The sequence below is a fragment of the Chlamydotis macqueenii genome, chromosome 3, assembly GCF_036417535.1.
Source record: "Chlamydotis macqueenii isolate bChlMac1 chromosome 3, bChlMac1.mat, whole genome shotgun sequence".
In the NCBI taxonomy this organism is placed as follows: domain Eukaryota; kingdom Metazoa; phylum Chordata; class Aves; order Otidiformes; family Otididae; genus Chlamydotis; species Chlamydotis macqueenii.
In genome coordinates, this window is record NC_141558.1 from 90,810,919 (window position 1) to 90,955,097 (window position 144,179).

General features: G+C 39.9%; 4 protein-coding genes across 19 annotated transcripts; 2 read left to right on the plus strand and 2 right to left on the minus strand.

Moving 5' to 3' along the window:
* Positions 1–2,588: 2,588 nt before the first annotated feature.
* On the minus strand, positions 2,589–19,591 carry SLC30A6 (solute carrier family 30 member 6). 12 transcript variants are annotated; one of them, XM_086743898.1, is made up of 15 exons: positions 19,516–19,591; positions 16,552–16,638; positions 15,819–15,903; positions 15,219–15,302; positions 14,817–14,859; positions 12,413–12,478; positions 11,895–11,975; positions 10,829–10,864; positions 9,625–9,719; positions 8,750–8,798; positions 6,673–6,792; positions 6,283–6,385; positions 5,938–5,985; positions 5,286–5,354; positions 2,589–3,799 (listed from the first exon to the last, which is right to left on the minus strand). In XM_086743898.1, the coding sequence occupies exons 1-15, from the start codon at positions 19,516–19,518 to the stop codon at positions 3,302–3,304; spliced, it is 1,467 nt and encodes a 488-aa protein (XP_086600024.1). In that variant the 5' UTR covers positions 19,519–19,591; the 3' UTR covers positions 2,589–3,301. The 12 variants fall into 12 exon arrangements, with proteins under 12 accessions (XP_086600024.1, XP_086600025.1, XP_086600027.1 ...); XM_086743899.1 differs by having other exon boundaries at positions 3,281–3,799; positions 15,219–15,290; XM_086743901.1 differs by lacking the exon at positions 15,219–15,302 and having other exon boundaries at positions 3,281–3,799.
* A 6,794-nt stretch (positions 19,592–26,385) lies between these two features.
* Positions 26,386–63,581, minus strand: SPAST (spastin). Of its 5 annotated transcripts, none has more exons than XM_086745853.1 (17): positions 62,907–63,580; positions 58,743–58,826; positions 57,367–57,450; positions 51,635–51,730; positions 44,064–44,248; positions 42,854–42,987; positions 42,387–42,480; positions 40,478–40,552; positions 38,593–38,664; positions 37,956–38,031; positions 37,316–37,407; positions 35,552–35,631; positions 34,694–34,736; positions 33,990–34,069; positions 31,261–31,331; positions 29,278–29,318; positions 26,386–28,003 (listed from the first exon to the last, which is right to left on the minus strand). In XM_086745853.1, the coding sequence occupies exons 1-17, from the start codon at positions 63,313–63,315 to the stop codon at positions 27,881–27,883; spliced, it is 1,839 nt and encodes a 612-aa protein (XP_086601979.1). In that variant the 5' UTR covers positions 63,316–63,580; the 3' UTR covers positions 26,386–27,880. The 5 variants fall into 5 exon arrangements, with proteins under 5 accessions (XP_086601979.1, XP_086601977.1, XP_086601982.1 ...); XM_086745851.1 differs by having other exon boundaries at positions 58,743–58,829; XM_086745856.1 differs by lacking the exon at positions 51,635–51,730 and having other exon boundaries at positions 62,907–63,581.
* A 2,804-nt stretch (positions 63,582–66,385) lies between these two features.
* On the plus strand, positions 66,386–71,827 carry DPY30 (dpy-30 histone methyltransferase complex regulatory subunit). The gene is made up of 5 exons (XM_086745857.1): positions 66,386–66,484; positions 66,985–67,056; positions 67,141–67,188; positions 68,223–68,365; positions 71,594–71,827. The coding sequence occupies exons 2-5, from the start codon at positions 67,021–67,023 to the stop codon at positions 71,664–71,666; spliced, it is 300 nt and encodes a 99-aa protein (XP_086601983.1). The 5' UTR covers positions 66,386–66,484; positions 66,985–67,020; the 3' UTR covers positions 71,667–71,827.
* An 8,017-nt stretch (positions 71,828–79,844) lies between these two features.
* Positions 79,845–109,746, plus strand: MEMO1 (mediator of cell motility 1). The gene is made up of 10 exons (XM_086745293.1): positions 79,845–80,261; positions 92,308–92,389; positions 94,155–94,223; positions 96,121–96,233; positions 97,712–97,823; positions 98,677–98,819; positions 99,982–100,058; positions 105,512–105,616; positions 106,873–109,346; positions 109,381–109,746. The coding sequence occupies exons 1-9, from the start codon at positions 80,201–80,203 to the stop codon at positions 107,002–107,004; spliced, it is 894 nt and encodes a 297-aa protein (XP_086601419.1). The 5' UTR covers positions 79,845–80,200; the 3' UTR covers positions 107,005–109,346; positions 109,381–109,746.
* Positions 109,747–144,179: the final 34,433 nt, after the last annotated feature.

Sequence of the window (144,179 nt, forward strand, 5' to 3'; positions counted from 1 at the left end):
ACTTAACCTGTGCAGCAATTCTGCTGATTTGTGTAATTATTAGATTAGTTTCTTTGCTTGAATAGGATTTGTCACATCTCAGTCAAAGGTGGGGGGAGGAAGGAGGGGAGGGGGGATAAAAATAATCAATCTACCACCCACAAGAGGCTGTTTTTGGCTTCTCAGAGTCCCCTCCTGAAGGTGTATGTGGTTAGTACCTGGGTGAAGGGAATGCAGAACAGAAAGAACTCAAGAGCCATTACTCAATAGGTAAAGCTGCAAAAAAACCCCCATATTAAATTAGTTATTTGTATTGTAGGAGGCACTCTAGCTCCTTTTATAGCAGGACAATGCAGTTTTTCACAAGAATCTTAAGCCTAAGTAATAGTACACACCCCTCAAATTCTCTAAAGCTTGATGCATTTACCTACAAGTGAAGTGATCCTATGCACATTTGGAACAATCAAAGGGAGTAACAATGCCACATCCTCTGGAGACAGAAATGATAGCGAGTACCAGTCCTCTTCTTTCTGTAGCTGGGGCAGCATTCCTATCACTAGGAACGAAGATGATGTAAATTAGCAATTCTTATTCACATTTCAAATAAACATTTAGACTGTGACCACCTAACAGCAAAATACAATTAGAAAAGACAAAATGCCGTAAAAATGCTTTCTGTAGAATTATTATAAAAACCCAGTCTACATTAGTAGCAGACCCAGCAAAACAGTTCTGAAATTTCACACATCTGCTCATTGAGATTGAAGTATCACCTGAAAGCATCACTTAAACAACCAATATATATAAAAAGATAACTATAAAATCTTGTACACAAATTACCACTTTTTCCTTGTCATTTAAGGATTACACTGATTTTATTTTCCTCATATAAAAGGAGACACTTTACTCTGTACTGATTTAACAAATATCCTTAATATCTTTATAACAATAAAGCAGCTAAAAAGCTGTTCTAATTTCTAAAAGAATCTTTATCATCTGCACATATGATATATATTGTAAACAATCACTCCAAAAAAATAATTTTGTTAAAGTGATTATATTGCACTCAGAATTCTGGGATTCTCATTCTCCCTTCTGATTTTAAATGAACAATCAGCTTCATTTTTTAATAAAATGGAGCTTTAATTTTCTACTAAAAACAAGCAGGCATGCAATCAATATAATACAATGTATTTAAAATGTCAGAAAAAGGGCAAATGTTTGGTTGTGAAACCGGAGTAAGGAACAATTCTCAAATAGGCCACACGAAAGTAGTATATTGTAAACATTCTGCTGGCTCTAAGGTGTTGCAGATGCTGTAGAGTGTGCAGTCTAGATCAGCACCCAAGAGGTACAGAGAATCTGTTCAAGTGTTCTGTACTTCAGTGAATTTCCATGCAGCAATGGCACATGTAATAGACTACACATAAAGACAGAGTAATGAAACAGAGGTGATTACTGAGCTAATACTGACCTCAGAAACATAGCCAATTGTTACAAGTTCGTTGTAATCTTTAAATGCAAGTTTTCCAAGTCATTAGATTTTCTAACATAGCAACAAAACTATTATTCTTGCTGCAAATGAAGTACAGAACTAGATTCCTTACTTGTAGCTTACATGGATGGTATACCAGTGGCAGTCTGAACACTACCCTCAGCCTAAAACATTCCGGCAAGATACCATCAGGCAGAATGTCACCTTGCTTTGTTTGCAAGAGTGATGCCCTCCACCATGCATTGGAGCAAGAAACACAGGTAGTGGAGGGGAAAAAGAAAAAGAAAAAAAAAAAGAAAAAAGATGAAAGCAATGTCCTTATGCAGAAAAACAAATCCTCAGCCAGCGTGAAGAGGCCACAGATCTCCAAAATTCAAATGAAGGCTGTTTTTCTCAATTCAGTTCTACAACAGAAAGATTGCTCTACCAAACCCATTATCTTCAGGTAACATTAGTATCTTTGGAGTCCCTGAGATACTACAGCTCCATATAACCACCCTGGACAAATGGAGAGACTGACTTAGTATACAGATTAACAAGGTGGACCAATATATAGCACCCTGAGTTGCGAGTGAAACAATAGGCACGGGCAACCCACTCCTCAACAGCTGAGAGATGCAGAAGAAAGGGCAGAGGAGGTATTGGCTAGGGAATTAAGAGATACATACTGCACAGGAAAAGAGAAAAAAACTGGAAGTATTTCTAAAAGGCCTTTCCCTGTTATCAGAGCAGTGAAGAAAAGGACGGCAGTCAGAGGGAAGAGAAAGGCCCTGAAGAAATTTGGCCTTCTAGATGTACAGTAGAAGGATAATGCAAAAGCAGAGACAAGTTAGGCAGTCTTGTTCCAAGTGTGCCCCAAAGGTTAAACACTCTAGCAATAAGAACTGTCAGTGATCACTGACCTGTACTCTGGATATAAACCAGGAATATAAATAGATACTTTTCCCCTGAAATCACAAAAAAAAAAATATAAAGAGGAAAAATACAAAGTCACAATCGAATCAGAGAATACTTTCCATAGTCAACAGTTAAATACTGGCTTCAGAAATAATACAGCCATCTGCTCTGTATCTTAAACAGGGTTAATGATAAAAAAAGAGGTGCTTGTAAAATCTTAAGTTCGAAATATTTTATTTCCCAGTATATTGCTAAATAATTTTGCTGTTAAATCAAAAAGGAAGAAATACCAGAGATGAATATGGAATACTTACAACTAGAATATGGCTGTTGAACCATCTGAATTTCTATAAAAGCATCAATAAAAATGTAAAGACATGGTTTCACAAAATTAATTAGAAACTGAAATGCCAGATTGTCTTCAGAATGGCCACAATATGAATACTGATGGATTTTTGCAACCAAAAACTAATTGTGACTTTGCCAAAAGATCGTTTAATACACCAAAGAATCTCTAAGAACTGTGACTTGTATTCTCTCAGCTATTCAGCATTCAGTAAGCAATTCTCATTAGAAACAAAACAAACAAACAAACAAATGCTACCTGGTCATAACTTTACTCTCTTATGGAGTTGTGCTATTATCTCAATACATTCTTGGGAAAATAAAGAAATGTGAATAAAAAGCGGAATAGAAATAGACAGTCTATAAAAACTACCTGTGAAGTATCATAAGTCTGGAAAATATTTGTGGCATTACACAGGCTACTGCTGATGCAAAGAAAAAAATTGCAATTTAACCATTTCATGAATATGAACAATGCACTTGTTCCCAGCCATTCAGAATGATCTGACATTCCAAATGTTTATAAAAATTGGGTAATAAAAGAATTAAGTCAATACCCTTAAGTATAATAAATAACGGTGTTTATTATGGTCGAGGTTGACCACGAGCGTTTGTTCCGTATCTGCTTGGGACATTTGTAAAACCAGTTCTGAATCCTTGAGTTGCTCCCATTCCCGGTATTTGAAATCCTTGACTGAGCATACTGCTGTAGGGCGCTGATCCGTGATTAAAGCCCAATCCGTAGGGCCTTGTCTGAGTGTTTAAAAGGATGACTGGACTCACGTTTTTGCCTGGTGTATTAAAAGAAAATTCTGGCGGTGGGCTGCTGGGCTTAGCTGGGGTGGATGTAGCAGGGTTCAAATTATCAGCAGCTTTCAAAGATGGCATTGGAATAATATGATGATCCGAAAGGTTCAGGATATTGTTTGCAATAGGCACAGATGATAAAGTAGGTCTGATCCAGTCATCTTTGAAAATCTGAACAGTCAAGGTAGACACCAATGTGTATAATCTGTTAGTGACATGGGCAAGTACCATTTGTTCATTTGCATCTCGCCGAATTCGCACATGTACCGATCCAGCCTAGAAAGTGACAAAAATAAGTTAGCTGTTACTTCAATAAAGAGTCTCCATATGCATTGAAGAAGAGGTAAGTTATCCTGCAGAGAATTATGCAGAGACCTTTAGCAGTGGAGACTACTGACTAAATTGAGAAACTTATTAAATAATTCCATAGTTAGGATACGTTTTGATTTTTCCTAATGCGTTGACCTCTCATGAACATATCAAGATCATCATTCAGGAAAAGTGAGCCTTAAAACCAAACTGTAAATACAACATGTGATGGCAGGAAAGGAAAGGCAACACAACAGCTGGGGAAAAAAAAGTGGCCCAAAAGAAGAACAAAGTGCAGACACACTCCATATTCCAAATTTTAGGAAAAATTGTCATTACTGTGCTGTTGGAGCAGACAAGAGGACAACAAGCATGGCAGACATGCTCAAGTCGGTACCATTAGCAAGAACAGAAGCAATGCCCCTTACGGAACTCGGACTACTTTCTCTTGGATGTACATATTTAACTGCAGGCTGCCCCTGCGTCCCTCTCAGTAACACTGCCTCATTTACCTTGAACTACTGCTGCAGAAGAGAACAGGACACAAACCAGAATCCCTCACACGCTTTTTCAGTTTGTATTTAATAAAGAACGTGGTTCACCACTTGTGCTACAGAAGCCATTTTTACATCAGATGGTGCAGCTGCAACATACCCAGGTCCCAGGAAGTTTCTACTACAATCTAGAATATGCCAATAGGTAAACAGGGATACAAAGATTTTGTAAATATCTTATTAGTCCAACAGTGCTGTGATCTAGTATTTTGGGTGGCAGGACAGTAAACTGAAAGCTATTTTCACATCAGCAAGGCAGAGCTGCTGCCTTTTTCTCTTTTTAAGAAGGGTAGCATACTGGATGAATTCAGAAATAGAGAAAAATTCTAAGTCTTAATTTTCCAGCTGTCACAACATACCTGCATTAACTCATGAATAACCGAGTTCTGTGTGATCATATCACAAAAAACCCCTTTGTTTCTTTCAGCTTACAAAACATCAGTACACAACTGTAGTTGTCTTTTTTCACTCCCTCCCCCAGAAATACTGAAAACGTGATTCTACTATAGACCTTTGGTACCTGAAGGTTTACAATATTCTTTTTCTCCCCTCTGAGACAATTTACAATAATACACCATTTGAAAAATATCTTTACTACTGTTTAGTGTTTTCTTCACTGCCAAAATACAAAAGAAGTTCTACAGTTGTGAAATGCATGCTTTAATCCAGAGCAGCAATATACATAAATAATATTAACCAACAACAAAGCTTTAAAAAAATATACAGGACAAGGGAAGAGAAGTTTTGCAATAAATCACAAGGACTGAGTACTGAGTCCATCAGGTTTTTTTTATATTTAAGATTTCAGAAGAAATATCTTACTTTATTTAAATAAAAAATTTAAAGTAGTAACTGACAACTCTATGTTAAAGACTAAAAAGACAACAGACATAACTTACCAAAGTGCCAAAACCTAATGTCCAGAAATGCTCATTTCGAACTTCTAAGACACCATCCAAAGTTGAAACCTAATTTTACACAAATATCCAGAAATATGAAAATAAATTGGAAATAATGTTTCAAATTCTTTTAGAAATGTACTTTTACACATAGCTGAATAACACAGCATTTCCTGTAGTGAAATAAAAACTTCCATACTACAGAATGGATGATGTCTGTTAATGATGCCACTAATGCTTATCTACTATGCTTTTGCTACCCTTAAACATCCAAATCCATTAAAAAATGGATTTAAGTAACTCATTTCAAGTAACTCTTGCTGTCAAATTGCAATATTTTCTCAACTTGATATACTATTTGTACTCCTTTTCCTCCCCCCACTTACATTTGTAAACCTCTTCAACCGTAGCTCGAATTTAGTTAAGAGAAACACCAGCCTGCACTACTTTAATAGATTTGTTCCAGATACCTGAATGACACTATTCTTCTTAGATAGTAAGGTCCGTATTTTCTACATGCAGCTAAAAAAGAATATTAAAAAAATAATTCTTTAGCAATCTTCTTGGACTGCTCACAGAAGTTCTTCATATTCCTGAATGCTTATTTAATGTTAGCTGTGCACACTTTGTCATGAATTATACAATGACTTACCTCTCTAAGAAGTTTATCTAACTGGCCAATCACATGAGGTGGAGTTGTCTTTAAGAAGAAAAAAATGAAGAATAAAAATGTTACCATAAAAAAATAACTGCCCCTGTTTAAGTAAGAGAGCCTTTAAGTCCGGTCTAAATGCCCAAGAGACAAATGGCATTACACAATAAATTCTTATGACTTCATGATGCACATTTCTACTGCCCTTAAAATTCTTCTAGCACATAGCAAATTCCCCTTGGAACACTTCCTATTCAAACGTTTAAAATTTATGTTTTTTTAAAAATAAAAGAAATTTAACAAAACCAAAACCACCAAGAAACTTGTTTTGTGACATCACCTTACCTGTAGTAGTACTTTCCCACTGTAGACACTCATGGGATACATGGTACCAAATGTCATCAAAGCAATTGCTATAGCAGAGGCTGTATCTACAGCAAAATAATTGCTAAAGAGAAAGAACAATTTTCAAGAAAAACAGGTATTTACATTTTTGAAAGGCATAAGAATTTTCTTTTGATTCTTTTTCATTCTTTTAAATTACATACAGAATATTCACATACTAATCTTATCTGCGCTATACATCTTTGAAAAAAAGACAAACATATTCATGGAGTTGCAATCCCATTCATACAAAATACAGCTTTTGATGAGATCATTCCTTTCACGTAAAAAATGCAATTTCCCACAGACTGGATACAAAAGAGTTACTTTTTTTTAAAGAACTGTACATACTTGATTTCAATGAGCATATATGTAATGCAAAGAGCTAGAGCTCCAGCAATATCAATCAAGACAAAAGGGTTCATTCGTGGCAAAAAGATGCTACTCAATCCTGGGATGATTCCACAAATACTGTAACAAAATAGAAAAAGTAGTTGTCAGCTAGCTGTTCATCATTACTTCAAAACACAAAAGAGTTACACCCACTATTTCGGCATTTGACTTCAAATGCACCTTTGCAGTCACAGCAAATGATGTCTCTGAGGACTGAAAAGGCCCTTTAAATCTACTCAAAGTTCTGTAATAGTCTGATGTCAGGAAAAATTAATCAACTTTAGATCCATGTCACATTCTCTCTCATCCCTAAAACTAATACTTACCTCTTGCATCTTAAATTTGCTTTAAGCCTATCTTCCCATCTGCAAAACATTATACTACACTGATCTTCATACAGTTTCTCTGCACGTATCTTGTGCTACTTCCTGTTTTCTGATAACACAGCTACCTGTGGCAGCTGCACACAACACAAGTACTTTACAGGTTCAGATATGGCTTTTACATATATGTAAGACTTGGGGGGTTTGCATATCTCGTCTTCAATCCATCTGCCACCTTGGTGTGTAAAAGTGTTCTAAAGCCAAAGCTAACTCATTAGTGGAGTCTGAAAAGATGGAGGAGACCAGCTAGCTGAATAAGAGGAGACCAAAAAACCCATGACGGAACTTTGGGAAAGTTATTTATTTATGTATTGTTAACTCCTGTCAATGGGTCCAGGAAGACAGAAAACGATTCCTGAACTGGCCAATGAACATAAGTGCATGTCGCATATTGCAAAAATTAAAAGGAAAAGACAACATGAAATGTTTTGTTGCTCTATTTAAAACCAACCTATGCTTAGACATCATGTGCTGTTCTGCTCCTGTATTTTAATCAACATAATTATATACAGGTGCCGATATTTTGTAATCAGCACTGCTTCACAGAACACATCTAAAATAACTGTATATGTGCTATCCAAATTTAATAATTTTTAAACAATTGTTGGCATAATTATCTACAGGTTATCTCAAAACCTAGTAGTAATTCTAGACTCTTGATCTGGTAGCCCTTCAAGTAGTCCAAGTCCTTCCCCCTAACAGTATATTACCACATCATTAAAGAAAAACTCTCCTAGTGTCTGTGATTGCTATCCATGTGGGTTTTTTAAAACTTAAACTCCAGGTATTTGGGCAGCCCTATTATTAGTCTTCCAAAGCTGTTTTGCAGAATTTGGATCTGCATCTAACCATCTAAAATCAATTATTCTGTTTAACAAGCCAGTGTCCTCTGCTTTTCTCAACTGTATACAAAAATCACAACACACAGAAACAGATGGGCTCCGCAGCAGACTTCACACGTTACACAATATGGTTTAGCATTCTTATTTTTATATTGACACCATAAGTACTTGGAAGAACATGTATGGCTCAAAATAAACATTTCTGACATCTGACAAAATTATTTGCAAACAATGTTATCTCGCATTCAGACATCCCATACAAGCAAGAGAGTTAACAGACAAGATGAATAAGCAACACTGCTTCAGCCCCTGGAAGACACAGACTTTCTAGTTTCCTGCTGGACAGAAGGATTTTCCATAGCTATGTTTCAGTGAGTAACTTGTTTCATATATCACATTTAAACAGCAACCATCCTAGTCATTTGCCTACTCCACAGAGTACATAAACACAAATTACTACAAAATAAGTCACTCAGGTAATGATTGTTGAGAAACATGTTCAAGTCTGTACAGGACAAAGCTGGCTTACCTCACCTTATACAAGGAGAATTACATACACTGTACTGAACACATTCAAAGGGAAAGTTACACAGAAAGATGTATTTCTATTAGACTGATGTATCTGGGAAATACGAGAGACAATGTTCGCTCTAGAGTTCACACACTAGGTCTAGAGTAGGTAAAGTTATTTTAAAAGCTCGAATACACAACAGTTTATGCCTCAATACCCATCCAAATCATTATTATACACAAAACCACAACACTGCCTTCCAGAAACTAACAATTTTGAAAAACATTATAAAGCTTTACCTTCTACTAAGATCTGCAACATGCTCTTGAAGCCAACTTGTACTGGCAGCTGAAAAAGAAGGTAATAAAATTACTTTGAGTAAAGGAATCCATTTCAAAGTACACTTAAAAGCTTTATTTTAAGGGAAGAACTCAAAACATTGTGAATGAATAAATGTATCTCAACAGATTCACTGTCACTTGTGAAAAAAACACCATCTGACTTTTCCAGGCAGTAAAATATCTGTCTCTCATAATAATCTGAAGTGATGAAATACAAATATAATTGCAAATTATAACAATCACGATTATATTTTATATAATGTAAATATTATATATGACTATAAACCATTTAAGTAAAACTATATTCACTGAAATGAAGCATTATTTATGGTAAGATACACAGAAAGCCATGAAAAAAAAGATGGCTTCTCTCAATCAATTAGTTTTCACGATGCTCAATGGTCTCACAAAAGTTAGCGGGAATGACTGCAAGCCTACTTCACAGTGAAAAAGTCCCAGGTAAAAGAGCTATTAAGAAGAATTTTTACATTAATTTATTTCTAAGCCATGTATCTATAAAATGTCTTCAATGTTCTGATATCTGTCAGATGACCTTCACTGGTTGAACTCAAGACTGAAAATAAAGGGTACTTCAGCATTAAAATGATACTCAGTTTATCATATTAATGACTACATACTACTCAGAGAGCCCTATAAGCAAACTAGAGTTGAAATTCAGATGGCAATTCTAAACCACATGAAGTCATATTAATGGAGGTAAGAGTAGTATATACCTGCTAGCTAAGAAAGTTACCAGACAAGTTATACCTTCATAAAAATAGGAACATTAAAATATTTTCCCAATTCTTGTTATAGATTCATTTATCACATACCTTCAGAGACATAAGCAAAAGGCTTATTCCTAATGGAAAGCATTGTAAATAAGTTGAAAAAGAGAGCCACGAAAGTACCAACCAGGAGTCGCCCCCTAGGGAGAGAAAAAAAACCCCAAACAAATGTATCTTTAATTCACAAAACATGAAATCAAGCTGTAATTACTAGTAACAGTATCAAAATACTTTGCTTGGTATCTGTCATTGAGACTGAAAACAAGAGTAAGATAAACTAGTGTAATGCTTAATAACTGGCAGAGTATTATCATTTGAAGTGTTATACGGGACGACTGCACTTCCTACATTAGTATTATCACACTAGGCTGTACATAATATTTATAATATTGAGTAACAGTTCTTAACTAATTGCATATATGCACACACATACATGTTTGTCCTTTGAAGGTATAAATACATTGTGCCACTGCCAGTAGAGCTAAAAAAGCTTAGTTTCCTATGGAATTATGCCCTATGCCTTTCCTAGAAGAATTTCACCATACATAACATGTCACAGTCTTTTGTACCATAATGCCTTCTTTTCCTTTTCCCATGTTCTTTATAGTCTTCATCATCGTTGCAACACCTCCAGATCCCTAATGATCCTAGCGTCTTTCCTCCTCACATACGAGGCCTCTTAAGAGGCCTCCATAAGAAATTAAGAGTAACTAAACTACCAAAACCAGCAATGTAGAGTTAAATCATTATTTAAGAGAGCATCTGGATTCCATTTCAATACCTTGAGAAAACTGTTTGCAGTATAGCTTGCACATAGTTTGAAAAAAATGACAGCTTAACGCTTGGATTCAATGATCATAGAATCATAGAATAGTTAGGGTTGGAAGGGACCTTCAAAGGCCATCCAGTCCAATCCCCGCTGCAAGGAGCAGGGACACCTCCAACCAGATCAGGTTGCTCAGAGCCTCCTCCAACCTGGCCTCGAATGTTTCCAGGGATGGGACATCCACCACCTCTCTGGGCAACCTGTTACAGGGTTTCACTACCCTCATTGTAAAAAAATTTTCTTAAAAATGTCCTTATAAGAAAAGATCTTAAAAGTCTTTTCCAAACTGAACAATTCTATGATTCTATGAAAATGAATCTGATGTTGAATGTACTTGCATAATCAATACATGCTAGATTAAGAATAGAAACACAAAGAGACACGGAAGAAAACATCATTTTACATGTCAAAGTAGTTTCTTACGTGTGTATCTCAGGTTGTTCCAGAAACCGCTCTGCACTACAAAAATAATTGAAAATTTGAGTTATATTCATACAATAAAACCTTGACACCTGAAGCATATTTTTTCAGTTCTGAAGAATTAGCTGTCATTTACAAACAAAAACTGACAGATACAGTGCTGCAAAAAATGAATTGCTTAAATAAGCACAGCAGTTTTTTATAAGTGATGAAAGCATTTAACACTGAAATGAAGCAGGGTGTAATTTAGATTTTCCAGCTATTTCCAAACTGTGCCACATAGGTGCTAGCTGTCATGAATGCCACCTACACAGTAAAAAATACTTGTAAATGAACATGCCAAAAAATACCACTACTGGCACCACCAGTGTCGGTAACCATAACAAATTAAGTCTGAAATCTGAAATCCCTGACTTACAGCCTCTGACAAAGCAAGGCCAAATAAAGTACATGTTTGATACTGTGGTGAAGACAAATCTTTTTTTACCCATCAGTAAAGTAAGAAATGAGTTTCAGCTCTAGCAGAGAAAATCTCTAGTAAGTTTTGGGAATTTCTGATGTGTGAAAACTTGGAGGCATTGACAGTGCCTCATTACTAGAATTCATTCCAGCACATAGATGGTATGTCAAATTAATACCTGAGCAAATTTTTGAGGGACTAATGAAGCTGATAGTTTAAAGATTCAGATCCTTAATATATTCTGAAGCTGCTTTACTTCATGAAGTAACTGAACAAAAAAAAAAAAAATCAAGTAAGTTTTCTTTACTAATGAACTTTAAAAGCCAAGATGGATAGGGAAATGCATTAAATGAAATATCTAACATTTTGGAAAATACGATTCTTAAGAACATTGAGTTTTTTCCTTGAAAGCTGTTTAATTACATTTAGCAATTCTTATAAGTTCATCTGAAGTCTACATGTAGTGTAATCAATATAAATGAGCAGTCAGGTTTAGCAATATTAAAAAAAAAAAAAGTTTTTTCTACAATATCTCTCTACAGATGGCATTTGTAAAACGCATATGCTTTTCCTCAATCTGGAATATCTTTGTACGTAACAAAAAATTACCTTTCTTTCAGTATAAAAAGAGCACCGAGCTGTGCCAGAACCGTAGATGCAAATACAGCTAGAACTTCAAACCTTTCAAACCTGAAATTTAAGAATTAAGTTTAGAAACACTGAACATTGAACAATGCATCAAATGCATTCTGGTCTGCGTAGGAACCAGCAGGATAGACCTACTATTTCCAATTCTTTCAAGAGCAGACAGATGGCAAGAAACTGGAAGTTTTATGGAACAGACATTATTTTCAATTTCTTTTAAGCCAAATAAATTCTTTCTTTTACTCCACTTATCACAAACAGCTTAAAATTAAGCATTTCTTAATTCTTTTTCCTGTCCCTCCCCTTTCCTCTCCTTCCCTATTCTGTAACTGTTCTTTAGAGCATCAGTCTTCGGTCTCCTTATTTTTAGGCTCTTTTACACACAGATTGTTGTCATGGACGTTAGGGGATACAGGCAATGACAGTCAACAACATGTCAAATATTTTATTATCAAACACTGGATCTTGTTATTAGTACTTACCCAAATGAATAGACGGGGCTCGGTTTCTTCATCATTACCCAGTAGCTTATTAGACATGTTACCAAACTGAAAAAAGGGGGAGAATCAGACTATGATAAATAACTGCAGCCATTACAAACTGGATCATCTACAAATATATACTCCAGCCATCAGAACTGCACAAATGAATATAACCACATCTTACCATGAACTCAACCCCTCCATCACTGTCACAATGAGGGTTCCAGTGAACGCAGAAAAGGTTGTGCTTGGGAATAAAATTGAGACTGCACGAGGATGTCTCAGCTGTTCCCATAAAAAGGGCAGCAAACAATTTTAGCAGAATGGTAGTCGCTCTAATTCCTTCCACCAGGAGACAGCTTAATGCTGTACTTACGGCATGCTCTGCTTACAAAGGCTACCACCAACCATTTTCAATACAGAACATCACTCAGCCTAAATCAAGTTTACCACAACTCCAGATGCAATGCATTTGTACACTGCGGCCCTGACAGAAAACAGCACAACCAGTGTTTAATCTGCAGGTACTCTATTAATTTTTCTGAAAGGGACCTGGAGCACATGAGACCAGGTACCTCAGAATCTGACTAACAGGCAAAGGTGGTTTGAGAAAATCCTTTTAATACTGTCTGGTATCACACATAGTAATGTCACACATAGTAATGAAAAGCACAAGGCAGAAGCCTGTGAAAATATCAGACTAGACACTAGACCAGTAAATGGTCTTCTTACATGTGCTTTATAAATTTGCCTAGAATAACCAGAGAAAGTCCATTTAAATGAAAAGGAACATTATAAGCAAGATGACAAGACTGTCATGTTTATGTCACTTCCTTTTCTTTTCCATAGTGTAATTTGCCTACATACATGGCCAAAACAGATTTATTTTTTCTGGCCATTCATCTACACAAGCTCCCATGTAATTGGCCATTCACTTACAGCCACGGGTCTCTCTTGCTATTTTCTTTCCAAGTTTTTGTCTCATTCTGAACATCTGAAATTCCAATTATTTTATCCCCATGGTACTAGCCTGAATTTTTCTAGGATAAGCCCCATTTCCTTTGCCTATTTTTCTTCTATTGTTCCCTTTGGATGATTTTATTTTTAATGGGAACCCCCCCTCCCCGGATTCTGTCCCATCTGTGCCTGTATGCAGCCCTTTCTTTATTACTGGCAATGTTAAGTCAGACTGGATCAAGAACTCATCCTCATAGCTGCTGAACAATCACATCCTTACAACCTGATCCACAGCTGTGTGGAGTAAAAGCAAAAGCAAGAGAAAATAATACTGCTCATAATACAAAACAGTAAGTTCACATACTCAGTAAGACTATTATAAATGATCAGGAAGATGACAGAAATTAAAGAACCAGAAACTGATTTTTGCAGCAGAATTACTAAGCATTGTTCTCCCTTAGAACAAATCAAAACTCTTGAAAGAGATTGCTGTGAGTTAGAATACTCTTCTAGTCCATCCCCTAATTAACCTAATATATGAGTGCCAGAAGTATTCCATATTCTCCTAAAATAATAATAAAAAAATACAAATACAAAATACAACATCAAAACTTTCCTCAAGGTGAAAAAGGTATTTTGAGTCAAGATGACAAAACTCAGCAGATATAACTTCAATGAATCTCACATTACTCTTAGAATTTTGTATCACAATTTTAACACAGTGACACATCAAGTCAAATATTTTTGTGCCTGTATCAACCATTGATTTTCCTTTCTGCATGTTTGCTGCTGTTATTTATAAATGTTTTACCACCAGCCAGATAAGCTGGACAAAACAGCCTGCAGACAGCTCATCCACACTTTTTATAAGCTAGTGAGCTAGCAAAGAAGATAATGTAGGTTAATAATTAAAAAAAAAAAAAAAACAAACCCATGCATTTTATGCAGTTTATTTCCTAATCACTGCCACCAATTTGCATCTCAGGTAAAAACTGTATATATTTAATGTCTGTATGGGAGTGCATGGGATCTAGCTCTTGAAATTCTGAAACAGAAATAGGGTTACATTCTCCTTGTTTCCTGATGCTAAAACTGAGGGAGACTTCAGAATTAATGACTGTGGCACTAGGGAAATGTTCTGAGTGAACCACCAGATAACAGTTTGATGCTAGATTCTGTTTTATGTTGTTAGACATCTCCACAGAGAAATCCATGACTGAGCTGATGTATTACTAGTCATTCTCAATACAGCTATAGTGTTTCTCATAATCTATTTATTGTGATACACAGTTTTATATTCATTTAAGCTATATTTAAAACAGTTAGTGTTTCTATACTGATGACTCTAAATACCATGTGTTTGCATCTGTAAATAAATTTTATATGTATAGAAATATACAAATACAGGCACAAATGAACAGTAGGTCTAAATGGGAAAAAACCTCACCTGAAAAGGTCAAAGATTGTCAAATATGTGTAAGCAGTTAAAGCTGTAAAAAAAAACCAAATATTAAAACTTAATATAATTTTTCAATGCAGAAATCAATTGTATTCTTCTAAAACCCTCTTGTGTAGCTCTTTTCCATCCTCTATCCACATACACCATCCCTGCTGATAGAGCAAGCCTCTCTGTCTTTTGTATACGTATATAACGTGAATGTCCTAAACACACTAATATATTCCACTTCATAAACATATTGATTATGGCAATCCTTATTCTAATAACACATGTAACAATGCCCAGATACAAAAGCTATCAAGTTTGTGACTAAGTTGTGACTAAGAATTTAAATACAGAAACTGAGATGTTCTAGTAACACATCATCCGCCAAAGCAAGAGATCTCTTACGTGCATTATTGCAGTGAAAAGTAGGTTCAACTGAATTTTTTACTCTTTTTGCTTCTCTGACCCATCTTGAAACTGCAAGAAAGCCTGTGTCACAAATCAAAAAATGTAAGGCATTCTACTTTCAGTACAGATGATGAGAAGCATCTTGGAGCCCCTATTCAAAAGTAGAAGACATATAAAATACTGAAAAAGGCCATTCCTGGAATTGGAGATGCCTTTTGTCACACTACAAACATCTTCATTAAACTGCAAGTGAGGGTCTCTATATGTCACTGGCACTATTTATATAAGGATCAGGTTTGTGGACTAGCCTAAAAGTCTACTTTTTTTGCAATCTCAAAGAGGGTACTGCAGGAAGAAAATGACCAGCAGGTCTGTAAAACCTTGCAGACTTTGAAGGACTTTCACCCATCCATGCCTGCCTGCAAGAAATGCCTCTAAACTGACTGTGGCAAATCAAAAGGAAGCACTTTCCAAACCTGGCTGTGCAGCCACCTAACTCCATTATGAGCTGAACTTGTTTTTTTAGTATGTTGGAACTTTACAAGCTAAGAAAAACATGGTAGTTGGTTGTACTTTCAGTACAAGAGAGCCACCTACCTATGCTGTTTGTAGAGCTGCACCACATTAGCAGGAAGCCAATACATATTAAATTTATAGCACCAAACAGCAAGATCTTCCAGGACTGTTGATGAGAATAAATATGTATTTTACATCTTCTAAAATTTACAACAGAAAAAAAATATCTATTTGGTTTTAAAAAACAATACTGCAGTACTCCATCATGCAAGCTTAACTGGCTTCTACTCCCTCCCAAAAATTTACAACTCATTTCAGACCAACAAGCCCATATTCTATTTTTAACTTTACAGACTGTCTCAAAACTCATTTATAAACAGTGCTTGTGCAGCATGCTTAAAATACCTTTTTGGTCTAAAAAAATCACCTCTGTATGATATTTGCATTTCACTACAGCACATACCATCTGACTTTTGAAGACAGAGTTACACAACTTTATATTAGTGGGTTCCTTTCTTTGTGCTGCATTAGGTCCCTAAAACATCTGAACATATTCACTTTACAGTTCTACCGAACACATTAAATATAATTTAAATTCTGGAGAACACTAATTGACAGGGACAATGCACAGGAAGGAATCCAGCTTCACAGCTGTTTTTTGGTTGGTTTTTGGTTTTGTTGTTTTTTTTTTTTTTTGAACAGCTAGAAAATAAAAAAAAAATTTCTAAAAATATATTCAAGTTACTAATGTATTTTAACTTATCACAGCTAATGTATTTTTAAATTATTATTCATTTTTAAAAGAAATACTTACCCTCCTATCTGCTGCAACCAGCCTAAATTCATGTGTTAACTTTCCAACCAGTGATCTCTGTGATTTGCGGAATAGGTGTATTGTCCCCTTAAAAATTAAAAAAAAAAGAACAGTTTAACTAAAAATGTTACTTAAACAGTAGTTTAAATTAGCAAAAAAGAAATCTTCATTTATGAACTATTTTCATAATTATATCAAAGAATCAGAATGAGTTTTTTGTTAACTAGAGATAGCCCATAAACATTAAATACAAGAATGTTTTCTGTAACCATTTCACATGGTTGTTATACTGGAAAATGAATAATGACTTTAGATCTAATTCAGAATTCAAGCTTACTGTAAAACATATCAAAATACCATTTAAAGAGTGTTTTTTTACTTTTATTTCAATAAAACTACCACAGATGTTCTGAAAACACCAGTCTTTTTCTTTATCAAAGCACATTTCCCACATACACACACACACACACACACACACACACACACATATATATATATATGAGAGCCAAACCAGAGAAATAAAAACAATACTGGTATCATCTGCAAAGTGGTGGACACAAGGCCAGTAACATGGCGAGACACACACAACCTCGGTCATGGCTTAACCTAAATGGGCGCAGTAGATGCAGTCACTTTCCTGAGGTGGAGAGGACGCAAGTGCCTGTAGGGGATGGGAGCGAGGGGGTGCTATGTGGGTCTCCTGAAAGTGTGACAGAGAGCAGACTACCAGAAAAATTAATCCACCACGCCACTTGCTCTCCTTCCTCAGAAGGTCCAAGCTTCTAGTTAGTTGTCCTCCATTCTACTCTGCCCACAAAGAAGTAAGCTTCCCACATGAAAAGCCCTTCTGATTTGCAAAAGAAATATGTGGATTTGTAATCTGTCATATGCAGTGATTTTGGGCTGGATGAAATCAGGCTTAATTGTAAGCTATTGCATCTGTAACTGTAACAAAAAGACATACTAACAGGCTGGTCACCAAAACAGACTCAATTAACGTACAGACACACTTGTCAACACAGCTGTATTTCGTATTATCTGTAGAAATAAAAGCATGCCATGAATTTAAAAAGCAGTATTATAGATCTCAAGTTTAGCTCACCTGGGGCAAAAGGCTGGCACTTACTATTTACTTTACTGGCAAATCATTACATTATGATTTCTTTCTTCAGAGACATATAGGATGATAGAAAACTTTGGAAAACTTTTCTAACAGTTAGTGGACTGCCTGCTTACGAAGGCTGCCCTATCACCTTAGCACCCATTGCTTTCCCATGCTGTCAGCACTATGTCCGCTGTCTAACCGCACTGTGCCACACTTCCCTGCTTACACTAAGGATGCTGTGCATTAGAGCTGTGTATTCTGCACTACAAAGGAGAACCCATGCAAACCTATGCTAGCCATAGCTCACCCTCACCCCTGGAAGCAAGCTCTACCTGAGCAGATCATAGAATCACAGAATGGTTTGGGTTGGAAGGGACCTTTAAAGGCCATCTAGTCCAAACCCCCTGCAAGGAGCAGGGACATCTCCAACCAGATCAGGTTGCTCAGAGCCTCATCCAGCCTGGCCTTGAATGTTTCCAGGGATGGGGCATCCACCACCTCTCTGGGCAACCTGTGCCAGTGTTCCAGCACCCTCATTGTAAAAAAAAAATAAATTCCTTATGTCCAGTCTGAACCTTCCTCCCTCTATTTTAAAACCACTACCCCTTGTCCTATCACAACAGACCCTGCTAAAAAGTTTCTCCCCGTCTTTCCTACAGGCCCCCTTGAGGTACTGGAAGACCCCTATCAGGTCTCCCCAGAGCCTCCTCTTCTCCAGGCTGAACAGCCCCAACCCTCTCAGCCTGTCCTTATAGGAGAGGTGCTCCAGCCCTCTGATCATCTTTGTGGCCCTGCTCTGGACTCTCTCCAACTGGTCCACATCCTTCTTACATTGGGGGATGCCGCACTTTGGCATTAAAGCTTCCCTATCTCCTAAAATTCTAGGAATGCGATGGAAAGAAATGCCTCTGTGCTGAGCAGGAGGGCAGGTACCCTATACCTCAGCCACTGAAGGTCCCCATGTGGTGCTAGAACAGCTGTACAAGAAGTATTTCTGTGAGCGTGAGCATCTGCTCTGACGACGCCAACAGGTGACTGTATCTGCTACTGATACTGATGTCAATTCATTTGCCCTCAGCATAACAATGGAGAGTTTAGACACCAGCAGGACAAGCACACGCAGCGGTCATTCCCAGGAGAATGACTCTTCTTCCTTGGGAAGCGAGCCACAGGTACCAGGAGTGACAGCCCTCTACCTTCAGTGACACAGGGGAGCAGGGGCGAGGCAGCCGGTTTGTCCTGATGCAGATTTCTGTTCCCTGCCTGATTTGGTGTTAAAGGAAAACTCCTTTGGCAAGGCTGCCACTCGAACCACGGCCCCGCCACATGGGCGAGTGCCCGTCACCCCTTCGAGTCGCGCTCTCCGCCACCCCCGGCCCCCGGCCGCAGTGCCACCTGTCCCGGGGTGGGAGGAGCAGAGGGGAAGTGCCACACGGAAAGCCACAGCGCGCGCGCGCGCTCCCCCCGGGCCCCGGAGCCGTTAACGGCCTCCCCGGCGCAGGGGCGCTGCCCACGGGCACTTCCCCGGCCCCTGGCTAACGGTAACGGTGACGGGGTCACGCCGCCCGCGGCTGAACGCAGCGGAGGCCCGGCCGGGCGGGGCGGACCTTCGCGCGCAGCCACGTCACCGCCGGCCCGGCGGGGCTCGCGCCAGGGAGCGGGGCGGGGGACGGGGGGCACGGCGCGCTCCAGACCGGGCCGGCATCGGGCCTGGGCCGCTCTGCTCTGCCCCACTGCGGTGGCGGTGCTGGTGGCGGGATCCACCCCCCCGCCCTGAAGCAGCAGCTCCACCAGCCTCCTCGCCCCGCTCCCACGCGTGACTTCCCTCCCGCCCCCTCCCCGCGGCAGGGGCCACTCACCATATTACTCCTCGCACCGGAAGAGACGACGCCATGCGAAGCCGGAAGAGGGGGAGGAGGCTTCCGTCACTACGGCAACCAACGGACCCGTGAGGCCACGCGCGGCAGCGGATGTGACGCGTCACGGTAAGGCCGTTAGTGCCCCCCTCCCCGCACGCTGAGCAGTAGGCGGCAACCCGCCGGCTTCCCCGGGGACAGGCCGCTGCCCCTCTGCTCCCGTTGGTCGGAATACGTTAAGACATGAGAAGCGTTGCTGCTCAGAGCAGTGATCCACAGTCAGTCTAACGGCAGCCCGAAGGCTGTTGTGGTGCAAAACAAAGCCGACTCGGTGGGAGGAAAAACCCGGAGGCACGCTTCGGATACTGCGGGGGCTGCTGCTGCTGCTGAGGCTCTGGAGCACGGGGACGTGAGGGCTGCGAGGTGACAACAGTCCCCTTGTGTGGCCTGGCTAGCAGGCCGCTAAACAATGCCCAGTAATTTCTGTCAGAAGGAACACGGACGGTAAGATCACTTCACATGGAACCAGCGTCACTAGGAACAAAATAGAGAACTGAAGTTATCTTGGAAGTTAGGATAGCTCTGTTAAGGAGTTATCCAAACACTTGCATGGAGCTATCCGAACACAGAGAGAGTTATTACAGGGTTCAGGAAATAAGTGGAAAAGAGGTAGGAATAAAAATTGAAGCTAGATATTTTATTAAGGCCAATTATTGTGCCTAGAAAGATACTCAAAACAGCTTTCTATAACACTTCCCTGTCTTTGGTCTTTTAATGGTCTACTCAGTTGTCCAGTACCCATAGTTAAAGTGGTTAAAAATGTTGTTTGCATCTAATCTGTTCTGTGAAACATACCAAACGACTTAACCTGACTGTGGTTGGAAGAGAGACCTATACATCAACCGAAACGAGAAACAAGCCATGGTGTTGAAAATTAATCTGGTTCCCAGCTACGCTAGATAAATTTTAGGTGTGTATTGTCTCTGGTTCCTGTGCATTTGCAGAGTATACAATTTCATTATTGAGAAAAAAATACCCTTTTTCTTCTCCAGATTTTGAGCGTATCTGGTCCTTATATGACACAGCATCATTAATTAAGAACAACTATCAGACTGGACAAATAATTGTATTTCAAATGACACGTTTAATGTCTCAGACCTCATTGTAAGCTGTTGGCTGTAATGAATACATTCTTTCCAGAGTACAGGAGTAGTTTTGGGAACAATTTAAAACAAAATCCATTTGCACCCTTTAAAATTTGCATAACAGATAAAGAGAATTCAAACTGCAGCTTCTGCCTTCACTCAAATTATCCAGGAAATCAGAAGTCAGGCGAACCACAGGGGTAACATTTTATCTGTATGATACGCTCCACAAATACAAAGTTGTTTGGTTATTTCATTATTGACACATTATTAGGCTTTTTGATTATTTCATGTCTTACGGTATTTATTCCCAGAAGAGGCAGCTAGTTATAAGAAACTGCACTTCTACAATTTGCAGAAGATAAATACTACAATTAATAGCACAGCTGATCCTTGCTGCCTGCATGTAACAAAACTAACAGTCTTCAAGGATGTCGTACAACTGAGGCAAGTTTGAGACCTTTCAGAAATTACTAAAATGAGACTTGAAAATAATAGAAGTTACAATATTAGAAAGAACATATTTGCTCACAATATATATTTTCCAAATAAGTGGCATCTTCAAAGGCATTTGGTAAAAACAGCACACTTTGTTCATTAGGTTGTTTGTAGGCTTGTGAAATTCCCAGCTTTTTTTTTTCTAGCTACACCACAGCACCTGGGATAAATCACATGTGTTGAGAGATGGATTTTAGTTAAATTATATCTTTCTGCCTTCACCACTACGTAATATTTTCTATATTATCACTACATACAGAATAAAAAAAATACTTAAGAGAAGTTTGCATAACTCTGTTCCAGAGCCATATGCACCCTTGTAGGAAACAGGCTGGATTTCACAAGTTCACAATATATTTGTAAATTTGCAGAAAAGTGGCTCAAGTGATAAAAACAAAACGAAAAAAAACAAACAACCCAACTTTAAACTAGTATGTGTCCCTTTTTTCTGGCAAACTTAAAACATTAAAATCCAGAAATAAACAGATTTTCATCTGAAATATGCCTGCATCTTACACTAGGCATGGAGCCTTGTTTCACACCGTCTTGGCTGGAATGGGGAAAGATCTCTCTTTTAAGGAGTCCAGCATACTTCAGTCCAGGGTACGCTGCCAAGTCCATAACCTCTGTAGACTTCAATATAGCAAGTGCCGGGATTTTGTTTCCAGGCTCTTCCTTCTTCACTGGATTTATCTGAGCATCTCCTCTACAAGAATAAAAGTCTATTTTGTGTATAGGTTACAGGTATTCAAATTGCTAATTGAAATAAACTTCAGTGGTTCAGAATCTTGCCTCCAAGCAGTAGCTTGGAGTAGCAGTAGCTAAGGAGAGATACTGGATAATTACCTCACATAGACAACACTGGTGTCTTTCTATCCCAAGGAATCAATGCTTGACAGAAGCAGTAATAGCTCTTATGCTTCAGTCCAAAACATTGGGGTTTTTTTCCTGGTTGCTGTATTCCTTTTCATTTGCTTTGCTTGCTTTAATAGCGATTGATACAATGATGTATTGAAGGCAGTGGTCATGGCTGCTTTTTGAGAGACCCCTAATGCTGCCAGATATGTAATATTAAAGTTACTGTAATCCAACTTTTTTTTTTTTTTTTTTTAAAATCTTATCTTCAGGATATAACTGTAAGCACAGAAAGCCCCAGTAGCTGTTAGCAGCCCAGATGCAGCCTCAGGACAATGGCTAGAAAAAAATTACAAACAATAAGGAGATGGGGATAACTGAATAATTTAGATTGTTACCTCAAAAATAACAGCAGCACTCTCACCCCAGCAGAAGAAAAGTTGCCATTTTCAAACCAAGCAAATTGGCTCCACATAGCTATTTCAGGATATCACCATGACTACCTGACTTAGTTATGTGACACCTCCTGGTTTTTACTGTGATTTAGCAAGACTAGGATAAGCACACACTTTCAGTTTCAGCACATTTATTTAGGAAGTAGCACTTCTGTTTACATTAGTTTTAAGAACTTGAGTTACGTCCTTCAGAGGAGGTGTTTACATATTTATTGTTCCATCATCTGGTATACAACACCTGATTTTTAATTTTTTTTTTTTTTAAACCAGCAGCAATTTAATAGGCTTCAGGTTTAATGAAAAGGCTCTTAGTTTTGGACATTTTATCTGATAAACAGACAAGAAAACAGGAAGAACAGTACAAATGCAACATTTTATTGTGAAGCTAAAGCTATGTGACTGCTCATCATGCTTTTTACATTGCTTATTAGTAAAAGGGTGTTTAACATTTCAGAAAACATTCTTAAAAGAACAATGAAACAAAAGTGCTTCAAAACAACAAAATACAAGAATTAACCCCATCCCAGACTGGAGTCATCCAATATATTTAATGGGGGTGGGGTATAGTGTTTTGTCTCCACCTTTGGTTTTTGTCACTTTAATCCAGATTTCTGAAAAATACTGACTAGCCCTTCACATGAATAAACATTTGAATCATGTGGCAAAACCATTTCTGTTTCTAGTCCCTTTGACAGGTGTGCGAGTGTCAGATAATTAGATATCTTTCTTTCCCACTTCTAATGGTAAAAAAAACCTGCAGAACTGAGAGGCTACACCCCTAGCATCTTAGAAGAATACGCCTATATTAACTGACTACAAAGAACGCTGACCTTCTTTCTCAAAGCCACTTCTCTGAAACAGGATTTTAAGACGCGTTATCTTATGATGGCAAGGCAAGTCTTACAGCAAAACAAGGCTGATCACCACGGTTTCCAAACAGTGTGTCAAGAATTAGCAAATCAGAAGAGCAAACTCTGAAGAACCCACAGTGTTTAGCCAATATATTTAATCCACTGGAGGAGTGGATACCTTGCCAATTATTGCCAAACTTGGGAGGTAGTTATTGACAAAGTAAACAGTTTCCACTCTAAGACAGTTCATGATTTACATAAGAAGCAGGAAAAACACAATACACATTTCCCCATACTTCAGAAGATTATTTTATATTTGCAGGAACTAACAGTTTTAACTTCCTCATCCTGTGGAATTATAGTTACAATATTTAAAAGAAAAAAAATGTTTAACATAATGAAAACAAATTCTAAAAGAAAATAACTGATCTACTGGTCATCTCTTAGGACGACCAGCAGATGACCCTAAGCATGAAAACTCACGTAGGTAAGCAAAACATCCTTCAACACCAAGTAGCAACTCAAGAGAACCTAACACTGAAATCAGCAATTGCATCTAATTAGCACAATGACTGACTAGTTGCATTCACTACCTGCTTGCTATTTGTCATTCAATTTTTGATACCTGGTAGAAGTCCCTAACAACTAAAAACATCACAGAAGCTTGAGACCACCACAGACAATGAATGAAAATCTGTAACTTAGAACAGCGCCTGCCACCTCCTAAAGCCGTCACTTGCCGAAGCATCACTAAAGCCCTGGAGCAGCTAGGTAAGCGTGTCTTAGGCACAACTATGCATTATCCACATTTTGGGTAGGAAAGCACTGTAAGAGCGCAGGGCACAAACTTTCACTGTAGGTAGTTAAGGAAGCCTAAGCAGAACAGACATCTCAGTTAAATTTGCTAGCATATCTGACTTCTGTATTCCCAGTGCAAAATACTTAACATTTCACAAGATGGACTTGGCAGCAGTGCTAAAAACCGCTTGTTTAGAACAGAAAAAATATTTATTCTACACCAGAAGGTAGAAATAATTAATTAATTCTCTGAGTAAGTTGTATGTATAAAAACGGACATTTTTAAAGACACTTGAGAGAATCTAACAGTGAAATCAGCAACAGCCTCCAGTTAGTGTGGTGACAACAAATTCCTTCTCAGTTTAGAAATACCACTCTTCTCCATTTTAAAGTGTCACTGTCACATTTATTATCTACATAAAGTAAGCTGCAGGGCCATATTCAACAAAACTGTATTAGCGACCGACTTTCTGAATTAGAGTCGGTTAAGACGTCTGAGGGGCAGAATGCCTATTTCCAGTACACTGAACTCTGTAGAGTTTAAGAAACTAACAGGACAGAGACTTATATGTGCATAAATATCGTAGCTTAAGGCTTATCTTTAATATTCAGTGTTGGTTTTGTTTTAGCTGCAAGGACAGAACCTGTACAGATTTAGTGTACTCTACAGAATAGTCAACATTAGTAAAAGGGACATTATAACACATGACAAATTCTCATTTTAAGGAGAAAGAGCAAAACACAGTGCTTCAGTTTCTCCCTCCTGTTATGCCACCAAAAGCAGCAACCTGCAGCCTGAGAAGACATTGTCCTTCCAACACACAGAAAGACAAAAGGTGCGTTTTCTGCTTATAATGGTAAATACTATGGTGAATAAAATGGTTAACACCTGCTTTTACAGCAAATATAGTTGCAAAGTTTATATAAAATACCACAGATTTGGGAAATAAAGGTATTTGGGTTTTTTGGGGGGGAGGGAGTGTTCGGTTTGGGGTTTTGGGTTTTTTTCCCCAGATCTGCTTTTACACATAGTTAATCCAACACATAGATGAAAATCGCTGAGCGAAGACTTACTCAGTACATGTAAAACAAGAAACCAGAAGATGTGAGATAATGCCTTAAAGGAAACAGAATCATTCTGAAAAGATACTATTCAGAAAATAGCTACAAAAGACATTTAAAGATTTATGAACCAAAAGGCCCTTGGTCACAGCCTAAAAATCCAGCAGCTGTGGGGCAAACTGATGTTGCAGAACAAGATTAAGTTCTTACTACTGCGTTATAGAATAAATTTACAGAGCTGTAGTTCCTCCATTATGCAGAAAACAGGGCAGAACAGATAACAAAAAAAAGTGGTACCAGTCACAGGTTCTCTTGACCTGAACTGGTTGTACAGAGAAGCAAAAGGGCCAGTCCTTTTTCTGTCTGAAGTAGCAGCTCAGAGTTGTGAACCTTTGTGCTGCTTACTGGTGGCGTTTTAGGAGATGTGAACTTTTACCTCTACATTTCAGGTACTTATCACATGCTAATAGGTATTTATTTGAAATAAATACCAGTATATTCCTCAAAATTAAGTGGAGGAAAACAGAGAGTTTGATAACAAATACTTAGGAAGATTCAAAACCAGAAGTATTACCCTCAAAGTTCTCATTTGCAAAGGATCTCAGGGAAAGTTTACAAGCCTCATGCACAGGAAGACCAAGGGCCTTTCTTAGCTGTTCAGCTATTTGGCAGATGCTAATCAAAAGAGTAATATTTGGGCTTAGTGTTATGAAGTCTGTGACAAATATGGATCAAGTCAGCCAGGAATCTCCAACAAAACAGACGGTCTACTGAAGGCAGAACTAAGGCAAAGCGAGCAAGACATAAGATTGAACAAACAGAAATCTTTCAGCATTTCTCACTTCTCCAGGAAGGTGTATTAGGGGAACAGAAGTCACGTTTCATTTACATTAAACCCTCAGAAGGCCAGAAATAGTTTGGTTAGACTATTTCAGAAGGCATACTAGTGTAACACAATCTTCTCTTATTTAATTGGTTTTAATCTTAAGACCAGTTAAAAGCATCTCTGGTTAAAAAAAAAACAGAATCCCAAACATATTGCATCTGTGCGTCTCAAGTTTGACACAGTTTCTGCTACTTAGTACCCAATACTACACAGTGAGCACAGAGTCCTCTCTGAGTATTACTATACTTACAGTGCATTTGTCAGCTAGGGGTTTTTTTTTCACATATATATGTATATATATAAAATAAATGTCAACTTTCAGGTGGGTATTCCCAGAAATATTTTACTTACTCTTACCAATAAAAAATAAGTTAAGTGAAAAATTAAGAACAAAGTTTTCTGTTAAGACCAAAAGCAAACAAAGCTTATAACTCAATTTAGTTAACACAACTGTAAGCAATATGCATTTTTGCAGTATCACTAGAGTTGGGAGAGTTGTCTTTAAAAAAAAAAACCCAAAACCAAAACCCCACAAAACAAAACCAAAAAACCCACGAACCTGCTTTAACAAGGAACTAGTGTTCTACATTGCAAACATCTGTTGTGTTTAATCCACGTAGAATTTGTGAACATCATTTCAGGCCTTTAGAAGTAAAGGCAAAGGTGTTTTCCTTTATTACAGTATTTAAAGGTTATTACTTAAGTGGGGTTTTTTAAAGCTTGTCACTTATATAATAAAAACAAGTATTTGTACAAAGATGGATTTTCTTTTTAAAAAAGCAGATCAGTTGAGTGTTTCATACTTTAATATATAAACCAAAACATATGAAAGCTATAAAAACATTAATGTGTGCCATGTATTAAACATGTAGCCTCATATTTTAATACTTACATGTGTAGATTAAAAAAAATTATCACAATGGAAATTTTACTTTCAATTATCATAAACAGACCAAAATACAGAGTAGAAACATGTCATTTCTGAAACTTGACAATTAGCATCACTTACTCTTTCAAACATCAGCTGGGCTTCAAGTTGTACACCATAAGCGTAAGCTAACATTCTACCAATGGAAGCATTACAAAATGCATTAAGAGAAAATACTGACAGTACATGAATGTCTTAGTCTATTTTTTATTTAGTAATTTATTTTTTTTAAAAGATAGTTTGAACTGGTTTTATAGGGTTGGGTTTTTTTGCTGTTCTGCTATCAAAGGTCTTCTTTGAAATGGTTCTGTGAACAATACAGTCACATTACAACTAAACAAAAAGACAAATAATAACAGACCAGCTGCTTTTTACATTTTAATAATAATAATTCCCCAGTGCTGCTTTTCCTTTCTGCATAGGGAAATTGTTTTATTTGGCACATTAAGGATAAAAAAGTCAAAAACTGAACCAAGGTTTACAAACGTCCAGTTGTAAGTTAGTAGTTTTAAGGAAGAAAGCCAGACATCAACATCATGGCAAAATTAAAAACAAAAAACAACACACACAACATAGGGAAAAGGTTTTCCAATGATCAATATCATCAGAGCCTTCTAGCTGAAACAAAATACATATATTATTGTTCAAACCATAATCAGATTGCTAGGAATCTTATCTCAAGTCCTATTGTGCTCTTACTTACAGTGTGTGAATCCTCACTAAACGGCAAGGAGGCTTTGATGAACACATTTCACATTGTATAAGTTTTTCTTAATCTCAAGTTTTAATGCAGATACTTAAAGATCTGTAAAGTCCTGTAAACTCTGGCTGCTTTCCAGTCTGTACCAATTGCTCCTTAGGCAGCACTTTGTTTCACTTCAAGTAGTGTTTCACACCGTGGTATCTCCAAAGTCCTTGTTCCAGCGAATATACGCTTCCAAGGTCTGCGGGCTCAAACTGCGCTTTATCTTCTTCAAAGACTCGGTGAAATCTGACAGTTTGATATTTCTCATCTAAACAAAAAGTGAAAGACATCAGGATCACAAGTGGTTTATGTACTTCAGTTTATTCAGGAAGCACTTCAGTACTCACTTTTAACAAAGCATATTCTATGAGTGCTTCATCTTGATACAAGAAAGAAATTTCAACAACCTCCCCGCGGACATGGTAGAGTTCCCACTGCTGGAGCTTTGCAAGATGCGATTGGGCAGGGTGCTAGATAATCTCATCTAGGTTCTCTTTCCCATGAAAGGTTGGACCAGATGACCTTTCCAGGTCCCTTCCAACTTGGGCTGTTCTGCAATTCTATGACCTGATGTCTTGTAATGTAAGACTATCAGTATTTCCCATTTTTAATAAACTAACATTTGGTAGTCATAACGTCTGCCTTGTTATTTAATAGCCCATGAGATTGTGTCATTACTTCCTATTTCACTAGGTGGTGCCAGCTGGTGCATGCGAGGGCACAGAACTGAGTGAAAAGTAAGACATAGGATTTTTTTTTTTCCACACATTTATGGCATATCTCTGCATACCATGAGTATGTTCCTGCCCTTACCACAACTGTATTCACACCACAGTATGCTGTCAGCCAGTTTTGCTTCATTTTCCCCTATGTAACTGTGGTTTGCACACACATTTGAACAGAAACTTTTATATGCAGGACCAACCTCTTTCTTTTATGTTTACAGATGCAATTTGTGGTGAGGAACTTACTTAAATCTTTTTTTTTTTTTTGCCTTATGATGGTCCACGCGAATGAGTGTAAGTATTATACATACACACAAACAAATCTGTTTTAAAATACCTCAGAGGTTCTCCCTAAGATTACTTGGTTTATCTAAAGATGGGAGGGGGGAATAAAATAAATGATTTTACATAATTCTTCTGGGAATGTTCTGGGGGAGTACACTGTGAGAAAATAAAAGCCAGGTTTCTGACATCATCTGATAGGTAACAGATCAAGTTGCAGTTCAGTGCGAGGGAAAAGATAGGACAGTCAGCTGAAGCTAAGACCAGCAGAGACTCACTATCAGAAAGAGAGGTGCTCTTAAGTCTGTGTAGTTTGTTGGTTATCAAAGAACCTCAGACATCAGAGGACAGATTTTCTTCTCAATCATTGTTTGTAAATAATTTTCTTCATTGAAGAAGTAATCAAAAAGGACAATACCCCCCCCACATTATGCTAGGTATTTTGTATGATACTATGTGTAAATAAAGGACGTTGAGTTTCTGGTGAGCATGCATTCTATCCAAAGGGGAAAATACAATTGCTAGAACAGCATACCTCACTGGCAGACATGTTCTTCACCTGTTCTGGTTTTAATTCTGTAAAATAAAGGAAGATCAGCAAGTTTCAAAAGAAAACTTTCATCCCTTCTGACAACTAAAGAATGTTGAAAGCACTTCTAATCTGAAAAAACAATCCCACAGCTAAAAATTACACCTTTCTGCTTCAACATAATCTCCTGTACAGAAAAATACATGGTGTTTTTACCTCCTTCTCCCCATTTATCAGCTTCTCAACCAGGCTGCTCCCACACTCATCATTGCAGACACAGTACAAAGTGGCAACAGAACTACTTCCTTCTTTATAAACTATGGGGAACAGTACACAAGCATAACAGAGCTGCCTTTCCCCCTGTTATTCCTGGTACTTTCAACCCTCCTACCCCTCAAACATACACAATTTTTGGGAAACAGAAAGGTACCATCAGCTAAGAACATAGAAATAAAATCATGCAGGACACACAGGAGTGCTTCTTGCCCTATAGGGTACTGGTGGGATCTAATAATTCCCATATCCGTCACCATTTTAGGTTTTTTGGGGTGTTGGTTTCTTTGGTTGTTGGTTTGTTTTTTGTTTACTTGCAATACTGCTATGACATCAACATACTACAGCAAACTTTTTGCACTGAAGGTGCAAGAAAAAGAACCTAGGCAGGATTGGCAAGGCTGACATTAAAAAAAATAAAATAAATTGGTTTATATAAAAACCAGGAGTAGGTGGAAGAAATAGGTTTGCACAACATTTCATGGTCTCTTCTCAAAATGGACTTGCATGTGAAGTGATCTGTCAGCAACGTAAAGGCATACATTATTAATTCAGCCACTCTAAATAAATGTATTCAAAGTCTTAGGAGACCATCTCCTGTGAGGGCTATTTAATGCAACCCTGGTTCACAGTTATTATGCAGGAAGATGTGCCTTACAATCTCAACAGATGAAAGTAAGTGGGTAAAAAAATCCACTACTTTCCAGCAGCCACTCTAAAAGAGAGAGTTCACTGGCAAAACCGCATGCTATAGGATTTTTAACTCAATTTAAAAAATAATAAATCAAACACACCCACAAAACATGCTCAGGCCTCTCCTCCTCCTAAATTATTTGAAAAAGTTGCAACAATTTTTATTTACACATAATAGGCTGATATTACAGAACACTTCTGCTCTGGCTGCCGTTGGTACCTTTCTGTCAGCTAAGACAATAGATCTGCAAATGGAAAACTAACATCAAATCTTCATGATCTTTTCTTCACAAAAATCCCACTACTGATCTCCACTAAATGAAATAATCTCCTTCAGATGTGGCTAGTGGACACATAATGACTAGCTAGTGAAACAGAACAAAGTGGAGGGGTTGTTAGGATTGGGATTTTTTTTTTTTTTTTAAAAGTATTCACTTCCCATTAAAATTGTATTTTTTCAAAGTCGGAAATATCAGAGGAAGAACAAATATAGGTAAAACTCTACTTGAGTCACCATTATAATCTGCATCACAATTCAACATTAAGACGACTTAAAAATAAAGAAGCTATGCCATTCAAACTATATCTAAAAAACACCCTAAAACACAAAATTGCTTCTGTTTCGGTATTTCCTTCCTTTAGACTTGAAAGAGATCTGCTCACTTTATAAGATAAGTAACGCAGTCAGAGACTACTATTCAAATAGTAATTTAGATACAACAGAACTGACACCAGCGTAGGAAAGATGCACTAGTTTAAAATCCCACAAATTTGTGAAAAAAAACTTCACTCTGCTTTTCTCTTAAGACACAAAAATAGTCCATTTCACATGGTAAGATACTGAAGGCTTTTGTGTAAGGTACATCTTATAAAGATGCTATTATGAGAAGCAGACCAAAATCCAATCTAAAAAGCTTATTTTCAGAGGTTTAAGAGCTATAAAAGATGTAGAAAAAGATAATCTTTCTAATATTAAGGGCACTGAGTTCTTCCAAAACCTAAATAAAAAGCTATGCAGCTTACCTCGAATAGGGCCCAGCGCTGCATCCTTTGCTAATGCGGTTAAATCACTTCCGGAGTATCCATCTGTCATTCTTTGTCAAAGGAAAAAGTGGGGGAAAGGAAGAAGGAAAAACAAAAGCAAAAATCTGCTTCAAACCATATCAATTTAATTGTAGATGATTAAAATGCTACTTAATCAGAAGTATTATTCTGATCTTGTTTTGCAAGTTAATAAATCAGAGGTGCATTCAATGCAGGTGATCTATATTTAAGTTGTTCCCAGACTGAATTTAAAGTACAGATATTCAAGTCTCAAATAACATGCTAGGAAAAGCAGTAAGAGCAACCAGCTTGGATTTGTAGATGAAAACTAACCTCAAGCACATTTACCATTCCTGTTAGAAGAATGCTCTACCACTAGTTTGTCATAATTTGTTGTAGATGAATATAAAACCAAAAACTCAACTGTCCTACGCTCTTTCAACCTGATCAATACAATGAGAACCCAACACCCCACACATTTATAGTGATTTGATCAGATGACCAGTTTCCTGAATAAAACTATGAGCACTTTTACTTGACATCAGGGCCATACAAATGGCAAAAGCAGGCATTATAAAAAACCTAACAGTAGTGTTTGGTTTTGAAGTAAGTCATAGTTTTACAGTATGCCTTTAATGGAAAGCCATGGTAGCAGTTGACCAGTGGACTCTCGAGAGTACAAAATTCTACTAATTCTAAGAGTAAATACAAATCAGAAAAGCAGCACTGCTTTGCTTAGCAAGTTACAGTACAGACAGTATTCTTTCTGGTAGAAGACTTTTTCAGTGTTGAAGGTTTGGTAACAGATAGACTATACTCTCAAGGTACCTAGCAAGCTTCTCAACTCTCAGAATTTACAGCCTGCATTTTAGCAGAGTACTAAAAAAGCCTCCTATAGTTTACATGTGGAAAATGATACCTGGCACAGCTAAGTCTGACTCACCAACTGATTCCAATGTTAAGGCCTACACCTGGAATTGCTAACCACCAAGAACCAACTGAGGGACTTGAGATGACTGCAACAACCTGAGCCACAGCCTCAGTGGTTATCTGCAGAAGCCTGAACATTTTACGCATGTAGCTTTAAATAAGGATTATAATCCAGCCTGGAAGTGAAATACAGTGGACAGGTCACTTACAGGTTCTGTAAGTGTGTCTTGCACACACAGTTCCCATTGATTTGGGAAATAATATGGTGTAAATGTGCAGGTATTCTCTAAGTGAACTGAAAGGAAGATAAACTGTGTTATCTACTGGGGTTTGGTTGGTTTTCTGTGTTTTTTTTTTTTTTTTAATTTTTATTATAAAACTGGCAGACATACAGGTCATTCAAATCCTCAGAACCACATGAAGGGGAAAAAAAAAGAAACAAACAAACAAACCAAACAAATTAAAAAACCCTAAAAACAAAACAACAAAAAAACCACACAAAGAAAACAACCAAGGACACAATCTCTACAGGAGCTTTTCCAGAATTAGACTTAATTTCCAATTTAACCCATTAAGTATTTTACAGATTAAAGGTCTCCACTGAACTAGGAACCCACCAACACATAGTGCCAACATAAGTGAAAAGAAGCAGTAAGGGTTACCTAAAGAAAAATTTAAAAACAAAAAAAACCCTCCACTCAGCTTGTAGAGCAGTGCCTGGCTGCAGCAGTAAGAGCTTCATAGCTCAGTCTTCTGGAGATCATTAATTCTGTTATAGTTTACAGAAAAAGTTGCAGAGGAGTGAAGGACCACAAAATCACGAAGAAGGTTAAATACCCATCTCTTTCGAAACAAAGAAACATGACAGATGAAGCAGACAGGACCCTCAACTTTTATATTTTTGCTAAACCCTTTTTTTTAAGAGGTGTACTTCATCCTTCACGTACATAGAGAATTTATTCAGTTGGATAATATATCAAATTTCTGTAATGTTACTAAGAGTCTGACAAATGCTACATCCGAGACTGTACTCATCTCCTGTGTATTATCACAAACACAAACGGATTAAAGTACATCCACTTGTGTATTTTTGATAGCTCATGCTCTGTTTTCATTCCTTCATGCCCTAGGTGCTCTACCTGTTTTTTAGTCTAACTTCCTCCACATCTATTACATTTCATTTCCCAGGGTGACAAATAGCAGTACTATGTGAATCTTAATGATGAAAAACAGAAAACAACTTAATTTCATAATAAGAAGGACATTTAGCCGACATTTTCCCAAACAAATATGAGATTTAGAAAAATCTAAAATTATCCAGTGCTTCCTCTGCTATGTTAGTAGTACCTTCAACACACCCAGCAATGGACAAGCAAAGAAAAATTACTTTTAATTTGAAATGCATCCCAGGTGCAAAACTGGTACTACCTTTTTACATTAGGGAGGAGAGCTGGACTGCCTGGGGGATGGGTGGAGAGAAGCATCCCCCTCCCACCTCCTCAGAAAGAAAAGCACTCATGAGCATGTTTCAACAACAGAAACCCAGCCAGGTGGTGCAGAGAAAAACAAGCACATATATATATAAGCATATACAAATCCACTTTCACACAGCGTGACAGGAGACCATCTTCCCAAAACACAGGCAATACGTTCTCAGCAAGTGTTTTCACTGTCTGATGATTGACATTAGCTGCATTTTGAATGAATAAAGCAGTCTAAATGAATGGAGTAGATAAGTATTTATTTATATTTAATTAGTATAGTTACAAAATACTTACCTAGCTAGTTGTGCCAGCTCTTTTTGGGTCAATGGACTTCCTTGCTTGCTTAGAAGATTTTTTAGCAAAATAAATCTTGTCTGAGAAGAAGATACAGTTAGCAGGTGTAAATCTCATTTTCACAGTACACTTAAAATTCTGTTGCAACATCTTTGTCAGGTCAGCTTTTGTGCTTCACTAGTTTAAACTTGCCTATAGTGCTTTTGTGATTAGACTGTGCACTACCACCTCTTCAGGGGAACGGAGGGAGATTTGGTAATAATGAAATCAGGAGTCAAACTACTTCTAGAGAGGCACTAAACAAGAATAATATGTTAAAATCCTCATCGAAAGCCCTAATCTGCCATCGAGCTGAAAAACATTAAATAAAGCTGCTTTCATCTTTTGCAATAAACACTTTTCCAGCCAACTAAAATATGCTCCTGCAAGCCCTACTTCAGACTTGTCCATGCCTGCCAGTAGCAACACCTTGCTAGCCAAGAAATACTGAATAGTGGCTACTAGACTTGCTACTAGACGCATAAAAAAATGCAACGACTTAAGATAGTCGCCAGAATTAAAGCGCAGCTGGGCCAGAAGTTAATTTGTAACAATTGTTATCATCCACTAAAGCAAGATAAGAATAGTCTATGAAATACATTCTATTATCTTTTTTAATAAAATTAATCTTAAAATGAAGAAAATGCATGGAAATCAATACTTACTTCCTCATTTGGTAAAGACACATATACCCGTTTGGTGAATCGTCTAGGAAACAAAAACCCAACATATACACATATACATACACAGACTTTTAGAACTTTTTAGCGCATACAGATCTGAAATTTTGGCATTTATAAAACCAAATGTTATGTACTTCATCAAATTCTAGGGAGTAGAACTACAGACTTAAAAAAAAACCCAAGTAAACAGCATGAGGCACTTGTGTCACCTTACTCTTACTGAAGTTACGAAACTCCTCCCAGAGAGGAAATACTCTAAAGATAAAAAGGATCACTGACTACCAGCAACAAAATGAAGCATCTCTTCACTGCACACAGAAAGTCTTCAAAATAATTAAAAATGTGTTTTATTTGTTCAGACAGTGCTGACATGCCTATTTTCCTCAATCTAGAATGAAAAGAGAAGCAAGGATGAGAACCTGTAGAAAAAAAAAGGCCTAAGGCAAATCTACAGGAAGATGTGTAATTGCATGGGACATCAGAAGTCCAATATTCACAAGGAAGAAATACTGGATTTCACTGGTCAAATTTCTTCCTTCATCCTGTCATTAAGATTCAAATAATAAAAAAAGCAATATATAAGATAAAAGAGGCTTATAAAATGCTGTCTTGTTCTCAACAGGCACTGCTGTTTAAGACCGTTCCAAGGCCATCATGCTTGTGCAGATGTATCCCGAAAGAGAAGAGACAGGCACCTCTGAAGTTAAACAATTTAAACCTGCCAAACAACTTCTGCTTCTTGGTGTCTTGGTTGTTTTAAGTTTTGGACTAAGTAGCAAAACCTGCTGTTCATAATTAACATATTATTGTAGTCAAACAAAGGAAAAGACATTTGTGTACCTAAGAACAGCATCATCAAGCTCCTGTGGCCTGTTTGTTGCTCCCATCACAAGTATTCTGTCCTCTCCGGAAGACTGCACCTATATAACATAGGAAGGCAAGTCAGCTTTCAGTTTATATCAAGTAGTCATACAACAAAACCAGTTAAGAGACTTGCCATGCAGTCAGTGCACTGATGAGATCCTACTGGGTATACTTCTTTTTTTTTTTTAATGCAGTTAGCTTTGCATTTATCTAAAGAATGTTTTAAAGTCAAACTGGGAAAAAGAAAAAGAAACAGAAAGCTATGCTTGAGTTCCTCAAAGACACTCCTGCAAGAGCACAAATGTTGCTGTGCAATTGCAAGTTACAATGCTGGAGGAAACTGAAACTACAAACAGCACTCAGAAGTTCAGTCATCCAGAAAAAATTACATTTAAAAAGCCAGAGACTTTCTGCTGTTGTGAGTTTTAACACCAAACATTGTTCTGAAGCCTACAGAGAAAGAGGGAACCAAAACTTTAGACTAAGGTATCGCTAGAACCACAAAATCAGATCAGAGATTCATGTAATGTGGGTCTCACAAGAAGCTAGCAATCAAAATGAGAAGCTATTCAATAGTACACAGACACCCTAATTTCCTCCCTCAATTCACTCAGCTGCAAGACTTGATTTTATACCCAAGAATATGGAGACTTACAGCTTCCAACCTTCAGATAAAACATTTGAGTATCAGAGATGTGTTATTATTCACCTAGTGTCCAACCCTTCATAGACTTAAGTTCATTGCTGCCTTACTGAGTCCAGAAAGTTTGCTAACTTACTAATTATGTTTCATTTTCTCCTTTTCATTTTCAGATAAAAGTGTGTGTTGTGTGCAATAATTTCTGCATACTGTCACACGGTGTTATTTATCCTGATTCATCTCACTTTGGAGAAGTTTTTCCAGATCTTGCTGTCTCTCTATACACTTATCTTCTCCTTCAGTACCTCATTACTACTGCTTCACCACTGTAGCAATATTCCACTGTGCTAGTGGAATATGAACTACAAAAAACAGTTCTGTGTGACAGAAAAATATTCTGATATTAATTTGTTCCTGCTCTCATACACAACTATGAAAGCCATCCTTGTCCTGGGTATTACATATCTTGTCATCTCTAGGTCACGATGTCAAGAAAAAAAAAAATTATAGCTTAATAAAAAGCATACTAACACAGAAATGAATCCTTCTGATGTGTCAGAAGATGTATACACCCTTGACCTGAACTAATACGAAATCCTCATTCCTCAAGTCTCACCTTACCCCTTGACAGTGCATACTTTTGTGACACATATCCCTGAAAACCAAAAAGATACTATTTAAAAGTCGTTTAATCTTCTTCTATTTTGCCAGCATGAAGAGATGCACTTCACCACAACGTGCTGAATCTATCTTACAGACAAGGATTCAAGTCTGCCTAACTCTCAAGTGACTCTCTTGCCCTGCAAGAATATTTTGTCTCACAACTCCTTTACTATTGCCATTTGTTATCCTTTCTTCTCTGTCCAGATTACTGCAGTAAGAAGGCAAAAAAAACAAAAAAAAAGCAATAAAAAAAAAAAAAAAAGCTGTTTGCCAACCAAGGTTGGTGGGGAGTGGAAGATGACACACAGATAGACAGAGCTAAGCCCCAGCAGCCAAATCCTATTTGTGCTTCATCTGTAGCTTGCACTGGCATCCACTACACCACTACATTAGTCAATTCAGCTAAAATCAAACAATATATAAGACTAAATACTTACACCATCAAATTCTATTAAAAATTCTGTTTTTAGACGCCTACTAGCATCATGTTCACCTTCTCGCCTTTCACACAAAAGGCTATCAACTTCATCTAAAAAACAAAGAAACACATCTTAATTAAGCATACGACATTAAAATCTTCGTATTTGCCTAAGTCCTTTTACTAATAAATGGCTCCAGTGAGAGATCAGATCTTTATTACTAAGATCTGTCTGTCTCCTAAGGAAAGTTTAAAAGCTTGTATAATTTTCTGATTTATCACGCTACCATGTGTTGTCCTTTGAATATGCAACACCAACCACAGATGGGAAAAAATTTATCCTACTAGATAACAAATTGCAACTCAGGACAAGCAAAGCCCATTTACATGTTTGAAGTTTAATATATTAAACAGACTTACTCTGTAAAGTTGGTACAGCATGCAAGTTTTTGAGGGCGTTTTTTCCCCACTATTAATACCAATGAAATAGCAGTAATCTAGCATACTCTGTACAGAACTACTGATTAGCCAGCAGGTCATACCCAAGACACTTGGTCTACACTGCAGAATTATCTGAAGAAGTTTACTTGATTATTCCAATTCAAAAAGCCAAAATATTTAAGAAAATACATCAAGGTCAACAACATTTAAGGTCTCACCAATAAAAATTATAGAAGGTTGAAGTTCTCTGGCTACTGCAAATAGAGCACGCACCAGTTTCTCCCCTTCACCCACCTAAAACAACAGTAAACAGTTTTTAGAGAGGGTTTAGAAAGTGTTTATTACAAGCAAACTAACATAAGGACCTACAGAAAATCTTGCTGACGACCAATCACACTCAGTCCATTCATACACACGCAAATTATCACTAGTTCAGCATTACATATGGCAGCACTGTTTCCATCTTAAAAGAAGCATTACAACTTCACTTACGTTCACGACCGAGAGGTCAAGAGACTTTAGTGCCTAAATTATCAGACTGAAAGGGAGCCAAGACCCACTTCATTTTCTTTATAAAGGAGAAGAAAAAACCCACAACCATACTCATCTGTATGATATATATCTGTCATATGTATCTGTATGACAGCCAGGATCATCCTGAACTGCAAAAGCCATTGACATTGAGTTATCACAAGCATAAAACAAAATTTTCACTTCACAAGTCACTTTTCTAAAGCTTCACATTCACTATAGGCTAACAGTTCACCACAAACTCATCAGAAGTCTCTGGCCTTTTTAAGCCCCAGTTACAGCATGTGTGTTTTCAGATCAATATAATTTACAGCTGCTACTTACATATTTTGAAGTTAGGCTTGCTGCACTTATATTAAAGAAAGTAGCATTTGATTCTGCAGCAACTGCTTTGGCCTAGGAGAGGGAGGGGGAAAAAAAAAAAAAAAAAGTACTTTTAAAAACATCATACTAAAGATACTTCTAAGCTTCTGTAGCTAGCACTCGTATCCTGATTGCTGATTTTGAAAACTCTTCTATTCCTTCAATGGGAACACCCTGTAGATGCTACAGAAAACTTCTCTACAGGCCACGGCCACTTACAAATAGGATTGGATAAGTAGCTGGACTTCACTAGAAAAGTTTCCAGACTCCCTTATACTTCACTAATTACATCACCTCCATAGCCAATGACAACTTGCTTACTGAAGAATACAAGTCTCCAGCCCCTTTCAATGTATCCTGAGTAGACATCTGAAACAGTTAACTAAATCAACAGTTAACTAATTTTGCTCTGGAGCCCCCAGCATAAGAAGGATGTGGACCTGTTGGAATGAGTCCAGAGGAGGGACACAAAAATGATCAGAGGGCTGGACCACCCCTCCTATGGCTGAGAGAGTTGGGGCTGTTCAGCCTGGAGAAGAGAAGGCTCTGGGGAGACCTTACAGAGGCCTTCCAGAACCTAAAGGGGGCCTATAGGAAAGACAGGGAGAAACTCTTCAGCAGGGCCTGTTGCGATAGGATGAGGGGTAATGGTTTTAAAACGGAAGGAGGCAGATTCAGATTGGATATAAGGAAGAAATTTTTTACAATGAGGATGGTGGAACACCGGAACAGGTTGCCCAGAGAGGTGGTGGATGCCCCATCCCTGGAAACATTCAAGGCCGGGTTGGACGCGGCTCTGAGCAACCTGATCTGGTGGGAGATGTCCCTGCTTCTTGCAGGGGGGTTGGACTAGATGGCCTTTAAGGGTCCCTTCCAATCCAAACAATTCTATGATTCTAATTTAGGATGGTAATTTAGAGTAGCAGTTGGATCAAATCATATTAAAAGTCATGTGGTTTTTTTTCTTCCTTACCCTATCTATTAAAAAAAAAAAAAAAAAAAATCTGTTTTTAGAGGAAAGCTAGGGAAAAAGAATCAGTTCTGCCAGAATGCTCATAGAGAATACCCTCTTTCTTAACAGTTTCACCTTATTAAAGAAATCATGATTCTTTGATTATGCATTTTATTTTTTTTTTTAATGTGATTAGCAGTTATGTTCCAGTATGTGAAACATAACAGATGAGCCCAAGTGAGCTGCTCGGCATTCACACTCCTGCACTTCAGAGCTGATCCAGCTTCACTATTTGCAGAGGGAGTGTGCAGCTGCAGCCATGCCATGTGATGCACAACGATGTGCCCAGCTCAGCTGCTTCAGGACACGCGACACTCCCTGGCTGATGCACAGGCATTTCCCTCCAGTTCCCTGAACCAGTACATCAGGTTGAGAAAACAAGCAGCAGGCAGACAGTTCCACAGCGCTTCGGCTCCTTGCCTATCAGTATGGAAGCAGACAACCCCCTTTCTTGCTATGTGCTCCTTCTCCATTTCCAAAGTGTACTTCTAGTATATTTTAGTGGAGAGCAGATCATTTTTTAATAACTACTGCTGCACACAAACAATTAACCATGTTACTTTTACTCTCTCTGAAAATGAAACTTGGACTTGCTACTTTAAGTTGTAAAATATTACTTGTGATATTGAAGAGAAATAAATAGAGAACAGTTTAGCAATTCCCTCCCTCATAAAATCCACAGGTAAGAACAATTTCGCATTTTTCTATTAATCTGACACCATAACACACATCCAGGAAGAATATACAGTTTATTACTACAATACTCAAACTAAAAGCCACCCCTCACAGTTACGTTTTAAGCCCATCAACTCAGGCGTGAAGAAATTTTCTCACCAACATTGTCTTCCCATTTCCTGGTGGGCCAAACAGCAATAAACCACGTGCAGGAGCTCTGAGTCCTGTAAACAACTGAAAAGTACATCATCATAAGGGACCTTCAAAGACGTAAAGAAAGCGTTGATTTACCTTTGTAAGAAAATGGTTTAAGATTGAGGAATGACTCACTGGCTAGCACTTGCAGCAATAGCAGCACTGCTACAACAGTCCAGGTCTTTTAGAGAACTACATTCTATTACTGACTTGACCTAATGCACATCACTATTGTTTCCCACACAACAGTTAAATTACATCATGATCATTCTGTACATAGAGGCACTGTGAAAGGAGTATAAAAAGCAGTAACACATTCCACAAGATAGAGCAGCCTAACAAGTTTAAAGCACCAACTGCATTTAGAAAGGGGGATTTGCAGGTGTGTAGTAGGAGAGTTAAAGAACTGTTCCTACTAACTCCATATGGAAAAACTCCTTCATCTTTTTTTTTTTTATTACATGAAACTTGAGAAGACGAGCTTTGACTGAAACTATTTAAAGTATTACTTAACAACCACCTACTTTCTCTAAGTGCTACTGATAATAATCTCTTCCCTCTCACTTCGCATTGTTTTCATCTTTCCTACGCTATAAAATTGCGCCCATCATATGTAGCATCAGAACAAGCAAATCTACAAGTACTCATATGAGTACATATTTTTAGTGATTCCTGTAGCCTTTTTTCACTAGCATTTTGTTGTTAGTACTTTCCTCAAGAGTTTTGGAGTTCCTTTTTTGGCCTCAAACTCACCTCTCCATTCCAGCTTGCAGTAACTCCAACAAACAACCAAAAGGAATAGTAAGGAGTCTCTCATATATACAGACACCATGTCTAAACACCATTGTTGGCAGGCACTCCTTTCCACAATACCCATGATAACAAATGGCACCATTACCAATATAGTGTTTCTAAGACGATCAACCAATACGCATTTTCTCTATTATTCCATCATTCACAGCATTTTGTTTGTGCTTGACTCTGCTTGATCATAAAAAGTTATCCAGCATGATCCTATTCACTAATACATACCACCTACGTTACAAACGTATCGCAGGGTTTTAACCTGGATAACTACACTCCTCAACTGTTTCTGCCTTCTGTGTTAAACATCACATTGTGCATTGCCTGCCTGACTCCTTTTGTTTGGACTCATTCTGTGGGAGTTCCCTCATTCTAAAGACAGCCCAGGCCAAATCTACAACTCTCCCTCACTTTGGTCATCACCTACACAGTTCAGCTGCAACTGCCATTTATCACTGTGACACACTAGACTTTTAAAGGTTTTATTAACGGACTAATCATACGAAACATGGCACTTCTTCGCATTCTCTCCTGCTGCAAACAGACTATTCAAAATGTCTAACCAACATCCACACAGAGAACATGACCACAATACCAATTTAATATTTTTCAAATCAGTACGTAATTTACCTCCACAAATCTCATCTGTTTCACCGTTCCAATTATGGGCTTTGTACTTTACATCTCCATATAAGGTTGGACACACAGCTATAGCTATCTGGAACAGCAAGCTTCACAAATTTTCGGGATTTTCTTGTTTGTTTGGGTTTTTTTTAGGAGTTTGTGGTTTGTTAAGGTTGTTTTGGTTTTGGTTTTTTTTTGTTTTTTTTTTTAAGCTATTGCCATAGTCACTTTCTCGAACATCAACTAACCAGAAAACAAGGAGTTTCATGGCAATATTTTAACATAAATTCTCCATCCTCCTTTTTCCAAGACGGCTATCACCACGCAGCTATCAATAGCAATCATAACCAGCACAGACAGGATTCAAGAATCACCATTGCATGTGTGAAGCACAATACGTTTCTTTGATTCTGTGACAGAGTGATAACAACATCCAGTTGCTTACCTCAGGTCTAAGAGAAGGAAGGATAACAATTTCTTGTAAAGCTTGTTTAGCCAGTTCCTGCCCTGCGATATCATCAAATTTGACAGCTGGCCCACTAACAAAGAGATGGAATACTAATTAGTCTAACAATGAGATACTCTTTTTCAGCTGCAGCTGACTAATTTAATGCATTTGACTATTTATACAGAATCCTTTTGAGGAAATCTATAACTTGTATCACTAAGCATTTAAAAAGACAAGCATTTCTGATTTGAATTTTCGTCCTTTTGCCAAAGTAACAACAAAGAAAAACCTCACAAAAATCCACCACAAACAAAACCTACTAATTTTCATTTCAAATGGACCAAGACTGTACTGAACAAAAAAAAAAACAAAACCAAAAAAAACCAAAAAAAAAAAAACCCACCAAACAAAAAAACACCAAACTGGTTTTCTGCATTGAAAAGCTTACTTTTTTTCAGACTTACCTATCAACAATTTCATTCAGGATGAGATTAGCAAGGTTACTGTCCACATTTCTAAATATCTTCAAGTCTTTCTTTTTTCGAGGAGCAGGGGTAGGAGTAGAAGGCTTATTTGTTCTGCTATTTTTAGAAGCAGCCTGGAGAAGGGGGGAACCAAACAAACAAAAAAAACCAAAAAAACAACTTGATACTTTCAAGGCATACTGTTAAAAAAGTTACTTGTACATTTCATATGCTCCAGTAAAACCTAATACATTTACACATACCACATATTCTGATGCTGTATTTTGCTACAAACCGTACTATTGTATTCAGTCACAGGCAGAACATCTTAGGCTCTAGCAGAGAGGGTTTTTTTGGTTCGATTTTGGTTTCAGAATTTTGGGTTTGTTTGGTTTTTTTTTTTTTTTTTTTTTTAAGATAACTCATTATATTTAACTAACATATTTTCCACCAGCATACTCTAGAGTATCACAAACTGTTTCAGATTCTCCATACCTATAAGCATGAATTCCTACTGCTGTCATACTTTGCTAACATGCCACTTAAAAGCCTTCATATTACAGCAGCAATAATGCTTAACCACATTTATGTTCTGTCCATTCTGCTCTTTATTCTCCTTTACTGTGGAAGAAGCAGTGCAGAGATAAGGATGTAAGGAAAAGAGATGGGTCAAAAGGAACGCAGCATTTTTGTTTCTTATTAGTACAGGACTTACTTTTCTATTTCAATCACAATCTAACCGTAATTTGCTTTTCAATGTGGTTGCAATAAAACCTGTGCACACATGCTTTGGAAGAGAAGGAATGTGTGGGGGAAAATCTGTAGTTCTGGAGTAAAAGGGGTGTTTTCCTCCATCTTTTACATATTGGGAGTAACATTTATTTTTCTCCTAGATAAACTTCCTTCAGTTTCCCATGCAATTTTCAAAACAAGTATCAGTGTTTTTTAATGTGATCACAATTAAAATCCATTTGCCCATGCAGCCACCTGATGCCTCCCATTTTCTAAAATCCACTCTGCAGCCTAGCTCAAGTGACTTGGCCTAAAATTTAGAAGTTTACATTTTGTTTTGTTTTGGTTTTTTTTTAAAAAAAAAACAAAACAACTTTCTGTTACTTCAGTATTGCAATAAAGGCAGTAAATTCAAAGTTTGTTCTGGAATTTACGTTGACTTTCCAAGTGCACACTGCTATATTTATCCTTACCACACCTTATGAGTTGAAGCTGCAGGATTAGGTGCTGGTCTAGACACAGAAGTTGATATCCCACTGTAGCTAGGTGTTCTATGGTGACCCGAAAGGCCTGTGGATGCAGTTTTTGCAGCAGTTTTTGAACGAGGAAGGGAATTACTCGTGTGTGTCAAGGGATCCTTCTTTTTTGGAACCGCTCCACTTTCTATAAAGAAAACCAATGTCATGAGAACAATTTCAGCAGTCACACTTTTACCATCAATTCTAACCTGAAGATAGTATTGTTGACGCATACAATACAGTATTATAGCTGAATAGTACAAGTTTTTAAAGAGGTTTAGTATTTTTAAGTGTAAATTAACTGTAGCTTTCTCTAAAGTTAAGTTTTGAATTTTTAGGAGCTCTCAAAACCAACACTAGTTAGCCGTCTTAGAAAAGCTGGAGATGGCTAAGTCCTATAAAAAGGGAAGAACACCATCTATTCCTTCAAACAGAACACCAGCCAGAAAAGCGTCTTTCCCAGTAACTCCTAAAAATAATCACGATCATAACCTCTACATTTCAAGCCATTAGATTCAGAGCATTCATTCCTTAAGTGATGCTGGCAGGCTAGTTACTTTGGATGCTAGCTTACACTATTTAGCACCTTCCACACAGAAGCGTCAATAAGGCACTTCAATTTGGGAAAATTAAAATAGTTATACCTGCAAGCAACTACCAGGAGCTTTTTCTTACAACTTTCTTTCACTCCAGCAATCTCAAAGTGTAAGTAAATTCTGAATAGACAGCTCTGAAGCAGCCTACCCTCCCACATTTAAAATTAAATCATATAATATTACATTATACCACTGAATTCAAACCCCACCACACATTCCGTTGACACTTACTCTAGTTCACCTCCATGATGGAGCAGGAAAGTCTCAAATGAGGTGACAGATAAAACTTAACATATTGGCCACACAGGATTAAACTACAAAAGGCCATTTTGGCCCTGAGTAAGTCAAATAGCATTTGACTTCTACATTCTGTATATGGGGTACATAACAAAATAAGATTCCCTGGCACAGAAACAGCAAGTGTAAAACATCAAAACAGAGACAGAGATGTAAGAATGTGCTACAGTGAGCACACAGGTTGGTCAGGCTGGTTAATGATTGGAGCACGGGATCAGACTGTTTTTTTTTTTTTGTAGTGGGAATATAGTACTGGAAGCTGTATAGTACAGCACTGTTGTCTGTGATAGAAACTGCAAATACTGCCTTCTTTTATATCCTTTGAAAAGGATTAAGGAGCCGTTTAATTAGATAGGAGAAAAATGGGGTCAGAGGTAAGGAAGCTCAAGATGGATTTCAGCTCTAAGTTTCTTCACTAAGGTTTTAGAGATCTACAACTCAATTTGACTTGTTAGTCTTAAGCAATGGGCCAAAGAACTCTGATTTTTAAGGAAGTTAATGACTCTACAAAGAATTTTTAATTTATAATATTCCGTTCAGTGAAAAATACTTTAAGTAGAAAGCCTCATCATTTTGAATGTTGTGTTTAAAAAATCCAATTAAGAATACTTCACTGAAACAGTATTGTGGAGGGATCAACGAATTACTACCATGTTCTCAGCCTCTTTAAACATTAAGCCTTGCATGCTACCAGGAGTGAATCTTTACATGGTCTGCAGTTATCCATGTATTGAACTACTTGGCTAACAAGCTTCTAAAGCCTTTCTTCAGTCAAAAGTCTAGCCCTTTTAAGGGTTACAGAAACTCTGCAGGTATCATCATAAACAATGCAGATGTATCAATATGCAAAACCCAAAGGAACTTGAAGAAGATAATTAACTACATTTACCTGTAAGATATTTCTAGTAAATAAAAAAAAAAAACCAACCAAACAAACAAAATCACTACAACCACACACAACAAATCTGGCTACTTATTAAATCACACACAGATCTAGAGCTGGTTAAGTTTAGTTACTCATTCCTGCACAGGAACTTCCCAGCCTCTTCAAAATTAGGCATACTTAGTAACTTTCAAGTTCAGAAAGTAGTGTATGAATTGACTAAAAAGCCTAACTACTGAACACTTTGACTGGTCCAATTTAATAAAAAACACTGTGGTTGGTTAGTGTGTTGTTTTGCTTTTTTTTTTTTCTACTTCAGTCTAATTTGCACAGCTGCCTTAAAGTCAACATGGGAAGGGCTTCAAAAAGTTAAAATAGTTTTTCTCCATCTCCTTCACCCTAATATGTTGCTCAATTATCACACTTTCCCAGAACTACCTCCATCTATTGAGAACAATCAGGCACATTGCAATTTTGAGTATCATTAAGTGGCACAAGTAAGGAGTATTTCAGGAAGCTAGAAATACAGGGTGGGGGGAAGGGAAAAGAGAAAGTTTAAATATAAATTACATTTTACTCTAGCTGTACCTCCAGTAATTAAGACCACTAAGTTTACATATGTTCTGTGGTCAGTCCTGATGGATAGCACAGAAAGAAGCACTGATGAACTCCTCTGGAACATAGTTGTTCAGTGTCAACTCCAAAAGGAAACATCATTTTATATACAAATTTTCATTGAAGAAGCAAATAAAAATGTGATCCAGCTTTTCAGAATTACAGTTTATCTGAGGTTTACCTATTTCTAAAGGGTGAAGTGTTTAAAAGCATATGTACGTCTCTTGTCAAACTGACAGCTCCTATTATTTTGTTATGTAAAATACATAGTTTGCTGTAACAAATACAAAACCCCCAAAACACATTTCTTATCTATTTTTATTTATAATCTGCTGAAAGATGGAAAATATGTTGCAAGTGGCCTTAAAACTTTTATCTTACCTCCAGCAGCCTTTTGCCAAATGTTTCACCATTCTGTATAAAACAGTAAGGAAGTGCCTAAAACACGTTCTAATCATGAAGACAGACCATGGTATTTTTTCAACTGCATTGGAAACATTGATCAATTCAACTGTCTACTTCATATATACTTACAGGACAGTAATAGGGGCTTGATCATTTTGATTTCACTAATTCTTGACTGGAGAGAATAATCTACTTCAAAGCTCTAAACTAATGCTACTAGATCATACAGAAATAATGACTACCTGGTCCTGAAAGCATCCCTGCAATTTTAGTCTGTCACCCAAATACATACATAAAAACCAAATTACAAAAAAGGAGCAAAATTTTGTCTGAGGTTTTCTATTGGTTAAATTGTGATAAACTGCAGACACAGCTGCCCAATTTCAGAGTCCCTTACAGGAAGAAATGTTAAAATGCATTTAACTGTTTTAAAGGAAAACGAAGTAAGGATATCTTTGAACATCTTTAAGAGAAGCTTGATTATACTACACACCTGGAAACACAGGAACAATCTGGGAAACATGCAGCTCTAGCTTATTTAATTAATAAAGATAAGAGCATGCTTTTTATGTCTAAGAAGCAAACCAATCATATTTTATTTTGTGCATCTAAAACAGATTAAGGCACATCTTAACAAACAAGTTTCTGCTCTTTTATAACTTCTTAAGCATCCAAAAAAAGAGTTTAAATTTAAATTAGCAGCAGCAGCTCCAATATTGCAGAACAGTTTCCAGCCTTTATTTGTGAAACCTTAAAAATCATCAGGGAATATTCCTCAGAAATTCCTTACTTATGCCTATTAATAACTGATGTAAAGTGACTAAGAGAAGTTATTATATGTGGGCACCCCAAGTTGGAAAATTCTCCAGTCTAGAATTGTCTGTAACTTTATGAATGTAGTTTTATTCAAAACACTCTTTACTCTGCTTAGCTATACTTCTCCTGCAAATATTGCATAGCGAAATACACGCAGCAATTACAAGATGGATAGTTATTCAGGGTCAGCAATCACAATACCCTCAAAACCAGCAATTCCATCAAAGATTATATTCAGATTTTTGAAACAGGTACATTCAAGTAATAAAAACTACCTAACAGAAAACTTCAGGAACTAACATGATCTGTTCCATGGCAGCACAGCTATACAGAGCAGGGACACAGTTGTTCTCCTTTTTGAATTGACGGAATTATGTCAGTCAAAGATCCGCTGTTGCCAAATTAGGATGTTAAAAATCAAATCTTATTGTTACTTGTTCTTCTACTTGGGAAACTCCTTTTAAAACTTCAGTATTAAGAGTAGAACTTTTGCAACTTGAAAAACATTGCCAATATATGCCTACTGTTAAAGACATGCCAGGAAATCCTTCTAAGCGAAAACTAAGATAAAATCCTAGCTACTTGCACAGTGCTAATGTTGTGGTAAGAAAGAGAAATGTAATGCTTTCTCTGATTTTATATTATGCTGAGATTTACAGGTTAAATGTAAAATGGTACACTGGAATTACTGTAATACTGTCAGTATTACATGGCCAGTAAATGAGTTCATAAAGCTCAAACACTGCCTTTGACAAGATTAACATAATCTCCTTCCCAGGCTAGTTTAAAACAAACAAACAAAAAAAACCAGCAACCCACAATGCGAAGAAAAAGATTGATGTCTGAGGCAAAAAAAAAACCCCACCCAAACAAAAACCCAGCTAAATTGTTTTACATCTAATTTAAGACTGCTATGAGAACAAGAGTAATGGATATTAATAAATATGTATTTCAAATTAAAATTCTCAGGCAAGGCGACTTATTATGATACTTAAGTTACTGTGTAGCCTTCTGCAACTGAAGGGCAGGTGATACTACTGTAATGAGGTCTTGTAAAACCTCATTACAAAGCTACCAAATTTTAAAGAAAAATCTCTAGCTATTCAGGTAAGTTAGGAAACTATGAATGAAGAAGACAGGGATAGGTAGCCATTTGTGCTAAAATCAAGTTAATTGGTCTGAAAGGCTGACACATAATAACTGGAAAGAATGAAGAATATAAGTGTGCCTTACAGCTGTGAGAACAGAACACAAGTCAGAATTAAGAAGCAAAAATATCTTTGAAGTCTCTGGCCTTTAAAGGCAAATAAAAGAAAGCACCGCAAAGAACAGGCAAAAAGGCACTTTCTTGATGTTAAAACTATGAATGACCATGTTTCATACTTCATAAAATCCCAGACTTTTAAAAAGCCCAGCCTGACCAGGCAAGAGCATAGGTAACACATTATGTAGATAGAAAAATGAACCTTATGCTAGAGCCATGAGGCTCAGTACATCTACTTTCTCAGTAACAGCAGTCTTCTTATCTCAAGTAGTCTGCAAGCTGATTTTGTACAATTTTCTAAGAATTTGTCATCTGCTTTGTGTTTTCAAATTACTGCAGCTGTCTATGTGAAAATACCATCTCTACTACAACATGTATGAAAAGTACTTTTAAGAAAAAAGCGTAGCACCAACATGTTCTTACAAACAAGTCTCCCTGTCCCTACACTCAAAAAAAAAGAGCATGAGAGAAAGCATGCGAGCACAGGCATCAGCCAATTAAGAAATTCAGATGTCAATTAAGAGGGTGACTTCCCAGGTACTATCAGGGACTCCACAGCTACAGGAGAAGTTCAGTACTTTGGGTAAACCTCTAACTCCCACAAGTTGTGAATCTAAAGTTTACCTTTGACAATGCAAATGGAAATGGAACAAGCCTCTTGAAGTCTTGTTCAGAGTAATCACTAGATGACTGGTATCTAACTCTTTTTTATAACCTACTCTTTATTCCTGCTGTCTCTTCTCAGATCCCACTGAGCCTGGTAAATCACAGAATCATAGAACGGTTAGGGTTGGAAGGGACCCTTAAAGGTCATCCAGTCCAACCCCCCTGCATGGAGCAGGGACATCCCCAACTAGATCAGGTTGCTCAGAGCCTCATCCAGCCTGGCCTTGAACGTTTCCAGGGACGGGGCATCCACCCTGGAACAGGGCAACCTGTTCCAGTGTTCTACGACTCGCATTGTAAAAATTTTTTTCCTAATATCCAATCTAAATATACCTCCCTCTATTTTAAAACCATTATAAATAAAATTTATCCGTTAGCCTTTATTCCTTTTCAGAAAGTCGGAAGACACTTTTTCAGAAAAAAGCATCCCCAGAAGACCACAGCCCTTTGCAGTTGTTTCGCTACCTTTTCCTCCGCAGTTCTGCAGAAGTAGTTGTCATCCATCTTCTATAAGTCACCAGGAATATGACTCCAAATAGGTAAACTGACTAATACCAATTTCCACAAGTTTACCAACGGTGACCATCTCCAGCTACAGTAGTTTCTGTAAATAAAAACACCTGCCACAGAACTGGCAAAATGTTTCTTCATTCCCTGTAGATGCCAATGGATATTCTACGCTTTGCTACTAACAGATTTAACTAAATAACAAACTAAATTAAGTTTTAAGAGTGAAAGTTCAGTCTAACCCTCCCTTGCAGCATCCAATTCTGAGGTACGTTGGGAAAAAGGCACAAAAACACATAAAGGAAAGAGTTTAAAGAAAAAGCTGTTCATATTGAAACAGAGAGCATGTTACCAACTTTTCTGTGCATATGTATGTATTTGTTCATTCAGTCACTAGCCAGCCAGGTAAGATAAGAGTTGTACTGGATCATTTAAGGTAAAGACTTCTCAAGCTCAATCTACACAGGAACTTATACTGAAGAGCCATTTTAACTGTATCTTTTTGACACATACAGTTAACAAAAATACCACACATACAGTAATCTAATGGTGCCTAACATGACATAGTTTCACTACTTTAACTTCTCATACATTAGAAAGAATAAAACCAAACAGTAAGATGACTTCAGAACTAGAAATGGAGCTAAAAAAACCCACGTGGTTTACACTGTTTCAAGTTTAGTTACTTTAAAAACTGAATACTGTTCTTGACTCAGTAGACAAGCTTTATGAATTCCATTGCTTGTTAGCGCTCTAATTTATTTAGCTTCATTACAGTCTACTGTATGAATTATCAGTTGAAATCACAGTTGTGAAAATAGTTTACTGCTGGCTTGAAACATTCCCTGAAGACAATTCATAAACCTCACAGTAACTTTACTGCTTGTATACATACAAACAAGTTTACTTCTGGTATTCTAGTATCCCTCATACAGTCTTCTAGGAAAGGAGAAAAAAAAAAAAAAAAACCACAACTTTTTTGACAAAAAGCAAGAGCTGTTTTTGTTCCCCCCTTCTTTTAATCGTGTATCACTTTCTTACAGTGAAACACCCTGAAATTTAAAGCAACTTAATGCAAATGCACATTCACTCTCACAATATCATAAAGGAAGAACTACTTACGTAGGCACAAGATATAACCTACATATCCTATGCTGACTTTGACATTTTCTAAAATAGGTTTAATTTAATTCCTTTACATAATATAACACAATAAATATTTTTTAAAATGTTGTCTTAGTAAATAGTTCTAGATTCTAGGATAGTTATTGTAAGAGAGAACTGAATACTACAAAATAAAACAGTGTTGTCAAAGTCACAGAAAGGATGGCATGTATTTTATATAAAGCCTTTAAAACCACACATATAAACCAACATTTAAAAGTTGGTGGGGCCAGAACATAGCATTACACAATTTTTCCCTGTAATACACCAGAAACTGAGAGACATCCCCTCAATAGGCGCTGGTAAAACCAAACCCACCTGACTGGAGATGTCCATTGCGGCATGCCAGGTTAGTACTGTCATTATAGACCTCCATTTGCGGCTTGGAAATTTGCAAAACTGCCTGCAGCTTCTCTACATAGTAGACAGAGGGGGAGGGAGGAAAAAGAACAAAATAAACAAACAAAAAATAAAAATGATCCAAGAAAATTTATGTATGTTGAACACACAAATGTCAAGTTTGGCTTTGTTATACCTGATACAGGGTTAAAGATAAAGATAGAGTATTTCTAGCTATTCTACACGTTTAGCAAATTTGTAAAATTCTGTCAATCTAAGCACGACTGAAATCCACTTTAAAACTAGCCACTTGCAGCAGAGTTAATTACAACAGTCTTTTCAGTCTAGTGATTGTAGTTGCTTCCCAAAAGCAATGGTCAGGATTAATCCATTTTCATTTACTAAATATTTGTGTTGATAATCCATTTCTGAAAGTCCTCCCCAAGATGTTACTTTTAACCAACTGCAAAAAGTCATCACTTTCCTTCGTATGAAATGTTTCACTTAAATAGCAATAGCCAGTCAGCATTTTACAGAAACCTCAACTGTTTAAGCAAAACACCATATATACATTATGATGATGTCTTTCAAGATCTCTATTTAGAAATACAATTGCCTTGAAATTAGGTCAATAACAGTGTCATGCAAGCTGTGTTCTTTAAGAGGACTGACTTCAGAAACATCTGAACACAGGATTTGTAAGGTTAAAGATTAAGGAGAAAGAAATTAACTCTAAGAAGTCATGATGCCGATGCACAAGTCAAAGAGGTATAAAGCTACAAATGACACAGGGCTATTTGTTCTCTGCACCTCACCTACCGCTCCTGCTTTTCCCACTGTAGTTAAAAATCTCTAGGACTTACTTCTCGGGCACTTTACAGCCTCTCTCACCTTTATTTCACACATAAACACCTTTTTATGTAAAAACAAACAAAACACAGTTTGTAAGGATGAAGGCATACATTGTCACACTCCCCCTCCTCCTCCTTTTTTTCTTTTTTGCTCCTCTCCCGCAAGAGATAACAGTACCAAGAAGCTGCAGGAAAACAGATGGCCACGTAGAGGGGTGATGTCCTCTGGCAACATTAAAGGACATACTGCAAAAGAAGCCGAATTCTACTGAAAATGTGCACAGAAAGATCACAAACGCCCTGACTGGAGGAAAAACTACCATTCAGAGCTTGCAGACTGTACAACCAACAGGCATAAAGACTTCCTTGCTTCTGCTTCTTTGTCTATTACAGATCTTTTCCCAGACTTTCTGCTTCATTCCTTTCTTCTTTTCCCTGCTCCTGATTACTTGCCCCTTAGCTTCCCTGAAAAGTACCCTTAGACTCAATAGTTTAAGTCATGGTTTAATAATAATATCCAGACTGAACAAGATGCAGTTTAGAGTGAAAACTCAGCAGCCACAGGCAAATACGAAAAGCTAAAACTCAAGATTAGTATGTGCACCCAGGGTTTACTTTGGTGTAAACTGAAAGCATTGAAGAGTTGGGTACAGTAAAACAAAAAAGTGTTAGTCACACAAGAACAGCCTACAAACAACCACAAGCTCTGTAACTTGCAAGAAGCTACCCTAAGAAATCTCCCTCTAAAGAAGTCTAAGAAAAGTACTTTCAGTATGACCGACTGCAAGCACAGTGTACTGTTTTAGTGGGTGCAGCACTATAGTCTACTCCCTGCCCAGTGCATGCAATCTGAATGGAAAGTACATAGAGCAGCTTAGGAAACAAAATTAGTATTAATAGACTTGGTAAGATATTAGATAATCAGTTACTTTTTGGAGAACATTTCTGAATTTTACGAAAAAAAAAAAAAAAAAACAAACCACCACCAAAACTTTCTAGTGAGTGACCATAATAAAATCAATTGGCTCTGGCAAGAATTCAGGAAATGCTTCAACACTACAGTTTGAAACTGTGCTTTTACAATTATCAACAGCTTAGCAAGTTCCACATATTCAGGAACTCCAAAACTGCAACAAAAAAAAATGTAATCCAACTGTTGTTCAGTTTCAGTTCACACACTATCTTCGCATCATGTTGTTACATTAACATGTAATTTTAATATTGCACATAAAATTACATAAAGCAAACATCACTTTTCTAGAGAGCCAGGGTAGCTGTACAGCCTTCTGGAATAAAGCAAATAAACTGAGCTATTAAATATTATTCCAGGGAATTAACACCCTATCATGTTACATTTAAATGCTTTCTCCCTATGCCTCCAGACATTTTGGGGGGGGGGGGGGCGGGAGGGGGAGTTTATAGAACTTAAGTTATTATTTCTCCTTGATGATACAAAGTTGACATAAACCTAGCAAAAAAACACCACGGCAGCCATGGTCTTATTTAGGCCACACTAGATCTTGAGTTCAAGGTAACTCATTTCTAAATAAAAAACCCCAACATTACTCTAACACAAGCATGAAGCGAAAACACCATCACCTTCAAGACAGTCAAGAATCCCAAAAGGCACCCATTGAAGCCTGTATCTATACACAGGCAGATTTTTTACTAAAGAGGATACTGAAGAAAGATATTTGAATTATGTGTCATGTACATCCTTCAACCAAAATACTGAAGCTACACGTAGCACACAGAAAGGTGTGATGGAAATCTGTCCCTCTACAGAAAGTCTCTCTGCAACGTGAGAAAACGGATTGGTACAACATACATAGTGCTAGAGTTGAACCATTGCACTGGACATTGTGGTTATTTATCTTTAGGAAAGGCAAATTGCTGAGTTTTATGTATCAACTGCAGAAAACAAACCTCACACTCCTGTGATTCTAAATATATCAAATATACTTTTTCTAACATGTGTGATCAGTCATCCAGGAGAGGTCAGGTCTATGAAGACCATCAGAGCAAGATTTATCCACTCATCTAAATAACTGCATAGCTAACACACTCTAAACCATGGCAAAAACAAGGGCTGCCACCGATTCAAATGGTAGAATTTGGAAGTCCCCTGACAGCTAGCACAACTCAATATTGTCACTGGGCTGCCAGAGTGAGCAAGTCATCTTGAGATGCTCTGAAACAGACCTGGAACAATTTCAGCTTTCAGGCTGTGTCATAGTACAGCTTTAAACAGAATACAATACAGTAATTTAGACTCAAGATGAAAACAGGGCTCAAAATAGTAAAGCCATGATCCAAAGTAAGTAGCTACATCCCCTTGGTCTAACATTAAAATGCATTAGCGGTGTGACATCACATCCCCATCAGTGGTGTCATGCAACTTAAACTTACACTGATGACCCAACATGCTTCAAAAAAAAATCAAAGCACTGAGCACTTTTAAGGGACAGTTATAATCCATATGATTTAATTGTCACTTTCTATGTATTATCTATGTAAATTGCTGAAGTGGATGGCATTTCAGTTAGGCAGTCTGCAATTACATCTCTTTCTAGCACGCAGGATGAAGTATTTGATAATTTTGTCTACTTTAAGTCTGTTCTATCCTGACAGCTAATGCAATAAAGGACTTGTCCATTCTCCCTTAAGAAATGGAGAAATTCCACAGGGCTGGAGGATAATATGCTTTCATCTTAAAAGCTGGATTCATAGGAGAAATCACTTTATTGAACCTTAAGAGCTTCAAGAGCTTCAGGTGTAGTTCAACTACAAAAGCACCTCTACATCACTTAAACACCTCAAAATATCTGTTACCATAAGTAACAAGCTAAAAGCTATGTTTGTAATTGCACATGCAATTGAACTCCAGATTACGTTAAATTTCCACCAAAAAAAAAGATGTAAATGACATATAAAGTAATAGAACCAGATGCTGTCAATACTTGAAAGTTGGTTAGATGGTATAACAAATATTACTCAAATAGATCCATAATGACCAAGCTCACAGGGATTTAAATCCATTGGAATATCTCTCCAAAGAATGTCTTTTTCCTTCCTAAAAGGCAGATGACTTGACTTGCTCCTTCCTATCCAAATTTTGCTCTCAGGTATATTGTTTGAGGCAGATCCCTAGTGCAAACAGAATAAGAGCCTAAGTAGAACAAAGTACTAGACTTCTGATAATTTCGAAGTAAAAATCTGTCACATTTGCTATCACCTTAAGCAATAAACACTAGTCTATCTATTTACCTTTCAATTTGCAATCTGAATGAAGAATACAAATAGCATGTCATCACAGATTCTGGTAGCAGAGAAGAATGTACCAGCTTGACTTCAACTTTAGTTTTTCTGCAACGTTTACCCTTTTTATCTTTTAAATCAGAGCACAGCAAGCAAGCAACTTACCAACATCACAAGTGCTACTACAGTAACACAGGCAAGGATGAAGCACTACCCACAAAATACAACCATTACTACTTCAAGGTTCAAAAGAAGAGCAGATTTTTTAAAGAAATCCTAGCTACTTGCAATTAGGGTATCAGCAACAAGCCATACCTTATCAAAAACTGTTAGCATGTAATCACTTTCCCTCTTTTGCTCCCTAGCTTATATTACCTCTGGAAGTCAGCCTTTAACCCTAATCAGTAGAAAATGTCTTTTCTGTGTATACTACAGTTCTACTGACCAACACCTAAAGCACAGAAGCCAGAAGCCTCTTTCACTCCACGTTCCCTTCACTTTTCTTTCTGAAAGAACTAAGGACACCAGGAACTCAAGGGAAACAAAAGAGATTCACTTTCTTGTGGTCATCTCAACTTCCTGGCCAATCACCAATCAGGACCACAGAATCAAAGTGTAACAGAAGAAAAGAACATGAGTTTTCCTGTCTGTTCTATACGCTTCTAGGAGAGGGAATTAGTAGAACTCAGAACAACACAATGCAAGATTAAAGCTGCAAATATGTAAGTTAAACTCAAGTACATTTATTAGTTCTCCCTTAAAGAGCAATTAAAAAAAAAAAAAAAAAACACAAACCAAAACCCACCACTTTATTTTCATTTCACTCCCTGAACTGAAAGCATTTCCAAAGTTTTCAATTTAGAGGATGAACTACACAAAACTGTGGGTTTGTTCCTTGATGGGAGGACCTTTGTTTATCATGCACAGTAAGATACCATTTTTGATCCTGCCTGTTTTGCTGCCAATTAAGAGCTTATGTATACCACTTAACTTAGATAATGCTAAAACTATACAACACTATGCATCTGAAAAGAAGTGATCTTACCTGCTAGCCCTAAAATAGAACACTGCTAGATAAAAATTACGAGAATTAGGATTTCACAACCTTATGGCCTACATAGTGCTAAAGAATTATTATTACAGTACATACCAATAATCAGGAAAATTGTTATATAAGTGACAGCAGAATTAACAAGAACACAAAGTAGTCACACTTACAGAAGGCACTCTTCGCACTCACGACCAGCAATATATCGTTTTACTACAGTTCTAACACAGAAATTCTAAAGTAGCTCCAGCAAGAGTTAGTCAAGACTTCCTCAGTTTATAAGTAAAGGGTGTTAGGGTATAAAGACTTCTCAGTTACTTTCACACTTATTTCTTAAAGCACAGGGAAGCGGGTCATGAGATTCTAATTTCAAAACTTATCAACGGCATTGAAAAAATTATTACTTACTCTCAACTAAAAAACAAATTTAAGAGACCCTACACAGATAATGACTCCTTCACTTTAAAAATCAAAGTAATATTTTAGAAGAAGGCATTACATGAAGTTGGGCAAATAATGTCAAACTTTCCAAAGTCATGAATTGTAACTGGTACCTAAAAGCTGCAAGCGATCCTTGGCCATTGCCAAATTTGTCATCATTTTAGATTGCAGACGTCGAGCCCGTTCACACTGATCACCTTACAAAGAAAAATCAATGTTAAAACACAATTTGGAAAATTAACTTTAAGTGCTAAAATACTAACGCCCAGCCTTCCCTCCTCTTCCTCCCGCCCCTTATCTATCCCCTCCACTAAGGAACATTGTTGCAAAACTGATGAAAAAACCCTAAAGCTGTCTATTTAATCAATAATTTAAAGTTAGTTGACACTATCTCATTTAGAATATTGCTCAGAGTGGTGGGAACTCAAGCATTGCTTTGCATATTCTCTAACATCTCATGCTGACCTAATACATGTTCCTTGACACTGCAGTTGTCTAAACAGAAGGGAAATAAAAAGATTTTTTAAAAGCTTGAAAAGTGACTAAGAGGCAAGTACAATTTGAAATAATTTTCTTTGGCAAAATTAACATGTATAAATTCAGTTGACTGTGTCCCTTTACATTTCAAAACACACAGAATTACAGACATTAACATCATCACTTGCTAAAAAATAATGTCTGTTCAAGTCAAGCTTTTTTTTTTTTTTTTTAAACTGTGCTATTTAGACAGGTTGTATCAAATGCCACTGGTATTGCAGTGTAAGTAATATGTCACCATATACAGTTCACAAACATTTCTAAACAGAGCTGAGTAACAAACCAGCAGACTGCAAAAGCAGTTACAGGTCTGGGTTTGGGGGGGGTGGTGGGGCGGGGTTGGGTTATTATTACTATTGTACTATTTTGAGGACAGAAATTCTTCACAAGTCCTTCACTACATGTATTTCTCTATGGTGCATACCTGCTTCTACACTACAGCTTAAAATGCTGTATACATATACACAGATGGCTCTCTTCCTTTGTTGGAAACATTCAGCTATTTTGGCATAAGACATCCAGAAACACAATGCTAGACAGTTCCAATCTGGGGTGTTTCTTTTTTAGTTATACTGAAGGGAATATAAAATTCTGCGTAAGTGAGAACAAGAACTGTCATCTTTGGCAAATCAATTCAGAACTCAATATTTTGGCATTCCCATTATACAGGAAATCAAGTGTTTTACTTCACAATTTTCATGAACTGATTATGATTTTGGAAAGTATGAAAATATTCGAAGCAAGATTTGCATGTGTTATGAACTAGAACATTAAGGTGTGACAGAGAAATGGACCAGTGTTCACCTATGGCTAAAAGAGGAATAAGAAACACTTATGAATTAATACATACAGCACACTATTCCTAGCACTTACCATTATTAGCAATATCAACTCCTCACTTTGAAGAAGCCATAAATCAAAATAATTTCCGCAAAACTCAAAACTGGCTTACCTTGACCAATTACTAAGACAGCTATTCCTTTTTCCAGTTCTTCAATTCCTTTCTTATACCATTCAACAGCTTGTTCCTTTTGTCCTGCTTAAAAAGGAAGTGAACCCATTATTTTCTGTAACGAATTAAAGCTTAGGAATGGTTCCATATAATGCTGTGTAAAACAAGTAAGAGGACAGAAGAGGTATTTGAACATAAGTCTATGATTTAAAGAAACACTTTAAAGGGACACTGTCAACTTTATATCGACTTAGTTTCAAATAAGCTTTTCTATTAAAAACGGGTACTATACCAGCCTCAAATCACTTTTCCCTGTTTTAGGAATACTTCTCCATCCATCCCCTAAAAAGAAACAAACAAAAATCCAACCACAAAAAAAATAAAGGTTAAAAAGCTAGCCTATACATATTCATTCACAACAGAAATGGTCAGATTAACAGTTTTTCTTTCCAGAACAGCAGATCGAGACATCTCTCAGCCTTGCAGTGACAGCCAATACCAAAGTAACACTAGAAGCACTGGAACTCAAGAAGAAAACCAAGGAGTCCAAGATGAGTGAGACAAAAGACACTTTTCCTCTGGTTAACTTCTGTACAGAGCAGCTCGCTTATCATGGGAGCATTTCTTTGTTCATCTTACCATGAAACTGCTGTATTGCAGGCTTATGTCAATTTTCACATGAAGTACAATACATGTACAATTAGAGTAAATGTCTGTACTAACAATGTCCTAAATGGATACTACAGCAAACACAACCATGAACATTGCCTATGCCTAACCTATACTATCTGACACCACGACAGCAAATAACCCATTGAAGAGATATTCCTATCTACTTCACAGTGCTCCCCCTGTTTAAATACTCTACATTACAAAGATACTTGCCTGCATATGGAAACATACGTGTGCAAGTTAGCTATGTCACACCAAGCATGCCTTTCCACACAGGAATACAGCACATTAGGTATTACAATCTAAATCTGGTTAGCATTAACAAGCTGCTAGTGCTAGAAAAACAAAAAATGCCTAGAATTAAACCTTCAGGTATCATTACCTTAGTTTCATAAGAGAGAATGTTTCACAAAGCTATTCCTAAGTGTCATTTACCAGTGATTGTGTTCCTTTTGCACTAAAATATTTTTATAATTTCACTCCCAAATCTATATTTTAGAAAATTTTAGTGCCAGTGAAAATATTTCAATATAGTTCTAATATCGTCTTAAGAGTTTTCCCTTGCTCCTCTCCAGATGCAAAATCTTTCAATAACATTTGGCAAGTTACCCTGTGCAGGTAATTCCACACTTTGTTCTTCTTCCCAACACAAACCACAGGAGCAGCACCTTCCTACAGTTGGGTACATCACACACCTTGGGAATAATTTTATTACTGCCCTTTCTCCACCAGCCTCATACATCCTGACTGTTAAGGACAAAGCCAGATAAATTAAATCAGCGAAGCTGAGTGACGTTGATCTTCTCTGTAACCTTTTTTTCTTTAAGCTTCTGCCCATCACCTATAGAAGCAGTTTTGACTGCAGTGTAAATCTAATGCTGACTATGGCTATTAGAAATCAAATTTGAGATTATTCCAGCCACCCCTGCTATTGCCTGAATTTCTTTGCCATTTTGAAGAGTGGCTGCAAATATGCTAAGATCATCATTAAAATCTCACTTCCACCTTTTAACTGGAGAAGTTTTAAAAGCAATATACCAGCCAAGCTGTTCACAAAGGTAGTGCTCTGAATCCACACAGAACTGTTTACTAGTTATCATAGTTATCAGTGATGAAGACATTGAAAGTACAATAAAAAAACCACATTCCTTAGAAGTCATTGGTTTGCTGTACTGGGTCTGGTTGGGATAGAGTTAATAGCAGTCCCTACGGTGCTGTGTTTTGGATTTGCGACTAAAACAGTGTTGGTAACACACCAATGTTTTGGCTATTGCTGAACAGCTTGCACAGCCTCAAGGTTTTCTTTTTCCTACTCTACATCCCCAGCAAATAGGCTGGTGGTGCACAAGAATGGGCATTCACGGGCAAGACGACTGACCCAAACAGGCCAAAGGGACATTCCATATCATACAACATCACGCTCAGCAATAACAACTCGGGTAGAGGATGAACAGCATGGGGGCTGTCTTCCAAGGCAGCCATTGCTGACGAACCGGCTGGGCATGGGTAAGCAACTGCCTTTGCATCACTTGTCTTCCTCTTCACCTCTTCCCTTCACTTACTAACGTGTCTTTATGCTGAACCACAAGTTTTCTCACTTTTGCTTTTCCTATTCTCTCTCCTCTGCTGTCAAAGGGAGCAAACAAGCAGCTGTGCAGGTGCTTGCTGCTGGCTGGGGTCAACCCACCATATGTGCCTTCTCAGTCACAGGAAGAGATGTTAAACTTGATTTTGAAAATACCAAAACAAGAATATTAATTTTCCCAATAATTCAGAAGCATAAAAATTACCAGAAATGCTATCATAATTACTGAAGCGCGCATAACTTCCAGAACAGCAAAAACGCCACATCATTAATAGGATATTGGACAATCCAGAAATCCCAACCATTTCACATATTACACTTAATAAATTGCTTTCTGTTGGAAGTTATAAAAAAAAAAAAAACTTGTTTACATATCAAGTAAATTCAAAGGTATGTATGTATTCCAGTAAAAACAGGTAAGCGAATAACAAATCTATATATTAAAGCAAAGTGAGTTTTTTTTTCTCAGTGAAATTAATATTGCATTTGCAGGGTTATAACAGCTTTGCAACTGCTTGTGTTAGTAGCAAAGATTTTTTTTCTTACTAAATGTATGACCTGTGCAGCTAATTAATATATGACAACTCTAAGATCTATAAAGCAAGGCCATGATTAAAATCAGTATTTGAAGGCTTACCCTTGAAACCACCAACAGTTACAAGCCACAGCCGTGGAAACTGGCACCTGATAATTTAAGACTCAGCTACTCTTCACACAGCAATCATCAACAACACTGAAGCTTCAAGCTACCTCACGTTCTTTCATGCTTTGCTCCTATGACCCTCAATGCTCTTATACTGTACATCTGTTCTGAACTAACCATGCTGCACATGGTGGGTTTTTTTCTCCCAGAGCTTCCCACTGCCACTCCCAAATTGTCAACGCGAAGGAAGACATATCCCTCGCTTTCATGGTGCTCTCAACATGCAGTTTCTATTGAAGGCCTACTCCTGTATTTTTAACCTCCTCCTCTAGGACAGCAGTTTCACTAGAGCTCAACTGAAAGAGGGTAATAAAGTATTCTGATGTTTCCAGAGGATTTAAAAACCCAGCACAGCGTGCCCATAAGGACTACCTTTTGGATGCTGACAGAGTTGCGCTGCTGCATTTGGACCAAATGGCTAAATTGAATGCACGAGCAATTACTTTTTTTTTAATTATTATTCTCTAGACAGAAAAAAAAAATCCTCCCTTCTGTACCTTATTTAATTGAACCCTAAACACCCTCCTTAATGTCTTCTAGTGAGTTTTTTTCAACAGTAAACATGTCAATCAGTTTAATAAAAAGACTTTTAAAAAGCAACTGCCAAAATATGAGTATTTCTTTCCTAAGAAGTCAGAGGATGCCAAATGTGCAGTTTGAGAGACAAATTTCCTGAAGACTCACTTCAGCACTTCCATCGTCTGTCAGACAGTACGCTAACAGTAATAACAACAATAAGGATGCACCCTTATTATTGTCCCCGGCGCTTTTGTTGTCCGGGTGCCCTGGTTAGACCGAAAGCTAGTTAAGGTCACACCCCCCGATTTTTAATGGCCTCACCCAGATCTCCGCATGGAAAACTTGAAAGCTATTCGAGCGAAGCGCAGAGACCCGCTTTGCCTGGGAAACCGGTCTGAGCCGCGCGGTTTTGACCCAACCCGCGCCCGCCGGCTGCGGCGAGGCAGGGCCGGGCCGGGCCCGGCTGGGGGCAACCGCATGCAGATGCCGCCCGCCCTCCCGCACCGATCCCTGGCAATCCGTACGTCTGACAGGAGCCGGTTTTGTTTGTTTTTACCTCAAGGCGGCGGCCCCCGCTCCCCCGCCGCACGGCCGGGAGGCCCTTCCCGCCCCCCCCCCCCTTTCCCCGACACCGGCCTGCCGGGCCCGGCCCGCCCCCCCCCAGCGGCCGCCGGCTCTCCCCTACCTCTCTCGTCCTCGTCGATGCGGAGGGCCATGGAGATGCACTCGAAGGCCCGCTTGTGACAGGCCCGCACCGTCTCGGGCGCCCCGCCGGGCTCGGGCGCCCCGCCGGCCCCGGCCCTGCTGCCCTTGGCGGCCATGAGGGCGCCGCGGGAGAGGCGCTCGCAGAGCCAGGCGAAGAGCAGCCCGAGCTGGAAGGCGACGAAGCGGAGCAGGGCGAAGGCGGCGAAGAGCGGGTACGAGAAGTAGTACAGGTTCCGCTTGTGGGGGGACGCCGCCGCGGCCGCCCCCGCCGGCGGTGGCACGGGGGGGGCCGGCCCGGGCGGCGAGGAAGGTGAGGCCCCGGCGGCCGGGGTCGCGGAGCTGGAGCCGGCTGAGCCCTTCTTCTTCCCTCGGCCGCCCGGAGAATTCATTCACCGCCGTCGCCATAACCCGCTGCCAGGGACTGACAACAACCGGCCATGGCGGCGGCGGCGGCGACGCCCCTTTCGCTCGGCCCCAGGGGGAGGAGCGCGCGGCGAGCGCGGAGCGGCGCCCCCCGCGCCGCTATTGTGAAGGCGCCGCAGCGACAGCGACAATAGGAGGCGGGGGCGGCGCCGCGGGGAGGGGGAGCGCCTACAACTCCCAGCGTACGCCGGGGCGGGCGGTGGCGGCGCTCCGTTCCGCGCCGGCCGAGGGGCGCGCGCTGGGAGGCGTGGTCCTGGGGCGGTGCAAGGAGGGCGGCAGCTGGCTGGGCTGCGGCGGGGCGGCCGGCCGGCCGGCAGGGGGCGCCCTGTCGGCGCGGTGCGGCCCGCAGCCCGAGGGGCGGCCAGCGGCCAGGCGGTCGGGAGCGCGCTGCCGTGAATTGCTCCGAGCGGAGCTGCCAGCCGTCCCCGCCGGCACCTCGCACCGCTCCCCGCCCGCCACCGTTTGTGGAGGCAGATCAGCAGGGCTGAGGGGAATCCCCTCTTTTTTCAGCCCCGCAGGCCTCTCATTTACAGAGAGGTGCAGCACCTAGAAAATTTACCACGTCCATCCTCCCTCCGCTGGAGAACTGCGCCCGGGAGAATCCTCCGGCGCCTTGTCTGCTCCCTGTTTCTGTAATTGAGGTGACAGGCTGTCGCCTCTCACGGAGGAAACTAATGTGATTGAACATGCATTACAGAAGCATCATTTGGGGAAAAAAAAAAATGAACTCTTCTTCCACCCTCATTACAAATATGAATACCCAGTTGTCCCAAATTACAAATTATTTCCCCAACTATAACGTTTATTTATTTATTTGAGTCTTCCCTGATGAGACAGATCCTCCAGCTCCCTCCTCTTTTGGCTATTTCCAATCTTAAAATGCTTTGGTACCTTTGGTTCTACAGATAAAATACTGAGAGCTGCGGATGTTACGTGAGGACACGTCATCCCTCTCCCGTACCCCACAAGTGCATTCCCAGCCTAGGCTGTCCCAAAAGTACGGAGAGATATACTATGAACTAATTCAGCGAATTAAGTTGTGGGGTGTGTTAACTAAAAGGATATGCCTAACTGAAATTAGGACTGTCCCTAATGTTTTATTGTCTTCTCCTAAATTACTGTAAAACTGGGTTTTTTTCCTTGTTTGCTTACGCCACATGTAGTTACTTTTAGTACAAAAAGTTCTCCCTGGTAAAGTGTATTGTTTTTCTTAAATGGTTGAGGAGAGTGTTTTAACAAGAGAGCCAAGTATTAGTTTTGTTACTGTATAAAATAAAGAATTTTATTAACATATTACATTTTATAAATTAATAATATATTATTAATATAATTAATTCTTAGACAGAGACAGCAAACCTATCAGTGCCGAAAAAATCCAGCAAGGTTCATTAAGTATTTTTCTTCTGTATTTTGTAAGAAGGATGATGTACTTCTGTTCTGAAAATACCATAAAGTATTTTTCAGTCCACTTATGACCAGAAAAAGTTCAGTACCTAATTTTGTTTTTCAATATACCTAACTGTCCTTTAAAAAAAAAAAAAAAACCACAAAACTCACCTTGTTTACTGATATCAAAGTTTAACAGATTTTGGAATACCAAAGGAATTCCAGAAACTTCACACAGTGTTAATACTATGTAGCATTCAAAAATGTCAAGTGAAATAAGCCACGTGACAACAGATTACCCATCTACAATCTCTATTATCCATCTGCTGTCTAAAGTACCATCGCATTCCTGAGCAAAATAGTAGAAAAGCTGGTGAAGAAATAAGTTATTAATAAATTAAAGGACAGATTGAATGACAATAGGAAGACAATGAGTCTCAAACAATCCTGACTACTCAATCTGTTCAGTTATTTTCACTTTAAAAAAAAAAAAATTAGAATGACACCTTTGTAAGTCTGTATAGTGGCAATAAAATGTAGACTCATGCACTGGAAGCAGTGCATCTGTTAGGGGAGTAACAACTTGTTAAGCCAAAACACAGCTTCAGAAGTAGACATCAGTCAGGAATTGTGAGCAAATTATAATGCTTTTAGTGAGAGCCTACAGAATCAATTTCCTACTGCAACTATTAAACATTCGGGTGACCTGTGAGTCAAATCACCCTCCCCTCCTATATTAAGCTGGCTCTAGCATTCATTGGGACTTGAATGTGAACTGTTCTAATTGAAAATCTGGCATAAAATTTAAAAAAAAAAAAAGCTTTAAAAAAAAAAACAAATCAGAGCAATGGATGGTTTTCTGCTGGCTTAGTGAGGCCTTTTTAATATACCAGCACAATGTTACCAGACACAGAATTTAATTCCCAATGAAAAAAAACCCAACAAAATAAAACAAAGAAATCAGACATACATGTTCAAACACTGGTGCAATTTGTAACAGTACAAGAACAAAGAAGCAGTAGGTTTTTCGTTCCTTGACAGCTTCAGGTCAAGACGGGATGATTAAAGCCGATACCTAGAGAAAGCTGAGCATCTGCACTTCTCCTGACACAGAGACAACGAGAGAAAATTGATGGCCACCAGTCACTGTTCTGCAAACTGTACTCCACGCAGCTCTGAAGGGTTATTTCACTAACAAAACCCCCTTTTCAGTTCAAAGTTAGTTCCAGCAAAGTTATTCCGCTTAAAGATCGCAGTGAACCCCTCAGGTGCCAGAGTGCACTGATTACGGGCAGGTTTCTGTACCACCAAACTTTCAGGTGCCAGTGTTTTCCGAAGGTTTGTTCGGAAATGAGAAGGATCTCGCCAGTTTTAGCCCCGACGGGGGAACCGACCAGCGGAACCGCCGGCCTGCTCCCCACAACCGGCCTTAACCAAGGCCCCGCGGGCTACGCCTCAAAGCGGTTAACAGAGGTCAGGGCAGAGCCTCTGCTTCGGTGAGGAAAATTACCTCAAAAAAAAAGAAAAAACAAAACCACCACACCTCACTCAGAGCCGCTTGGCCCGGAACGGGCCCCTCGGGGCAGCGATGGCGGGGCCCCGCCCTGCGCAGGCGCAGTGCGCCGATGATCGGCGGCGGCAGCGCGACCCTTTCACTTACGTCAAAACAATTTACGACAGCTCCCCCAGCCGCCGTGGTTGCTGTGGAGAAGCTCTCGGTGCTCCGCCGAGCCCCGGACCCACCGGCGGGTGAGAGCGGCGCTGGGGGGGTCGCCTCTTCCCCGCGGGGCGGTTGGGGCGTGGCTGGGGCCACGGTGCGGAGTGGTGCAGGGCGGCGGGGACCGGGCCCGGCCCGGCCCCGCCGCGGGGGGCGGGAAGGGGTCCCGAGGCACTGGCGCGGTAACGCGGCGCGGCGGGCAAGGGGAGGGGGGTGTCTCCGCCTTCCCGCGGGCGGTCCCGGCCGGGCAGGGGAGCGGGTCGTCGCAGGGGTCTCTTGTTTTAAACCCCGACTGCCGTATGTTCTAATCCCGGCGCCGTTTTCTTCAGCTGTCGTAACGCGAGCCTCAGGACGCTGCTGAGTTCTTTGTGCGGGAAAAACGCGCACAAGTTTGGCAGGGGGGGGAACGCAGAGCAACCCCGTTTGCTCTCCAGTAATCGCGCCGTAGTAACGCAAGCGATGCAGTGCCAGTCGGCTAGCACTGGTCTTCGCCTCAACCTGCTGACCGATTTTTTTTTTATTGCTTCCCAAGATTACTGTGCGTCCAGCAAATTCCGCTTTTCAAATCATGGAGGCAGAACAGATTATGGAGGGACAGCCGCAGGTATGGCAAGAAACGTTCTACGTGCATCATGCTACATGCATAAAAGGAACACTTCCACTTTGTTGACTGTGTGCTATTTTACAGGTTCCAGAAAATCCCCATTCTGAATATGGCCTCACTGAAAATGTTGAGGTAACAAAGATTTTGTTGCTGTAGAGTACAATGGAAGTCACATTAGTGACCAAAGGGGAAAATGTTGAGTCTTGAGTCTAACTTCAGCAAACGTCATGTTCTCAGGAAAGTTAGATGGAAACTAAACCAAGAGATGCTACTCCCTTGCATAGCTGGCTCTTAATTAATGTATTTTCTGTTATGTTGCTTCCATTAACTGAGTGGTACTGAAGTAAATAATGAACCTTTTAATGAGATGACGTTTTTTGGAAGTATCCTATGTTCCATTAATATATTATGCCACAAAAAGCCAGGCAGACTTTTATTACAGGGAGGGGAATGGGAGGAGTTGGTGGGATTTCTATAAAAGTATCGTACTCTTGTAAATAGAAATATTGGATTGGAATAATCCAAGTTATTTTTAATTACGCTGAGGAAGAGTAGACAGAATCTATTCTCTCTGCTCTTGATAACAGCGTGGGTTAGAATAACAACTCCGTGACATTTATTTACTATTCCTTATTTAATGAATGCCTTCAGTCTCCCTCCATTATAAGCTCCTACACTAAGCTAAGCTTTTGCAGAAACTTTTCGTAGATGTCCTTTTTGACTCATCTCCCTGAACTGTAGTTCAAAAAGGATACCCTGCCACTGTCAGGAAACCAAAACGTACTCAATGCAACGTACACGAATCTACCAATATGGGACCAACGTATCCCATGTGTTCTGGTTCTGTAGCAGAAGCTGAGGCATATCTCAGTTTCTAGTGCTTTTAGCATTTTGTGTTAGAAATGCATGCATGCTGGAACCATTTAATTGGGACCATACTTGGTAGCAGTCATTCCTGTCTCTGTGCTGTAGAATTTACATCTGATGCAAAAGCAGAAATAAAAATGATAAGAGGTTGAGTGTCTTCTGTTTTGGAAAACCTATGACTCCCTAACATTATTTCCCCAAAACATAATAAGCGGGTACTTTGATTGCACTCACACTTCAAAGTAGATATGGCTTCTATTACCAATGTTCACTCACTTTTTCTTTTTTTCCTACTTCAGAGGATAGTAGAAAATGAGAAAATAAATGCAGAGAAAACATCAAAGCAGAAGGTGGACCTTCAGTCATTACCCACACGTGCCTACTTGGACCAGACAGTTGTACCTATCTTGCTACAGGGACTTGCTGTTCTTGCAAAAGAGAGGTAAGATGCTTCAACGTTCCTTCTGTTCTTTTCCTAGTTTGCTAGTTGTAAGAAAGTCACTACAACAGGTTTATGAACCTGTGCATTACTATGGCTGACAACACAGGATCTGTTCCTCACTTAGGTGCATATGGCATGAAAAGAATTATTTATTGAATTTGTGATCTCCCAATGAGGTATGCTGCTGCAAAGGTTTTGGGAGGAAAAGGGTATTTTTAAATGAATTTTATCAGGTAATTCACCTTACAGAAGGAAAGCAAGAAGTTGTACTAGTTTTGAACAAGATTTTTGTAGTGTGGAATTGTAAAGAGTTCTGCTTGCCATTTAAAAGAAAGACAGGGAGACAAATACGTGCATCTTTGTCAGAGATTAAAACACTTCCTACAGGATGAGGCTGACTCTGCACTGCCAAAACAGTAAGAAGCAAACTGATAGGTTATCCTTTGAGTAAGGATTATGCTGTCAAGGTGCCCTGAATCTCTTGTCAGTCAATGTAGAAGCGTATTCTTCAATTGTAGCGAACAGTTGTTCATCTCACACAGATGAATTTCTAGCCTTTTGGTGTATCCGAATTATTGACAAGTCATACTGCATGTGAACATCTCAATTTTGCCAAAATAACATAATCAGAAGCTGGCATGGATGGCCGTAATCGCATCACAGTACCTACAGCCAGAACAACCATCAGAAGTGTCTCAACCTCAAAAGGAGTTGCAAATCTGAACTGCGTTGTCCAGACAGCTCATTAGGCAAAAGAGACCTAGGAAGGTACTCCCTGTGTGTACATTCACATTCGCTTGACATCTGTGGAAGTTCTGCTGCAGACTGGATGTAAAACATACCCTAAGGTGGGTATGTGAGCCCACACTTACAGTCTAGATACTTGCGTTACAGACAAACTTTCTTTAAAAAAGTCTTTCTTCACTATGGAAGGAGCTGTTCTTGACGGGGACTTATCACAGGAGTGAAATTGGAATACTGATAGAAGAGGCTGGGGAACATCGAGGGGAAAAAACCTAACAGTATCAAACTGGCAGGGTTAAATTGGCAATTTGGTTGAGCATATTAAAACCTCAGGGGTGAAAAAGCTGAACTACCAGCTCTGCTGTATAATCTTCTGCTTAAAATTGAACTGGAAAGTAACTAATGGATGCTAATTTATTTTTCTAAGGAATATAGAGATGTTCAGGGAACAGCCCAGTACCTCTGATGGCTATGCCTGGAATTCCGTAGAAATTGTAATCTCGGGTAGTGAGCGTATGGGTAAATGACATCTTTGAGAGAAGTCAACACAACTTTTGTCAGGGCTTGTACATCTCGTAGAGTTCACTGAAGGAGTCAGTGAGCACACACAAACAGGAGCCCAGATAATACAATCTGTTTAAATTTCCAAAAGGTTTCTGGCACAGTCATTCACTGGAAGCCATTAAAGAGAGTTAGTTGCTGGGGGATTAAAGGAAAAGCCTTTATAGGGATGAGGAACTGGTTAGAAGATATGAGACAGAGAGTAGACGTTAACGGTGAATTTTCACAGTGAAATGAGCTCAACACTAGAATCCTGGAAAGGATAATTTATAACAATTTGAAGAAGTGGCTGACAAAATTTGTTAATGATACTGAGTTTTACAGAATAGGTTGGGGGTTTCTGTGTTTTGTTTTCTGTTTTGTTTTGTTTGGGTTTTTTTTAAGTTAATCAATTGTAAATAATTGCACAGGAACTTTATAAACTTGATGTGAAACTATGGGGGACTGCTCTGAAAAATTGAAACTATGATAAAAAGTGAAAGATTGAATACAAACAAACAGAAAATTATGCACCTAGGAGGGTAATAAATACCCTGATGTTAGTGACAAGATGATAGGTTATGAGTTGACAATCACCCTTGTGAAAAAAAAATAATCTTTACACTATTAAATGTATATGTCAGTGCATTGCTCAATCAAAAATAAATTCTGAATTGTAGGACTTAGAAATTGAAGGGGTGAAAACAAGCATAATGTCACCATTTAAATTTACAATGTTCTTGTATTTTTAATATTGTGTGCAGTTCCAGTTCCCCTGTATTCTGGTAGAATATTTCTCGTGAAAAAGTAAGAAGAGTGACAAGGTGGTCAGAAGTGTGGAATGCTCCCTGTATAGGGAGTGACTGAATAGATGATACCTAGAAAAGGTACTTCTATTAGAGAATGTAATAGGAATCTGTTAAATCACGAATAGCATAAAGATGATTAATTGGGATGGATTGTTTAGTATCTCTTCTGATACACTAATCAAATTAAGTGTAGCAGGTAGCAAATTCATAATGAACAGAAGGAGGTGATCCTTCACAGGTCACATAATTAAGCTATATAATTTTTTTGCCTCTGGTTGAGGACATAAACATTTTATTTGGCCTCAAGGGGCAACTGATCAGAGTTGTAGAGGAATCCACCCAGGACTAATAAAGGTGCTAGCTCAGAAAGCCGGTACACACTTGGAAGCCGAAAGGATGGTCCGGAGAAGTACTCTGTGCACTCCTTCAGTGTTTTGTTTTTTTTTTTTTAATGCTCTCATAGGCATATTTGCTCACTGCCAGACCTTTAGTCTGACCCAGTGTGGAGTGAGTTTCTCATTTATTCTGCAGACAGAATCCAGATTAGCAGGATTCATGCACTGTAGCTGGAGGAGCTTTTTTAAAAAGAAACTTCCAGACTGAGGCCAGTGATCAAAACTTTATTATTGACTACTTGTAAGTTACAGCAGTTCTCAAACTTGAAGTTTTCGTTGACATTTTGCTGCATGCATTTCAGTTGTCAGAAACCATGAAAACAGCTCTAATACACAAAGCCACACAATAACCATTTGAAGAAAATGAAGCAAGAAAGCACTGACAGATTAACTTTTACTTTATTTAGCATGAGTTAACGAAAGAGGCAAATGCATGTAACTTCCAATGATGTACCTACGGTATTTACACTTATAGACCACACCCTAGTTCTAGGTATGTAACTGTTCTAGCAATTTAGTAATATTGATCCAATGGCAACCAAGACGACTCATTAAAAAAATTCTCATCAGACAAACTGGAAATTTACAGGGTAACTCTAGGTAGTTGGTCATCCCTAAATCAGTGCTTATAGGTGTTTGGGAGGAGTTATGTTGCTTTTAAGGGAAGGTGATGAGTTCTTCAGCTGCCTCATTTCATCTAACAGAAAATAATTGCTTTTGGTTTACTTTTTTCTTTACAGACCGCCAAATCCCATTGAATTTCTAGCAGCATATCTTTTAAAAAACAAGTCACAATTTGAGGACCGAAATTAACTCCATAAAAATGAGGACAATTTGGCTGCTAGACTGAAATGTTCATTTGCCGCAATTTGTTTTCTGCTGTAAAAATCCTTTGGAACTATGATGTTGTCTTTCTTAATAGCACAATTTGCTTTACCTTTTGAGTTATTTAATAAAGAACACTTTACATTTAATTTGTTCACTTGTTTTAAACTAGTTATTAAGAGACTTTCAAAATAAAGTACTGGAATGGCACTGCTGGATGAAAGTCTGAATAATTCCGTAGGGCTACATCACCTGAACACATGAAACAAAGAGGAACAATTTATTTTGGGAATCACATGGGTGATAACGTATGTAACTTCACTCGATTTTTGTATAGCACCCTCCATATGCAACACGCCTAAACAGAAAGCAAACAAATTAAGACCAGTTAGAATTTATTTTGAGGAAGTATTCATTAAGCAGAAGGGAGAGAACTTGCTTCAGACCACCAGGAAATGGGTTTAGTTAAAACAAACAATTAGATTCAGCAGCTGAACAGATCACCTGCAGACGGTGTCCAGCATTTCAGATACTTACATTCATGAGGTGTGCCGTTCAGCGTTTGTCATTGATCTCCTGTCACTGGTGCGCTGGATTTAACTGAAACACAGAATAGAGTTTGAAGGGACTTACAAAGGTTCTGTAATTCAACTCTCTGTACTGCTACCCCTAGCTGGAGCGTTCTTTCTCTGTCAAGGATAGAATCATAGAATATCTCAAGCTGGAATGGAGCCATAAGAATCGTTGAGGTCAACTCACTGCTCCTCACAGGACTACCTAAAATGAAACCATATGACTGAGAGTGTCATCCAGGCACTCCGTAAACTCTGACAGGCTTGGTGCCGTGACCACTTCCCTGGGGAGCCTGTTCCAGTGACTGACCAACCCTCTCAGTGAAGAACCTTTTCCTAATGTCCAAAACAATCCTAATCTACCCAGTAAAATACCAAGTATTCTCATTTTTTTCCCATGGGTTTACTAACACCTGTTTTTGGTTGTTTTTACCATTCTTAACATCTTTTTCTGACCCCTTGTCTATTTGTCCTGTAACCTCAGTAGTGGTAAAGGTCACAGATGTTGGGGTACAATATAAGAAGCCGCAATAGAAGACTGGGGATCAGAAGAAAAAGCTAGAATTAAGACAGTAAACAATATGTTGTGAAAAAAAATACTAGAAAAGCTCTGAAAATAGGAACATTTTACCTGGAGAACTGTTTTAGTAGGTTATTGGCAATGGGTACAGGGACTAGACCCAGCCCTCGGAATTCCTATTTTTGTTTTCTGAAACTTGTAACAAGGAGCATAATCAATGTTGTTCACTAGCACTGGATACTGGAATCCAGATTAAGCATAGCTCAGTTTTTAACAGACAGGAAAATAACCAGAATTTGTTTGACAGTCACAGAAATGGTAAACTTGACTTCCAACAGTTGCTCGATTAACCAAAATCCTAAATTTTTATTCAGTTAAACCTCAGTATTGCCATCTTACCATTCCCATCTCCATTCTGTGTCTCTTAGCTAAGTGCTTTAACATAGCCAGCAGTTAAAACCTTGTAAATTCTTTGCTGCAAGAGTTAGAGGTTTTTTTTCTGTGTGACAGTAAAGGCTGCATAATTTGTTTTGTAATTACGCATAAATTAATTAAAAAGGAGACTTAGGACTCTCATTTAACTTGTTCCTGTGATGACTTAAAGATATACTGCATTTGCAGTATATTAGGTGGCCCACTGCAGAAATAGTATTTTCCCTTAGTTCTCCGACATCTAGATGACTTTCCTATGGTCACCTGAAGATTTTTTTGTTTAAACTTGTTTTAACATAGCTTTTCTTCTTTAACAGCTTAGATACATGGGTGTAAGAGTGGCTCGAAGATAGATTCTTCAGAGGAAAAAACATTAACTTTTCAATTGTCTGCTAACTTGCAGGGGCTGGAATGAGATCTGGCTGTTACTCTTAGTAGGATGGCTCTCAGTATTTTACATATTTTTTAATATCCTAAGAGGGAGACATTGAGTTAGCATGGTCTGAGAGCAATAAGATTGGGGAATAAAAAAAAAAGCTGAAAGAAACCTGCAAACCCAAAACCAAGCCTAAAAAGCTCAATTTTGGAAAACTTACAGAAATGGTGGAATGAGATTACTAGTTCTGTTGCATTGTGGTGAACAGAGTCTCCATCGAACATTGACACTTGAAAAAGACATTGAAAGCATTTTAACAACAGTGTTTTGACTTTCTGGAATGAATAACAACATTTAAGTGAAGACACGGGGGACACCATAAAGACTTGGTACTGCTATTTTTATTGCTACAGCAGCATTCCAAGGCTTCATCCATATGCGACAACATCGCAAGACTGTAAGAATTGTTAAATGGTGAAAAAAAAAATATGCTGCTCCTCGATTTCTAAATTGAGATTTGTACAAGACTATACAAAAAGAAGCCGTTCAACTATTAATCTTCCCTTGACAGAGCAATTTTCGTATAATATATCACCATGCCTGAATTTAGAATACAATCTGATTTCTCAGCTTACGCTTCACACCCATCAAGCAGCTGCACAAAACTTGTAAACACTCTGGTTTTCCACACAGCTCCTGCATCAACCTAAAGTCTCAAAGCATCAGTACCAGTCTTAAGGTGAGCTGTCCCTGCCAGCAGCATGCCACGTATTCAGCTGTTGGAGCCACTGTTTCCTACGCGGTGTCACCTGCTGTTGTCTTCCCATCTAGGCTAGTTCAAGAGAATGAAAAAGCCATGTTCACAAGGTGATGATGTCAGGAAATTTACTCTAGCAGCTTTGTCCAAGAAAATAACTTGAAATGTTAGTAGCAGCAGTGAACTCACCAGCTCCAAGAAAAAAAAAAAATTAGTGATTCTTACAAAGATATGACAAGTCAACAAAAAAAAAGTGCAACCATATTCCTTTACTTGTAAAATTGGCTTCACCAATTAGGATCTGTTGCATAAAGAATAATCTGTAACAGGAAGAAAAAGGCAAGTTACTACCTGAATAATCAGATGATACCTGAATAATCCAGTTCTCAAAGTTAGGGAAGTAATTATAAAGTCCAAAGTTTCAAAATATTCACTTGTTTTAACTCTCCCCACTATAAAACAATGAAAATTCTGTGACGAGACTTGGCAGATGCTTGCTATCCCAATTTAATCCAGAAAGCAGTAGTGTTTTTCCACAAGAAACACCAGTTCCGAGGGCTTCAAGATAATTGTATTTAATTTTGAACTACAAATTAAAAACCAAGTGATTTTACATTTATAAAAATGATGAACTCATCAATAAAATGGAGAACAGATGTAAAGGGCTACAACTTATTAACAGATACAGAATAAAAGCTTGAAGAAAAAATTGAAAATGTCAACTTTAGATGTATGACAGGCCACTGCTAAGTGACTGAAAGGCTTTATCTCTTGATTCTTGAACAATTATTTTTCAGTTTTCTCCATGCTACCCTAGGTAACTGAGTCAAGTATATGCTCTGAAAGGCAGTAAAATTAAGCAGAAAATAAAATGAAAGACCTGGTTAATGCCACAGCACACCTTTCAAGATGACTATTTTAGGTCCAAAATCCAGAAGTAACTGTGAAAGAATTATATATGACTCATGTGCAGTATTTTGAAGTCTGCCTTTTTAAATGCTTCCACTGAGAACATTATCTTTTATCTTCAAGCGGACAGTGACAGAAGAAAGGATTTCCCACTGAAAGCAATTCTGATCAAAGGGTTCTACATCCTCATACTCTGAAGCCTGTTACCACCTAAAAATACAGTTTGACTTGCCAAATCTTTTTTTTTTTTTTTTTTTTAATCTCAAATTTATCAAGGACTTTCTCCCAAATCAGTACAGGTCTCTGACCTATCAATTTTATTTTCTGAAGCGCTGTCACTATTGTAAATGCAGTCTGATCAAAAGAACTTCTCTCTCCTCATCAGTCTTTCTAAAAATAAAACATCTGCTTTCAAACAAATGAAAAATCTGAAAAATTCTGACAGAAGCAGTTGAAACCAGTAGGTTGGAAAGGAAACATGAGAAGAATCCCTATGCCTACCACGCTTAATAGAATACAGATTTTGATTTATTCTTATCATTGTACTAATTACGTAACAAATTATTCTTAGCCAAGCCTTAGCTTGTGTTCCATATTCTATTTCATAGTCAGAATTCATTTTAAGAGTGATTACATAGCCTAGATCACAGATGTACAGAATGCCAGCTGTTACAGAAAGAGGCATTTTACCATGATGAAAAAAGTACTGGCTTCTGCTAATGTTCAGTATTCAAATAGAGTTTTAAGTGAGGACTTAAAATACAAATGCTGTGTGAGTAATTGCAGGGCAGTTTACAGCAGTGCTAGTGCAACACTGACTAGGAATGTGTCATATTCCTCTTCCCAAAGTGCTTTTTTTTTCTCCTCTCAAAGTTTGTTTTGCAATTGTGCATAATAAACCAGTTTTCTGAGAGGAGCCGAAATTGATAAAAGGCTGCTGGATGCTGGAGAGCATATGACCTTCCTTTTGCTCTGATGCACACTGAGGTATTTACAAGATGGACAATTACCCAGTGATACTATCTCAGATGCTATTATACAGGAAGTGGAGAAACTTCCCTTGTAAGGGGCATGAAGTTTTGGGGGTACTGCTTTTAACAGCAGAAGCAAGAACTGGTAGGACCAGCAGGTTCCTCAGATAGAGAATGACAGTTTGTAAAGAGAGAAACCTAGAATAACAGTGGCAGTGAACAGCTTCCTGAGAAGGGAGGAGACAGGAAGTGTACAATGTGAAAAGCATGATAGGGAAGAGGCAAATTAAACCATGTGCAAGAGAACGACAAGAACAAAAATCCAAGAAAGCAACAAACCTCAAAAGCTGGGCCAGCTGAAGACATGTGCCACCCAAGCTGGGCACGGGATGTTACTCAAGGAAAACCCTGCAAGCTAAGGGCACACAAACTGGCAAGTCACTCTTGCCACAATCTGCCGTCATGCTTTTCTTCCAAGTAAGGAACAAACTGCCAGCAGACGTGCATGTGTAGCAGTGGTCTGTGCTTCAGGACTATGCTGTGTTGGGGGATTGTCCATGCTTTGTGTCAACCCTCCCCTGCCCCTCAGGAAATGACTGAAATAGCTCTGAACCTGTTACTTCTCCCCATACAAACAGCGCGCAGAAGAATTACAAAGCAGGAGGGTCTCCCAACCTAACCCATGTTTCAGAGCACGCACTGAGAGCTGAGCCCAGTTTCTCAGCCTGTGGCTAGAACACTTCCATACCTCCATGGCCAGGCCTGAGCACCAGTAAGCCCAGCACCAAGGTCTTCTATTCAACTGAAGACCTGCCTGCTTTTCTGTTTCTGCGTCTTTCATTTCAATTATGTGGTACTGAGGGAGCGTTTCACCAGCCCTTAAACAAAGAAACAATCCATAACTGGGATGTGATCGAAGTTAAAAAAGAGTAACCCATAAATCACTAAACACTGCACAGTGCTATTATGTCCACCCATGATAGGAAACAAAGGAAAAAAAAGCCTTCTGTCACCCTTGCCAGTGGAAACAGCAGAAATTCCTCTTGTAGGCCTATGGATGACAAGCTTTGGCAGGAATGGGCAGAAACTGAGGAGGGTGTCCTCCAGCTTCACTGAGCTCTGGATTGAGAGAGCTAGTAGATAACAGAGAAGGACAGGAAAGCAGGCTGGCAGTGTTTGTGGCACGTGCCATAATCTAAGGATTAGCAAAAAAGCCTGTGCTTTCTGTGACCTGCCAACACTGAGCTGCAGTTGTTCCTCTGCATCTATACGGACACTATGTTCACATAACATAAAGTAAAACCTTCATCCTAAAGTACACCTCATCTAGGTGAGAAAAAAACAACATACAAGGAAAGAAAGGTTAATGAGGAAAGCAAGGAAGCACAAGGAGAAAAGGGATCTAGACTAAGAGTTATGAAGCAACAACAACAAAAAAGAAATATATTTAACAAATGTTAAAAGACGAGCTGAAAAAGAAAAAAAAAACACTACATAAAGAAAGGTAGTAAACCTGTAAGAAAATACTTATTAAATGTTTTTATTCATTAAACCATCTAGATTACCACTTATATTCAATGAAAAGTTCTTATATTTTATTTTCGTTGGAGGGGAAGTGCTTATAGGAGATGAAAACTCTTCTTCTAAATAGCAGAAAGGAATACCAGATGATTAAAAGTTATTTTAACCTCCAATTTCCCTAAGATGTTCCTCCTAGCAGCCTCCTCTGACTGTTCTTGGTGGATTGTGGGAACAGCAGTGCATCAAACACTTGAACTATATGCTAGCGTGACCTTTTCTGTCAGTATGTAATCACATTTCTTTTTCCCTATGGAGTAAAATTTATCCTCTGCTACATTTAGTTAACTTTATTGAGGGATTAGTAGTCAGTTCAGGAATTATTCCCAGTACTGAAGTTTATGTAAAAGATTGGAGAGTTATAAATGGGTACACAGCTGCCAACATAGTTTTATGTTAAAGCAGTCAGGTGGGATAGTTCTCCCATTAACTTTTTTCAACACACTATTAGTAAAATAACAATGGAATACTATAAGGCCAGATAGGGCAGTGAAAGCTACATAAAACATTAGATACTTGCTAGAATAGTCAGGCTCCATTTCCTCATGACAACCTATTTGAAATATTATTAATTGGGGACTCTGGTCCTGGTTGCCCCTCAGCTGCACTGGGGAGGCCAGGGTCACGGGTGGAGAGGAGGATCCTCACTGATAAAAATGTCATCAGCCGTATCTCTGCAGCACGAGCCCTTTTGATCTTCAATACATACTGCAAACAATGCCTTTGTTCCGGTTTCCTTTATTTTACTGTTTAAAAAAATAACAAAAGCTCTGTATTTTGCATGCGTTTATAACTGTTTGGAGGACTTTTTGAAGAATAAAATTATAAAAGGAGAAGGTGCTTCCTAACCTGGCCCAGACATTTTCTACCTCAGAAAGCATCAGTCTGCCTTAATACCTTAATGGCTGCAGCCCCTCACTCATCTTTCCTCTTGTGGCTTCCCTCTCTCCTGGTTGCATCTCATGTGTCAGTCCAAGGGCTGAAATTGCTTCTTCCCTTCCCCCACTTTTGTACTGGCCATACTTTCCAGTTTTGCCTTACTAGCTATTTTGAGCTCTGCTTGATGTCTCTATGGCAGTCCATTCACCAAACTAATAATAATAATAAAAAAAAAAAAGAACCAAAGAGGTGGGGAAGGATTAAGGTGCGAATTAGAGACCTGTACACAAATATACTCCCACAGCTCTTGCTGCCTGCCACGGTACCACAGACCGGTACGGGCAGGGAGGCGTAGGAAAGGAACGGTGCTACCTCAGAAACGAGGAGCTTCAGCCCGGGAAAGCCCCCGTTCTCTCGGCCCGAAGCGGCTGCTTTCGGGAAACGACGCCCTGCCCCTCCGGCCCTCAAAATCCGACCTGCTCCCACCGCCCCTACCGGGGACGGGGGAGGCAGAGGCGGCGCCGGCGGCTGCACCGCTTTCTCCCCACAGCAAGGGGACCACGGCCGGCACCAAGCAGAGCAGCTTCGCTCCCGCTAACACCTCGCACCCGGCTCCGGCCCGGGAGGCACGGGCCCGCCGCACCGGAGCAGGGGGACCCCAGCAGCCGCCCCTGCGCAGCCGCCCCCCACCCCCGGCTGCAGCCTGACCCGCCGAGGCGGGGAGGGCGCACCTAACGGCGACGTCGCGTGACGGTAACGGCCACCGCCCCTCGTGGCCCGGAGGAGGGGGGGGGGGGGGGGGGGGGGGGCGGAGCTGCCACTAAGCCCCCGCTCGTCCTGCCCCTCTCCCCCCCGACCGGCCTCCCCTCGCCTGACCTGCGCTCGTAATCTTCCCTTCTACCACGGAGACACGGTCCCGCCAATCAGCGAGGCCAGAAGCGATCGCCACGGCAACGCGGCCGGCCAATCCGAGGGGGACTCTCCCTCCGGACCCCGCCTTCTCCCCCCCCTCCTCCCCCGCGAGGCGGTGCCACTCCATTCCGGGCCTGTCAAAGCGGTGGGCGGGAGCGGCGAGGGAGAACGACCAATGGCAGCGAGGCTTTTGCTTTCGTGCCCAATGGGGGAGCGGCGCCTGTGCGGCTCCTAGTCCACGGGAGCCGGGTCGGGCCAAACCCAGTTGCCGCCGCGGCCTCCTCCTCTTCGCGCCCCCTCACCTGCCAGCGCGGAGTTGGCGGCGGCGGCCTCGGGCTTTGTCCCTGCGTCCCCGCTCCGCGCCCCCCCCCGCGGGGCGACCGCCTGCGGCCGAGCCCGGCACCGCGCCCCCGGCCCGCGCCGCCCCGCCCGCCGCCTTCGCGCGCCCCCCTCCCGCTCGCCGCCCGCCCGCTCGCCCGGAGGCAGCGCCGCCTCCGCCCGCGGGGCCCGGGCTGTGCTGGGGGAGGAGGGGGAGCAGCGCTGCCGCCGCCGCCGCCGCGGCCGGGCCCGTCCCCCACCGCCTCCCCCGAACACCATAGGCGGCTCCGGCACCAAGATGTCCAACCGGGTGCTCTGCCGGGAGGCCAGCCACGCCGGCAGCTGGTACACAGCCTCAGGTACCGGCGCCGCGGCCCGCAGCGCCGCGGGGGGCGGGGGCTGAATCAGCACTTCCCGTTGCCGGGGCCGCAGCCGCGGCCGGAGCCGGTACCGGGCGCGGGGAGGGGCCGCCGGCTCCGCCCCCGTCGGCGCGGCCGGCACATGGCGGGGGGGGGTGCCAGGGGCCGCGGCCCTCACGGGCCCGGTGAGCGGGTGGGGGCCCGGGCGGCTGCCGGGTTCGGCCGCTGGCAGAGAGCGGTGGGGCGGGCAGAGCCGGGGAGGGGGTGCCACTGTCCCTCTGGCGGCCATAGCCTCTGTATCGCGGAGCGGAGCCGCCGCCGGCCCCTCCGGCCCGGCCCGGGAGCCTGCACCGGCTCAAACACCGGCTTTCCGGTGTTTGAGCGCGGCCGGGGCCGGGTCGGTGCCCCTGGGCGTTCCTGGTGTGCCTGCCCCTGCCTTCGAGACGCGCATTGCTGCGACTGCATGTCTCAAGGCGGCGGCGGTAGAGCCGGCCAGGGCATTGTGCCTCGTACCGAATACCGCTCTTAATCGGCGTGAGAGCACGCGGACGGGTTTCGGTATTTTGGAGTGCTCTTGTGGGGCTTGGTTGGTTTTTATTTTTTTTTTGTATGTGTGTTTATTTCCTGAGAGAATCTGGGATATCTGGGGTGTGTTTAGGGTTAGAAGGCAGGTGATGGGGTGGAGGGGAAGTAGAGGTTCATTTCATTGCTTGTAGTCCAAGATGAGCTTCTGTCTTTTCTTCCAGAGCGCTTTCTCTAGCAGTAGTGAGAAGTTATAAAGCAGTAGTACAGAACGGGCTTTGTCCACTTAAAAATCCAGTATGTGCAAAAAAAGAATAGAAGAAAGACATGGTGCATTGGAGAGAGGGCTACTGCTCCTCTCACTCTCCCAGAAAAAGACAGAAACCTGGCTTGATAGAGCTGTGTTGGAAATGAGTTTTGTTGGGTTTTGGGGCAGAACTTTGCTGCTGTGGATAGGATGTACATTTGTATTTTCAGAGCTGTTAATGAGATTTGTAAGTGATGGTCTTTTACTGGCCTCAGGAGTAAAGATCATTACGAAACTGCAGGTGAACAAGCTTATCTGAACAAGAGGCTGTTGTAAAGAATAGCTCAGAGAGAGGGGAGGAATGGAATGCAATTAAAAAAAAAAGTATTAATAAAGAGATGCATTCAGGATCCTAAACTGACATGTAAGAGCTAGATGGGAAAAGTCATACAATTCTCTTGTCTGTAATAGGTGCAGTTTTCCCTCTCCTCCACAAATTAATGATCAAGGTATGAGGCAAAAATTGAAAGGGAAGAAAAGAAATAGGGGAGGTGGGCTGTAAGGAGGGAGGAGGCAGATTGTGAGATAAGTTGCTGGGCTTCAAATAGAGAGTAGGCAGTTTCCAGACAACAATAGAGGATGATTGTTTTCCTTCCGAGTTTAATATTCCAAGCATAACTGTTGTGTCCATTACAAAACTGATCTCAAATCTTCATGCATTGTCAATAGTTTGCAATTACAGGTTTTTTTTTTCCAATGGTCTAGGAAGGTAGGTGGTACTTTGACATGATTTTGTTGCTTTCTTTAAACAAAGGTATAGATTTAAACACGTGCAAAGACATCGAAACATTGAAGCTTTGTGGTAACACTTCCCAACTTCATTGTGCTATTTGTATTTTCATGTATGAAAAAGGCAGAAAATTTACTTGTGATGTGGAATGGCTAGGTGACCTTGCACATAAGTGTTGTAGTTTGTTTGATATTGGACTTCATACCAAGTTACTGCTGGATACTTGCAAATAAGAATTTAATTTTTTTTTTTTTAATAATTAAATTAAGAGGCATGGATGCGGTGTCTGGCTGTTTTATTATCCATACAGATAAAGTGTGTAATTTTGTTAGACTACACCCTGGTAAGTCTGTGTGACTAGTTAGGCCAGTACTATTTGTCTGTAATAAGACATCCAAAAGCATGTTGCTCCCATTGCTTTTGGGCAGCCCTCTGGGTAATCCTTATTGAGGAGGTGTGGGGTGGTTGCTTAGACATTTACACTGCATGAAAAAAAAACCAAACTGAATCATATTGTAATGGGTTATGGTGACTGTACTTCTGACAAGTTAAATTGTAACTGCTACAGTGTCTGTGGTGGGGGTAAGCAGTTGGATGTTGCATAGGCTGGAGTTTCGGGGAGTGTGTTTTGTTTTCCTGCGCTAGGGTTTTCCTGAAGAGGAGAGCACTATTTATGTCTCTCTCTATAGAACTGTCTTGTGCTGTTTATGTGAGAGCAGGAATTGTCCCTGTTTAGCAAGACAGAGACTACCTGTCATTTGCTGCTGGGAAACTAATTTTTGTGTGCCATTTAGGAGAGTCTCTCAAAACTCAAGAGGAAGCAGATGGGGGGGACCAAGAGGGTGTCTGTTCATCATAGCTTTAACTTAAATTCTTGCTGTATTTTAGGCCAAACTCACATGTGAACTGCCGTTTCAAACTTGTAACATAGGCTCTTTCCTCAGCTGCGCTATTTGAAGAAAGTCTGGATTTTACCACCTGCATAGCTTCAAGGATGGAGCTGAGGCAGGGATTAGAGTTTGAATTGTGATAGTTCTTCAATGCCTTCCCATGATTCTCTGGGGATTGTGTTGTCAAGTCCTCCTACCTGTTCTCTTTGTGCTTACCGTCTCGGCCCAGAAGTGATTGGCTGGGTTATATATAAACTGGGTAGCATTTAAGCTTCCCGTTTCCTGCTCTCTTTCTACAGAGCTGAGTTTGATTACACAGGGCAAACGGATGCCCTGGAAACCCTCATCCTGCTCCATAGTTAAGATGGCTGCATTAATATTCTCTACCTGTCTGAAAGGGCAATGAGAAGCATGATTTTTGAAGGTTGTATTCAAAATCATGGCATCTGAAAGCATTTTAAAGAGGCTGTATGAGGATGACATCAGTTAAATTGCAGTTTGTCCCCAGGTGCCTGGTACCTGAGGGTAAAACATCAACAAAACACTCAGGATGATGTACGGGGCCCTGGGTCACAGCAGGGTTGACTGCAAAAGTAGAGAATCCATTGCCATGCTTAAAAAAACCTGCATCTGTGAGATCTGGCTGTAGAACTCAGCTCTAGGAAAGAGGAGCCGAAGCTGGCTGAGGGAGAAGATGGCAAAGGATGGATCCAGAATGCAAACCAGCTTTTGTGGCCAGAGGATATCCTTGAACTGGATTAGCTGGCTCCTCTGCGCTCCAGGAGTGGAAGCAATATCAGAGGTGAAGCCACAACCAACTAAGAGGGAGCCACTACTCTTCGTGGAGGGTCAATGTAATGTATGTAAGAGAGTTTAGAAGAAATGCCACTTCTTGTCTTTCAAGACTGCTCGTTTCTGTGGGACAGCAGTTGCTTCAGCTGAAAATAGACCCTTGTTCCCCTCTTTTCTCCAGCTGTAGGATATACACTGCTTAGGTTCTGCCTTGGAAAATATAAATACACAATGCATTCTAGTGTGAATACATCACCTAATTGTATGATGCTAATTAACTTTTTTGAGACTGGCTATGCAATTATGCCCATCCAGGCATGTTCACAAGTTAGAACTTTGTTGGTAGAGGGAAAGTGGGGTCCCAGGCAGAAAGCTCACTACTTTCTACTCACTTGATGAAGCTGAGAAGGGGGACAGGAAGGTAGGCTTCACAGTCGTGTTGGCATTTAACTTCCCATGTGTTCTTCGTCCATAATGTGCTGTTGTAAAGACAAATTTAAAAAGAAAGTTCCTGAATAAGTTTCTGCAGCCGAGTTCAGTATGAAAAATATGACCAAATCTATCATAATCTCTTCTGCTCTAGAATTCTTGGTATAGGGAAGTTCACATTTTTCCGCATCAGTCTGTGTAGCATATTAATGAACTTTAGATGTGGAGCATTTGTCTGGCAGCAAACTAACAATGAGGTCTGTTTGGTCAGTTGTTCCTCCTCCTACTTAGCAGCAGCACTGAATATGGGAAGCTTTACAGCTGAGCTTCCAAAATAGTGCTATGACCATTGTTAATAGTAGGCCAGTAGTCTAAATAACCTATTTCTTTCACTTGCAAACCTTGATCTCTATGTCTGCTTTAAAAAAAAAAAAGGTATGTGGCATGCTATTGGTTCTGTGGAGTAGCAACTTAGTGTATGGTAGCTGCTAAAAACACTTGCAAAAATGAGATAAAGGCATACTATGTAAATAAAAGTATCACCCTGTTGCACTGCTGTCATGTACTTTTTTTTTTTTTTTTTTTTTTAAAAACAATCACTTGCATGGTGAAAAAGTTATACTCTGATTTATTTTTGGAACAAAGTTCCACTCCTGCTGGGTTAATTCAACCACCTAGTGTCCAGACCTCTGGAGAAATTGATTTTGACCAGCAGGGGGAAGGGAAAGATTAAGGACAACTTGAAACAAAAATGGCATAATTTTCCATGGTTTTGAATGCAGGACAGATACTTTCCTAGATACAAAAGGAGCAGCTGAAATATAACAGGAATGACACACTATCCTGAGCATGGACTATTTGCAGGACAGGGTGTGATGTGCTCTCTAATTTACTCCTCCATATGAGTAGGTTCTGTAGGTGCTGGGCAGTTCTGTGGGGAATCAATCCATACGTTCCCAAAATGAAAATAAACATTAGCCCATGTGCATATTTTTGTATAGCATGCCATTACAAGTGAGATGTCACACATTAGGGTGCTTAACATGGCTTGTTCACTGGCAGCTGGCCTGCCTTGCCTGGCTCCTGGAAGTGCTAATTGAATACTGTACCACTCTTTATTAAAGTGTTTGCTAAGTCTTCTTGTCTCAACTTTTCCCCAGTCAGTGGCATGCTGATACAGACAAAACACAAAAGGGTTTTAGTAAGCTATTGCAAATCATATAAGTAAAATAAAATTGAGAGTGTGTGTGAATAACATACTATATGATCTGAAACATGCCCTGCAAGATGAGTTTGTCATTGTATTAGGTGTGGCTTATTTCTATTTTCCTTGTCTATGCCATAGTGGTCAGAGGTGTGCTTTCTGGTAGCCTATGCCAAACTAGGAGAGCCTTAATCTCCATACACTTATTAGTGCAAATGTGAGTCGACAGAGTAATTGCTATATTGACTTGAAAGGCCATTGCGCTTACTGTCTTCCAAACTATTTTTTTTTACGATCAGCCAAGTGAGTGGTGTGTCTCCACATAAATGTTTGAAGAGAGTTGAAACCTCATGGTACTTCTTGTGTTCAGAGTTTTTCTGCTGCCCTGGCTTGTAAGTAAAGGAACTCCAAAGGAAATAGGCACTGACATCTTGTTGCTGGTATTTGTAAGGATTACGCATCTAACTGGTTTGGACGAGAAACTCCAGAACTGCCAAATAATTGGCTGTCATGCGGCCAGGGATGTTCAGACTTGTCTTTCAGGCCGAGGTCTGTGTGATGGTGTCTAGGTCAGCTGGAAAGGATAATACTTCGAAGAACTTCTACAGATCAGAAAATAAATAAAAAGGCAGTTGTGTGCCATAAAAGATCTGTTTAGAAATTGTTTCTCTCAAAGTTGGGCCAAATTTTAGCATGTTTACAGTCTCTTCTACTCCTTTGTAATCCCCAGTAAGACCTGCATTAATACTTTTTTACTGCCTATGTACCAAATACTGATTTTTCTTGTGCCAAAACCCACTAACTTTCTGTTACTAGCTCTTTGAGGTAGCTAGCTTCAATGTGCAGTAGCAGTGTAATTCTGAGACAGTACAGCTAGTATAGCTTTTCTCACTTGCACCTTCTGGGGCTTGGGGTCCCTGTAAAGTGTCCATTTTCATGAATAATGATGTAATCCTAGCACTTACATGCTTGCTGACAGGAGCTAGAACTTCTCATGAGCATTAGAGGAAGCATGTGCATCGGTAACAGCTGTTTCTGCTCTGTCATGACGTGTCTGAATATAGCTGAAGTGACTAGGAGGAGATATGTTCAATCTTGTGTGTTGTTAGACTATGAATGCAGATGTGGTATTGGTCACTATATCATAAAAGAGTTTTTTTGAAAGTGCTTAGCTCAGGTGTGCCAAGAACCCTGGTGTGTTCCCCAAAATTGGAATAACTCATCACAGCCCATTCATAAATGTAATGTACAAGTAATGAATCACTGTGCTGTTTGTAGATGGTCACAGACAAATGGATCCAGGAAAAAATGTAAAGAGCATGCAAAGGTCACTGAAATGAGAGAAAGTTTTGACCTGATCTCTGTTGTAGTGAAAGAACTTTCTGCAGTAGCAGGGTAATTAATGTACTGATTATGAAATCTTAATGTTGTGACATTAGTTGGAGCTTAGCAAATACAACTATTAACTCAAATTCTTACCTTGCAATCTGTGAACAACTAATCATAGTGTCTTGGGAATTTGTAAGTATTTGCTTTGCAGTGTTGGTGATGACCCTGCTCCTTGCAAGGACTAGATCATCTTTAAAGGCTGCTTCCAACCCTAAGCATTTTATGATTCTAATGTTAAATGCTAAATGTAATGTTTATCTCCCATTGATCTTCTATCTTTTTTAGACATTTTGTTGGGAAAGTGGATGTGTCATTGCTGGCTCTTTCATGAATTAATCATAAGACGCAATATTAATATACAGACTGTGTTATTTAACATTGTATAGTCCAAAAGTATACTAGAATAAATTAAAATACAATTCCAGACTATTATTTCTAGCTGAATCACTTAAATACAGTGAGAATCAAGATACTCCAAGTAAAGAATGTGGATTCAACTTTTACTGTACAATTGGAATTGAAAAAAAGCTTTACATTTGGTGCAGTCCTGCTATTATTAAAACAGGCCTTCAAGTATCACCTAGTGAATACTTTCACAAATTCAGGTGACATTTAGCAAGTGTTAGAGCCAAAATAACTTCTCAGAGCTATAAAACAGGTCATTTGTTTGGATCTCTGAATGACCTAACCGGGAAGGTATTTTATAAAGCTCGGTAGGTGCTTTGATATTCTTATGTTGTTGTTTGATATTCTTAATGAGTGGAGTTACAGTTTTATTATTTATTTCCTGATAACTTTCAGTAAAGGAAATAAAAGCTAGTGGAATACTGGAAAATTAGGACATGCAAGTGAGAACTGCTATCAAAGCAGACTTCAGTGTTTCTGTTGTGGCTTCAGTTTTATTTTCCCCTGTTCAAGCATTACCTGCTGTTTTATGTTCGTCTTACGATGTGTATAATAGGACTTTAGGTAGCATCGGTATAATCTTTATTTGTGGTTCCCCCCCCCCCACTCCTATAGTTTGCATAAGTACATTTTTTTTGCTTTGCTTATAGACTGATTTCACAGTTTCGTCAGTATTCACTGTTGGAAGAGAGTATATGCTAGCAGTAGAGACTGAGCTCATCAACAAGAGTGTTGGAAATCACCTTCTATTCTTGACACATCCTAGTCTTTGCACAGATAAAACTTGTTCTTTATTCAAGGATTTAGCTTTTATTGCAGTGAGGAAAAAAAATATTGTTTTCAAGTGAGACCTGTGTTCCTTAAAACAATCATTATACTTTCTGCAATTTTAACTGAGAAGAGAAACTAGTTACTCCTCTTTCATGTTTCAGATTGGAGTTCACCTGAATTAAATGTTCTGGATTAATCTTCAAAGTTGTGGAGACAGGAGTTCCCTTAGTTCCAGTTATTAAACTAATTGTGTTCCAGCCCCCAAGGTTTCATTGTTACTTTTTTTCTAACACCCTGTAAGAATAAGGGCTTATTTACTTTGTAGTACATACACTGTAATATTTATTAGAAGTATTTTCGAGCTGTAGACTTTTTATTCTATGGGTAAAGGCAATGAAAAGATAAAAGGAGTAAGGCTCAGTAAAAGATGTTGGCTCTTAGAGGGTAGGAAACATGCTTAGACAAGTAAAAGCTGCTAAGTAAAAGTGTAAAAGCTGGGGACTGCAGCATTACTGTTACTGTGCTCCAGCATTACTTGCATTGCTGCAAGTTCCTTAAGTGCTGTATTCATTCAGCTGAGGGAGACCTGAGCAGTTTTCCCTGGCGCTGCTCAGAATTTTGTTTGAGGCTTATGCACTTCCAGTAAAAAAACAGTCACTGAGACTGAGGATTTGGACCAAGCACCGTGTCTTTGTTACCAATCTGAAAAGGTAGGTTTTGCACTAGTAATGGTGGCTGCTGGGACAGGAGCATGTTCCCATTATGTTGTGTTAACACTTGGCGTATAAGCGCTTCAGCCTCATGCAATGAGGTGAGCTTGGCTGTGGAAAGAATGTGCTGGTTTGGCTTAACCCACAAAGCCTGGACCACGACAGCTGTAAATTGAGGTGAAGAACCTAAGCGTGTGACTACCAGATGTCTTTGTGTTATTATTCAGTAGGCAACACTCTCATGCATTTAACGTGGAAGAATTCCTTCTTTCTTACTTTAGTGTTTTGTGAGGGGATAATGTTGTTTGTAAAAATAAATAATTTGTCTTTTTAAGCAAAGTGTTTGAATAAATTCTGCCTGTAGCTGTGTCCATAAATTTGTCTGGTGGAGTCTTGGTTTGTGCTTGCAATTATTTTTAATTTGGCATAACTTGTGCCAGTTTCCAGAACAAAACAGGATGTGAAATATCCACACATAATGTCAGCATTCTTTAGTTACATACCTATACTTATACCTGACTTCATAGGATTGAAGTGCAGATCTTAATGTTTTGTGCTTCAGTGAAGCTTACGTTTTGCTGCCTAATCTTCCTTTAATCAATAAAAGGTCTGGTCTTACAGTATTAATGCTAAAGCGTATTGATTGTTGCATCCATAAGGCTTTCTGTCCTTCTGCCCAGGTTAGCCTTAAAATCCCCGCTGCGCTCATCCTGCTGGTTTTCTCAAGCTGGGCGTCCCGCCTGTGGCTCGAGGGGCAGGGACTTCTCCTACTTCCCACCACTACTGCAGGAGGATACATAGGTTATCAGCTTAGGAGATGGGTATTTAGTGCAGTTAACCTCAGTGACTATTTGCAAAGACTTTCCTCCAGCTTAATTTAAATTTACATATGAACGAAACTTACTTATGAGCTCTTCATGAAGAAACTACTCATCTCCTGTAATGCAATTCCATATGGCAGAGCATATCTACTCTAATAACGTGGGTTTATTTATATTTGTTATATTCAATTCAAATATTTTAACTTAGCCTTAAGCACTGTCATGATTGATACATTGCAAGAAAAACCTCTCTGAACACTTTAACAAAAAGTTGATGCTAATTTGGTAACAAGAAAATTACAGTTTTAGAATATTTCCCTTAAAGTATTTGTACGAATAGGAAGCTGCAGGTAGGCTATACTCCTGACAGTTCAAGTTCACATGGGTGCTGTTTGATTTTTTTTCTTTTTCTTTTTCTTTTTTTTTTTCCCTTTTTTTTTTTTTTTTTTTTTTTTTTTTCCCTCTCCCCTCTTCTTTAGCTAAAAGGTCAGGGGCCTATGTTCCACTCTCCATCCTCTCCTTCCATTAGTCCTTTGGAGAGAGAGATTTTATTACATCTTTTATTAAAATAGTACAAATAAGATTCCGTATCAACTGATACTTGCATTAGGTTGGAGTTAATGATCTAAAAAGGCACCTTGTAGTTGCATTAAATGGAAAAAAATCTGAACTCGTGTGTTACGTGGTCCTTAAACATAGACAGAAGTTTCATCCCTTGGGTCATACAAATCTGCTATTTTACTGCCTCCAGGAAATAAATGATACTTTGTCAGAGTGTGTCTCTGTAATAGCAGACTAAGCAAACCTGGGCATCTTGCTCTGTTACTACACTGTAAGATCAGAAGTTTTGGCCACATTTGAACAATCATACGGAATTTTAGGAAATAATCAAAGTTCAGAATCTCGGGTAAAGACAAATTTTTTAACTTGTTAAGCAGTTTAAAGACAAAAACAAATCACCTCAACCACCTTCTTAATCAAAAATCCCTGCTAAAGAAGGGATGGAGGAAGGCCAAGCACCGTGCCTTCTTAGAGAAGAGTCCCAAGACTGTCTTGCTTTGCTTGAGAGGTTCTGGCCTCTCTGCTCTTGTACTGCATGTGGATCATCATCTTTGAGGAAGAGAGGTCAGGTGGGGCAAAGTCCTGTTTTCTCTAACTCTCTAGGTAGTAGATGTTGGAGAAAATAAATTCTCTTCTCGTAAAGAGCTTAATTCAGGAAGTACTTTATCCTTCTACATACTTCGGGAGAATTCAGAAGTCAAGATTTTAAGTGATTTGTGTCTTCAGTTTTAAGTATATAAAAAATAAAAGTGTTAAGACTACTGTTTTGTTAGTCTCTTCATAGCTGAGAAAGAGGATGGAAATAGAGATCTTTTTTTTTTTTTTTTTTTTTTGTTAGCTTTGCCAACAGCCTCCATTTTCTAAGATGTCATTATCTCTTATCTCTGTTGCACATCTCTGCTGCTTGTAATTTCCCCAAACAACAGAAGCAGCAGAATAAAATTGGTGTGTGGCTTGTGGTTTTTTTTTTTGACAATGTCATCATTTCACAAAGTATTGCAACCATGATAATGTAATCAATGTCACTTTTTTGCCTTGTTAGAGCTATAGATGGCACCTAAAGCATTCAAGATGACTGTAGGCTTAGAAAAACAGCATTGCACTAGTTCACCTTCTTTGTGTAAGAAGGTAGAGTCTTTACAACCATACAGGAAATACTTTTTTTTTTTAATTTAAAGCATAAATTAAAATTTTCTATTTAAAAAGGTTACTTTAAGCCCCCCTCCCCCCTGCCCCCCTGCTTTCTAGAGAAAGCTTTTCAGCCACCACTGGTGAGTGACTGATTGGATTCTGTAAAAGTTGATATCTTTTCTCTGGTTCTCTGTAGCTCTCATCAGTTCTTTGGAGAGCTGTGTAATAGGTTTAGGTGATTAATTTAGTATTGACTTTTCCTGGCAGCTGGTGGTTTTACACTTCCGTGAGGAAGATACAAAATATACAATGTGTAGTAGAAGAAAAGCAAACTTTAGATATAGCATATGTCAGCAGAGTTTGTCAAAAGCATGGTGTCAAGTGAAAAAAAGTGCATCGTTCTTTCGCTTTGTTAATGGCGTGTTACTTCTAACAATAGCAGTTGAAGCAGTTTTACTTGAAAGTTTGTTTTGTTTTCTTTATATTAAAGAATGTTGTGCTGTATTTGCCAGACTTGCTTCTTCAGGAATAGCTTTACATCAAAAAGTTTTTTCTTTGTGATGGGGAAATACCAGAATGCATTTTTTAAAATGTTATATTTCTAGAAAGCATGTTTATCACCTGTCAGCTAATTGAATTATTTCTCACTTGCTGAGGTACAGGATTTACTTAGTTAAATATTGACTTGATCAATTATTAAAGTTATAATTCCTGACAACATTAAAGTTCTTACAGTATATGTTGATTCATCAGAAGTTGTTAAAGAATTAATATAAGCATGATGTTTTCTCTCTTTTAGCTGTTTCCTGTGTATTTACAGTTTTTCCAGCTTAGTGTGCTTTGTGTTCTGCTCTTATGCTTGCTTGATAATAATAAAGGACTAAATACCATAGCCATTGGCCATCATCTCAGTATGTAAGGTCTTTGTATTATATCTTCTTCCCATATTGGGCCCTCTTGGCATAGGTCATGTTAACTCTTTAATTCTGAATTCTGCAAATATGGTTATCAGAAGAATCAATTATCTGTTAGCCTCTCTTTTGAGATAAGCAGCCATTCTTTCTAGTGATGAAATGATATGTGCATCTGTCCACAGAGCAGGAGACAATAAGTGTGTGTTTCGATATGCAATAAATTAACTTCCTGGGCTAGGAGATTGACACCCTCCTAGTGTAACCTTCAACATTACAGGCATGTTGTGGTTTGGTGGGGGTTTTGGGGGGGGGGGGGGTGTGTTTTTGTTTTTTGTTTATTTGTGTTTTTAAGATTTAAACACAAGCTTTGATGTTGTAAGATTATTTTAAATCTGTTGGAGTTTATTTGCTAATTTTTGAGGTATTTTTAGATTATTTTATACCTTCAGTATTTCCTTGTCTCTTCATAGGACCCCAGCTGAATGCACAACTAGAAGGCTGGCTTTCTCAAGTACAGTCCACAAAGAGACCTGCTAGAGCCATTATTGCACCGTAAGATTGAAATACGTTTTTAGTGTACCTAATAGCTGATGAGTTAAATTCTTCTTTATTTTGAGTGATTTTGAAAACTGGTGGTTTCTAACTAAGAATTTTGGATATGGTATAGAATGGAAGAAATCTGTGCTCGTTTTGGTATATGATTAATTTCCTTTTGCTGATGGACTGAAGACATGACATTCATTTGTGATCCAGTAAGACGGATAAGACATGTATTAGTGAATTATAATCTAAAGATGACAGCTCTTTCACACACTTCTAGTATAGAACAGCTACACATATTTAAAAAAAAAAAAGGCCCAAAAAACTAACCCAACACCCCCACAAAACAAATAAACAAAACACCAACATCACCTCCAAATCACAAGTCAGCAAAGCTTATAACAAAGTAATGAAACAGTATTCAACTATTCCAAATTGTTTGCTTTTGTTATTTTTAGTTTGGTTCCGTTCAGTTTTTTTTTTTTTTTTTGTCCATAGGAGAAATAGGGACCATCTAAATGACTTAGGTGGAATTCAGTTCACTGAAGATGACTGAGACATGTAATGGGAAAAATATGTTGGTCATTCCAATTTATTGTGAGTTGGAAGGAAACGCTAGAAAAAGCACCTTAAAAATGATGTTTTTCCTGTGCTAACATAGCACTGACATAATGTCTGAAGTATTCCATAATAGTATTGAATGTGCAGAAGAAATTGTCCCAAATCTGCATTAAGTCTTTTTCATAGCAATGTCTGGAAAGAGGCATTTTAGCTGTGGATTAGGTAACCTGGGTCCTTTTCCAGAACTGCTGGAGGTCTTCCCATGATCTCACGAAATTGTTTCATTAACCATGCCTTTGTTTTCTCACCTGTAAAGTGGGATATGGCTAATAATATTTTTGTGAAAGACTGAAGAAGCCTGTAGCAGAGGCAACCTTTCAGAAGAGTCTGTTGACATTGTCATATAACATACCTCGCTGGTTCACTAAGTTTCAGTCTCCTGTTGATCTCCTTAGTATGTATGTTAGTACCTTTTTGAGCTCTTCAAAATGACTGAGGTAAGTGATGTTGAAGTAAAACCCCAGGGTAATTTTCAGGATAACTTGCTCCAGGTGTCATTCCGTGGATGCATATACATGCATGTATGCATACATACATATAAATAAATGTAAAATCTTCCAGTGCTGTCAATGGGGAGCTCGGCATCTTCAAATATCGTATATGTCACAAAACTTGGAGCACATATCATTCTCAGTGTCATTGTATAAAAACACTATCTGGAAAGCTGTAGTTGTGCTGCTGCACCTACTTGACTCAAAATAAATTATAACTATTGACCTAGGGTCACAGGTGCTCCATATGAACTCTGGAGGTTGTCAGTTACTGTAATGTGGTTAAAAGAGCTTTCTCTAGCAGCTTGCTGTTCCCTTGTCCCCTGGCTGCACTCTTGGCACTATCATGAACTTCTGATAATACGCGCCTGCCTACTAGTATCTTTTACATGTAATGAAAGGTGCTTTGGTCTGGAGGTTTACATACTAACTTTCAAGTAAATGGTCACTGATAGTTCTTTAACAAATATGTCCCTTGTACGTTCAGTCCTGGAACAGTGCTCTCCATCTGCTTCAGGAGTTGATTTTTGGATCACTCTTACTATTTTTATCTTATTGGGGAAAAATAATATCTACGAGATTAACATTTAATAGCGATATCAACATATTTAAGATGTTAAACAACATTTAACATGTTAACGTTTTTTGTACACCTTGATTTGCAGCCATGCAGGATATACCTATTGTGGATCTTGTGCAGCCCATGCTTACAAACAAGTGGATCCTAATATTACGTAAGTATTAAAGTTTCGCTTTACAAAGTGTAAGACAATGCCATTGCAATTTTCTGAGAAGTTGAATAGTCTTTTTACATTCTTACACGTCATAAGTACTCAAATTTTAATTTTGTACTCTTTTTAGCCTTTTATGCATCCCTTCTGTTTTAACATCATAAATGTTCAAAGTGTTTGGATGTTACAAAAAAAAAAAGTAGTATTGTCAAAAGTGAAAATGTAAAGCAGTATTTTAAAAAATTATTAATAATTATGGTAACTAACCCAAGCTGGGTTGTTTTTGTATTTGTTTTGTTTTTTTTTTTTAACTGGTCGCAGAGTATTTTTGTTTCTCTCTTGTTTTGGTTTTTTTTTTTTGTTGGGAGGTTTTGGGGTTTTTTAAAGTGTATTAAAATATTTGATCATGATTCTGCATTGGTTTTTCAGTGCAGGATTATGGGCTGAATGCAACCAGGATTCTCTTCTGCTGTGGAGAAAGTGACCAGTGTGTGTATATAATATTTGAAGTCAGTGAAAGTTACTTGCTGTAATAATTTTAAATGGACTTGTTTCTAACAGCACGACATTTTAAAAAAAAGAAAAAGTTAAAAAAAAAAAAACAAAATGCTACTGTAGTCTGTGCCTGCCTCTGAAAATATGAATCCAGTCATTCTAGGGTAAAGGAAGATAATTTTTGTGTTCCGCTGACTGCAATGTTTTTTTGAATGACAAAAATTTAAAACATCTCCAGTATTTACTCAAAGTATGTATTTTGCAATGTTAATATAAAAACTGACTAAATCTATCAGTTGCTTATGAGATAACATGTAATAATGCTCTCCAACGACAATGGCTTTGATTCTTTCTAAACTATTGTAAACAAAATTAAGGTAACTTACAATGTGACAGGTAACTAGTTCTTCTAAAATCTCTGGAACGAGTTGCATTCCCCAGGTTCAGTGACGTGGAGTTGATTGAACTTTTTGGATCGTTTACTGTTTTACCACAAGATGTTTAGAATTGGCCAGCCATGCAGCTTTTAGCTGAAGTACTGCATGTTTCGATATTTTGGTTTTGAGCTCTGTAAAAAGCTTTAATATATTAGTATAGCTTACTATAGCACTCCATGTGTAAAAGGAGGGAAAAAAAATCTTTACATGTTTCCCAGCCCTTTAATTCAGTGCCAGGAACAAGATGATGTGATGCTGAATCTGAAAAGCTGAATTCCCTATAAGTTTTTTTTCTTCTTTAAGTCCTTCAGCAGGACACTCAACATCTACTCAAGAGCCAGGAACTGAGGACTTGATGAAATAACATCATGATGACATGTGAAAGCTTGCAGTATCAGCTAACGCTATGAATGTGCAGGGCCAAGTCCCTGTTGTTGATGCAACAACTGGATAAAACCAGCATTTAAGAATGACTTAAATTTGAATTTGGTGAAATCTGAAGTAAGGCTGACCAAGCAAATAAGTGAAAAGCTCTGAATAGATGATAAATCCATAATCCTCATTTGAGGGCACATACCTGTAGTCGTTGAAGGTGGTGCGTAACTGAAGGGTGTGTTGGTCCAAGCAGGGAACCCATAAATCTGTTCTAAGGGGCTATAACACATAATTCTGCCTCCAAATGAGTCCAGACAGATTTCCAGCTAATGAGTGCCCTCTGGTATATAACCTGCTTAAGAGGTTTAAGGCTACAGGAAGCATTCCTGAACAGATCGCATGATCGTTTCTGAGATACTAAGCAAGGCTAGGCCGTGGGCTGACCTGTGGTCGTACACACAGCAGAGTAAAACTCTATTGGTAACCGCCAGAAAATATCACTTTGTATGTTTTTATTAAACTTGTTACTCTAAACCAAGTCTCTGTACAATTGCATTTGTCTAAATTGTGGGCTTTTGTGTTAACTGTTGTAGCCGAAAAATTTTCATTCTTGGGCCTTCCCATCATGTGCCCCTTTCCCGATGTGCGCTTTCCAGTGTGGACATTTATAGAACACCTTTGTATGATCTCCGAATTGACCAAAAGAGTAAGTGCATGATCAAACGTACATCTTGAAGATTGCTGAGGCTTTAGTTTTAACTATGGTACTACAGCGCTTGTTGTTGGATGCTTTGTTGCTTTTAAGTGGCATACAAATGTAAAACTGTTTTTATTCCAGTGAAAGCTAACGTCTGAAAGAGCCTGGTGGTTGCAGACATTGCTGTATTATAACCTTAGTGTCTCTTTTGGTCCTGCAAGTAAAGAATTCTCAGTCTTTGCTTATCTTTTTTTAAATTACAAGCGTGTGCCTCTTGACAAGTGAACTTTAAAAGGGATCTCAAAATTTAAAAGTATTACATTTGAATAATAGCTCACTACACACCTGCTCCATTATTCTGTGAAGTAGTCTGCAAAAAAAAAAATCAGTGCTTTAGTTGTTTTGAGTTTATTTCAGATAGAGGAATAACAGAGGAGTAAAACAGAGGCTCTAAGCAACCTGATCTGGTTGAAGATGTCCCTGCTCCTTGCAGGGAGGTTGGACTAGATGGCCTTTGAAGGTCCCTTCCAACACAAACTATGAAAACACTGCTTTTATTTGGATGCATTATTGCATGTGACTTTTTTAAACTGGCAGAGTACATACAGAACTTAAACACTGTTAGTCCATGAAATACCAGTCTTTCAGACTAAACTTAAAGGTGTGATGAAGGTGGTATTTTGACTTCGATGTGTTTTGAGGTACACCTAAATAATACAATAACTTTTTCAGAAGGGTTAATTAGCATAGATGCGTTGCTGTTTCGTCATGACTGTGATTAAGCAAGCTAGTTCAGGATTTCTACACAGTGCTTGCAGAAATTTCCTTAGGTAACAAATGTTTTTGTTTCTGTAGAACTCCTTTATGGCGTAGAGAAGGAGGCACAGGCCTCAAATTTTTCATCCAGTGGGGAGTTTTTGAAATGTAGAGATTACTGTGCATACCACCAAGCACACTTGAGAGTAGAAAATATATATGTGGATTACTTCATAACTTGTCACTATCTCTAGATTTCGTGATTCAGTTAATAATAAATTGTATTAAATAGTAACACATCCAGTAATGGCTCAGCTGATCAGCAATTTTTAATTTTTTTTTTTAAACATGATGGTGTAGTTTTGGGAAAATAAGAATTTAGTGAATGGGCAAATGCATGCATATTTTGAAATGTGTTTTATTTGTGTTACTTAAGATTTGTATCATAACTGAAAATCTTTCTATATACTAACAAGGTCACTGATTTAACACACTTATTTTGTAAACTGAATCAATTATGTTTGTATCTTAATGACCTGAACATAATTTTAATCCTGAACTTATTTAAAAACAAGTGATTTACAATGACAGCCCTTGGAGGCAAGTAATTTATTATAGTGGGCTTGTCCTGATAAAGATGCACTGTCGCTTGCTTTACAGTGTTTAAACAAACAAACAAAACAAAACAAAACAAACAAAAGTAGTAAATGTTGATCTTTAATTCATTTCAGTTTATGGAGAATTGTGGAAGACTGGAATGTTTGAGCGTATGTCCCTACAGACAGATGAAGATGAACACAGCATTGAAATGCATTTGCCTTATACTGCTAAAGCCATGGAAAGGTACTCGGGCTAATTACTACTTCTGCAAGAATGAGTGTTGTGTACATTAAATGTTTGAACTACATGTAAAGTGCAGTAGGAAGTAATAATACTCTTTGTGGTATATATTACCCTATATGGTGTACAATAACCACACACTCACCCCCTAATAAAAATTTTGAGGAAGAGAGGGTCAGAGACTAGAATTAGTTGCTATAATAGAAACTATGAGTGGAGCAAATACCTGAATGATAAAATTGTAACACCTCTTATAAACAGGTTTAGATGTTTATATTGACTTAATAGAATTAATAGTAGCATGGTTTCATGAATCTTTCTCAATAGCTGATTTTTTTTTTTTTCAAGGCATCTCTGAAAGAAGTTAAAATACTAATAGGTGCGTTCTGTGAAATTTTAAGTTTGTTTGGAGCCTTAATACTAATTTTGAAAATAGGCTTCTATTTACATGTGCTATTTCAGATGAGTATTTAGAATAATTTTTCTTTAAGGGTGAAAACTTTTGTCAATTCGTGGTGAGTTTTTTATATGTTGGAAAATTACCTAACATTTGTGCAGCATCTATAGAGGGAGAATTTAATTCTTACTTGTAGTGCTGATTTCATTGTGTCTTGTCTGTTTGTTTGCCTGGTATTTTCATGTTGCAGCAAAGATAAATACTGTTTTGGGGGAGAGGGTTTTCTTTTCTGAAATTGAAGTAGTTTCAGGTTCTAAAACAACTTCCTAAGTGTGTCCTTACCAAATTAACTGTATCTTCAATAGTGCCCTTTGAAAACATTCTGCAATTTCAGTTAGCAAGCCCTAAAAAAACTTCAGATGTTACTTGAATTACAACCTCTTTTCTTTTGCTTATAAGCCATAAGGATGAGTTTACTATTATTCCTGTGTTGGTCGGAGCACTGAGTGAGTCAAAAGAGCAGGAATTTGGAAAACTCTTCAGTAAATACCTAGCTGATCCTAGTAACCTCTTTGTGGTTTCTTCTGACTTTTGCCATTGGGGTAAGTTTCACATCTTTTCATTGTAGCAGTATGATGAATATTTTTTAGTGGTTTTCAAATAATGTATTTTATTAAACATTGAACTCTTAAACTTCTGGTTAAATGTATTTTTGAAATGTAAATGCTGCTGTAAAGCTAAAAAAGGGTTTTTTTTTTTCTTTTAATCTCAAACAATAGATGAAAAATATTAATGTGGTAATATGTTTTCAGTGTAGTGGAGGAGCTAAATGGTGAAAGTGTATGGGTTTATATGCATCTCTTTAGTGTTACAATGAAGTAAGTGTTTGAAGTTTCTTGCTCTTTTTACTCTTACTTTAAGCACCTCAAAGCAACTTGCAAAACTAGGTAAAAATTCACTGGACATGGCAACATCCCTGTGATGGAAATAAGTTTTGTACATTTTACTGCTGGGTAAGATAGCAAGAGTATTTATGCCAATTCATCAGAGCTATCCCAGTTCATCTTGGTGGCAGAGCTATAAAGACTCCAGAAGCCTTGACTTCTGTCCTGTTTTAACACTTTATTTTTCTTCTAAGTGTGATAATAGCTGGAAAAGGGACTGCTTCAGAAAGATATGTTTTATGTTACACAACAGACCTTCTTCCCTTTTTTCATTGTAATCTTTGGTCAACTTATGTAATTAAGTGCATATTTTACTCGTCTTTGAATTGTGGAATAGGTGGGGATATATAAGAATGACCTGGGTTCTGTTGTGGCTAATGAACCATCTAGAACTGTTCACTGAATTATCATGAACTTTTTCTTTTAACATTCATTTACTGTGGGTATTGTTGTACGAGCAGAAGTAGCTTGACTCCAGGGCTGACTTTGTAAAGAGGGATAGCAAAAAGAAATGTTGCTTTACTTTTTAATTTACAGAATTGGATTCCAAAGCAATAACAGACAATTAACGAGTGATACTACAGGGTCAGTTTTACATAGTAGGTTTTTCTTTAGGATTGTAGCTGCTCGTCATGTATTTTTTACTTCGCTTCTGGGCTGCTCCTTTGCCCTAGAATTTCCTCAGTGGAGCTAAAAAGTATAAAATAAATGAAGATTACTACTTTACAAATATTATAATTTCAATTATTTAGTAAATACTAGGGAGTGTTTTAGCTACGGTTTTTCCCTTTTTTATTTTATACATGATTTTTGTTTCAAGGTCAGAGGTTCCGTTACAGTTACTATGATGAATCCCAAGGAGAAATTTATAGATCCATTGAGCACCTAGATAAAATGGTAAGTTTTCAGATTTGGTGGAAATAACTAACAAATTTCTCCTGTACATTACATTTCTTTAATACTTTAGACATTTCTCTAACAAAATATATTATAGATTAGCTATTTTATTGAATGTATACTTTTCCTTTGTTTACCACAATAAGAACTTAGCTGTTGGTTTTTAGCTAATATCCGCCATTTTACTGACTGCGCACAATATTTGCAAGTATAATCTAGTAAGCATAATTAACGAGAATAAATGCATGTTCACCTATCTAAAATCCCGTAGTGTAATGTGTAATTCCTATCCACATACCCTCTTAAATTTTTCAAGAAGCAGTAAGAATTATGAAATGAGTACTATGGTAGTTCAGGTTTGATAGCTATGATACCTGCTTATCGAAACAGCATTGTGATTACTCAGATGGTTTCAGCAACATCCATTTTGAGGAGGAAAGGCTGTATGGGATTGTGCCAGTCGGGAAAATGAAAGTCTATGTTTCCTTGGGAGTAGCCTTCCCCCTACCCCTTACTCTGTAGTAAGTGGAGGGGAAAAGCAATAGACCATACTTCATTCTGGGTTTGGCAAATGGCTGAAAAGAGTGCTAAATACATGAAGATCATTATGCCAATTATGCTGCATTTTCCTTGCAGCCACAGGAGCCGAGGATTTCTTTTTGAATGAAAAAATTGTGTTAACGTTCAAGAGTATACTTAAGGCACAGAATAGAAGTAATTCCTCTAGAAATACGTAACCTTAAAATTTATTTTAAAACTGTTTGGATCATTTATGTAACTTCTGTAAAATCTGTTAGAAGAAAGAACTGTTGTTCAGGGCATGATAATTTTTTTTCCTTGTCTTGAAGGAATAAATTCTATCTGCCAGAGGGATCTCGAGTTTTTTGCTTTGTGTATCCATATTAACCTCTTTGTTTTTCCACTATTCATCACTGGAATAGAAATAGTAAATAATTTGCCTTCATTCTATTTATCCCACTTCTAATAATTCTTGTTGTCAGTTGAGAGTTTTCTCTATAGAGAGAAATGTTTTTCTACGGAGTCCCAGAATTTGCAGCTCTTGCATGTTTTTGCAGGACAGCAGATTAAGGTGCATTAGCAAACATTAGTTTCCCCCATTAATGTCTGTGGTGAAAGCTTGTAGGAAGACTGGACTTTGGCATTTAATTACTTTTAGTGGGTATGTTGTGGCACTAGCTCTTTCATTTTGGCAGTTATTCAGCCAAAAGGAAATGACATTTTTTGTAACATTGAAGATGATGTGTGCTGTTTAATAACTGTGAAAATACTTTTCAATCTTAAGTTTAACTGGAAAACTAAACATGCTGCATAGCAGTATACTGTATTTATTTTATTGCCTGTTGATATCATGACATATGTGAACACATTACTCTATATTCAAACTCTGTACTGACTAGGTTGTGCTTTTGGTGAATTTCAGCAATTTCTGTTTAGCAGTATTGTGGGTACACATGGGACACTTTCCACAATGATCTCCCTTGTAAGTTTCTCCAGCTTTTGGAAGGAGTTGATTCAATTTTATATGCCCTACTCAGCTACTTCTTTTTTCCTTAGATAAATATTGAATTTTTAATGTCATTTGGCATGCTAAATAAACTTATATTGTTGTAACCACTAGGCCTCTTGACAGAGAAAATAGCATTAAGATAGAGACATAACTGTACTAAAACCATCAGAGAGGTTTTAACCTCTACTATTGCTGACCCAATAATTTCATTGGACCTAAGTAGTAAAGCAGTTGGCTGAGTGCTTTGTAAGCAGGAAGATATTCTGGGTTAAGATGAAATTACTTTTCCTTAGAAATACCCTTGTGGGAGGACAATGGTCTCTTCCTTATTTAGTCTGGACCTTAAGTACAGATGCACGAAGATTTTTCCTGGCTAGTGCATAAAAAACACTAAACGCTTTGGGCATTGAAGATTTACTAACCTGGTAACCACTAAGAAATTTTATTTGCTGTGATTTTAAGTTAGAGCCCTTAGACTCCAGCATAAAAAAAAATACAGAGTAGTAAATATTGCTGGGCAGACATCAGTTTCTCCATGGTAACTCTTAATGTGACTGCTCTGTTACCCTGGGAGTACAACAGTGTACCTTGTGAACAGAGTAAACAGCCCCGTGGTTAATAGGGGTACCTTAGGGAATGATTCTTAAATGAAGAGTTAGAGTTGAGCAGCTGATGTGCAATAATTTGTTTATATATCATAACCTGATACTTACCATCTTTTTAAATGGAAGTGGAGGAGTATTCTGTAAGACATCGTTGAAAAATAATTATTTTTTTATTATGGCTAGCCAGAAAATGCAAACTGCTCACTTCAATCTTCAGTGCCAGATTGCTCATTTTGTGTCTCTTTGTGAAACCTTATGCCTTGAATCAACAGGAGGATTCTGTTACCCCGAGCGCTGGAAAGGGAGGATAATGCAGGCAATGAGGACAGCTGTGCAGAACAGCCAGCAGTTAACTGTGCAGGAGCTCTGCATCACATGGGGTGGCTTCTCAGGTGGCTCTAATGAACTGCTGAGTTCTGGTGGCTTCTGCAGTGCTGCTATGGTATGCCGGCACCTTGCACAGTGCTCCAGCCTGGGAAGGCTTCTTAGCTCGGGCATAATGCAAGACCACGACTCTCTGCCTGGATGCCCAGCTCCCTGCTGTGCGCAGCCAGTAATTTTCTTGTTGGTTGTTTGTCTTCCAGTCTGAGGGACTCACACATGCAAAGACAATTGGACTGGCTAGTGCTAGACATTTGCTTCTACTTCCATAAGTGCGCTACTACTGCTTATTTTGTGTGAAGAAGCATCTGAAGTAACTGATTGCAAACTTAAACTTGACCAGCTGAAGGATTATTGGAGTGTAGTATAAAATAAACCTGTGGGTTGGTATGGTTTTTTTGTAAGCTTGTAGATACTTGATCCTATAGGGGATGACATTTAAGATTGTAACTGCTTTTAATCATATTAAGTGCACTGTGCTAGGATATTTTAGATGCCATTTAGAGTGTCTGGTTAACTGAGATATGCAATTTCCATGCGATGCCTTAATAACCATGTGATAAACTGGCAGAACTATGTGATGCATTTTTATCATGTGGGTTTTGTCATGTATTTTAACTCTGTTCTAAACTATGCCCAGCTGAGTTATTTTGAATGTTGCAAATTATTAGCTTCATACTTCTGCTTTTTAGAAAAATAAAACACAACTTGACAAACATTTCCTTGGTTCCTCAACACCATTTTTTAATGAGAAACAAACTTGGTAGTCTTTGCTCCTCTGCCACAACAATTTTTAAATACAGAAGATTGAAAAATTCAGTACAGATGAATGCTTATAGGATATGTGTTAATACCAGTTTCCTATGGATTTTCTCCAGTCTGTGATGTATGGAGCTCTGTTGTCATTTGCTGGGATGAACTGCATAGCTCTAAATGTTTTGCAGTGCTGAACTGTGCATTGAAATAAGCTTACTAGGCATTCTGATAAATCCATGTCCATTCATTTAAGACAAATGCTCAAATGCCTCTGCCCAGTATGTTCCAGTGACTTACAGCTATAAAATGAGTCTTTCTATTGAGCAGCCATTTTCATTTAAAAAAAAAAAAGCTGAGAAAGGGTTTACAAATGGAGAAAATACATTCTTATGAGCTGTTCAGTATCTAAGTGCCTTATGCATGTTTATTTTCACTTGACTATACAGTTAAGTTTGGTTCTGCTTTCTTTAGCTGTGTATTGACATGTACAATTTACAAGTAAATGGATGGTTCAAAGGTATGCTGCTTAAACTTTAGAAATACAATTATATCTATGTAGTCATTGCTAGTTAAAGAATAGCTACCTTTATTTTCTGGGGACTCATTTAGGTTCTGTAGATCTGGAGTGAGTAACAGCTGTAATTACCAGCCGGGTCTCCAAACACCCTCTCCATAACCCTGGAAGAACTGAGCTCTTGCCAGGAATTGGTCAGCATAGTTTGGTTTTACTTTTCCATAAAGTTAATCTCTTTATGAATTAATCTTATGTCTGGTTTTAATTAAAAGTGGTGGTTATGGTTGCTGTTTTCTAATTCTCCCTGACTCTCCTGGGAATCTCCAGCTCCTCCATTGTAAGTTGTGATCCAGTCTGAATAATTAGTGTATCTGCCAGAGCAGCCAACACCCTTGCAAAGTATTCAAGAGGTTTCACTCTTTAGGTAGAGACTCCAGACAGACTGCTTCCTGCATTGTGACTTCTGCTTTTATCACACACACTTTCCCAAAAGCAGGGGAAGAAGCTGGGACAATTGCAGAAACCTTAGGAGAAATTATCTCCCTCTCTAATATCAACCTCCCATTGTTCCCGTGCAAAGTGTATGTCTCTTTTTTTTCCCAGTCTCTAAGGAAAATCTTCCTGTTACATGAGCTATGCAAAAGAACTGAATTAGTGAGTGTCTGGAGCTCATTTACCTGGTGAAGGGAATTAATAATTTTCGGAGGAAGGAAAAACACAAGAGGATAGAGTCTAACACAGGCAAAATAGCAAAGCCATGATAAAAGCCAGACAATAAATTATGTAGACTTGCTTTAAGCTACTTTCATTGTATTTGATCTGCTCTGTGGGATGGGGTAAGAGTAGGCTGTATCTGGAGTTGTAGGATTCTTTCTGCTTTTAAGAATACAAATGTTTGTATATGTGGAAGGTTTTGTTTTCCATACATGTACTGGTTTTCATAGTATGACTCCATGGGATCATAGGTCTCACTGTGGATGGAGAAAAGGATGTGTATATGTGACAGCCTCATGTAAAGTAGAAGCATCATCTCCTTGCTCTTCTGCACCAAATTTCTAGTGCTTTAGATATGTGCTGGATCCCCTTATTATGCTGTGAGCAGATGACCAGCCGGTGCCCAGATCAATTGCCTTGCGTGCCTGATGTCTCTAGGATACATTACGCTTGCTACATGCTTGAATTGCATGCGTGTATTTTGATGATTTGTCTAGAGTTTTTGGACATCCAGAAGTCCCAGGCAAGTGGGAGCCCTGAGCTCTGTTGCCAGGGAGAGATGGAGGCAAAACTTCTTCCTGCTTGGCCCTTTTAGTAAATTTGTCTGGTTATTGCTGTATAAAATCCTATGGAAGTAGGGCACCCTTGGAGGTGGGGATCGGCTAGTCTGCTGGAGGAGCTTTTCTAACATGAACTTCACTGATATCTGCAAAGATAGCTCCACAGATCTGTGGATCATTGACAGCTTTGGAAGAGCTCCTGCACTTTTAGTTTGGCAAGGGATGGCAACAAGATGAGTACAAGCTAAAGCTCACGTGCTGAGATTACCTTGATACCCTTGATACGAATTAGAGGTTTTTTAGTCCTGAAGTATTCTGTGTTGTCATAAATAGGTGATGTATAAACGCCTGCTTATGAATGTGTGAAGTGATCATTGCTATCGATTCTTTTTCAGGGTATGAGCATTATAGAGCAGCTAGATCCTGTATCTTTTAGCAATTACTTGAAGAAATACCATAATACAATATGTGGAAGACATCCTATTGGTGTATTATTAAACGTAAGTAACTTTTGCTCTGTTGAAAAATGTAACTTTTAGCAAGATGCTTACATTTGTTTTGAACACAGTATTACTAAAATATTCATTAGTTCTAAAATGGCAAGTCTTGAATTAATGTATTTTTTCCAAGTGTTCTCAATTTGGTCTCCAATTTCTGTGTCTTGCATACAGAGAAATGTAAGCTCTTACAAGGGCAGAGGGTTTTCAGTTCCCTAAGGCAGATGAGATACCATGTTCATTTTGAATTTCAATGGAATACAATAATTCACTTTCTCTTGCCCCTAAGTAAACAAACAAATAAATCCATCTCCCTGAAGAAGTGTATCCTTACTCTTTTGAATCGTAGCTAGCTAGTGTGAGTGCCTTGTGATGTCTGGCAGTGTTTTTCAGTTTTGCAAATATGATGAGAGGTTGCCTCTGTAAGTATTGGTGCGGTGCACTATTAACTCATAAATTAATGGCAATTAGAATTTGGATTAACTGATACTTTCTAGTTACCGTATTCTGTTACGGTGATGCAGTACAGATACAAACCTGGCTTAACTTAGTTGTCTAAATTGGGTCACAGCTGCTTTACAGCACTGGTGGAGTGCTGCAGATTTGTCACATTGCTTGAGTGAATCTCACTGTATTTTTACTGTAGTTCAAATCTGAAACAGGAAGCATGTTAACCTTTTTAAAAGGGAAAACTTAATTCACTGGAAATGTTGTCTATATGGAACATACAGACTTTTTTTTTTAAGCGGAGTCTATAAAAGTTTGTATGAGCAATACCAATATTGGGGATGCATGTAGCAAAATTCAGTACTATGACAACTCTGCAAAAATATCCAACTCTTAACTTCAGATAATTATTAGTTTTGCAGTGAATACTGAGCTAAGTTCTGTTCATTCACTTTTGCCAATTGTCTGTCACACTTGAATAAATTATCATGGTACATTCTTTTTCTTTAATGGAAGAGATATGATCTAAAAAGTGTTAATAGCATTGGGTTTTTTTTCTGTTACATCTGTGTAACATTGTAAAGGATCTATTTTGAAAGGTTGTTTAGTATTGCTTTATAGAGCTGCATGGATGTACGTAGTGCAGTGGGAGGAGCATCAGTGAGTGAAATGGCCAGTTATTTGGAGGTGCTTATATGATTATGAGAGATGGTGCAAGGACCCTTGAGAGGAGGGAAGAGGACTGAGATCTAGAAAATGTCGTAATTTCACTGATACCTTTTTTTTTAACAGCTTTTTTTTCCTCTCTTCAGGCTATCAATGAGCTCCAGAAGAATGGAATGAATATGAGCTTTTCATTTTTGAATTATGCTCAGTCAAGCCAGTGTCGAAACTGGCAAGACAGCTCAGTGAGTTATGCAGCTGGAGCACTTATGGTCCACTGAACCCGCTGAATGCTCAGGGATGGCACCTGCACACACTCTGTATACGGGGTCCCAGCCTAGCCCTTACAAAGATACAGTCCTTGGTCTTTGGGTATACTGAAACCTCAAACTAATAGAACTCTCTTCTTTTCTAGTAGGTGTAGTCCTTCCTTAGTTTCAATTTATTTTAAAATGCTTTATTGTTTAGGACAATGGAAGGAAGGCTGGTATCGAAACATTTTGTGATTTTTTTTTTTTTATTATTATTTTATTTTTATTAATTTTTTTTTTAAGATAATGGCTATGAAGGCATGGTGACAGACAGTCCTTACAAATACAACATGTAAAGCATTTACCATATTCTAAATTTGCACTCTTTGCAGATCTGTGCACATGTACTCAGCTTTCAGAATAGTTTTGCAAGATGTAAACAGAAAAAAGGGTGGAAGCTTTTTAATAAAAGAAAAAAAAGGAAAACAACGCATTTATAAATGATCCTGTATTAGAATATAATAAAACTCCAGTATAGTCAGTTACTACCAGTGATGTACAACAGATATCTTCTATTTTAGTTGCTAATAAAGGGCTACACAAACCAAAATAGTCTGATTTAAACTTATTGCTTTGTGTTCTGTATGTGGCTGCTTGTCATTAACATTCTTTATCCTCATTTCTTATGCTTGATAATTCAGCCATTCTGTAAAATACTTCAGAATGTATTTTTTATTCAACATTTCTTGTGACTACTCTATTTACAGATTTTTTTTTAATCTGAAACCTGCACTATGAGTTCAACTGTGCAAAAGAATTTTAAAAACCTTTTGTATATTCTAATTCTTTGTTTTAAAATTATCTATAAAATAGTATCTTTTAGTATGTGATACAAATTTGTATCAGAAATACACTTTTAATGATTTTTATGCTCAGTTTGGTTATTAAAGTTAAAAAGATGTAGTATTTTTTTTTTTAATTACTTAAAATTGAAAACAAACAGTAGCTTGAAAATGATAATTCTTAGAGTGTCAAGCATTTATAGGTCACCGAAGCCATACAGAACTAAGGTCAAGCAATTATTCCTCAAATATTTAATTGGGAGAGGAAGGTAAGGCTTCTCTTTTAAAATTTTTATTTATTTTTTATTCTTTGACTGTGGGTAGAATTGTTTCATGTTCTTTAAACATCATCACATTTTAAGAGTTCTTGAAATTTCTTCCAGCCAAAATAATGGTGTAATTATTTGAGTTACCATTCCTGAAGACTTCCTTTCATTCTAATAAGAAATGCAAAGTAGGATGGCAGTACTGGCTCATTATCTAAATGGAGATTTCATTCCCTGATATTTTACCTGCTGTGAAGCAACCTCCTGGTACATTCAGCTTTTCTGAGTGGCAGAGGGGAATTTCAGAATTCAATTCAGATTATATTTGAAAGCTGTGGGAATTGCTGCATGCAAAGTGTTCACCTGAGAGCACACCAGACATCTTGTTTATTCCTATTAAAATACCCCTTTGCAAACAGGCACTGCTTGCACCAGTTCTGTTTTCCTTATCACACTTGGCCACCATTTTAATAGTAACAGATGAATGCTCCATTTACAAAATGAACTACTTTGCAGATGTTCAAAATCCATCTCAAATACCAAATTCCTTTGCTTGTCCGTTCTTTTAGTTGCCTTAATGCTCTCCCTTGTTCTTGGAAAGTCTCAGCAGCAGACAGGGAAAACAGCTTTCAGATTACTTTTGGCAGACCAGCAGGAAGGCTGTACAGGTAAAACTGAATTGGTAGCCAGTCTTTATAAATACTTGTCTGACTGTGCCTTATTAAAAAAGTAGTTTGATCATGAAGACTTATTTTTTTTAAATATTTGGTGAATACAAGTTTAATTAGGGCTGAGGTTTCTTTCAGTCTTATGCCAAATGCTTAACGTCATTACTGAAACACATAGTTAATTGGAACAGTTAAGTATACTTTCTCCCTCAGATAATTAACTTCTGAATACAACTGGCTAAGTTGCATCTTAGTTCTGTAAGATAGCTTAATAAAAACAACAAATAACTGGAAGAGATTCAAGGAAATTGGTCAGCCATTTTGCTTAGCACAATGTTATGAGATATCTTACAGTGAAAGCACTTCACATGTAAACTGTGTAATGTATTTCAAAATAAAGTTTTGAATTAAAATGGGAATTTCTGTGCCTACTAATAATAATCAGCAATGACAGTTCAGAAGCCCACTCAGAAAAATTTAAAGCTTTGTAAAAATCTGCACTAACTTAGAAAGATTTGTTGTAAAAACCTTGTTTGTTTGAAAGCAGAAAACACTTGACTTCAAAGAACTCTTCTCCTTTTTTTTTTTTTTTTTTGGTTGGTTTTTTTTTTGGGGGGGAGGGGGTTGGAGGGAGTTGACTTCAGTGCTCAGTTTCCTGTTGTGTCAGTTGGAAAAGCAAATAATCTCGTGAAAAGATCTTCACTCAGGACTATAGTTTCATTATTTTAGCTTTACCACACGTTTTATCCTCACTTAAATATATACTTGAAGATAACATTTTTGGATGAAGAGTGTCTGGTTTAGACAATATCGAATACTCAGTCCTGTTCACTTTTGTGGAGGTTTCTTCTGTGCGTAGGATGACTGAGCTTTGACCACTCTTCTGGTGCAATAAATCCAGCCAGAGATGTGATTCTCATTTTAAAATTTTGGCATTTTAGAGAAATGTGTAATGTGTGAAAATGTTGATTAAAATACTCCTTTGTTTTTCTGTTCTCATGTTATTCATGAAAGAGCTTCATGGATTTGGGTTTGTTTTTTTTTTTTTTTTTTTTAAATACTGTCTTTAAAAAGTGCTTTTAAAGTACTGTCTGCTGAATTCTTAATTGTTCAGCTTAATGGTTTTGACATTGAAATGGAGCACTGGATCTTCCACTGCTTCAGTTTAGATCAGCAGAAGCAGGAGAAAGCACAGGCGTAAGCAGCATCCCTGCTGCTGGGTGGTGAATGCGTCTGTGGGCATCGGGAGCCTCTTCTTGCTTTTATCTGAGCCTGAAAACACATGCCCCTTGCGGCACCTGGGAGCTCTCTGTATGGTGCGAGTTAGGTGTAGCTACTTCAGCTTTCACCCTTCATCACTTCATGATGACTGTTTGGCTTCATTTATTTATTTATTTTTTAAGTAATTACTTGAGTGGCTTTGATCCAATGTTATTATTTGAACTGAACTCTTACTCCAGTGCAGTCTCCTTTCTTGGAGCCTTTGGAAATGCTGAGTTTGCCTGGGTATTTTTAGACCCAGCTCTTGCTCTTGCTCTTTCCCAGATGGGGGCTCTTTGCTGTGTCTTGGGGGTTCTGGATATTGCTGCAGGCTTTACTCGGGAATTCGGGACTGAAATCTCAAGCATTGAAATGGGGAGTTGCCATTTGATGCCTGCACACAGAGTCTCCTGGTACTTTGGCATGTCACTTCAGTGGTTGGTGTAAGGTTTTTCTGTTTCATGTTTGTCCTTTTCCCCTTATTCCCTCAGGAAAAATGCTCTCCTCTGAATCAAAAGAAGCTTTGCTTTCAAATGACATCAGTCACCATGACTTGCGATTGTTATTTCCTTGGGCTGAGTTTAGTGTGCTAACTAGCATCTGATCCGCTTTCAGAAATTGCCCAAACTATTATGTTCATGGAGAAATGTTTAAAGTCCCTTGTATAGGTGACCTTTTGCCTTCCTACTTCTGTGAGAAACTTTCTGAAATTAACCCTTGAAGTCAGCCTATGAAAAGATCTTCAGTGTGAAGAAAAACTGAATTTCAGGATCCAGTTTAGTGCACCTCAAAGACGTGAGAGTTTTGGTTCAGGGCCCACAGTGCAGCCAGATGGCCTTTTCAATAGATGGTTGTAAAACATGATTTGGAATTCGTCTGTAGGGATGAACTGACTTTACTCTTTCAGTAATACAAAATTTATTGCCTCTAATTCTCTCTAGAGGTTTTTTTTTTATTTCAGTTTTCTTTATTTGATTTTGTCTAATTCTGAAAACAATTTGTGCATGCTGCAGACAACTTCCAGATGCCTCATGTCATTTGGGGGTTATCCCCCCATTAGCTGATAACTCAGTATTGGCTTCTTCCTGTCTTTCTGGAACCTATTTAGTATGTACTTTCTCTAAAAGCAGGGTCCGAGATATCTCTCCTATTGCTTATACCCCAGGAATGAAGATGCCATGGTAGTGATATTTCTATAAATTAAGAAAGAGATTATGTCAGTTTGTTTGCTTGCTTGTGACTGTTTTTTTTTGGTGTTGGTTGGTTGGGGGGGTGGTAGAGGCTTGGATCTTCTTGGAAAGGGCAGAGATATGAGCAGAATGGACACAGATGGGGAAGAAAATGGTCGCTTTTCCAATTTAATGTCAACAGCTGTTCTACTGTCCTGTTTGGGAGCTGACATGCTGCAAAATATTGCCCAGTGCAGCCATGGGCTGGATGCAATAGTGGGCAGCTTGTTAGTGCTACTTCAAAGAGAAGAAATGTTGAAGGTATTTTGTCAAGTGTAGCTCAATTTGTTGGAGCTCAAGTGTGAGAATCCTATACTGATGTCTTTAAGTTACAGGTAAATAAAAGTGTCTTGGCCTTTACACAGAGGTGACCACAGATTGACCCTCACACTCCCCAGGTTTCTGAGGTGATGTGTTTGGTTCTCAGTGGATTTAAGAGAAGTAAATAATTATCTCAGCCCTGTGATCTCCATTGACTTTGAAGTACATATGTATGCCCTACATACAGTTCTAGATAACTTTTTCAAAGCTTCTGAAACCAAAGTTATTTAATTACTGTTTTCAAACAAAAATCCTGTTAAAGAATTATCCAGGGCCTCAAATCTTTGGTGAGTGAAGCCAGTAATGAAACTTTAGACTTGGGTAATACAGTATCTGCCCTGTATATGACAAAGGCCTAAATGACAAGAGGAATAAAACATTCTGTTAAGCATTAAACTAGGAACTCTCTGAAACTAAACTTCTTTTTTTTCTCTAGTGAATTTTAGAACAGTGAGAAATGACTTCTCTGAGCCTGTGACTGCAGCTTCACAAGACTGAAAACAGCAGTGCTCTTGGTAAAGGTGTTTATATTTTTATGATTAACTCTTGCAGTACAGAGTGGAATATTAGCATCTTAGTGCCTGGGCTGCAGAGGCTTGACTGAACTGCTGGGTTGCATGGGCAGGTAGGGAAAGGTGTTCCCTGGGATGCGTCAGCTGATACTGAAATACTTAAATCACTTTCCATTTGTCTCCAGGAATTGTTACAAAGATGTGAAGAGTGAGCCTTTAAGCTCAGCTGTGATGAATCAGCGTTGAGCTTGTGCATGGTTTTTTAATTATAAAAATCTATTTTCCTTTGTGATCACAGTTCAAAGAGCTGGTGTTAGAAATAACTTGTCAGTAGGATGTCTGCAATAAAGGGCTGGTGTGGAAATGCTGACTGGCATCAAAACTACTTTTGGGGAGAAATCACACTTTCTGCATTGTGAGAAATGGTACCAGAGCACTTAGCTCTGATACATGCTCAGCGTTTCATCCTCAGAGAAATCACCTGGGCCTCAGGGAAACAGGATGTGTTACTGACATGTGATGTGCCCAATCTCTTTCCAAGCCAACTTCAAAGCACTAGGGTTGTGTGGGAAAATAATTCCAGTAAAGTGGGCAACAGATGTGCTGTGGCAGGTGTAAACCTGTATTTTATGGAAACTACAAGGGTATTCTCGTATTCACTTTAAAAAAAAAAAAAAAAAACACCAACCCCCCACAACTAAAAAAAAAAAAAGTAGCCTATTTATACAAACAGCAGCAAAAACTCCCCAGAAGGTTCACCTCCTCACGAAGGCTGGGCCAAACCTGGGGTGTGAAGCTTTCTCTTCCTTCTGAGGGCTCCTGGGCCAGAGGGCAGGGCCTTTTGTGCTAAGGTGAAGTCTCTTCTGATCAGCAAGCTTTTTGCAAAACAGCCCTTGCTCATACAAAAAGAGTCTCTCCAAGAGCCTCCTTTCCTGCGAGCAGAGTTCTGTACCAGAAAGCGCTGGGGGTCAGGGATGTGTTCCCATCACTGCCCAGCCCTTGACTGGAAAATGGGAGTTTCCTGCTGCCCTCACCTCCTCTGGCTCTCCCGACCAGACGCTGTCCCGCCGCCGAGGCCGCCCTGAGTCCACCCCTCCTCGGCCGCCCGCCTTGAAAATCGCTCCGGAACGGGGCAGGGGGTGTGTTTGTCCGTCGCTAACCAGGGGTTATTTTGGGGGGGGGGGGGCGCTGGCCGACACTAGGTGTCAGTGTCGGGCTTCCCTCGGCCCCGCCTCGCCCGCAGCTGCCCGGCCGCGCGAACCGGAGCGGCCTGGCGAGAGGCGGCGGCGGCGGCTCCAGCCCCGAGAAGTCAGCAGTGGCTGCCGTGGTTTTTAAATACTGGGTAGAGCCTTTCGCTTTACAGTTTGACCTGAACTTGGTGGCCGCATCCAAAAGCCTCTTCTCTGACAGGCACTTTACAATACTGTGCTTAAAAAAAGAGAAGAGAGGGAACGTAACCCCAATTTTTAAAAAGGGGAATAAGGAAGACCCAGGTAACTACAGGCCGGTCAGCCTCACCTCTGTGCCTGGCAAGGTCATGGAGCAGATTCTCCTGGAAACCATGCTAAGGCACACGGAGAGCAAGGAGGTGGTTGGTGACAGCCAACATGGCTTCACCAAGGGCAGATCGTGCCTGACCAACTTGGTGGCCTTCTATGACGGGGTGATGGCATCGGTGGACAAGGGACGAGCAACAGACATCATCTACCTGGACTTGTGCAAAGCTTTTGACACCGTCCCGCACGACATCCTTCTCTCTAAACTAGAGAGACATGGGTTTGATGGACGGACCACTCGGTGGATAAGGAGTTGGCTGGATGGCCACACTCAGAGAGTGGTGGTCAACGGCTCAATGTCCATGTGGAGACTGGTCACGAGTGGCGTCCCTCAGGGGTCCGTGCTGGGCCCGGCCCTGTTCAACATCTTTGTCGGCGACATGGACAGTGGGATAGAGTGCACCCTCAGCAAGTTTGCCGATGACACCAAGTTGTGTGGTGCCGTCGACACGCTGGAAGGGAGGGATGCCACCCAGAGGGACCTTGACAGGCTGGAGAGGTGGGCCCGTGCCAACCTCATGAAGTTCAACCGGGCCAAGTGCAAGGTCCTGCACCTGGGTCATGGCAATCCCAGGCACAAATACAGGCTGGGTGGGGAATGGATTGAGAGCAGCCCTGAGGAGAAGGACTTGGGAGTGCTGGTGGATGAGAAGCTTAACATGAGCCGGCAATGCGCCCTTGCGGCCCAGAAGGCCAACCACATCCTGGGCTGCATCAAGAGGAGCGTGGCCAGCAGGGGGAGGGAGGTGATTCTCCCCCTCTACTCTGCCCTGGTGAGACCCCACCTGGAGTACTGTGTCCAGTTCTGGAGCCCCCAGCACAAGAAGGACATGGACCAGTTGGAGAAGGTCCAGAGGAGGGCCACAAAGATGATCAGAGGGCTGGAGCACCTCTCTTATGAGGACAGGCTGAGAGAGTTGGGGCTCTTCAGCCTGGACAAGAGGAGGCTCCGGGGACACCTGATAGTGGTCTTCCAGTACCTCAAGGGGGCCTACAAGAAAGATGGGGAAAGGCTGTTTAGTAGGGCCTGTTGTGATAGGACGAAAGGTAATGGTTTTAAAATAGAGGGGGGTAGATTTAGATTGGAAATTAGGAAAAAATTTTTTACGATGTGAGTTATAGAACACTGGAACAGGTTGCCCAGAAAGGTGGTGGAGGCCCCATCCCTGGAAACGTTCAAGGCCAGGCTGGATGAGGCTCTGAGCAACCTGACCTAGTCAGGGATGTCCCTGCTCCTTGCAGGGGGGGTTGGACTAGATGACCTTTGAAGGTCCCTTCCAACCCTAACCATTCTATGATTCTATGATTCTATACGTTTTTAGGGGAAATAAAACGCTATTGGAGATCATCACCTACTGAGCTATCTGTCACAAACAGATAGCTGCAACAGCAGCTATTACATACAGATATTTCTGTTTGCTCGTGAGCAAACATCTAAAGGTGAAGCGGTGGCGCACCTCCAGCTGTGTCTCGGGACACAGACCTTCTTGAAATCTCTCGGTACGTCGCAAGGGATGCAAAATTACTTCTCTGGGTTGGTCTGGTATCTCTTCAGGTAGGGGCGAGGTAGGAGCTTGGGCTAAAAGCTGAACCTACTCCCACCCTACAAGTTGTGTGAGGAAAGGGAAAGGTTTCCCCAAAGCTCCACCAGAAGTGACGTGGCAGGTAAACTGTTGTGGATGCGCTCCTGTTCGCGTAAAAGGTGGCAGTGGCAAAGGCCTAGTGGGTTTCAGCCGAGTGGGCCCAAGATGGCAGCTGGAGCCGTTGCCCTACCCCACCTGGGGCCAGCAGGACGGATGTGAACGTACTCCATGGCACCTCCCGCCCTCATGCTCAGGGACAGAATGGTCCCCAAGCTTTGGTCCTTGTGCTTTGGTTTGGCCTGGCAAGCAGAGGGCCAGCCACCCGGAGGGGCACCCACTGGGCCATATGCGTTAAAGCATCCTACCTCTGCACAGGTACTTATTTTTTTCAAAGCTTGAAAAAATACCTCTGCGTCTGACCAAGCTCTCACTGAAGTCAATAGGAGACGGATCAAACTTCACATTCTTAAGGAGATATGGAGTTGCTCAAGAAGGTGGTGAGGGAGCCAGGTCTCAGCCGTTGTAACCTGGGGAGAGGCTGTGGAAGGACGCAGCTGGCAGCTGCTGCAGTGGAACAAAACCAGAGATGAAGAAGATGCACTCAAATTGTATCTGGAGACAAATGTCCATGCTTTCTAACCCCAAGCAGAAGTTTCATTTATCTGATCTGCTAGTTGATTTTACAATATTATTTTGCTCATTAAAAAAAGGAATAGGAGCCAAGCTGCTGCTTTTCTTTTTTTCCCTTCTTTTTTTCTTTTCTTTTTATTTTCAATACTGCTAGGTTCCATTTTCTTGACATATGAGTTTTTCCATGACTAGAGTTTCTCTTAGCTGAACTAATCTTATCTGAAAGAGGAATCTCAGGCTGGATCCAGCTTATTTTATAACTAAGCAATGTTCCAAAATGAAGTCAGAAGGTGAGGGTCTAAAAAGTCAGGCTGGAAAAGAAAAGAATAAAAAAAGACTATGTCCACCTTTTTCCAACTCACTCCAGCCGGAGCAGAGTTGGGCCAGTGAAGACATTTTGAAATGCATAGTCTTCACTTTCCATTGCTGAATTGGTTTTGCCAGTGGTGAGCATCCAGGCCCTGGCATCTCATATGACTGGAGCGTGCTGCCAGTAGTTTCTTTCCAGGGACACGCCACTGCAGAGCTAGCACCAGCGTAGCTCTACCTCCAGTGTCAGGGAGATGTATGCTAAAATGGGTGGTGCAGCTACTGTGTCTGTGTTGTACACAGCTGCTCTGCACAGGTGTAGCTGGCAGGATGCTAAAGATGCACTTCTGCTGCTGGCTGCTGAGGAGCTGTATCTCCGTACAAGGAGAGGTAAAGGGTTGGGGGGGATGTAAAAGCCCTTCTCGTAAAGGCGCTGCTCCTTTGACTCTCCAGCAACTCACCGTCCTGAGAGAAGAAAAAACTGGGGAGAAGCCCAGCTTGGCTGGGGCCACAGAGAGCAGCTCAGCCAATGCGTGTTGGAAGCAGGGCCTTAGCTTAGGTGATCCATGGCGTTGCCAAGCCAGGTCCTGCATATTTCCATCAAGGGAAATTTCACACACCCCCAGGCAACCTATCCCAGCCTTTAGTTGGTCTCATGTGGAGAACAATTTCTTGTATCTGGAGACAAAATTTGTCCTGAAATGACTTGACTTTCCCATCACAGTGCACCCTCACAAAGGGAGTGCCTTCACCATCTCTATATTTCCAGCACTGAAGACCGGGAGCCACCAAGCTCTTGTTTCTCTAGGTTGAATGAACCCAATTCCTTCAGCCTTTCTTCACATGCCACGGTCTCCATCCCTATGACCATCTTAGTGATGTGCGGAAAACGGACTCCACAATCTATAAGATTGTAAAGTAGGTATGTTTATTCAGTGCTGGGCAGCACGGGGGGGAAGTCCCACCAAAACCATGTGCACCTGACGCGGCAACTCATTTTAAATTTATATAACCAAGTGTTACATATACATAAAGTTTTGCAATGCGCCTATACATATGCATGACCTATCCCCACTTTGTATTAAAATTAGTCCCAAGGGGTCATTTTCATAAACTCCTCCCATCTGTGCTTGCGCAGTGCCTCCTGGTGGTGGTCGTCGGGGGTCGTGGGGATGAAGGTAGGTGACTCCTCTTCATCACCACTAGTAACCTTTGGTTCTTGCGCAAACTCAGTTATCCCTTGGCTTTTATTCAGGCTGCAGGGTTGGCTTTAGCTGGTTCTTGAAGCGACCCTCTAGTCCTTACCAGGAACTGTCTTTCGTGAAGAATCACAAGACTTTCTGCTTCAGAGAGTTTGCACAATGGTTAGCAAATCGTTAAGCAAGTGGTTGGCCAAACATTAAGCACTATTTATCAACTTGATTCCTTAGTATGCACAGCAATAATTAATCAATGCCATATCTACTAAAATTTATTTAACTCCTTCTCTCATTAGTGCTCTTACCCCTCCAGCTCTGCTGGGCTCTCCCTAGTTTTTCAACATCCCTCTTGACCTTAGGAGACCAGAACTGGACACAGTACCCAGGTGTGATGTGGAATAGTCACATCCCTTGATCCGCTGGCTGCCCTCTTGCTGATACAGCACAGTTAGGTACTGATATAGTTACTGCCATGTGTTGTTTTTTTTCATCAAGGGATTTCAAAATGCTTTGTAAGGATGTTTTAGGAATAGCTCTCGGTTTCTGCCCTCCTGAGATTTTTCAAAGGAGCTCTCCCATCTACAGATCAGAAGTCATCTGTTGTTTTAACTGCCCTCTTCCTTTTGGCATAGCAGTCAAATCCATCACCCTCTGCAGAAAGAAAATTACAGGGAGAGACACCCTTGGGGAGTAAGAAGGATGCGTCAATTTTACAGATAAAAGAAGTGCAATGAAATCTTAAGTTTCTCTTACGCATACACTTCATGAAAGAGATTAATTTCTTTCTAAATTGTTCTATAAATGAAAGACAATGCTTTTCTGAACTATCTCCCTGAGCAACATAATATAAACACAAAAATGAGCCCTGGATCTAATCCTTGTAGTGTTATCAAAAAGCATATTCCAGCTGGACGACTGCTCCACTAGATCCCTGGCAACAGGGTTGCACGTTCTGGAGGAGAGCGCACGGGCCTTCTCGCCCAGCTCTGTGCTCAACCAAATGCCAACCTTTCATCCAAGCAGAGATATGTGCCTCAGTTTCCTAATCTTTAAAACAGAAACCATGGTACTTGGCTTCCTTTTGGTAGCAGCAAGAGAGAAATGTTAGTGACCTCCACCACAGCTGTCAGGGTCTTTTTCTTGCTTGCAGACACTTGGAGAGATAGCAGTGTTATATGGTGTGACAGCTGGGAGGTCTGCCACTCCATCTCTCAATTCAGAGAGTACACATTTAAATTGCCCTTGGCAGATGTTTTTCCAATGTGCCCGTGAAAAGCCTCTGGTGTGGTGACTCACAGCCCCCTGGCATGGTCCTGCCAGGGATTTGCTGCCCTTCCTGAGGGGCACTTGAGTTGGGGTCTCCTCTCTGCAATTTAATCCCGTTTGTCTTCCTATCCCAGCAGACTTGTTCAAGTCCCCCATCTCCTTTGCAGCTACTGTTTTCAAATGTGAAAACCTTTATTACATCTCTCCTCAGTTTTCTGTTCTGACAGGAGCAGCTCTAATTCTCTCCATCCCTACAGCATGACTAGCTGCTCTTGCTTCTTTCCTCCAGGCTGCTGGTCAACATTTCCTCAAACCATAGCTTTCCAAATGGCTCATTCTTACTGAGGCCAGACTGGTGCCAAACGGGGGGAGCATCACTTCATGTTTTCACACACCTCACTGCTGCATGGTGAGACCCAGTATGATGCTCACCCTTCCCCACAGCAGCAAGGTGCTGTGGCACATGCTAACACCTAAATTCAGCAGAACAGCTGTGTGGCCAAATGTTGCCTTGTCAAATGTCTGCTCATCCGGAAACCTGTGCCAGGTTTGCAATTTCTTTGGAATCTTTATCAAACTGCCTTCTTTTTTTTAGATAGTTTCTCCAGTTTGGCTAGATCATTTTGAATTCCTAGACTGTCTCCTCTGTACTGGCAGTCCTTCCACCCTAGCCATCATCTGCAAATTTAATAATTGTACTCCAGGCTTTCGGTATCCAAAACATAACTGAAGATACAGCATAGTACCATGGACTGGCTTCAGTGAAATCTGTGCTTGGAACACTCTTTCAGTTTGACCAGGGATTTACTGATAATGAGTTTTTGAAACAAGTTTTCTAATCAGTTCTGAACTTCCCTTACAATAGTGTCATGTTGGTTCAAGTCACTTCCCATTACAAGCACACCATGTGAGAAAATGCCAAAGCTTTGCTGTAGTCAAAGCACATCTGTTGCTATGTAGAATGATGGTTTCCACTTTTATCCTCTCACAGGAGGAATCTGAAATGGGTTTCATACTAGTTCCTCATCAATCTGCATTTGCCATCACTCATCTGCTTGGCATCTTTAATGTATTTGTAAGTAGCCTGGTTTGTTCTTACAGTGTTTTTCTGGGCACTGAAGTTAAGCCAACAGGTCTCCAGTTGTCTTGCTCATCTGTCCTCCCTTTATAAAGCTAGGCACTGTGTTTGCTCTTGGTCAGTCTTGCGTGACCTTGATTACCTTCCCCAAATTCTCAGGTAACCTCAGCCAGATCTGAGATAGCTTCTGCCAGCTGCAGCAATACCTATGGGGAATTCAATTAGGCACAACCAGTTTGAAAACATGTGATTTATCTAAACGGTATTTTTAGATAAGTTTAGATAACTTCCTTTTTTTTTTAGTACCCTGAAATTTCAGTCTTTTGATGGCAGTTCTGTCAGCTGCCCAATCACACTTGGCCCTTTCAGTGGAAAAAGAAGAAAAATACATTAAACACTGTCATTACCGGCATTGATAGATTTAAGTGATAGAAACGTGGGAAGGGAAAGGACTACCTGGTTTAGTAAGTCCCATCTCCAGTGGCCATAAAGTATAACATAATGTAGAGTCTTTGCAAATCTCTGTGCCTAACAAGCCAAACTCCTTTAACAAAATCCTGCCAGGAAGCTGTTCCCCTGCACCACTAACACTGAGAAGGCAGGCTGAGCTTTTGGAGACGTGGGGGTCCACCTTTTGCCTTTCCTTATTACTAAGAATTGTGCTCATACGAATTGCTGCAGCACCAGCATGCTCTGGGCTGCTGCCCTGTGGGCTGGACAGCCTCCACAAGCCCCCAGGCACCAGTATCTGGGTGGCAACAAGGCAGGGTAGCTGGAAAGGGAGGCCAGGGGGAACAGTCCCCAAGGCAGGAGGTGGCTGCAGTGGCCTGAGGAGTGCGGCCCCAGCGTAAGGTGTCTGCCCCAGCCCTTGGTAGAAAGGGAGAGAGGTGCAAGGCTTGGTTGTAGGCTCCCTTGGTGCAAGGCTTTGGACTGGTGGTGGGACAGTGAGAGGGAAAATACAAACGAGATCTGCGGGAGGAATTCTGCAGGATAACAGCAATGCTCATCAGCTAAACAATGCTCTTGCTAACTTTTGCACAGGTTCTTGTTCTCAATTCAAAGCGAAAGACACTTTATTCAGGGCTTCACCCTTTCCTGCAACAATCCCTGATTTGCTTGTGACTTGCCCATGGCTGTATGACGACTATGCTGTCTCTCACTCTTTAGGATTTTTTTTCAGCATTTGCAGCATCATCCCAGATCAGAGACCCTCAGAAATGTCCTCAAGCTGCAAAAATGGGTTAATCATCCAACGATCTCTTGCTCCGAATCCAGTAAAGTATTATACAAGCAGTCATAAATGCTGATCTTTGAAAACAAGAGCAGCTTCACATGCAATTGTTTAGTACTACCAATGTACAAACCAAAAATTTTATTGGAATGCTACATTATTGTTGGTTTTTTTAATACTAAGTGGTCCTTTAATGAGTATTAATCTCAGACAGATGGCTCTGTCCATCTGGCACTAGTGAAGAGTGTAAAAGCCTAATTTATGTGGAAAACTTATTTAAAATTGTATATTCATTCGAAACAACTAAAACAACTGATCTTTTCATCCTGGGAGTGCATGGTGGTGCCAAAGCACCACTAATAAATTCCACTGTCAAGAAGTGGGAGAGAGCTTGCAGACAGAACTCATGGCATGAGCAATTTTTCTCCTTTCATAGTTGTGAAATATTTCTAAGGAAAAAAATCCTGCAAACAAAGCACAATATCCCTCACAGACAAATTCACACGGGCTCTGGCTTATGCTGAAGGAAGGCACCATATCAATGTCTGCCTCGGCCTCTGGTATGAGGGAGGGCATCCTTGGTAGAAAGGCAGAGTTGGAGATTCTGGCTGCCAGCATGCCCAACTCAGCGCAACACCTGAAGGAGTGATGATGGACCATTGTCACTGCTTCCCCCACCAGACTAGCAATTTGTTACCCATCCAGCCTTCTGCAAAAAGGCTGAAGCTCTTGCCAGCTGCCCCAACAACCTGGGATGCCAAGGGCATTGCCTGGAGCAGGCAGCGAGGGGAAGCCAAGTGTGGCCCCAGCAGGGGAAAGCAGGGCTGCACGCCAGCCCTATGGGAGAAGAGGAAGGAGGAGGAGGAGGTGGGGACCCTCTAGAAAGTCTGCAGTGGTTGAAGTAGCGAGGTGAATCCACAAGAAACCAGGCTTTATCAATCCTGCTGCTCATGGAACCATGTTACTTGTGCAGGTATGAACTTCAGAAAAAATTAAAAGGCAGGAGAGGCCCTGTAACAAACAGTTGCACAGGAAGTTTTAATAAAACACTGAATTTGGCATCTTTAAAGCATACTCCCACTTCCATAGTGGCCTGTGTGGTGAATTTTCTTGGATTTTTGGGGATCTTGACTGAACTGTGTTGCTACGTTTCTCTGGGAACCTGAAACGTTATTTGGATGTGCTGTCATGCCCGGAGAATAAAGCAACACATTGTCTGTGACAAAACAAACATTTACCTGTTATTTTTTCCTCTTTTAGCATAATCAATTACTCAACCTGAGAAGGAGTACCATTTGTAAATTTGTCCTGGAATGAGAAAACATCATTCCATGTCAGTTGAGAAAACGTGGTTTTTTTCTGTCTGCAACGAGCCAGGTTGAACCATTGTTGAAGACTGACTATTGTTTCATGCTGAAGTAAAAATATTATATTGTCCTCAAGATCAGAACACAGTATTCACTATTCCTCCAGCAAGCAGATCTATATCTTTAGAGTGACAACACACAAAGTTTTCTTAGCAATGGTAAATCTTTTTCCTACAAAAACACTGTTCTAAAATTAAATCCATAGACAAGACTGCTTTGCATTAAAAAAGCGCTTTCTCTTCAGAGATGTCCAAGTGAGGTTAACCTCCTAAATCCGTATAGAATTCTTAGGTGATTTATTAAAAGGGAAACTAATCAGACTCTTGCTATGCAATAGCAATCTACTAAAATGTATAACTTCACTAAACATGTATTTTCTGGTGGTATTTTAATCATGGAGTACCTGACAGCAGAAGCATCATTTCTGTTAAAATTCAATGGGATTATTTTAAAAGCTCTAGAACACACTTTATTTCATTTTAAATGCTCTGTGATTATTCCCTAGCAGTGAGAGGTGATAGCTCCAGGTTGCCCGCTTCAAAGCCAGTCCTCACTTCATGGTGGATGTTGAGGGAAAGCCGTCAGGGTGCTGGCCTGTGAATTGGAGGAGCTGGAAGTGGATCCATTATACCCCGCCTGCATGACGGTCTCTAAACTCCTGAGTGCATTACAGGACTGTGAGGTTGCAGTAGTCAGTCAGGGCTACCAACGTGAAAGCCAGAAGCTGGAGCTCATAGTTTTGATCCAGGAGACATGGGAAGTTTGCCACCCTTTCAAGAGGACTGGAAACCAGGCATACTGTGAGTCAGGGAGCCTCTACAGCTTGCCACCAGGAGGTGTATTGGGAAAGGTCCAGAGTTTGTGCCCTTCTTCAGACCTTGGGCACCCAAACCCAGGTCCTGTCTTGAGGGCTGGTGGTAACAGGTAACATCTTGCCTTTTCAGAACCATGAATGCTCATTGCATCCTTTAAAATAAAAAAAAAAAAAAAAAAAAAGGCATTGGTGTTAATGCCTAAATTTTAAATGAGTGGTTTGAATGCATGCTCAGGAAATGAGACACATGAGTTTTAAGCCTTTCTCAGCTGGAGGATGTTCAAACCCACATCAGAGAGAATTAGCAAGGAAGAGCCTGTAGCCGAGGGATGAGAGAATGCACTCGGGGCACAGAGGGCAGGTCTGCTTACACATTCCTCTCTAGTCTTTGGACGAAAAGCGAAAATAATTTTAGGAACACAGATTGGAGCCTCGATGGCCTCCTGAGTCATAATTACTCCTGCCTGTGCTTTGGAGAGCTGCATTTGTACTGCCTCTGCCCAAGGGAGGTGGCTCCTGACCCTGTGACAGATACTTAAAATTACTACCTTGGAATAAAACTGCCCTGATAGAAACCTCACAGAGTCAAGGCACAAGTGCTTTGTAACTGAGTATGAGTTATTGAGGTTGGCCACATGCTCACAGCCTCCTTTTTACCTTCATCTGTCACCTTTACGGTAAAAACTACTAGCGCTTCACCTCCACTGAAACAGATGTCCTGAGCTCAGTGTCTCTATGTAAAAACACAAGTGGTGGTCACAACATCAGCAGGCTTTCATTCTCCACATGCTGATTTAAAAGCTGACTTGCAGTTCTTCTCTCTGGAAATGCTAGCTCAAAAGGGTTGCAAAGCACTCGGATACGCTGTCAGCTATTCCTGTCCTCCCGAGTGCAAAGACAGCAGAAATCCTGCGTTGTAGTGGGGGCAAACCCCGGTAATGGTTTTCCCTCACCCTTGCTGGTCAGGCTGAAACTGGGACTGTGAGAGGCCTGAGCCCATCCCTGGGGACGCACAGAGTTTCCTAAACTTAAGTAACTGAAGAAGAGGAGAATTTCATCCAAGAGCTATTTAGAACAAAATTCATAAGTAGATCGGCCCTTCCGCTGCCAAGGGTGAGCTCTGTGTAACCGAGGCATTTTATTGCAGTTATCACACTACCAGAGTGTCTCTCAGAGCCCTGACTCCCACAGTCCAGGGCGCACAGGAAAATCCCAGAATTGATTAAAAGTAATAATTCAATTTCTAGCTGTCATGGGCTAGAGAGAAGCTGGAAATTGTTACTTGGTTTTGGTTAAAGGGTTCAAACAAGCAAAAGGCCATGGCTATTTTCTTTTTAAATCTCATTATTTCAAAAATAGCCACTTTATAGAAAGGAAAAGCCTGATTTGTGATTTTCAGACATGTGTAGCTGGCAATTCTGTGACTAGAACTACCCTGCATATGCTAGCGCAGTTAGTGTGTGCTCCACCATGTGCACATTTTAGAAATTAGGACCCTGATGCCCATTTGTCAGCTAAACCTCCCCAGATCCAGCTGCATTGGATCTGTTCTGGAGATGCTGCCGGGCATTAGTTAGGATTTGCATTGCAGCATCTGATGCTCTCTGCAGTGTCTCTAGCTATAGAAAGAAACACTTTTCCAGGGGCAGCATTCACAGTCAGGCTTGTCAATACAGGGGCTTGACATTCATAGCACCAGAAGGTATTTTAAAGCTCAGTTGATTCCTGTAGTTGAAACCTTTTGCAGTTTTTGGAAAAACTGCCCAGAACAAAGTACAGGTAAGAGAGAGGCTGCCCAAGTAACAGCTGAACTTCTGTCTTCAGCGTTCCAGGAACTATTTCAGATAGAGGATAGGAGCACTTCATAGAAATAATGGTTTTCCCATGACAGCAGGATTTTTGTACTACCGTTAAGCTTTGCAAGACTTGACATACAGGCATGGGAAAGCAACAGGAAAGTAACAGAGCAACCAGAGCCCTCCATACATAATCCGCTCATTTCTTGTACTCTTAATCATAAAGAAGAGTAGGCAAGACTTGTTTTTATTTCCTTCCCCATTTCTTCCTTTGTGTAGAGAAAGTGAGTTGACCAAGCCAGTCTGATCATGGAGCAGCTGGAAAAAAAAAGGGAAAGTTCATGAAAACTGAGTGCATGCTTCTTTCCCTTAAAGAAAATAAATTGATTTGGAGAGTTATGCTCCCATGATTCTAAACTTGAGAAAATAACCAATGCTCTGGACATGGGCAGCTCATTCTCCCACTTCTCATCCCTAAGTCAGGAAGGCAGGTCTCCTACCTTGCTGCTTGCTGTTACGTTTCTGTGTTATTTGACTGAAAGGTTTGTGTCTTACACTGTGACAATGAGGGAGAGCAAGCTTTCAGCCACAGAAACACATTCTGAGGCTTGAACACAAGCTCAGCTGTTGTCAGTACAAAGTAATATTTGATTAACCTAGAAAGTGTTACTGAGGAGTTTGTCTGAGCAACAAATGATCAAAGAAGATGTCTCGTCCCCCTTTCATTGGTCTGGTTTAACTCCCTACAAAGGGATGTTTTACACTCTGAGCATGGAGGGGGAGAATCCTTCTTTGAAGTTGTTTTCAAGTGCTTTTGGCAAAGATGATAAAAATTGCGATGTTTTCTATCTCCTTCTCTTGAAATAAAATTACCAGCTGCAGAGGCCAAAGCCTTTCCCTGAGAACTGTGGAAGAGTGCAAAAGGCTGCTCCTCCAACAGGTGCTGAACCTTTTCTCGATAAACCTGCTTTACTTGTATACTGGCTGTTCAGAAGCCAGTTATAGGCACTCTTGCTTAAGCATGGCAGGTGATAGATTGTCGTAGTTTAACCCCAGCCAGAAGCTAAGAACCACGCACCCACTCACTCACTCTCCCCCCTCCTAGGTGAGATGGCAGAGAGAATCAGTAAGAAAGGAAAACTCACAGGTTGAGAGAAAGACAGTTTACTCAGACAGTAAAGGAAAAGATAATAATATATATTAATAAAGATAATAGAAATAATTTTAAAATATAATGATACTAAAATATATAAAATGAATGATGCACAATTTCTCACTGCCCAATGACCCAATGACCTATTCAGCCTGTCCCAAGCAGCGATCACAGAACAGAACCGAAAGCGACCTTGGAATGATCCCAAGCAGCAACCAGAACAGCGATTTCCTGAGCAGTGATCTCAGAACTGCAATTTCCTGAGACACAGCGAGCATGCTGCCCACTAGCCAACTCCCACTTATACAAGCATGATGTCCATTGTATGAAATACTTCCTTTGGCCAGTTTTGGTCAACCGTTCTGACTATACCCCTCCCAGCTTCTTGCACGTGCACATTAATGAAACCTGGGAAGCTGGAAAAAGTCTTTGATCTCCTAGCAACAACTAACAACATCAGCGTATTATCAACGTCCTTCACCACACTAAATCCAAAACACAGCAGCTACTGGGAAGAAAATTAGCTTCATCCCTGATGAAGCTAGGACATAGATCATAGGACATGTTGCCCAGATCTGTGGTAAGCTGGGACCAGGAACCTGGACCAGAGTTGAGCCTAAGCCATGTCTTTAAAGTTTTGCTGTTGGCAGCACTTTCAGCCCCAGCCAAACCTGAAAGGGAGCTGAGCTGGAGCTTTTGACGACTCAACTCCCTGCTTAACGCGCTGTTCCCAAAGTGAAAGACAGGAGGTTTTAAAAGGTGCTGTTAAGTGTCTCGTAGCATCAGTGAGTGAGGTCTCCATTTCCTGATCCGGAGGGGAGGAGCAGGAGCAGGCAGAAAAGGCAAGACCATCCTCTTCAGTGGCAGCACAAACTAATTAAAGTGATTAAAGTCACCCTGTAGCCATGACCTAGGAGAACCTGCAGCAAAGACACAGCTCTTGATTCAGTCCTGAGCAGTGCATGTGGTTCAGTAGGTAACTATTTAAGAAGTATTCCATACAAGGGATCATAAAGTATTAAATCCAGCCTTCTGGCAGGAACAAAAAAGATAAGCACACACACAAACCCCACAACAATGACTTAAAACTTTTTTTAAAAAAAGAAATTAATGTAAAATGAAGATGCTGTTTGATGAGAAAATAAAAGGAAACTGAGGATAACATGCTTATAGGCATCCCAGAGGTCGGTTAAAAGGGCATCATTTTAGAAGCTGACAATAAATGTGTCTCTCTAATGAATAAAAACTCTGAAAGACACCTGATAAGCCAAAGAAGTCAGTGTGGTTAAACAACAGAAGCTAACAAAAGTTTACAAAAATTAAAAGAGATTAGGTTATTTCAAACAAGGAATAAAGCATGATGTCTGTCAAGCTAAATGTTAAAACAAAAAAAAAGTTGGACCAGATAAAAGATTTTAAAGAGCAAGTTGCTAAAGGCAAAAGCTAATAGTAAATGTTTTAAACACATCAGAAGCAGGAAAATATTGGGTTATGTAATAAAAGTTTGTCTGCACACCCACAAAGGAGCACAGACAGATGAGGCAGGGGGGCATACAACACCCTGCCCAAATCCTTCCAGGCCTGGCGCCCTCACAGGGGCCATCAGCCCACCAAAGGCCCATCTCCACATGCCAGAGGAGCGCAGAGGCACAACCGCAGGCAGGAACCCAAATCAAGGATCCCCAAGGAATGAGGGACTAACTTCTCCAGACCCCTCCCAGGGCTGTCCTCAGCCCCAATGTCCAGGCTTGAAACCCATCACAAGGTGTCATTGGGACCAACTCTTTGGATCAACTTTTGGACTGTGGGGGTCACTGCCTGAGACTGTAGGGCACATTTTGGGATGCGGGGGAAGAGCAGTTTGAAATTGCATGAGACTTCTTATGAGATATTTAGGGGAGGAACCAAAGATGAGAAAAGGCAGGGATTTAGGGGACTTGGAGCGCTTTGTGTGCATGTACATACTGGGAATACGTTTTCAGCATCACTACTGGTCTGACCTGGGGCACGGAGCTGTGGCAGCCTCGCCTCTCTCACGCTGTCAGATCCAGCATGATCTATTTCCCTCTAACAGATACAAGACAGAAGTCTGTGGGGCTGATATGGTATCAAGAAGTAAAAGGATCAAACAAGATAGGTAACAGACCATGCTGATAAGGTTAGCAGAAAAGGTTTGGTGTCCACTGTGTTGGATTTAGATTTTCTTTATGGCAAATAAACTAAAGAATGAATAAATGAGACTTCAGAGCTGATAATATGAATAATGGCTGATTGGCAGGGCCAGATGGTATTCACACCGGTGTTCTGAATATAGCTGGAACTCAGATATAAAGTCATGAAACTACTGCTTGGATATGTAATACATCCAGACATAATACCTCAGCTGTGCTGCCACAGGAATGGAAGGTGACAGATTTTTAACCCAGGAAGCAGATCAGCAATCCTGACTTCCACTCTGGGACATGGCACAGGCTACGGCTAGAAGTAGTGACATAGATAAATGTCGTGTGTTGGGAAAGGTCCCATACTGTGTAAGGAAAAGCCATAACGTGTGTTAGATTCCTTTGAAGCTTTTAAAAAGAATTAAATTGCCAGGGGGTTAGAAGGAAGATAATTTTTTGTATTAATAACTGGTTGAATAATAGAAAACAAAGTTTTCTCAAGGCAGAAAGGACATTAGTGGAATCCCTCAGGATTCAGTGGTAGGGCCTGTGCTCTTCAGCATATACAGCAACAATCAGAAGTGTGTGAACAGTGAGGCAACAAAGTTCGTTGCTTATAAAAGCTCTTCAGATGGACTATGCCCATCTGAGTTCAGTCAAGCTTTTCAAGGCATATAAAATTTACAAGCAGATCCTTAACAGTGAAAATGCACAAATAAAAAGTTCAAGACATAACTGAAATACAACCCAGGTGCAAAACAAATAGCAGCTACAATTTGGATTTATAAATAGTCTCATCTATGTAATTTTTGAGTAAAATCATATATAAACCTGACTGTAGCACTATAAATCAGTATTATGAAGAACCGCCTATTCTAAATTAACCTGTCTCTTCAAACGGGAGACAGCTGGCCGCACGGGCTAGCTGAAATCCACTGTCAGATGTTATCTTAGCTTGTACTGGATAACTTCACAGGCTCCTAGAAATAAAGGCTGTCAAGGGACTTCTGAGGCCGGTCGGACCATTGCCCTTAGGCTGCACCATGTGTACTTGAACCTTTTCCTGAAAGACTGATGTTTCAAAGACCTGCAGCACTGGGGAACCCAAAGGCTCCACTTTGTAACCCCTAATATTGTAGTGTTTTCCTTAATGTTTATCTTGAATATCCTTTGCAGTAACTTAAGCCTATTATTTTTCATTGTGAATATGGGAAACAGATTATTTCTTTCCTTTGTACAGCAACCTTATACTTATTCAAGGACACAAAATAACTTCCTGACTTCTTTGGTCTTCTTTTCCGTTGGCCTAAGAACCCAGTTTATTCAATCTTTCTTCTTAAGTGGTATTTTCTAGATCATTAGTCATTTGTGCTGCTCTTCTCTTGACTTTCTCCATCTGCAGGGATGTAAGCCAGACCAGCACAAACAATATTCCAGCTGAGTTGTTACCAAGCACTGGGTAGAGCAGAATGGTCATTCCTTGTGTCTTGCAGTCTTGCTTTTACAAGAACGGTATTTGCTTTATTGCCACCAGAACAACACTTTTAATACGAGTTCAGCCTCTTCAATTAGCTTGTTAATCCTCTCAGATCATTTTCTGGAGAATGCTTTGTAACATTCCCAGCTACAATTTGTGACTCTAGAGACTTGTGTACTTTTGGTTCATTACCTAGTGACAGAGCAAATCTAGAAGAGATTCCAAAGAAACCACCTCTGTATGTTTTACGCTTTAATAGTGGACACCAGTGGCTGCTCTGTAGTCGTGTGTGCAACCAGTTTTTTACTGTTTCTGCAGTTTTGTGTAAACCAGTAATTTAGAAATGACTGTCCTTAGGCTTTGATATGGGCTACCTTAGCAAAGAGAAGTAGGCATATTTTCAGTAATAAAAATTTATTACAGGGAACTGTGAGGTTCCTCATGGATCTACATTAGAAAGGACTGAAAACCACTCATCTAAACCATGCTTCCCTAAATGATAATGAGAATATGAAATGAAACAGCGCTATGGAAGGCCTGGCTAGAATAATGAAATGTGGAAAGTCTTGCTTTTGCCTTTTCCACAAGACTTGTTATCCCTATTTCAGAAGGAAAACAAACTGGTTTAACATTATTTATACTTGACAAACCTATCTTAGCTGATGCTTGTCTTCTTTGTCTTCCAGATACAGTTTATTCAATTTTTTCCATCAAGATCTTTTCAGAGAAAATTTCCTTTGGTCAGTTGATAATTTCCCATCTCCATTCTACACTTTTTAAAGTTATGCACTATACAATCTCAATTTTCTCGTCTGCAGTCCACCTTGTTTGCCCTCTGTGGGTTTGCAGAGATTGCATCACTCTGAGTTAACTTCCATCAGGTCTTCAGGATCTCAGGCTGAAGTTTACCAGTCCTAGTCCATTTGAAAACTTCTAGATTATCTGAATAATTTCTAACTCATTCTTTGCCTATTTAAGAGTGAAAACTTTCTCCTTTGGAGCTGACATGGATTTATTCAGATACCTGCTTCAGACACTTTTGCTCACTCAGATGCAGCCTAAAATGAACAATATGAAAACGCTGGAAAGGCAATTTTACAATATCCCTAACCAACATTCAGTTAAAAAGAGACTGTAATAACTCAGTGAGGGCCAAGCCCTGTCTCATTTCCTAGGCATTATACAATAACTGAACATAGGAGACAAATACAGCCTTTACTCCGAGGAACACAGACCTGGAATACAGATCAAGAACCCTCAGACCTCATAATTAAAACACATCCCCCATCAACAGAAATTAACCCAGTGGAAGAACCACATGTGTTTTAGGCAAAAGTTGTGTGCTCCCGAGAGAAAACCCAACTGAGAATAAAGGAAGAACGATGAGAATTCATAGCCAAACCACAGGCAGTTTGCAGTCTATTTGCCAAATTCTTTGCCTCAAGATGACAACCAGAGAAGGGATGAAACCCTTCACTGCCTCATCCCCAGAGGTTTCTCCATCTTCCTTAAGCCTCAGGATAAAGGCCTGGTGATAAATAAGTGGCAAAACTTTTCCCCAAGTCTCTTTCATATGGCCTGAAAAAAGAGACTAACAGAACTTGTGAAACTCAAGTGGCAAACTGCTGGTGCTGGGTGCTGCTTGAGTCAAGGGTCAATGTGGAGAGAATCAACTCCTGTCTAATCATTCCAGGTCCAAAGCTGAGATAGTGTGAGAATCTTGATGAGATCTGGTGAGTCACCAGTGGACAGACATTCTGCAAAATGTATGTCCAAGAAGAGCTGTTCTCCCAAGGCCCTTGACACTGCCATTTGCCTTCTGTGTCTCACACTTCAGCTCAGAGCAAAGCAGAAGGGAGCTTGTGCAGAGATTTGAGGGGATCAAGCCCAGACCACTTACCCCAAACTTTGTCACCCCACACCTCCTCTAAGATTGGGTTTTGCTATTTCGTACTCTTGCTAGTGGCTAAGGCTATGTCAAAAATGGGTATTGTTAGCTCTGTGGGTCCCAGAACTTCTCTACATGGTGGCAAAGGCCCAGGGCTGTCTAGTCCATGTGTTGCTTACAGAAAATTAATATTCACTTTCTGACTTCCCAGCACTGCTTAAATGGAGAAAAAGCCATCCCTCAGAGCAAATCCATCTCTTTAGGAGAAATCCCAACACTACCACAATTACCTGTTTTATATAAGGTGAGTCTTAGAAAGTCATGGGAGGAAAAGGGTTGAAAGAAAATGTGAGCTATGAAGTACCAGTTCAAACTCTTATCTACAGCTCTGTTAGAGACAATAAAGGTAGAAAATAAATTGTCTGCCATTGCAGTAAAACCTGTCCAAAGGGCTACAAAGAGAGTGGCACTAAAACTCTGTGAGTTATACTGTCTTTCCTCAGGGTGGAAATGTCACCAAACATCAGCCAAGACTAAATCACTGAGCAGAAAGGATGCAGTTCCAAATGTTTCCCATGTAACATCTAGTTAAGAGTATTTCAAATCACTCCTCCAGAACAAAAGGTCAGTCATTAAACAATTTGCCAAAAGAACAAATTATCCCTATGGAAGAAACATAAACATTAATTAAAGAAAAGATTGTGTTGATCAAAAGAAGAACTCTGAAGACCAATAAACAACCTGGAATAACTTCCTGAACAGAAATCAAATCAAGCCAGAGCTGCAATCTTTACACAACTAAGAAAATCTTCCCTTCCGTACTCAGTAAAGCAGTCAGTGTAACTGTCTTTACCCAAGTGCACCTCTGGCACAAAACATAAATCTATCATCTCTTGGAACGTGCACTATGAAAAGAAGAGTCTCCCTAAAGAGACATATGTGCAGAGACCTACACTTTGAATTATTCACAAGACACTTTTTACAGAGACTAAAAAGGAGCCAACTGCCAAGCCTCAGACAAACTACTGAAACTAAAACGGTTCGTAGTCACTAATCCCCAGCATCACCACTGGCCCAACACGCACAGCAGCTATCCTTCTCTTTAGCCTGTATCATTTCCAGTTGCCAGGCTTTAGGTATAGAGACATGCCCCACAATACATCGATCAGACAAGTAAAACAAGGTGAAATCCAGAAACAAATATCATCCCTACCCCAACTTCAGAGCCATAAAAAAAAAACCCCAACCAAGCATATCCTCCTGAGGGCGTGGTGGGACCAAAAGCATCCCTGATTCCCTACTCCCAAGCTCAGACTTGTAACCCACTGCCAAGACAGTTGTCACTCAGACCAACAACGCACAACTCATACAGAAATTAGACACTGAGTGGACACGTGGAAAATACTTTCATTAACATTAATGAAAAGAGAAGTTTCTAAAGGAGCATCCTTGGGTCTTGCCATTAAAATCAGACCTCTCTCATCTCACGTGTCAAGAGAAGCCCTGAGTGGGTGGGGAGGAGTGACAACTGAAAGGTTTCTCTGATGCCCTCAGCACCAGCTGCTGTTGGAGGCCAAGGGACTCTGGACCTTCTTCCATGTGGCAATTCCTTCACTCCTACATAAAATGCTGGAAATTTGCCTTGGAGATCTAGGTCAGACATGGGGCACCAGTTGTTGGTTAAAACATTATGCTGATGTGTCGGTACAAGGATTTGCTTGAGCAAATTAATTTTAAAGCTTATCCATTGCAGCAACAAGTAAATTAATAGCTCTTAAATCCCTGCTTAGTGTAACTGCTTTTCTGAAATAGGTTTGAGGATAACCACATGCTTCAAAGCAGGCATTCAGAAACTCTGAGGAGGGTTGGAAAGAGAGAAATGTAAGTGGTGCCACCAAATACCATTCCTTGTGCCATCCACGATGTGTTTGTTGTTTGGATGACTATCCTTGGCAGATAAGCCATGATATGGAAAGATTTGATCCCATGCAGGCCAGGAGAGTATTGATGAGCTCCTGATCTGGCACCAGGAGGCCATTACCACTGGTAGAGGATTCATGCTGTGAAAGCACAGGGGATGGCATGTGGCTAGAGTTTGGTGCAGACGGATTAAAGCCAAATGGGAGTGACAGGCGCACTAGAGAGGAGGAGAAACATACAAACTCTGTGTCTGTTTGCCGTGCACAAGCCCATGTAGGTCCTATGTGTAAAACACATGTAGGTGTGTAGACACCTATGTTTAGGGATCTGCATCCCAACCTTTGTGGTTTCCTCTAACCTCAGATAATTTCCTGACTTGGAGAAGGGAACGAGCTAAAAAACGCCAGTGCTTATGTTACTCCACTTCTGGGCACGGGTGGCCCTCCCAGCAACCCCATCTCACTCTGGCTGCACGCTGTGGCAGCCCCTGCTCTGTTTACATTAGTATTTTTGGCAGCTGGATCAAGTCTATTCCTAAGGCTACGGCTGTCAGAACAGCTAATGAGGTGCATCTGACAGTATTGCTTTCACAAGACTTTACAAGGTGTTGTTAAGAGTTGTTTGCTGTCACAAAGCATCGTGTTTGAGCAAGACGTGAACTCTTCTGTGAAAACCCAGGACAAAATATCAAGACTCTGAGCTGCCAATAAAAAAAAGATGCAGGACACAGCCAAACCCTGAGGGCATGAACAGTCATTGCAGAACTGTATTTACTTTTCAGTGAGCTTGTGCGTATCCACAGGGCATGTAAGCGGGGCTTTACATTGCAGCGAGGCCTCCATCACAACTCTTGCTGGTTTTGCTGTCTCAGACTTGCATCACAACTCAGGATACTTTTGTGTACAATTCCCTAGGATATTAAAGTGGCTAAGGCATCCTTTCTTGCACCTGCCTTGCATCCTTTTTTACTCTCTTATCCTGGAGGAAATAAGTGGTGAGATGTGAGTTCCCATGCACAGGTGGATCTCCAAGAAATGAGATTAGGCAAGAAGGGCACTGAGTGACTGGTGCCACTAGCTTCAGTACCTGGGAGAGATTGAATATGGGGTTTCACATCCTAAAGAAAGGCTGGCAGAAGGCTCCCTAGAGATGAAATCAGTGATGAGCTACAACTGCACTCCATCTGCCTAGAGGCACGTGGGCCCTCAGTAAAACTTCCTCAGTATGGCAGATGGGTACCAACTCAGGTTCAGACAGCCTGAGATGAAGATAGTGCATCTGTCTGGAGATGGAGATGACTTGCAGTCAGTTCTTTGGAATCTGATGTGTGATACAGGACCTGCTACTGGGATGATTCAGCTGTGATCACATTCTGAGCTGGTGAAAGAAAGTAATTCAAACCCAAGACAAATTATTTGCATTTTGCATCTTGTTTTCATTCTAAGTTAGGATGAAAAGTCAAAATTTAAGTGAATAAACAAAATCTAGAATAAAAATTTTGAGAGAAAGAAAAATGTACCCAAAGACATAGAAACCACCTTGTAATAGCATTTCTAACATTAAAAAATTGCAATGTAGCAATGAAAGGGAAACTAGAAGGATGAAAATAAATTGAGAGAATTGGGTTGTAATCTCCCATTTTCATTTTAAGTCATTCCTGTATTATTCTTTTGAAATTTTGCATCAGAATCGATACATCAAATTTCAGGGAAATTAATTTTCCATCTGTTTTGAAAATAGTAGAGGAAATCAGTCTTTAGTTGGTAATAGATGATAACAAAGAGTTCTTACCAATCTGGTCCTTAAACTTGCATTTAAAAATATTGTATGGATGAAATAGGCTCTTTGGAAGCGATTGATTTGCATTGAGCAAATTCCTGTTCTTGCCAGCTGAAGCCATAATTTGGGTCAGATGTCTGGGCAATTCACAGTTAGGAATAGATGAAGAATTGTTGAGATTTGCTTTGAAACACATGATGGGGTGAATTTCAATTGTCAAAATTCTTGTAAAGTTGAAGCAGGGTAGGTTCCTGCTGACTAGATATTCATGAAAAATAGCTAGCAGCAGAAGAATGGAAAAAATGAGTGGCAAAATGCAAACCAGGGAATATAGCAAAAGCTTGAACAGGAAGCCCAGTCCTTGAGAAACATTTTGACACCCAGAGTATGAACCTATCTTCAGCAGGATCTGTTGTCCCCACAGTGCAGGCCATGGGCGCTTTCAGAGCAGCAAGGGGTTTACTTTGTAATGCACCAGGAACGTGTCTTTGTTCCTTGAAGCAGCACTGTTCCCATGCTAAAAAGAGAGACACACATTGTTAGAGACAGTCTGGAGCCTGTGAGTGAGGGACACGCAGCCTTTGCCGGAATGTCTGATGACAGCTGAGGGTTGCTTGATTTCTTAATTGTCTGGGATTTTCTAAGGCACCTCGAGTGCTTAGGTAACCACTTCTCACTGGTGTCCACTGGGACTCCGGTATGTTGCACTCCTTTCAATATCTCTAATATCGGAAAGAGGCAATACATTTTTTGAGGGAGGAACCTGTTTCCTTCTGACATGGGAAGGAATACGGCCTTAAAATATTCTCGTCAAAGGGAGGTAAAGCCACATGGATCTCAGACAGCTCGGTTGCCAAGGCGCCCCACATCCAAGGGCCTGCAGTGTCCATTGGTCAACATAGAGAGCTGTGGTCGCTGCATTATCCCACGTCTGACCCCACACCTCAGGCCTGGGCAGCCCTGGGACTCCACAGCCCACTGGGACGGCCACCCACTGAGGGCTTCGCAGGGCAGAAGTCAGCAAGGTTTCCACAGAAGCCAGCATACTGTACCTGTATTTCATGAATCACTGCTTCAGGCAACAGGAATACAAAGCCGAAGTACACCAATGCCTCCTCCCACACAGGTATCCCTGCTGGACTCAGGTCAGAGTTTCTCAGAGTTTTCTAAAAATTCAAAAGAAAATACTTTTAAAAGGACTGTAATTTCAGAAACAAACAAAAGATGTAAAGTCACCCTGTGTCTAACATCTGCTAGAGCTAGGAAGTCTTCCCAGATCTTACTTGAGCATCCTACCATACACATCACAGAAATCACTGCAATTAGAAAAATTAAACTTCTATGTTGAGGAGTGTTCTGGTTTTGTTAGTGAGGGGGGCCTAAGGTGGTAGCTTCTGTAGGAAACTGTTGCTCCCCTTTGTTCAGTGGACTCGGCCGGGCCTAGGGCGGACCCGCTGCTGGCCAAGGCCGAGCCAATTGGTAGCAGAATGTCCCGTGATAACACCTCTGCAATAACGTATTTAAGTAGGGGAAAACAGAAAAAAAAAGAGGAGAAGATGTGAAGCAGCTGAGCAGGGACAGAGAGGGGGAGGCGTGAGCCTTGTGGGCCTTGCAGGCCTCACCCTCTGGCCTCCCGCCGGGCAGCCGACTGGGCCCAACTCGGCCCGGCCTGGCTGCAAGAAGTGGAGAGGAGATGAGGAGTGAATAAGATGTAAAAAGGATCCTGAGAGGCGTCTGCCAGCCTGTTGTAAGGAATGGCTGCAGACGCCAAGGTCAGTTCAGAAGGAGGGGGAGGAGTAACGCGGCTCCTGGCCAAAATTCCTCTGCAGCCTGTGGTGAAGACCATGGTGGAGCAGGTTGTCCCCCTGCAGCCCATGGAGGTCCATGGAGGGGCAGAGATCCACCTGCAGCCTGTGGAGGACCCCACACCGGAGCAGGTGGAGGCCTGAAGGAGGCTGTGGCCCATGGAGGGCCCGCTGGGACAGCTGTTCTGGAGGGACTGCACCCGTGGAAGAGATGACCCACGCTGGAGCAGTTTCACAAAAGACTGTGGCCCGTGGGAGAGACCCCACGCTGGAGCAGAGGAGGAATGCGAGGAGTTTTTCCCCCTTGTTGACACAGCGGCGTAAAACAACGCGTGATGAACTGACTGCAACCCCCATTCCCTTTTCCTCACCCCGTGCTGCTCGGGAGGGGAGGTAGTAGAGATAATGTTAAGCCCGGGAAGAGGGAGGGGTGGGGGGATGTTATCTTGTTCCCTGTCTCATTCTCCTGCTAATTTTAGAAATAAATGAGTGTTTTTCCCCAAGTCGAGTCTGTTTTCCCGGTGACGGTAAGTTTAAGGATTTCTCCCTGTCCTTATCTCAAACCTTGAGCCGTTTTTCTTATATCATCTTACCCTGTTCTCTCGGAGGGTGGGGGGAGTGAGAGAGAGACTGCATAGTCTGGCCTGCTTGGGGCTGAACTACAACAAGGAGTTTCTTTAACATTTGACTTGTAACAGTGACCATTAGATGCCAGTCTCTCAAGAAATGACAATTTCTTTGACACTTTCAAATGAGTGAAGAGCATGGCAGAGAATGGATCAAGAGCAGCCCTGAGGAGAAGGACTTGGGAGTGCTGGTGGATGAGAAGCTCAACATGAGCCAGCCATGCATGCTTGCAGCCCAGAAGGCCAACCGCATCCTGAGCTGCATCAAAAGGAGTGTGGCCAGCAGGTCAAGGGAGGTGATTCTCCCCCTCTACTCTGCTCTGGTGAGACCCCACCTGGAGTGCTGTGTCCAGTTCTGGAGCCTCCAACATAAGAAGGATGTGGACCTGTTGGAGTGGGTCCAGAGGAGGGCCACAAAAGTGATGAGAGGGCTGAAGCACCTCTCGTATGAGGACAGGCTGAGGGAGTTGGGGCTGTTCAGCCTGGAGAAGAGAAGGCTCCACGGAGACCTTATTGTGGCCTTCCAGTATCTAAAGGGGGCCTACAGGAAAGATGGGGAGAGGCTGTTCAGTAGGGCCTGTTGTGACAGGACTAGGGGTAATGGTTTTAAAATAGAAGGAGGTAGATTCAGACTAGATATAAGGAAGAAATTTTTTACACTGAGGGTGGTGGAACACTGGAACAGGTTGCCCAGAGAGGTGGTGGATGCCCCATCCATGGAAACATTCAAGGCCAGGTTGGACAGGGCTCTGAGCAACCTGATCTGGTGGGAGATGTCCCTGCTCCTTGCAGGGGGGTTGGACTAGATGACCTTTGAAGGTCCCTTCCAACCAAAACCATTCTATGATTCTGTGGAAAAATACAAAAGGAAATTGAATTCAGACCATACCAACAGTGCTATGATAAGGAAAAAAATTCTTCACAAACCCAAAGTAAAACTCACTATTACCAGCCACTGTTACATAAAGCAAAAAAAATTCTGCCCTGAAATTGCAATTCTATTTAAAACACATTTGAAATTTAAAATAAAAACAATTTACATTACTTTTTTCGCACAATAACAGTCCTGTTTTCAATCAGCCCTTACTAGCTTGTGAACCTTTCTGCTGCAACATTCCTTTACTGCCAAACCTGCTTTTCTTTCTTCCACCAAGAAAAATGCAAGAATGTGGTGATGTTTCAATTGATTGTGCTACTGAAAAAAGTGGAAATTCAGTGACACCATGGCTGAATGTATGTATAACTTCGTCTTCAGGAAATGAAGACAAAGGTTTGAACGTAATTGAGCTAACAAACAAAACACAGCAGGTGCTTAGATGTACTACAATTTGTTCTTATTAAGTTTTGCACCAAGAAAGAGAAAATTACCATTTGCCAACTGATCCACATTTTTACATTAATACATCAATGGTAATATGTTTATCTCTAATACGCTTAGTGTACTTTTTCACCTCTCAAAAGCTTCTAACACAATCAACAACCCACATTGGCTGAAGTTATTCGATGTGATAGCGTATTATGGAATAGGCTGCTGTGTTTTTAAAACTTGGTTTTGGTAATGTAGAATTAATTTTCAATGCCAACTTTTATCTTGCTTTTTTACACAGAATTCGGGGTCAGTAACTGTTGTTAAAGAACATAGCTGAGAATGTTATCTCTACACAAATCTATATAAAATACCTTTTTCTTATCATCTTTCACTGCTAGATTCAAAGTAAGTAAGAAAATTCAATTTTTTTATCTAAAAGGAAAGGTGCAGAATGAGATGGAGATAATAAGATGGTGTGCATGAAAGCACAAAAAGGTGTTAAAACTGAAGCAAAGGGAACAGGAAATGTTGTACAGCAGCCAGCCTCAGATAGAGCTATACAAATAATTGATGAGTGGCTTTTCTTTTTAAAAAAAAAACCTAGGAAAAATTGGATTTTTTGTTCATTTTGAATGATATATTAGCTTATGCTTTGTAGATTTAAGCGAATGTAGTATTAATATTATTTTTTTAAATGAGAGCATTCTTTTGACATGCATAATTGACTTATATTGGCTATTTTTTTTCTCTTCATTTGCTTCTCTTTTGTTGAAATGCTGAACTGAACGTTTTCGCATTTCTCTCCCTGAAATGCTTTAAGCTACATGGTCTACAAAGTACTGGAATAGTCTCTGATGCCAAGATGTTTCAAAACTCTACTTTGATTGCATAAATATTGCATACCCACACTTTCTATGTCTTTATATTGTAGACATGAATGGTATGCTAATAGTACTGTTATTTTGAGAAATCTGATTTTATCTGTTCTCAGGGTGATAGGCTTTTCAGTAAGTGGAAATCTGAGAAAAATATCTTCTGAGCTACAGTACTAATGTCTGAAGAATGGCCATCAATTCTGGAAGAGGGAAAGAAAAATGGAAACATATCAGGACATAGCTTGAAGCATTTGAGAAATTTCTGCATATTGTGCTTTAGAAGTTTATAAAGGCAAATGCCTACTCAGTGGGTGGCAGAATAGCAGAAAGCTCTTCCTAGCAGAGTACAGAAGGAGAGAAGGAGAGGTAATGGCTCAGCACCTCCATCAGCTGGGCAAGTGTGTGGAGACACTTTTATCTTCAAAAGCAGGGTGCAGGGGCATTATATGTGACCCAGTACTTCTTCATGCATCGATTCACAAAAGGCCGCCCATCCTTCTAATGAACTTTAATAGATTGTTATGGCACATTATCAATTCTGAAGCTGCCATACATATGTTGTTAATATGCTATGGTATTTGTAATTGAATATGACCTCCTGTGACATTAAAAATTTGACTGTCAGTCCCAAAAGGCATCCACATGTTTTATGAAGGACGAGTGTGCTTCAATAAACCTTTTAACCAAGAACATATGCTCAATAAAGAAAAAGCTTTTAATATTTCATAAATAGCAAGACAGTGTCAACCCTGAGCCAAGCAAACCATTGTACAGCTTACTGAAGTGCTACGGTATGTGTGTATGTTAGGTATATGCCAGGAGGACCACTACTGGTCTCCTTGTCTTAGGGCTGGGACCAGCGGGACAACTGTCTCTCCTCCCAGCTCTATGCGGGATTGCAAGGGATTCCTGCAACGGAATGGGAGAAAAAGGGTGTTGTGATCATGTTCCGCATCTTTTATTCGTGTCCTTTTCTTTGCATGGATACTGCATAGATATTCTCTTGACAGCTTTTCAATCATCCTCCAGTTCTTTCAGTTCTCATCCTGTAGCATGTGTCTTGTCTTCCAGTGTTTTAGTCATGTTTGCCATCTCCTGGGAATGACTCATGGGATCAACAAGCATTTCTATATAGGCCATGCCCAGGCAGGGGTTACCAGAACAGAGAAACCACATAGTTAAATGGCATAACAATGTTAGCCAACCGCCAGCATAGATAAAATGTTATTTTCCCTTAATTTTTTTTCGGTTTTGGAATTTAATTCTTTTTGCTCTTGCCATTGTAGGGAGTGCTTGAAAATGGAAAGGCATTTTTCCAGTTAAATCTCCTGGCAAGCTTCTTGTACCATTGTTATGTGCCCTAATTTAACACTCCTTTGTCAGATGAGTTCTATTGGAGATGAGTTCTGATGATGATGATTAGATGACATTATCCCTTTTTTTTTTGTACAGATCTAATGCAATTCACTGGTTATTCCACAACACCTGGTGCATTTCAGGAATGAGTTTTTTCCTACATATGGTTTACTGCTCTTGATATATTTTAGCATTCTGTGATTGCCGGGAAGAAGCCAATGGAGAGGTACGTCTCCATGGAAAGATCCCTCAACAAGTTATTATGATAGAGTGTGAGCTTCTGCAAGTTCCTCCATGAGCTCTTTGGCATATGCCAACAACATTCAGAGAAAAGTGAGACATCCAGCCCAGTCTGTGCCAGAACAATGTGACTAGGCAGGGCAAGCCTAGTACAAGCTAAAGCCTTGTGAGATGGCAGAGGCAGGAATAACTGCAGCAGCAGTTACTCAAGCTTGGAGATACCTCAGCATGACATTCTTACATATTTTGCTTTCAACTTCTAGCAAAGCAGCAAACTTTTTTTCCCAATTATTTTGAGAAAAAATATGGGTTAAATTGGAAAAAAAAAAAGGGACAATATCAGCAATTTTTTTTCCCCCCACAGGAAAAAAACAATCCACAGTTAGCACTGTGTTCCTTTTAAGTTGCCTATAGCATTTCAGCAGTATCTCGTCTCCGTTCAAATGTTCATATTATAACATAGATGGAGAAAACCAATTTGCCTAAATAAAATAAAATAAGCATAGTGGAAAAATAGACCCAATTTGTTTCCACTATTCCAGAAGCCATTATAAGCAGTGCCAATAATAATGACTCTGCTTAATATTGCTGACACTTCACTATTTTCTTCCTTCCTATATTTTCCCTGCTTAGTATCTGCCTAAGACTGGTTAAAAGAATAGGTGAAATGTTCAGCATTTGGGAGGACATCACTCACATGGGAAAAACAATATATTTCCCTCCAGTTTTAGGAAAATGAAAATATTTGACTTCAAATATGGTAATTCAAAGTAAAATCATTCAAAAATTAATTCTGAGAAAGATACTAGCCTTTCTGAGGATGAGGTGAAGGGAAAATGACTATCTTTTCCCTCATAGAAAATTCTTAAAACTAGTTTGCTAAATAGAGAAAACATGTCCACATTTTAGAGCTGACAGCTTTCACTTGGCAGTGATTTAACCTGGTGCCAATCCGCACTAAAATATAGTGAAATATGGCCCAATTTCACACTTCAGATTACTTGTATGCTCTTTAGAAACTTTTTAAAATTTCCCAGCTGATTCTCCAAACACCCATCTGTAATGACTATGGCCTAGTTCCTTCCAGCAGGCTGAATACACTTGATTTCCACCAAATGGCTGAATGGCCTCCATCCCATGCCTGAAAATTAAGTAGAGTCTTTCTCACGCTTCTCACAGAGTTTCCCGAACACCTAGGCTGTGCGAGAGCAGTGTGGGTACCTCCATCCCTTCTCAGCATGCAGCAGGTCAACACGGAAAACAATCTGCTACTTGTAACACCAGTTCCATCAACTCAAGCATCAAAGGCATGCTCAGTTACCATGGCTCTGTAGATCCTAATTGCGCTGATTGCCTTTGCAGCAACTTGGTTAGTTCCACATGAAAAGTTCTTGTCTTTTTCCGTGTCCAAGATAGAATGGGATGTTTAAATCAGATTTTTTTTTTTTTCCCCAAAGGCTTCCAATTATAGCCTTTTAATTCCAGAGTAATGAACTGGTTCCAGTTTATATTCTATCTTGTGTGCAGATCAGTTCTCCTTCAGTTCTTAATGCAACCAGAAGCTACCTATTAGCTATGTGCAGTAACTAAACTACAGCTGATATATACAGTCAGACAGCTGACTGGTGACTGAACAGCCAGTCTCTGCCTGTCCAAGAAAAGTAGACATTTCTGTATCCAGTTCTGTCTTACAGCAAGGAAAAGGCATCGTTTCATACTGAGTCAATACAGCAAGTCTGCAGGTCAATCAGTCAGTCACTTGATAACAGTAAACCATTTGACAAAATTCAATGAGATATGAATTTAAAATGTAGATACACATATCTACAATTTCATATATGTTTAATGGCCAGCATATTTGTAAAAATACATGTTATTTTGATATATAATACAGGATTTCAGAATGTTTTCCTAAGAGAAACTAAAATTTGTCCTGAATTGTTCCTGGGTATGCACTAGTTTAAGTGCTCATTCTAGTTTCAGAAATTTAATTTTAGTCCATTTGAATTCATATTCCACTTGTTATTACAATTAGACATTTTTAGAGTTTCTATAAAGCTGTGAGTAGACATTTGCTAAGTTTTAAAAGTGTGTGAGTTCTGTATACTTGCCAATATGTAGAACTTCTGAGTTATGGGACTTGGCATATGGCTTAGCACAGGCAAGGTTTCTTCTTTCCTGTCACTGACACCAAGTGAAAATGTTCTCAGTTTGTTCTTGTTCTTTGTGTAGGTCAGCACTTCAGCTACAGTTGTCCTCTAATTCTGTCAGAATCATGTTGATCTTATTCTAATTCTCTTAATAAGACATAAATTTTGATTTTAACTCTAGTTAACAATAACAATACTTCTAACTTGAACAAATGTATGTGGATCTTAAAGAGAATGGCAAATGTCACATTTCTGAAACTGAGCCTAGATTCAAGTACTCCTAAATAGCAAGTCCCTGTCTGCAATCATGGAAGAGATGCAACTTAAAGAAAATGCTGCCAGAATACCCCTAAGAAGAGGTCATGTCCCATTCTCTTCCCCCAGCCCATGCCAAGACTCAGTGTGCGGTTGAGTTGTGTTGGTTTTGGACCAGGCTTGTAAGCTGTGAGGGAGAGGGCAGCCGACAGGGAGATGATGGAGGAAAGCCACAGATCCTGCCACTGTGACCCAAGAGGAAGCCTGGGAGGAAGGGTTTCCC

Coding starts and splice junctions, on each gene's coding strand:
- SLC30A6 (XM_086743898.1), bottom strand. Junction 15,303..15,818: donor CAGCTCTACAAACAGCATAG/GTAGGTGGCTCT, acceptor TTTGTGACACAG/GCTTTCTTGCAGTTTCAAGA. Junction 6,386..6,672: donor TATATGCTCATTGAAATCAA/GTATGTACAGTT, acceptor CTTTCTCTTTAG/CAATTATTTTGCTGTAGATA.
- MEMO1 (XM_086745293.1), top strand. CDS start 80,201: ATGTCCAACCGGGTGCTCTGCCGGGAGGCCAGCCACGCCGGCAGCTGG. Junction 80,262..92,307: donor CAGCTGGTACACAGCCTCAG/GTACCGGCGCCG, acceptor GTCTCTTCATAG/GACCCCAGCTGAATGCACAA. Junction 92,390..94,154: donor GCTAGAGCCATTATTGCACC/GTAAGATTGAAA, acceptor CTTGATTTGCAG/CCATGCAGGATATACCTATT.
- SPAST (XM_086745851.1), bottom strand. CDS start 63,315: ATGAATTCTCCGGGCGGCCGAGGGAAGAAGAAGGGCTCAGCCGGCTCC. Junction 58,830..62,906: donor CATCGACGAGGACGAGAGAG/GTAGGGGAGAGC, acceptor TTCCTTTTTAAG/CAGGACAAAAGGAACAAGCT. Junction 34,070..34,693: donor TGTCTTTACCAAATGAGGAA/GTAAGTATTGAT, acceptor TCTTCTTCTCAG/ACAAGATTTATTTTGCTAAA.
- DPY30 (XM_086745857.1), top strand. CDS start 67,021: ATGGAGGCAGAACAGATTATGGAGGGACAGCCGCAG. Junction 67,057..67,140: donor TTATGGAGGGACAGCCGCAG/GTATGGCAAGAA, acceptor GCTATTTTACAG/GTTCCAGAAAATCCCCATTC. Junction 68,366..71,593: donor GCTGTTCTTGCAAAAGAGAG/GTAAGATGCTTC, acceptor TTTTCTTTACAG/ACCGCCAAATCCCATTGAAT.